Genomic DNA, 144,179 nt, shown 5'->3' on the forward strand with positions numbered 1-144,179 from the left:
GTAGAAGTTGGCCGCGGGCCGGCAGTGATGGCTTCTTCTTCCCCCGGGTCCCCCACGAGGGATCCCGGGCTGTAGACGCCGCGCCAGCTTGAGCTCTACAGATTGTAGTCTGTAGAGCTCAGAAACAGGCAAATTGATCATGGGGAACAAGGACATGGCAGACCAATTTAATAACTACTTTGGTTCTGTACAGTCTGTAGAGCTCAAGCTGGCGCGGCGTCTTCAGCCCGGGATCCCTCGTGGGGGACCCGGGGGAAGAAGAAGCCATCACTGCCGGCCCGCGGCCAACTTCTACTGCGTGTCCGGCATGGACTTACCATCATCCCTGGAGGGGAGCTTCGACCACCGGCCCTGCGGTCTGCCGGCTGCCCCGGGCCAGCGAAACGGAGTGCTACCCTCCAGCGAGCCCCAGCGAGGGCTCACCCGCTCCACGCCAAGAGTCCACGCTGCGCCCGCCGCTGAAGCCCCGGGCGCATCTCCGGGAAAGGCCGCGCCGATCCTTGCTGTTAGGCCACGGGGAAGGCGACCTGGAAAAAATCGCCTCTCCGTGGAGGAGGCGGCCGAAACGGTTTCCCACACCACCCCACACACAAAACACACCGAGAAACATCAAAAACATACTTTAAAACATCCTAAAAAAATAAAAAAAAGTTGAAAAAACTAACGCGCTGCTGACAGGCTGCTGCCACTGCAGCGCCCCCCTGTCCAATGCTTTAAGAATTTAATATGTTTCTCTGAGATCCCCTCTCATTCTAAATTCCAGTGAATACAAGGCCAGTCGACCCATTCTTTCATCATATGTCAGTCCCGCCATTCCGGCAATTAACTTGGTGAACTGCGCTGCACTCCCTCAATAGCAATAATGTCCTTCCTCAAATTAGGAGACCAGAATTGCACGCAATATTCCAGGTGCGGTCTCATCAGGGCCCTGAACAACTGCTGTAGGACCTCCAAGCTCTCAAACTCAAATCCTCTCGCAATGAAGGCCAACATGCCATTAGATTTCTTCATTGCCTGCTGTAGCTGCATGCTTACTTTCTGTGACTGATGTACAAGCAAATCCAGGTCTTGTTGCTCCTCCCCTTTTCCTGATCTGACAACATTCAGATAATATTCTGCCTTTCTGTTCTTGCCACCAAAGTGGATAACCTCACATGTATCCACATTATACTGCATCTGCCCACTCACCCAACCAATCCAAGTAGCCTAATAGCATCATCATCGCAACTCACACTGCCACCTAGCTTTGTGTCATCCGCAAACTTGGAGATGTCACGTTTAATTCCCTTGTCTAAATCATTAATATATATTGTAAATAACTGGGGTCCCAGCAGCGAGCCTTGTGTCACCCCACTAGTCACTGCCTGCCATTCTAAAAAGGACCCGTTAATTCCTCTTTGCTTCCTGTCTGCCAAGCAGTTCTCTATCCAAGTCAATAACTTACCCCCAATACCATGTGCTCTAATTTTGCACTCTAATCTCTTGTGTGGGACCTTGTTAAATGCTTTTTGAAAGTCCAGATACACCACATCCACTGGCTCTCCCTTATCCATTCCCTTGTTGCATCCTCAAAAAATTCCATAAGATTAGTCAAGCATGATTTCCCCTTCATAAATCCATGCTGACTTTGACCGATCCTGTCACTGCTTTCCATATGCACTGCTATAACATCTTTAACTATCTTCAAGCACCTTCTCAGTGATAGCCAATCCACTTAGTTTAACCCCCTGACACTCTTGAATTTCAGGCACATTGCTGGTGTCTTCTATTGTGCAAAAATGTTATCCAATTCCGTTTGTTTATTCCCCGTTATCACTTCACCAGCATCATTTTGCAGCGGTCCAAAGTCCACTCTTGACTTTTACTTACTCTTTATATATCTGAAGAAATTCTATTGCTATAAATATGCTATTTATATTATTTGCTAGATTATCCTTCATATTTCATCTTTTCTCCCCATGTTGCCTTTTTACTTGTTTTTTCAAAAGCCTCCCAGCAAGTGAGTGGGTTGGCTGACCGAAGGCTTTCTTCTAGGTGAGTAAAGTTTGGGAGCTTGTAAAAGAATGCCATGAGACAGCCTGGGCCTTGGTCATGGAGGAGCAGCAGCCAGACCAGCGAGTGAGTGGGGTTTGGCTGAGACATCCTAATTAGTTGAGTGGATAGTTGACGATTGGATAAAACTAAGTTGAAGTGTTGCAGAGCGGCTTTGGAGAGGTGCCTTGGTGAGGTAAAGTGCGAGTCTTTGGCTCAAGATTTTTCGGCAAGGAGGGTACATTTAATCGGTTGTGTGTGTTCAATTTAATTTAAATATTTACACTTATTACAGTGATGGCAGGAATGTTATTGCAGTGCGTTTGTTGCAGGATGTGGGAGTCAGGGGCACTGTTGGTGTCACTGACCACCACACCTGTACGAACTGTTTCCAGCTGCAACTCCTCAGGGACCGAGTTAGGGAACCGGAGCAGCAGCTGGATGACATGCGGTCCATTCAGAAGATGAAAGCTTCCTGGATAGGACCTACAGTCAGGTCATCACTCCAAGAGTACAAGAGGTGCAATGGTTTTGACAGAAAGGAAGGAGAGAAAATGAGTACAGGAGACCTTGGTGGAATTACCTCTTGAAAACAGGTACACCCTCCTGGGAGCTGTCGGGGCAGATGACGCTTCCAGTCCGAGCGACGGACAGGTCGGTGGCTTCAATCCTAGCGTGGAAACTCGACCAGCGAGACCGACGTCAGACAGAGCCATAGTGATGGGTGACTCCATTGTCCGAGGTGCGGATAGGATATTCTGTGGCGACAGGCGAGACTCGAGAATTGTGTGTTACCTCCCTGGTGCCATGATCCAAGATGTCTCAGACCGACTTCAGGACATCCTCGAGAGGGAAGGGGAGCAGTCGGAAGTAGTTGTGCATGTAGGCACAAATGACGTGCATAAGACGAGGAAGGAGGTCCAGCAACCTCAGCAGGTTCAGTGAGGATAGAGAACTAGGCAGAATGCTGAAAGGCAGGACTTATAAGGTGGTTATCTCTGGGTTGTTTCCAGTACCTTGTGCTAGTGATGGTAGGAACAGGGAGATAGGGGATCTGAATGTGTAGCTGAGGAGTTAATGCATAGGGCAGGGATTTAGATTTCTAGATCACTGGAATCTTTTCTGGGGAAGGGGTGACCTGAACAAAAGGGACAGATTGCACCTTAATTGGAGGGGGGCTGACATTCTAGCAGGCAGGTTTGCAAGAGTTACACGGGTGGGTTTAAACTGAAAAGGGGGGGGGGGGGGGAGTCAACAGTGTGGAAGCGTATCCATGCAGCTAACGGGAAAGAGAGTGTAGGAAAGGTCACGTTTAATATAACAGGGCAGGGGGATGCGAACCAATGCAAGGAGACAGAGGGCCATAAAAGGAGGACAGAAGCAAAAGGTAGAAGGGAGATAAGAAAAATAAACCTGAAAGCTTTGTGCGTTAATGCGAGGAGTATTCGAAATAAGGTGGATGAATTGAATGTGCAGTTAGTAGTTAAGGAATATGATATGGTAGACACAAAACGCTGGAGTAACTCAGCGGGTGAGGCAGCATCTATGGAGAGAAGGAATTGGCGATGTTTCAGGTCAAGACTCTTCTTCAGATAGAGTTGGATTTACAGAGACATGGTTCAAGGGTGACCAAGGCTGGGAGCTAAACATTCAGGGTTATTCAATATTCAGGAAGGATAGACTGAATGGAAGGGTGGCATTGCTGGTTAAAGAGGATATGAATGCAATAGCAAGGAGATACATTAGCTTGGATGCTGTAGAATCGGTATAGGTAGAACTGCGAAATAGCCAAGGGTAGAAAACGCTTATCGGAGTTGTATACAGACCACCAAACAGCAGTCGGGTACTTGGGGATAGCATCAAGCAGGACATTAGCGATACATGTAGCAAAGGTACAGCAGTTATCATGGGTTAACAATCTTGTTGTGCAGAGCCCCTTGGGCAACAGTGATCATAATATGGTGGAATTCTACATTAGACTGGAGAGTGACATGGTTAATTCAGAGACTAGAGTCCTGAACATAAAGAAATGAGACTTTGAAGGTATGAAACGGGAATTGGCTAGGATAGACGGGCAAATTTTACTTTAAGGGTTGACGGTGGAGATGCAATGGCAAAGATTTAAAGACCGCATGGATGAACTCCAAAAATTGTTCATCCCAATCTGGCAAATAAATAAAATGGGGAAGACGCTTCAACCGCGGCTAATGAGGGAATTCGAGGATTGTGTTAAATCCAAGGAAAAGGCATATAAATTGGCCAGAGGGAGCAGCAAACCGGTAGACTCGGATAAATTTAGAACTCAACACAGGAAGACAAAGGGGTTAATTAAGAGGGGGGAAAAAGAGCATGAAAGAAAGCTTGAGGGGAATATAAAAACTGACTCTACAAGCTCTCTAGATGTGTAAAAAGAAAAAAGATTAGTGAAGATAAATGTGGGTCCCTTACAATCAGAGACAGGTGCATTTATAATGGGGGCTGGTGGAAGCCTCTGATTGGTCGAACGGACCAGACGAAGCAGCTGATTGGCTTGTATCCAGGGTAAGGCTTTATTGTATCCAGGATAAGGGGGAGAATGAGGGCCAGGGCAGTTTAATGTTCTGGATGTCAGATGTGGGAGGTCATGGAGTCTGATATCTGCGCCAGGTGCGTCGAGATGGGGCGCCTAAGGGACCGTGTTATACCTAGCAATTATAGACCTGTTAGTTTGACGTCAGTGGTGGGCAAATTAATGGAAAGCATACTTAGAGATAATATATATAAGCATCAGGATAAACAGGGTCTGATTAGGAACAGTCAACATGGATTTGTGCCTGGAAGGTCATGTTTGACTAATCTTCTTGAATTTTTTGAAGAGGTTACTCGGGAAATTGATGAGGGTAAAGCAGTGGATGTTGTATATATGGACTTCAGTAAGGCCTTTGACAAGGTTCCTCACGGAAGGTTGGTTAAGAAGGTTCAATAGTTGGGTATTAATGGTGGAGTAGCAAGATGGATTCAACAGTGGCTGAATGGGAGATGCCAGAGGGTAATGGTGGATGGTTGTTTGTCAGGTTGGAGGCCAGTGACTATTGGGGTGCCACAGGGATCTGTGTTGGGTCCACTATTGTTTGTCATGTACATCAATTATCTGGATGATGGTGTGGTAAATTGGATTAGTAAGTATGCAGATGTTACTAAGATAGGTGGGGTTGTGGATAATTAAGTAGATTTTCAAAGTCTACAGAGAGATTTATGCCAGTTGGAAGAGTGGGCTGAAAGATGGCAGATGGAGTTTAATGCTGATAAGTGTGAGGTGCTACATCTTGGCAGGACAAATCAAAATAGGACGTACATGGTAAATGGTAGGGAATTGAAGAATGCAGGTGAACAGAGGGATCTGGGAATAACTGTGCACAGTTCCCTGAAAGTGGAATCTCATGTAGATAGGGTGGTAAAGAAAGCTTTTGGTGTGCTGGCCTTTATAAATCAGAGCATTGAGTATAGAAGTTGGAATGTAATGTTAAAATTGAACAAGGCATTGGTGAGGCCAATTCTGGAGTATGGTGTACAATTTTGGTTGCCTAATTATAGGAAGGATGTCAACAAAATAGAGAGAGTACAGAGGAGATTTACTAGAATGTTGCCTGGATTTCAGCAACTAAGTTACAGAGAAAGGTTGAACAAGTTAGAGCTTTATTCTTTGGAGCGCAGAAGGTTTAGGGGGGACTTGATAGAGGTCTTTAAAATGATGAGAGGGATAGACAGAGTTGACGTGGATAAGCTTTTCCCACTGAGAGTAGGGAAGTTTCAAACAAGGGGACATGACTTGAGAATGAAGAGACAGAAGTTTAGGGGTAACATGAGGGGGAACTTCTTTACTCAGAGAGTGGTGGCTGTGTGGAATGAGCTTCCAGTGAAGGTGGTGGAGGCAGGTTCGTTTTTATCATTTAAAAATAAATTGGATAGTTATATGGACGGGAAAGGAATGGAGGGTTATGGTCTGAGCGCAGGTATATGGGACTAGGGGAGAATACGTGTTCGGCACGGACTAGAAGGGTCGAGATGGCCTGTTTCCGTGCTGTAATTGTTATATGGTTATATGGTTAACAAGGAAATGGCAGAACAGTTTAGGCCCTGTCCCACTTTCCCTAGTTACTCACAAACTCTCCCGAGTTTTCCTCTTAATTCGAACTCGGGGAATGTCGGGTAATGTCGGTAGCGAGTCCGTAGGAGTCCATAGATGTTTCATAGTGGCTCGTAATGCCAGCCATAGGAACTCGGGGCATCAGATAGGTTGGGACGTTTTTTCCAACGTTGAAAAATGACCACGAGTTAAAAAAATAGCCCCGGGTACCCAGGAACGGCTATTACCGTAATTCTCCGAGTTCGAATCAAGGAGAAAGTGGGACAGGGCCTTTAAACAAGTACTTTGGTTCTGTCTTCACTAAACAAGACACAAAAACAATGTATCCGAAAAATACTATACCGAGGATCTAGTGGGAGGGAGGAACTGAAGGGCCTGTTGGGACTAAAGGCAGATAAATCCCCAGGGCCTGATGGTCTGCATCCCAGAGTACTCATGGAGGTGGCCCAAGAAATTGTGGACGCTGAGTTTCTCCAGCATTTTTGTCTACCTTCGATTTTCCTGCATCTGCAGTTCCTTTTTTAACCCATACTCTACATCTTCTGATCCTATGTCACCTCTCGTTGAGGACCATATTTCATTCCTTTCCAGCAGAGAGACCCCACCCCCTCTGCCCATCTGTCTGCCTTTTCGATAGGACGTGGAACCTTGGATTTTCTACTCCCAGCTCCGATCTTCTTTAGCCACGTCTCCTTAATACCCACAACATCATACCTACCAATTTCTAACAGTGCTACAAGCTCACTCATTTTGTTCCTTATACTGCATTCAAAGATAACACCTTTAGTTCGGTATCCACCACCCCTCCACTCAGTTGGTCCCAATTTTACCTGACTATACTCACTTTTCTCTTCATAGATTTTCCAGCCAGCCAGTTCAAGTGAAGTACATCCCTTCGGGACAGCTTCTTGCTTTCCCAATTCTGGTGGCAATGTCCCACATATTCAAACCTACTCCGGTTTCTTCCCAGTTCAAAGACATAGTAAAATAGTGCCTAATGCGTGTAGGATAATGTGAGTGTGCATGGGACGCTGGTCGGCGCGGACTTAGTGAAACGAAGTGCCTGTTTCCATGCTGTATCTCTAGACTAAACTACATTTTGTAGGATTGGCAGTGCTGATTTGTTACGAATCAGTGGTGCTGCAGATCTGCCTGCTACCTGTGCGTGCGATTCCGGCGGCTTGGGGGGGGGGAAATTAAAATGCAGGTTTGTATTGGTTGTCGGAGAGGAATTTGCTCGGACTGATGAAGAAAATCCGTTCTGCAATCCCGCCCCCGTATTTTTTTAAAAAGTTGCTGGTCAATTGCGTCGCTGTAGTGAACTCAAACACGACTAAATAAGCCTTCAACATCATGGATCGCAAGTGCAGGACAAAACAAAAGGTATGTAGTTTATTATATTATCTTGCGTTTTGGTGTGGCTTCATATTAATCTGCTGATCCGAAAATGTTTATTTAGCCCCCGATACAAATCGGCCGTGTCTTGCTTAAATCATGGCTTAAATCATGGCAGTGGAAACATTCCAATCGATCACATTCCAGAAACATCCACTCTCAAGATAATCAAATTCTTTTTTTTTGCTCAATCATGTCCATATAACCATATAATAATTACAGCACGGAAACAGGCCATCTCGGCCCTACAAGTCCGTGCCGAACAACTTTTTTCCCTTAGTCCCACCTGCCTGCACTCATACCATAACCCTCCATTCCCTTCTCATCCATATGCCTATCCAATTTATTTTTAAATGATACCAACGAACCTGCCTGCACCACTTCCACTGGAAGCTCATTCCACACCGCTACCACTCTCTGAGTAAAGAAGTTCCCCCTCATGTTACCCCTAAACTTCTGTCCCTTAATTCTGAAGTCATGTCCTCTTGTTTGAATCTTCCCTATTCTCAAAGGGAAAAGCTTGTCCACATCAACTCTGTCTATCCCTCTCATCATTTTAAAGACCTCTATCAAGTCCCCCCTTAACCTTCTGCGCTCCAGAGAATAAAGACCTAACTTATTCAACCTATCTCTGTAACTTAGTTGTTGAAACCCAGGCAACATTCTAGTAAATCTCCTCTGTACTCTCTCTATTTTGTTGACATCCTTCCTATAATTGGGCAACCAAAATTGTACACCATACTCCAGATTTGGTCTCACCAATGCCTTGTACAATTTTAACATTACATCCCAGCTTCTATACTCAATGCTCTGATTTATAAAGGCTAGCATACCAAAAACTATGTGCGGATGTGTGGGAGTGGGTGCCGTCTGTGTATGGCAGCCTGCCCGCAGTCCGTCTCTTCACCTTTTATTTTATTTTAAGTCCTGTCCAAAATGTTAGTGGAGGTCTTTTATGTGGTGGGTGGGGGGGGGAAGGGGGAAACTTTAATTCTTAGTCCCCTACCTGGTCGGAGAGGCAGCATCCCTCCGAGCTGCTTCTTCGCCCCGTCCTCGCGGCCTACCATCGAGAATGGGGCGGCGTTTCGGCGGCGGCGCAGCGCAAGGACACCATCACGGAGCGGAACCACGGAGCGGGCGATGCCTTACCGGGTCGCCGTGCGGTAAGCTCCGGAGCGCTGTGGCCGTCGATCCAAACATCGCGGAGTTGTGGCTGCGGGCGTCCGGCCGCGGGCGGCGCTGGATTTGGAGCGCCGCGGAGCCAGGGATCGAGTTCGCCGGGGTCGGAGCTCCAACCGGCGCGGCCTGAAGTCTACGAGTTCTCCGGTCTCCGGGGAGGAGGCAGCCGCTCCAGGCTTTCCAAGCCGCTGAGGAATTGTTTCACCCGACGCCAGTGTTCCATCTTCACGGCAAGAGGGCCCTGAAAACATCGGACTGGCTGCAAGGCCACAAATGGGCCCCGACCTCGGGTGTTTCAGAGGACGAGGACTTAACTTTCTGCTGCCTTTCCCCACAGTGGAAAATTTTGATTCTGCTGTGGGGGGACGTTTGTGTTGAACTCTATAATGTGTTGTGTCCATTTTCTTTCTTTCTTTAATTTTAACCTTTTTCTATGGTTTGTATGTAAATTTATTATTTAATTTATGTAAAGCACTTTGGTGTCAAAGCAAATTGACTTAAAATGTGCTATATAAATAAAGCTATTATTATTATTCAAGGAACTATGCACGGTTATTCCCAGATCCCTCTGTTCAACGGTATTCTTCAATTCCCTACCATTTACCATGTACGTCCTATTTTGATTTGTCCTGCCAAGGTGTAGCACCTCACATTTATCAGCATTAAACTCCATCTGACATCTTTCAGCCCATTCTTCCAAATGGCCTAAATCACTCTGTAGACTTTGGTATCATCTGCATACTTACTAATCCAATTTACCACACCTTCATCCAGATCATTGATGTACATGACAAACAACAAAGGACCCAACACAGATCCCTGAGGCACCCCACTAGTCACCTGCCTCCAACCCGACAAACAGCCATCCACCATTACCCTCTGGCTTCTCCCATTCAGCCACTGTTGAATCCATCTTGCTACTCCTGCATTTATACCCAACAGTTGAACCTTTTTAACCAACCTTCCATGAGGAACCTTGTCAAAGGCCTTACTAAAGTCCATATAGACAACATCCACTGCTTTACCCTCGTCAATTTCCCTAGTAACCTCTTCAAAAAATTCAAGAAGATGTCAAACATGACCTTCCAGGCACATAAGAACATCTAGATCGTATATATTTTCTGTTATTGTCTATCCATGATCAATATTTTCATACTAAATATCCACTGTACAGTTTTAGTCAGATGTATTGTGCAAAAAATAATGATTTTGATTATCTTGAGAGTGGATGTTTCTGGATTCATTTATGTGAATTAAATTCCTTCCATTAGGCATAGAAATTCATGACAAAGTGATATATAAAAATCATGTTATATTGTGAATTCCTGTGTGAATGGGATCAGATTGTTATTTGGATACTTTGGCTATTTAAAAACATATTTTTAGCCTTTTCTTAAGAATAGGATAAATGTTTAGATCTAGTAATTAAATTGATTTGATGACATTGATGAATATGAATTTTTTTGTTGGGTATTTACTATTTGTTTTAATGTTACAGTAATATTAAAGTTCTGATCTTGAGAATATCACATTTTTGAATTTTCAAGGCAGTCTGGGTGTCTACTATTTCCGTCACAGTCAATTTGTAATTATCTGCAATTAGGTAACCAACTAATTATATGCTTTAATTTCAGGTCATCCAGGTAAGATGTATCATATTTGTTTCAGAATGCTTCAATCTATAATAACTGAAAATGTCATTCAGTTCTCTTATTTTTTAAGAAAGTTATTGGCTTTTATGTCAATTGATTGTCCTCGATCACAGCTTTTGTGTTAAGTTAATGGAAGAGCAATAGGGAACAAGATGCTAATTTCCGAGTATGAAAATGACCATAACTTTTTTTAATACTTAAGATATGAAAGTGAATTAGGTATCAAATTAAAATGTATTTTTATGCTTTATCTGATGGGATAAATTACACACTTGATTTATAAAATCTCAAATTTTTGTAACATTCCTACTGAATTCAACGCCACCCAGCAATGAGAGGGGGGAGAGCGGAGCTTCAATTAATGGTTGAATAATACTTTATTGTCACATATACCTAGGTACAATGAAAGGCTTTGTTTTGCATACAACTCCGTGTAAAAGCTTCCCTAGGCAGCACACTTAACGATGTTACAAAACATGCCTTCAGCGGCGCTGCAGTTCTGCCACTGGCCGTGTGCGCGACATTGGCGCCTTTGAGGGGGGGGGGGGGCGGGATTAAAATCCAGTATTCTACTGCCTGTCCAAGGCGGATTTCCTCGGGCTGCTAGCTGATGCAGGAAAATCATTCCGACTTCCATTCTCGATTTTTTTTTTTAATCGCGAGACAATTTCATAATTATATTATAAAAAATCGACTTCTAATGCCGTCAACGCCTACAATGTGACGGATCTCAAGTATGGGACAAAACACGGTGTAAGTCATGTATTTTACATATAAACTTGCTTCTTGGGATTACTTTAATCAATCCTCTATAAGCGAAAATGTTATTTGGGCCCCATACGAACCGGCAGTGTTTTCCCTGCTGATACGGGGTTCAAATTCACCACAAATCCAACGTTCCAATCGATCGCGTTCCAGAAGCGAGATGATTATAATGCCCATTTTTTTTTGAGATAAGCCGTCTAAATTGTCTATATTTTGTCTTATTCTCTCTCTCCATGATCATGATTTTTAAACTAAATATTCACAACTGTTTGAGTCAGATGTATTGTGCAAAAAACAATAATTTGATTATATTTTGGGTGGATGTTTCTAGATTAATTTATGGGAATTAAACATTAAATTCCTTCCATCTGGGATATAAATTCATGACAGTGAGATTTAAAAATCATGTTATAATGTGAATTCTTGTGTGAATTGGATTAGTTTGTTATTTGGATACTTAGGCTATTTAAAAAAAAGTATCCTTTTCTTAAGAAATGAAATGTACAGGACGTTGTTAATGGGAAAGTAGTGGGCAGAAAGGCATGTCATGTGTGGTTTGAAGAGCAAAAACTTGTAGCTTACAATGCCAAAATTGAAAAGTTGAGGAAAAACAAGGTGTACAGAGTTGCTTATTGGTTACAATCTGAGGAGTATGATGATGCTACTGATTATGATATGCCAATGTACCAGCTAGCAACTGATCTTCTCCATACATCTGTTACGGATTTACAGCATATAATACAATAATATTAAAGTTCTGATCTTGAGAATATCACATTTTTGAATTTTCGAAGCAGTCTGGGTGTTTATTATTATTTCCGTCACAACGGTCAATTTTGTAATTAACTCCAATTAGGTAATTAACTAATTATATGATTTAATTTCAGGTCATCCAATGAAGATGTTTTATATTTGTTTCAGAATGCTTCAATCTATAATAACTGACATTTTCATTCAGTTCCCTTAATTTTTAAGAAAGTTATGGGCTTTTGACTGTCCGCGATCACAGCTATTGTGTTAAGTCAATGGAAAAGCAATAGGGAACAAGATGTTAATTTCCTAATATGAAAATGGCCATTACTTTTTTAATTCTGAAGATATAAAAGAGAATTAGGCGTCAAATTAAACTTCTTTTTATGATTTATCTGATGGGATAAAGTGCAGACTTGATTTTTTAAATCTCAAAATGTTGTATCATTGCTACACACAGGTGTCGTCACTTCAGCGAATAGTCCAATATACTTACTGGCAGTCGCCGCACGGGGCAGCAACCCCCACCACACACACCGGTCCCCACACCCCCACCACACACACCGGTCCCCACACCCCCACCCCCACCACACACCTGTCCCCCCCACCCCCACCGGTCCCCCTACCCCCACCACACACACCGGTCCCCCCACCCCCACCACACACACCGGTCCTCCCACCCCCACCACACACACCGGTCCCCCTACCCCCACCACACACACCGGTCCCCCCACCCCCACCACACACACCGGTCCCCCCACCCCCACCACACACACCGGTCCCCCACCCCCACCGGTCCCCCCACCCCCACCCCCACCACACACCGGTCCCCCCCACCCCCACCACACACCGGTCCCCCCACCACACACACCGGTCCCCCCACCACACACACCGGTCCCCCCACCCCCACCACACACACCGGTCCCCCCACCCCCACCCCCACCACACACACCGGTCCTCCCACCCCCACCACACACACCGGTCCTCCCCACCCCCACCACACACACCGGTCCCCCCACCCCCCACCGTTCCCCCACCCCCACCACACCACCGGTCCCCCACCCCCACCGGTCCCCCCACCACCCACCCCCCACCACACACCGGTCCCCCACCCCCACCACACACCGTCCCCCCCACCACACACCGGTCCCCCCACCACACACACCGGTCACACCGGACCCCCCACCCCCACCCCCACCACACACCGGTCCCCCACCCCCACCACACACACCGGTCCCCCCACCCCCACACCGGTCCCCCCACCCCCACCACACACACCGGTCCCCCCACCCCCACACCGGTCCCCCCATTGCTCTCCAAGATCCACCTCGCTCTTGGCGGCGCGGGTCCGTCGACGCCAGTGGTCGGCGAGCCGGGCCTACCCGGGCCTACCTCCATCAACTGTTGACCGTCGGTCCACGACGACCGCTAATTACCCCGGCGCGCGCGCTGCCTATCGGGATACGGGAGGAGCACTCCCAGTTGCAGCGGGTGCGTCTTGGCGGGGCCGGGCCTACTTGTTCCCCGGCGCCAGATACAGGAGGAGCCCCGCACCGCACCGCACCCAGCCGGCCGGCCGGTCAGGCAACATGTGTGTACCCAAATGGCTGGTTGCTGGTGCAGATCGTGTCCCCGCATGAGGTCACCATGACACGGACTTGATTGGCGGGGTTGCTGTTGCATCTTGCTGTGTTCGGAGCGCCCGCCTGCCTGGGTGTTGCCTGTGAATGCTGCGGGCGGGACCGGCCCAGGGACATGGAGGACTGCTTCACTGCACCTCCTCCTCTCTCCTCCTTCAACGCCTTTCCCTCTCCTCTGCGCCCAGAAATGATGTGTTTAAACAGTGCATGCCAACCTCAACATTGCTGACATGCACAGCACTTACTAGAAAAATTAGCTGGCAGTGGTCCGCGGGCAGGGAAGGAGAACAGGGAGTGCCACACTTCCAGGGGCAGTGCGGAACGACGGGGCTGAGTGTCGGACACGCAGACTGCGAGGTCGTCCCTGCTCGGGGATTGTGCGAGGTCTCTTCCTCCGAGTCGTAGAAATGGCACGGTGGGACGAAATAATCAAACTGTGTCTGACAGTGACCACCGGCCTGATTGAATGCTTTGGTTTCGCCGGCGTGGTTGGTGGTTGGCCCTCGCTCGTGTATGTGCTGAGGATGGATGAGTACTTCGCTGAGCTCTGTGAGACCGCGCCGAACTTCAGCCGTCCTGTGGCACCGAACACCACTGGTGAGTGTGAATCTGCGACGTTATTTCGAGGAAGACGGAGAGCGGGGGCAGGAGGGCGATCGTCAGGTGAAAGCAGCGAAAGAGACAGAGTGAGAGAGAGACAAATAGAGAAACAGAGGGGAGGGGAGGGGAGGGGGGGAGAGGGGGGGAGTGAGAGAGAGAGAGAGAGAGAGAGAGAGAGAGAGGGAAAGTTTGGTGCATATGAAGACAGAAAAAGAGACAGAGACACATAAAAGGGAAAATGGACAGAGAGAAGACAGGAGGCAGATGATAGCGAATAAATTGATGGAAAGACTGATAGAAAGATGGGGTGATATGAGGAGGTCCAAAGAGAAAATACTTTCTCCACATGTCCTTTCTTTGTCACTCTTTTCGCATCATATTTTTCCACTATATCTATTTCCCTGTCTGGCCTTCCCCTTTTCATTCTCTCTCTGTCCCTCGTCTGTCATTTTGCTTCCCCCGTGTGTTTGCCCTTCTTGGTATTCTCCATTCTCCCCACGTCTTCTATTTCTCACACCCATTTTCGTGTTCTCCGTTTCTCAACCTGCTTCATCTCACTTTCATCACACTGTGTCCATAAAGTCTTCATCCCTCCTTTACTAATTCCATTCTCCTCCTATAAATACCCCTCATTCAGTTAATTGCCGCTACATTATTATATCACTCACTCACTCACTCACTCGAATGTCTTCCATCCACCACTTATTTCCTGCCCCTACATCCCCCGGGCCATCCTCTTCCTCAATTCCCTGACCATCTCTCCCTCTCATCGTTTCCCTTCCACTCACTTTTCCGTGTATACCTCTTACTCACCCCCTCCCTCCGTACACCCTTCTTCACTCTCAAGGGTTCCTCCGTCTTCACATCTTCCCATCCCTTGTTCCTTTCTCTCTCTCTTCCTCAGTTACTCCATCTCCCGCTCTCTCCATCTCACCTCCACCCTTTCTCATTCTCTCGCCCACCTTCTCCCCCGAATTCTGTTCCTGCACCACTCGTTCTCCCACCCTCTCTGGAATAATCACCCCGTCAACCTTTCTATTACACAGTGGACTGCACTCTACAGAGCGAACGCTTCACGCTCATCTACACCTTCGCCAGTTCCACCATGAACGTCGCGACAATCGCCAACGGTTATATTTTCGATTACTGCGGGACAATGGTGACTCGCTTCCTGGCCATGTAAGTCCCCCCGGGATGCTGGATGTGCGTGGTTAGGTGGCGAGGATTGACGGCGGTGCCTGGTCGTGGGGGTGAGTGGGTGCAAGACAAATGCCAGTGAGTGCTGAGGCGCAGATTCACACGAAGCCGCCAAACTGGGATGGGATGGTGGAGAAATCAAGACGCGGGCCCGAATGGGATAAATGGAACGGAAGCAGAGAGACAACCGATGGGAATATGCGAGAAGTATGTGGGGGTGGGGGTGCGGAGGGGGTTCGGCAGTACACAGGAGATAAGAATAAAATAGTCTCCAGATTGGTAACCGGCGCAGGCCGAGTTTGGAGTCTAAGTCCTCCAATCATCAAACAGTGTTGAACATGGGTACGATGTTAGATAAGACGGACTTGATTCTTCGGGTGGTAATGGGTAAGGAGGGTGCGATGCAGGATGAGGGGAAATTACAATTTTCGGGTATGGATTCATATCTTCGCAGATCCGTTTACACAGCGGCCACTTTGATGATTGCTTTCTCCACTGCTGGTGAGTTGAGAGACAGAGAGAAAGTGGAACCCTACCGGTGGAAATATCCCTCAGGATCACAGTAATCTTTCCCCAACCTTCTATGGAAGCACGTAATACATATCAACGCCCACCCTGGGGATTTAGCCACGTTTAAACTCACGGAGACAGCTAATGCATCTTTTTAACGCTGCAGACATTTCACTGCCCATTCCCCACAATAACTGTGTCACACGCCATGTGCAGATTACCCTGAAGGAAACTAATTTCCATTTGCTGGTTAACCTTCCCCTGTATCGTGTGCATAAGATGTGGTTGGGGCGGTTTTTCACCTTTACCAACAATATTGTTTGGCTATCCATCTTGATCCCTCCTACATTTGTGAACTGCACCCCGCGCACCTCTGAAGGGTCCTTTGTGTTCTAAACCCACACTAAACTACCTTTTATCCTTGAATTCCTCCGACCAGCTTCAGAGGGCAACTCGCATCCAGGGTTCCCTGAGGTTAGTGGCCTTACCTTTAGCGTCTAAGAGTGCACATTGACCCAGGAAGCTGATATAACCTGTGAGTGACTGTTTTTCCTGATATATACAGATACACCGAAGCAGCTGCATCTACTTTACATTTGCCAAGTCATGGCGAATAATATTGCAATTGGCCTACTTGCTATTCAGCTCAAGAAAACACATTAAAAAAACATGCAGAGGGAGGGGCATTATAGTCAATGCCTCTGAAGATTTAACCGACTGACCCCCCCCCCCCCCCCCCCCCCCCCCCCCCCCGCCCCTGCCCCACAATTCCAGCGCTGAAGGAGAGCCGAAATGGCAACGTTCCAGTGACAAGGTCGAGTCTGCTGTTGGATGTGTAGTGTACTGGGCGCGTCGCGCTGCCTGGCCGCACTGTAGAGAGATCGCTTGATCATGTTTGGGGCAGTTGTTTAAGCAATGCTGCCTGCTAAGGGTGCATTGAATTAAGAGTGGCAGTGCAGAGGGAGAGATTCACTGTCTGACAGCGATATTGCAGGATCGCTGAACTATTGCTGGGATCAACTGGGACACTCCAAGAGAGACAGTGCAGAGGAAGAGCTAAGTAAATAGTGGAAGGAAAACGGCGTAGGCCGAAGTATCTTACGGAGGCAGTGTATTACCATCATTTGGGCAATATTGGCAATTTTGGGGTGATATTGCCAATGAGGGACGGACCCCAGTAGTGTGTGTAGACGTCGAGCTGAATTCCCGACGTGGTAATGGTAATGGAAGGCCGCTCTCTGCATGAATTGCTTGGGATATGATACATTGCAGGATATGCGTTGTGTTGGAGAGTTGTCGGAGCGGTTTTACCGTGGTAGCACCAAATTATCAGAGGGATAGTGCGGAAAAATATTACATTAATAAAGGGGTGGTTGCTCACGCTACTGTTGAAAGGTCTCGGCTCTGCCGCCTCACTGCGCGGATCTAAAGATATTACAGCCGACATTATGAAGAAACAAGGTGTCCTGTAGTCCAGTCAGCGATATTTATCGTTACAACGGTTCTTTGTTGGAAGGTGATAGGCTTCCCTATATTAAGCTGGGTGTTTGATTGAAATAAACGGCTCATTCTATGTCGGATGCGTTTGGATACGCGGTGAATTTTGCCCTGAAAGAGTAGTCTACCAAATCAGTTAATTTACTCGTTTTCTGTTTCAGCCACGGCAATACTACTGTTTCCTGCACTCCTTCTTCTTGGAGTGGCCAGCATGATGTTACTGGTAACAAACATCCAGGTAGACGAGACACATTCGTAGAATATAGATGAGAATGCGCGGGCTTTTCAATGTAGTTGTAGTGTTGGAGCAGCGGACTGTCGAAGGTGTCTGTGCTGAGGGCACGCGGGTAAGGGGCTTCTCAACCCCTGGAACTTGACTGCAACCCCGAGCGCTATTTCCACCCCCTCACTTACCCTGGATACTTCGCTCCTCTGCTTCAAAGTTGTTGACATGTTCTTCGAACTTCTGAATGCCCTTTGAGGGCGGAGTTCCAAAGACTCGCGTGGAATAACACACCCCCAACCCTATCTTAACAGCATCGCTAATCATTTTACCTTCCCAAAAATGTTTCCGTTCGCACATGCATGAGTTATATTCATCGACCATTAATTTGCAGAATTTGCCATTTGATGCAAATTATTCAGAACCCTTTTCTGAGGATGGAAATGTTCATCACCAGAGGGTATAACTTTTAGGCGAAATTTAATGGGTTTACACAGAGAACGGTGTGGGGTGGAGGTGGTGGGGGTGGGGGGGGGGGGGGGGGCGGAACGTTTTGCCGGACAGTGGAGGAGGCAGATACGATAGTGGTGTTTAAGAGCACATGAAAGTGTAGGGAATACTGTTCCCTACAGTGATATAGATCATGTACAGGCAGATGAGATCAGCTTAACTTGGCTCATGTTCGGACAAGTATTGTTGGCCGAAGTTCGTGTGCTGTTGTACTGTCTATTTTCTATGTCCTGTCCGCTTGTAGCCTCACACAACTCTATTCGCTGCCCACTGTGGTATTAATTTTAGTGTAATTTATCCACAACGTTATTCAACCAAATCGTTAATATATAATTGGGGGGGAGGGGGGGGCACGGTGGCGCAGTGCTAGAGTTGCTGTCGAGTTGCTGTCGGGTTCCATTCCGACTACGGGTGCTGTCTGTACGGAGTTTGTACGCTCTCCCCGTGACCGCGTGGGCATTCTCAGAGATTTTCGGTTTCCTCCCACACTCCTAAGACCTACAGGTTTGCAGGTTAATTGGCTTGGGTTTGTATACTTGGTTTTTAGTGTAAATTGTTGCTAGTGTTAATGTGCAGTGTGGACTCAGTGGGCCGAAGTACCTGTTTCCGCGCTGTATCTCTAAAACGAATAACTAAATACAAATACGAGGGGGTAATGCACGGATTCCTGAGGCACATCAGGGGTCACAGGCCTCCATCATCACAATCCCGTACTCAATGGCTAGCTCACCGTGGATTTGGTGATCTAAATGATGCCGTGCGAGACCTTGTCAAATGTTTTGCTGAGGTCGGCGTGGATAACGTCTACCGCCCAGAACGCGTCAATCCTCTTGGTCGCAAACTAGTTAGAATTGTGAGACATGATTGTTCATGCAGAAAGCTATGCTCAGTATTCCTAATCTGTTCTTGCCTTTCCAAATGGTCATAAACTCAGTCACCGAGAGTCCCTCCAGTATCTTTCCCACCACTGAGATTGGGCTCAACGGCCTGCAGTTCCCTGGCATGTCCTTTTAATGCTTTTTACATAAAGGCATGGTGTTTAGCCACTGTCCAATCGTCCAGTGCCTCGTCGAATGTTTAGTTTAGAGATACAGCGCGAAAACAGGCCCTTCAGCCCACCGAGTCCGCCCTGACCAACAGTCTCTACACACATACACTATCTGACACACACCAGGGATAATTTACAATACTAGCAAGCCAATTAGCCTACAACCTATATGTCTTTGGAATGTGGGATGAAACTGGAGCTCCTGGAGAAACCCACGCAGGTCACGGGGAGAACGTACAAACTCCGTTCAGACAGCACCAATACTCAGGATTGAACCCGAGTCTTCGGAGCTGTAGATACAAATAACTGCCGAAGGCCATTCAATTTTACCCCTCTTGCTCCAAGCAATGCGGTAAGATTGTAAGATCATAAATGATAGTAGAATTAGGCCATTCAGCCCTTCAAGGCTCCTCTGCCATTCAATGAAGGCTGATCCATCTCTCCCTCTCAACCTCTGCCTTCTCCCTATAACCTCTGACACCCATACTAATCAAGAATCTATCTATCTCTGCCTTGAATGTATGCACTGACATGGTCTTCACAGCCTTCTGCGGCAAAATTCACCACCACTTGAGTAAATAAATTCCTCCCCATCTCTTTCCTAAAAGAATTTAATTCTGAGATGACCTCCAGTCCTAGACTCTCCCACAAGTGGATACACCCTCTCCACATCCACTCTATCCAAGCTTTTCACTATTGTATACATTTCACTGAGTTGCCCCCTCATTCTTTTAAACTACAGCTAGTACAGGCCCAGTGCCGTCAACTATGATAACTTACTAATTCCTTGTAAATTTAATGAAGGAACTGCAGATGCTGGTTTAAACCGAAGATAGACACAAAATGCCAGAGTAACTCGGGGGGACAGGCAGCATCTCTGGAGAGTAGGAATCTGTGACTTTTTGGGTCGAAACCCTTCTTCAGACTCTTCTGACTTCTTCAAGTCTGAAGAAGTCAAGTCAAGTCGCATTTATTTATATAGCACATTTAAAAAACAACTCTAGTTGGCCAAAGTGCTTTACATTTGTTATAAGAATAGTATAAACAAATAAACTACATACATATATACATATAGCCCTCGCTCAGTGGACGTCAGGAAAGGCTTGAGAGTATAGATACGTTTTTAGTCTTGACTTAAAGGAGCCGATGGAGGGGGCAGTTCTGATGGGAAGGGAGATGCCGTTCCACAGTCTAGGAGCTGCAACCGCAAAGGCGCGGTCGCCCTCTAAGCTTATGGATATTCAGCAGCCCCAAGTCGGCCGATCTGAGGGACCTGGAGGTGGAGTGGTGGGTGAGAAGACTTTTAATGTAGGAAGGGGCAAGCCCATTGAGGGCTTTGTAGACATAGAGGAGGGTCTTGAAATGTATACAGAACCGCACAGGGAGTCAGTGGAGAGAGGCCAGGATCGGGGTGATGTGGCCCCTTTTTCGGCTGCCCATCAGGAGTCTCGCTGCGGCGTTTTGGACCAGTTGCAGGCGGGACAGAGAAGATTGGCTGATGCCAGTGTAAAGAGAGTTGCAGTAATCTAGGCGGGAGGAGATAAATGTGTGGATGATCTTTTCGAGGTCATCAAAGTGGAGGAATTGTTTTATTTTAGCTATCATCCGAAGCTGAAAGAAGCTAGCTTTTCCCACGGCATTGACTTGTTTGTCAAATTTCAGTGCTGAGTCAAATATCACGCCAAGGTTTTTGACGTGAGGTTTGAGTAGTGGGGTAAGGCTTCCAAGGCTGCCTGCTATCATTTTGATTGTCCGAGGGGCCGAGAAGGATGACCTCAGACTTACTCTCGTTTAGTTGGAGGAAGTTTTGGGCCATCCAGCACTTTATATCCTCGAGGCAGTGGTAAGGTTAAGCAGATTAGATTGGTTTTTGGGCTTCAGGGGGAGATAGAGTTGTGTGTCGTCTGCGTAGCAATGGAAGGAAATGCCGAGCCTTTCAATGACTTGGCCTAAGGGGAGCATATACAGGGAGAAGAGAATGGGGCCAAGGATGGAACCTTGTGGAACCCCACAGCAGAGATTAGCTGGGGAGGAGAATGAGTTGACTATGTTAATCGAGAAACTCCTACCTTTGAGGTTCAGTTCAGTTCAGTTCAGAAAACTTTATTGTCTGTCGCAACAGAAAATCTTTGACGCGGCTCCACATACAAACATACGGGAGCAACGCGCCGCGAGTCGCTCACAGAGTAGCTCCCTTCCCCTTGGGTTGTCAGCAGCGATACAGTAATAAAGAACACACAAAATGCAACACAAACATCCACCACAGCATTCATCACTGTGGTGGAAGGCACAAAAATTTGGCCAGTCCTCCTCCACTTCCCCCCCGTGGACAGGACCAGAGTCCAGAGTCAGTCCAGGATCGGCTCTTCCTCACCGGAGACCGCGGCTTTAAGTTGTTGTAGGCCGCAGGCCGGCGGTCAAGATTTAAAGTCCCCGCCGCAGCCAGAAGCACCGTAGACTGCAGGGCCGGCGGTCGAAGCTCCCCTCCAGGGGTGATGGGTAGGAGATGAACCAGCTTAGGGCAGTGCCATCAATACCAACCCCATACCGGAGACGGTCAATTAGGATGGTGTGGTCGACAGTGTCAAATGCTGCGCTGAGGTCAAGAAGGAGCAGGATTGCACAGTCACCAGAGTCAACGGTGAGCAGTAGGCCATTATGTACCTTCAACAAGGCAGACTCTGTGCTGTGGTGAGCCCTGAAACCTGATTGGAAAGTTTCCAAGATAGTGTTTTGGTGAAGATAAGGCATAAGTTGACAAAATTACCTTTTCAAGGGCTTTTGAGAGGAAAGGCAGTTTAGAAATGGGTCTATAGTTGCTTGGCAAGGTGGGGTCGAGGTTAGGTTTTTTCAGGAGTGGCTGGACCACCGCATGCTTGAAGCAGGTAGGTACAGTGCCAGTGGCCAGAGAGCTGTTGAAGATGGTGAGGATGCTGGGACCGGCTGTTGTAATGACGTCCTTTAGGAGGGCAGAGGGGACAGTGTCGAGGGGGCAGGTAGTAGGTTTCATGGTGGTGATCAGTTTTACAAGGGAGGGTAGAGTAACGGGTTGGAAACAATCTAATTTTGAAGAGCAGACCAATGAGACAGCCAGGTCACAGGTGGGAGGGGAAATATTCGTTCTTATGTTTTATACCTTGCTGGTGAAAAATGTAGTAAATTCCTTGACCCGATACGTGACAGATTCCTTCTCTCCAGAGATGCTGCCTGACCCGCTGAGTTACTCCACAATTTTGTATCTATCATTCTTGTAAACCTCCCCTGAACCCTCTCCAGAGCCAGCACATCCTTCCTCAGATATGGTGCCCAAAATTGCTCACAATATTCCAAATGTAGCCGGACCAGCACCTTATAGCATTACATCCCTGTTTTTATATATAAGCCCTCTTGAAATAAATGCTAGCATTGCGTTTCCTTTCTTTACTACCAATTCGACTTGCAGATTAACTTTTTGGGAATCCTGCACCAGCACTCCCAAGTCCCTTTGCACCACCGATTTCTGGATTCTCTCCCCATTTAGAAAATAGTCTACGCCTTTCTTCCTACTACCAAAATGCATGGCTCCACCTTTTGCTACACTATATTCCTCTATATCCACTATATATGAATCTGAAACATAGAAACATAGAAAATATGTGCATGCGGAGGCCATTCTCTTCATCTTCGCTTCATCTCTTCATCTCCTAATCTTTGCTTCCTGTCTGCCAACCAATTTTCTATCCACGTCAACACCCTACCCCCAATACCATGTGCTCTAATTTTAGTAACCAGTCTCCCGTACGGGACCTTATCAAAGGCTTTCTAAAAGTCTAGGTACACTACATCCACTGGCTCCCCTTCACCCATTTTACTTGTCACATCCTCAAAAAATTCCAGAAGATTAGTCAAGCATGATATCCCTTTCATAAATCCATGTTGACTTGGACTAATAATTTTACTGCTATTCAAATGCCCCATTATTACCTCTTTAATAATTGACTCCAGCATCTTTCCCACCACCGAAGTCAGGCTAACTGGTCTGTAATTCCCCGTTTTCTCTCTCGCTCCTTTCTTGGTCTTAACCCAAAACCACACTTTCCTTCCATTCAGAGATGCTGCCTGTCCCGTTCAGTAACTGCTGCATTTTGTTTCTCTCTTCGGTTTAACCGGCAGTATATTCCGTCTCCCACTTCTCTGCCCACTCCAAACCTGTCCAAGTCCTTCTGCAGACTCCCTGCTGTCTCTACCTTACCCGCCCCTCCACCTATTTTCATATCATCCGCAAACTTAGCCACAAAGTAATAAATTCCCTCATCGAAATCAGTAATATACAACGTGAAGAGCAGGAGCCCCAGCATCAATCCCTGCGGATCTCCACTAGTCACTGACAGTGAACAATATAAAGCCCCCATTATTGCCACTCTTTGCCGTCTGCCATCCAACCAACATGCTATCCATGTTCATACCTGCTCTTTGATGCCATGGACTCTCTCATCTTCCCTTGCAGCCTCCCATGTGACAATAGACAATAGGTGCAGGAGTAGGCCATTCGGCCCTTCGAGCCATTCAATGTGATCATGGCTGATCATCCCCAATCAGTACCCCGTTCCTGTCTTCTCCCCATAACCCCTGACTCCACTATCTTTAAGAGCCCTATCTAGCTCTCTCTTGAAAGTAACCAGAGAACCGGCCTCCACTGCCCTCTGAGGCAGAGAATTCCACAAACATGTGGCACCTTATCAAAGGCTTTCTGAAAATCAAGGTAAACAACATCTACTGACTCTCCTTTGTATGAACTGCTATTTACTTCTTCAAAGAATTCCAGTAATTTTGCCAGGCAAAATCTCACCTTCACTAAGGCATGCTGACTTCGGCCTATTTTGTCGTGAACTTCTAAGTACTCCGTAACCTCACCCTTTATAATCTATATATTACTAAAACTCTGTTCTTGACCGGTTTTGGCGATCTGTGCTGCGATTTCCGAGAGAACGCCGCCACCTACGGCCGTCATTTTTGGCCACCTCGCTCAGAGCCCCCCTCCGCCGCATGTGTGCCGAGGATTTTTCCGGCGATGAAATATGACAGATATTAATGCTTTTACAAAATTCCCCATTCTCTCTGCTGCCCCTGCTGGAGGGAGGGGGAGGGACTATAAAACTAGGAAGTGGTGTGCCTCAATCAGTCTCTGCAAGTGGTGTGCCTCAATCAGTCTCTGCAAGTGGTGTGCATCAATCAGAGCTCTGAATGAAACTGAACAAATGTCTCCACAGCTGTGAGTACCCATAACGTGGTTTGAAAATGAATATATGGTTAGTTGCAAGTAATAAAGCACTGCCTGCAAATGGTTGTTTGGGTTTGGGTCTCCCCCCCCTCCTCTCTCCCCCCCTCCTCTCTCCCCCCCTCCTCTCTCCCCCCCCCTCCTCTCTCCCCCCCCTCCTCTCTCCCCCCCCTCCTCTCTCCCCCCCTCCTCTCTCCCCCCCCTCCTCGCTCCCCCCCCCTCCTCTCTCCCCCCCCCCCTCACTCCCCCCCCTCTCTCTCCCCCCCTCCTCTCTCTCCCCCCCTCCTCTCTCCACTGTGAAGAATGATGCAAAAAAAACATTAATCAACTCCTTTGCCATTTCTTTCGTCCTGATTATCACTTCTCCTGCATCATTTTCCAGTGGTCCAACTTCCTCTTTTGCCTCTTTCTTACTCCATATAACTGAAGAAACTCTTTTATATTATTAGCTTTTATATAATATTATTTGCTAGCTTACATTTGTATTTCATCTTATCTCCCCGTGCTGCCTTTTTAGTTACCTTCTGTTGTTCTTTAAAAGCATCCCAATCCTCTGGCTTCCCACTAATCTTTACAGTGTTCTCTGCCTTCCCTTTTAGTTTGATACTGTCCTTGATCTCCCTTGTCATTCACAGTCGCCTCTTTCTCCTCCTAGAATCTTTCTTTCTGGAATAAAAAGATCCTGCATCTTCCGAATTATTCCCAGAAATTCCTGCCATTGCTGTTTCACCGTCATTACTGCTAGAGTTCCTTTCATGTAAACTTTGGCCAGTTCCTTCCCCATGCCTCTGCAGTCCTCTTTGTTCAGCTCCAATACCGACACATTCGATTCCACCTTCTCGCTTTCAAATTGCAGATAAAAACGTACCTCCCAGTGGTTCGTTTGCCCTCAGTTCCCTTATCAAATCAGGTTGATTACACAACACTAAATTCAGAATTGCACTTTCTATGGTAGTGCAATTCCACTACAAGCTGCTCTGAGAATCCATCTTGGAGGCACCCTACAAATTGCCTTTCTTGGGTTCTAGTACCAACCTGAATTTCCCATGTACACTTGGACATGGGATTGGGGCTTTTTAATCCACTTTCATACGGGCCAGGGCCGGCAACATCTTTTTAATGTCCAAGTGGCTCGGGACATCAATGTTTTCATCCTTGTGCTCCCAAGCATCCAGGACCTGCCCTCCACAGTCGATATGTATTACATGACCTTGCACATGGCGTCTGGCTACACACATGGATTCACTTTCTCCCTGGTAATATTTCAGTTTAAAAATGTGTATAGAATCCTTTTGTTTCTCCTTTACCTGTCAAAGCTTACGTCTCCTTTTGCCGTCTGATTTTCGCTCGCTAAATACTCGCTAAACCTGCAAGTTTTCCCTTTCAGTGTACCATGACACGCTGTCCCCAAATTCTCCCTATCTCACTTTTAAAAGCATCTGACGTGCCAGTTGTCCATTTCCCACCAAATAACCTATTTCTGTCAACCTGTACAATTTCCTGTTGAATGCCATCAAAACGAGCCTTGCTCCAAGTTAAGATTTTAACTTGTTGACCAACCATGCAGTTTTCGATCACTATTTTGGTTAATACAATTAATTCCAAAATGCTCCCCCAATGACACTTCCCTGGTGTAATTTCGCAAGAGAAAGTCGAGCATAGCCACCTATCCAGTGGCAGTTTACATATTGCTTGATTATACTTTTCTGGACTTATTTAAGCAAGTGTTACACAATTAGCATGATGACAGACAACGTCAGTAATTGGGAAGCAGCAATCACCTGCTATTGGAACCCTATCATTCCAATATACCCTAGCATATTTGTTGCCTATGTCCCGCTGGCTATTGGGAGTTCATTTTGCAACCCCATCAAAGTGAGCAACCCCTTCTTATATCTAAATTCTACCCATATCGCCTCACTGGAAGTTCCTTCTCTAGAATATCATCTCTAATATGATTTAATGGGATATGGAAGGCACAGAGGAGTGGGTCACAAGAGTCCGGTTCCCACCTTTATAATGAAGCGTAGCCTCACTTTTGTACATTAAATTTTCCTCGCGATTATTCTGAACCAGAAACTGACTGCAGGAACCACTCACGAGTCATACCATCTACACCACGCTGCCTTGGCATATCCACCAACATTATCAAGGACGAGCCTCCCCTCGGACACTCCCTCTTCTCCCCTATCCCGTGAGGCAAGAGGTACAGAAGTGTGAAAACACAAACCTCCAGATTCATGGACAGTTTCTTCCCAGCTGTTACCAGGTAACTGAACCATCCAACCCACCATCTACCTCAGTGGAGACCCAAGGACTATTTTTAAATTGAGTTTACTGGACTTTATCTTGTACTAAAGGTCATTCCCTTTATCCTATATCTATGTACGGTGCATGGCTTGATTGTAATAATGTACTGACTTTCTGCTGACTGGAGAGCACGCAACAAAAAGTTTTTCACTATACCTCGGTACACATGACAATAAACTAAATTAAACTAAATTACCCCATGCCTCCAGTATTAGCATCAATTTGATGGCCCCTCAGCACCACACTTCCTTTCACATTGCAGCTCCCCCTCGCCCAACCCCCGCCATTTGTTGCGCTACCTCTGGGACTAACGTTCACAATGCGAAACGCCTTCGCAACCCGGGGTCCTGTGGTGGTGCGTTCCCACAGTACCGCCCACACACGAAAGCGTCACGCAGCACACTCGTGTGGCTTCACTCCCTCAGTTTGAAACCCAGGTTTCAAACCCAACGTAAAGCTGTACGTTGATCTGCAAATGGAAAGCCAGTAAAACTCCAAATTACCATGGACGGAATTTCCCTTCATTTTGGTCACCTGAGCCTCTGGTTATAACACGGAAAGCTTTTTCCCCTGCGCGTTGAAGGCCAGTTATTGGGTGAAATAGGGAGGTGGTCACTCCAAAACCACGGGAGAGAGACATGTGGGTCACGCTAAGGAAGGGCAAGGGGCAGAGGCAGGGACGAGTGAGTACTCCAATGTCGGTACACCTCGCAAATAAGTACTCCTGTTTGAGTACGGATGGGGGGTGACAGCCTGCCCGGGGGTAGCGACAGCGGACGGGCCTCCAGCACAGAGACCGGCCCTGTTGCTCCGAAAGGTAGGGACAAAAAGAAGAGGGCAATAGTAATTGGGGACTCTATTGTTAGGGGGTCGGATAGGCGATTCTGTGGACGCAGTCGGGAGATCAGGATGGTGGTCTACCTCCCTGGTGCCAAGGTCTCGGACGTGTCTCAACGCGTCCAAGATATCCTGAAATCAGAGGGAGAGGAGCCTGAGGTCGTGGTACATATAGGTACCAATGACATAGGTAAAAAAAGGGAAGAGGTCCTGAAGGGAGGATTTAGGGAGTTGGGAGGAGAGTTAAGGAAAAGGACCAAAAATGTAACAATCTCAGGATTACTGCCTGTGCCACGCGACAGTGAGAGTAGGAATGGAGCGAGGTGGAGGATAAATGCGTGGCTGAAAGACTGGTGCAGAGGGCAGGGATTCAAGTTTCTGGATCATTGGGACTTCTTTTGGGGAAGGTGGGACCTGTACAGAAAAGATGGGTTGCACTTGAACCCGAGGGGGACCAATATCCTGGCGGGGAAATTTGCAAAGGCCACTGGGGAGACTTTAAACTAGTATGGTTGGGGCGAGGGACTCAAATAGAGAAAGCTAGTAGACAGAATGGGAGGCAGGAAGCAGAAAAGGGAAGCACTCGGACACAAGAGGAGAAAGAAGAAAAAGGAAATAAACAGAGAATAAGAGGCGGGGGGTTTCTTAAATGTGCATATTTTAATGCTAGGAGCATTGTAAGAAAGGTGGATGGGCTTAGAGTCTGGATAGACACCTGGAAGTATGATGTTGTGGCGATCAGTGAAACATGGTTGCAGGAGGGCTGTGATTGGAAACTAAATATTCCAGGATTTCGTTGCTTCAGGTGTGATAGAATTGGAGGGGCAAGAGGTGGAGGTGTTGCATTGCTAGTCAGGGAAGATATTACAGCAGTGCTTTGGCAGGGTAGATTGGAGGGCTCATCTAGGGAGGCTATTTCGGTGGAACTGAGAAGTGGGAAAGGTGTAGCAACACTTATAGGGGTGTATTATAGACCGCCAAATGGGGATCGAGAATTGGAAGAGCAAATATGTAAGGAGATAGCAGATATTAGTCGTAAGCACAAGGTAGTGATTGTGGGAGATTTCAACTTTCCACACATAGACTGGGAAACACATTCTGTAAATGGGCTGGATGGTTTGGAGTTTGTAAAATGTGTGCAGGATAGTTTTTTGCAGCAATACATAGAGGTACCTACTAGAGGAGGGGCAGTGCTGGACCTCCTGTTAGGAAATGAGACGGGACAGGTGGCGGAGGTATGCATTCGGGAGCACTTCGGGTCCAGTGATCACAATACCATTAGTTTCAATATAATTATGGAGAGCGTCAGAACTGGACCTAGAGTTGGGATTTTTGATTGGAGAAAGGCTAACTTTGATGAGATGCGAAATGATTTAAAAGGAGTGAACTGGGACATTTTGTTTTATGGGAAGGATATAGAAGAGAAATGGAGGACATTTAAAGGGGAAATTTTAAGAGTACAGAATCTTTATGTTCCTGTTCAGTTGAAAGGAAACAGTAAAAATTGGAAAGAGCCATGGTTTTAAATGGAAATTGGACATCTTGTTCAGAAAAAGAGGGAGATCTACAATAATTATAGGCAGCATGAAGTAAATGAGGTGCTTGAGGAGTATAAGGAATGTAAAAAGAATCTTAAGAAAGAAATTAGAAAAGCTAAAAGAAGATATGAGGTTGCTTTGGCAAGTAAGGTGAAAGTAAATCCAAAGGGTTTCTACAGCTATATTAATAGCAAAAGGATAACGAGGGATAAAATTGGTCCATTGGAGAGACAGAGTGGACAGCTCTCTGCAGAGCCAAAAGAGATGGGGGAGATATTGAACAATTTCTTTTCTTCGGTATTCACCAAGGAGAAGGATATTGAATTATGTGAGGTAAGGGAAACTAGTAGAGTAGCTATGGATACTATGAGTTTCAAAGTAAAAGTAGTACTGACACTTTTGAAAAATATAAAAGTGGATAAGTCTCCAGGTCCTGACAGGATACTCCCTAGGACATTGAGGGAAGTTAGTGTAGAAATAGCCGGGGCTATGACAGAAATATTTCAAATGTCATTAGAAACGGGAATAGTCCCCGAGGATTGGCGTACTGCGCATGTTGTTCCATTGTTTAAAAAGGGTTCTAAGAGTAAACCTAGCAATTATAGACCTGTTAGTTTGACTTCAGTGGTGGGCAAATTAATGGAAAAGATACTTAGAGATAATATATATAAGCATCTGGATAAACAGGGTCTGATTAAGAACAGTCAACATGGATTTGTGCCTGGAAGGTCATGTTTGACTAATCTTCTTGAATTTTTTGAAGAGGTTACTAGGGAAATTGATGAGGGTAAAGCAGTGGATGTTGTCTATGTGGACTTTAGTAAGGCCTTTGACAAGGTTCCTCATGGAAGGTTGGTTAAGAAGGTTCAACTGTTGGGTATAAATGCAGGAGTAGCAAGATGGATTCAACAGTGGCTGAATGGGAGAAGCCAGAGGGTAATGGTGGATGGCTGTTTGTCGGGTTGGAGGCAGGTGACTAGTGGGGTGCCTCAGGGATCTGTGTTGGGTCCTTTGTTGTTTGTCATGTACATCAATGATCTGGATGAAGGTGTGGTAAATTGGATTAGTAAGTATGCAGGTGATACCAAGATAGGGGGTGTTGTGGATAATGAAGAGGATTTCCAAAGTCTACAGAGTGATTTAGGCCATTTGGAAGAATGGGCTGAAAGATGGCAGATGGAGTTTAATGCTGATAAATGTGAGGTGCTACACCTTGGCAGGACAAATCAAAATAGGACGTACATGGTAACTGGTGGGGAATTGAAGAATGCAGTTGAACAGAGGGATCTGGGAATAACCGTGCATAGTTCCTTGAAGGTGGAATCTCATATAGATAGGGTGGTAAAGAAAGCTTTTGGTATGCTAGCCTTTATAAATCAGAGCATTGAGTATAGAAGCTGGGATGTAATGTTAAAATTGTACATTGTAAAAGGATGAGAGGGATAGACAGAGTTGATGTGGACAAGCTTTTCCCTTTGAGAATAGGGAAGATTCAAACAAGAGGACATGACTTCAGAATTAAGGGACAGAAGTTTAGGGGTAACATGAGGGGGAATGAGCTTCCAGTGGAAGTGGTGGAGGCAGGTTCGTTGGTATAATTTAAAAAAAAATTGGATAGGCATATGGATGAGAAGGGAATGGAGGGTTATGGTATGAGTGCAGGCAGGTGGGACTAAGGGAAAATAATTATTCGGCACGGACCTGTAGGGCCGAGATGGCCTGTTTCCGTGCTGTAATTGTTATATGGTTATATGAAATGTCGGGCGAGGGTTTCAACAACTAGCCTGCACTCCCCTGATTGTATTTTGTGCCTCAACATCCCCCAGGTTGGAAACTTATTAGGAAACAAGCGTTCTACAGTTATCACATTGTATTATGGAGCATTCAATTCATCACCAGCCGTGTTCCTGATTGTCAAGGTGAGAACTCCAGACAAGAAGCCAACTCTGCGAGCTGTGCCCAGGTAGACGAATCTCTGGCCTTGAATTAGAGTGGAAAACATTGGGACTGGTGAAGATAGAGGATATGGACAAAGCCATGACAGGTTTAGGCAGACGGAATAGAGGGAAACCGATAAGGGCTAGCGGACCCCTTCTGATGGTGACGTCATATAGGATGATGAAGCAAATATTCGTGAAACTTTAGGAATCCGATTGTCTAAAATATAATGGTTTGGTGTATAAAGACTACATTCTTTATAGTCCATATTTTTCTTTAGTCCGTAATATTATTGGGACAGGTGCATTCGTACGTGGCAACGTTGAGCTGCGGTCAAGAGAAAGAGAGGGAGAGAGAGCAGGAGTGAGGTTGCACCAGCCCCAGCCCCAGCCCCTCCCCCCCACCCCCCGCAGCCTGTGTCGAAGCTCGGCATCACGTGAGTGGGAATAGAGAAAGAGGATTGGGGGTGAAAGGGAATGTGAAACAGATGGACAGTCCCTACCCCTCCCCCTTCCACTCTTCCTCCCCACTATTTCCCCTCTCTCCCCCCACCCCTCTCCCCTTCCCTCCACACTCATACCCCTCCCTCCCCTACCCCATCCCTTCCCCCCCCCTCCCCCACACCTCTCTCCCCCTCCCTCATCCCTCTCTCCCCCTCCCCATCCCTCTCTCCCCCTCTCCATCTCCCTCTCTCCCCCTCTCCATCTCCCTCTCCTCTCCTCACCCCTCTCCCTCTCCTCCTCCCACCCCCATCCCTCTCTCCCCTACCTCCTTCCCCCACCCCTCTCTCCACACTCTTACCCCTCCCTTCCCTACCCCATCTCCCACCTCCCCTCCCACCCCATCCCTCCCTCCCCTCCCCCACACCTCTCTCCCCCTCCCCATCCCCCTCTCCCCATCCCCCATCCCTCTCTCCTCCCCCTCTCCATCTCCCTCTCCTCACCACTCTCTGTCTCCTCATCCTCCTCCTCCCACCCCCATCCCTCTCTCCCCCCCTTCCCTCCCCCACCCCTTTCCCTCTCCCACCGCTTTCCCTCTCTCCCCCACCCCTTCCCCCCCCCCACTCTTCCCCCTCCACCCACACTCTTCCCCCTCTACCCCTACCCCATCTCCCTCCTTGCCTCCCTCCCCCCTCCCCCACACCTCTCTCCCCTTTCTCTCTCCTTGCCTCCTCCACCCCTCTCTCCTCCCCTCCCCCACCCCTCTCCCTCTCCTCACCCCCCATACCTCTGTCTCCCCCTCCCTTTCCCCTCTCACCCCACCCCTTCTCCTACCCCTCTGTCCCTCTTCCACCACTCCCCCTGTCCCTCTTCCACCACTCCCCCTCTCCCCCTCCCTCCCCACTCTACCACTTCTCTCCACCCTCCCTCTCCCACTCTCCCTCCCCACTATTTCCCCTCTCTCCCCCTATCACTCTCCCCCTCCCTCCACACTCTTCTCCCTCCCTCCCCTACCCCACACATCTCTCCCCCTCCCCAATTCCTCTCTCCTCCCGTCCTCCACCTTCTCCCTCTCCATCTCCCTCTCCTCACTCCCGCTCCCCCACCCCTTCCCTCTCCCACCCCCTTCCCTCTCCCCATTCTTCCCCCTCCATCCACACTCTTCCCCTCTACCCCTTACCCCATCTCCCTCCTCACCCCCCTCCTCTACACCTTTCTCCCCCTACCCTCTCTCCTCCCCTCCCCCACCCCTCCTCCCCCTCTCCATCTCCCTCTCCATCTCCCTCTCTTCACCCCTCTCCCTCTCCTCCCCCTCCTCCTCCCACCCCCCTTCATTCTCTCCCCCACCCCCTTCCCTCTCTACCCCACCCCCTTCCCTCTCTACCCCACCCCCTTCCCTCTCTCCCCTTTCCCCCTACCCCCTGTCCCTCTTCCACCACTCGTCCTACCCCTCCCTCCCCACTCTTCCCCTTCACTACCCCACCCCTCTCTCTCCCCCTCCCTTCCCTTCCTCCCCCACCCCTTCCCCTACCCCTCTGTCCCTCTTCCACCACTCCCCCTGTCCCGCTTCCACCACTCCCGCTACCCCCCTCCCCCTCCTTCCCTCCCCACTCTTCCAATTCTCTCCCACTCTCCCTCCCCACTCGTTCCCCTCTCTCACCCCACCCCCTCCCTCCACAATCTTCCCCCGCCCCCCTACCCCATCTCCCTCCTCTCCCTTCCTCCCACCCCCATCCCTCTCTCCCCACCCCCCTTCTCTCTCCCCACCCCCCTTCTCTCTCCCCACCCCCCTTCTCTCTCCCCACCCCCCTTCTCTCTCCCCACCCCCCTTCTCTCTCCCCACCCCCCTTCTCTCTCCCCACCCCCCTTCTCTCTCCCCACCCCCCCTCCTCCCTCCCTACTCTTCCTCCTCCCTCCCCACTCTTCCTCCTCCCTCCCCACTCTTCCTCCTCCCTCCACACTCTTCCCCCTCTCTCCCCTACCCCATCTCCCTCCTCCCCTCCCTCCCACCCCCCCCCCCCCCCCCACACCTCTCTCCCCCTCCCCTCTCTCTACCCCCCTCTCCATCTCCCTTGCCAAAGACATTCTTGCCATAGAGAGAGTACAGAGAAGGTTAACCAGACTGATTCCTGGGATGTCAGGACCTTCATATGAAGAAAGACTGGATAGACTCGGCTTGTACTCGCTAGAATTTAGAAGATTGAGGGGGGATCTTATAGAAAATTACAAAATGCTTAAGGGGTTGGACAAGCTAGATGCAGGAAGATTGTTCCCGATGTTGGGGAAGTCCAGAACAAGGGGTCACAGTTTAAGGATAAGGGGGAAATCTTTTAGGACAGAGATGAGAAAAACATTTTTCACACAGAGAGTGGTGAATCTCTGGAATTCTCTGCCACAGAAGGTAGTTAGATGTGGTTAAAGGGATCAGGGGGTATGGAGAGAAGGCAGGTACAGGTTACTGAGTTGGATGTTCAGCCATGATCATATTGAATGGCGGTGCAGGCTCGAAGGGCCGAATGGCCTACTCCTGCACCTAATTTCTATGTTTCTATGTTTACCTCTACTCACCCATCTCCCTCTCCTCCCCCTCCTCCTCCCACCTATCCCACCTATCCCTCTCTCCCCCACCCCTTCCCTCTCTACCCCACCCCCTTCCCTCTTCCCCCCCCGCCCCGTTCCCCTACCCCTCTGTCCCTCATCCACCACTCCCCCTACCCCTCCCTCCCCACTCTTCCACTTCTCTCCCCCTTACCCCACCCCTCTCCATCCCCACCTCTCCCTCTCCCCCCCACCCCTTCCCCTACCCCTCTGACCCTCTTGCACCACTCCACCTACCCCTCTGACCCTCTTCCACCACTCCCCCTACCCTTCTCCCCCTCCCTCTCCACTTCCACTCCTCTCCCCCCCTCCCCCTCCCACTCTCCCTCCCCACTCTTTCCCCTCTCACCCCTCTCCCCCTCCCTCCACACTCTTCCTCCTCCCCTACCCCCATCTCCCTCCTCCTCTCCCTCCCCTACCCCATCTCCTTCCTCTCCCCTCCTCCCCCACACCTCTCTCCCCTCCCCCATCCTTCTCTCCTCTCCTCCCGTCCCTCACCCCTCTCCTCCCCCTCTCCATCTCCTCCTCACCCCTCTCCCTGCCCACCCCCTACTCCTCCCACACCCATCCCTCTCTCCTTCAACCCCCTCCACACTCTTCCTCCTCTCTCCCCCTCCCCATCTCCCTTCCCACCCCCCTCTCTCTCCCCCCTCTCTCTCCCCCTCCCTTCCCTCTCCCTCCCCACTCTTCCCCCTCTCTCCGCTCTTCCCCTCCCTCCACTCTCTCCCCCCTCTCTCCCCCCTACCCCTCTCCCGCTCCCTCCACACTCTTCCCCCTCTCCTCCATCCCCTCCCTCTCTCCTCTCTGCCCCTCCCCCATCCTCTTTCCCCCCTCCCCCCACCCTTTCTCACCCCCTCCTGCATGCCTCTCTCCTCCCTTTCCCCCTCTCTCCCCTCTCCCTCTCTCCTCACTCCTCCCCCTCCTCCCCTCCCACACCAACCCCCACCCCTCTCTCCCCCTACCCATCTCTGCCTCTTCCACCACTCCCCTTACCCCACTGCCCCTTTTCCGCACTATTATCCTCCCCTTCCCTCACCACTTTCCCCCTCTCTGCCCCTACCCCTCTCCCCCTCCCATCCCACTCTTCCCCCGCCCCCTACCACTCTCCTTCCCCCCCTCCTCCCCCTCTCTCCCCTTCCCCATCCCTCTCTCATCCCCTCCCCCACCCTACTCTCCTCCTCCCCTTCCCCCCTCTCTCCTCGCCCCTCCTCCCCTCCCACCCCCTCCCCCAACCTTCTTCACCCCCATCTCCCCCCACCCCCTTCCCCTCTGTCTTGCACCACTCCCCGCTACCCCTCTCCCACCCCCCTACCCCTCTCCCCCACTTCCTGTCCTCCCCGCTCTCCTCCCACTCCCCACTCTCTTCCCCCTTCCCATCCCCCTCTCTCTCCCCCTACCCCGCTCTCCTCTCCCTCCCAAATCTCTCCCGTTTCCTCCTCCCCCTCTCCCCTCCCACCCCTCCCTCCCCTCTTCTCACCCTCCCCCCACCTGTGTTTGGGGGTTGGTTAGTGTGAGTGTGATGCCGCAGCCCCCACCCCCCCCCCCCGCAAACGCGCGTTGGGGAAACAGACCCAACGGGTCTGCACTTGGTATAGTATATACATATGTGTGTGTGTGTGTGTATGGGCTGGTCACCCAACGCAATATTTCACCTCTCCACCAATTCCAATATTGCTGGCCAGTGGGGGGGAGGGCTTTCTGTTGCACTAGTATGGGTGTTGTGGGCTGAAGGGACTGGTTTCCAGAGGGATTGTATGGACATTGTGGGCCGAATGGTTTCTTGTGCTGGCAGCTGAGTCACTGAGGCCAGGCAGCTCAGTCGCTGCGGCCTGGCAGTACAGTCACTCGGACCTGGCAGGCTGGCAGCTGAGAAACTGCCAGAAATTCTGCCCAAAACAGATGACAGACTGTGAAAGAGAAGGTGGAGGGGATAGAAACATAGATAGAAACATAGAAAATAGGTGCAGGAGTAGGCCATTCGGCCCTTCGAGCCTGCAGCGCCATTCAATATGATCATGACTGATCATCCAACTCAGTATTCTGTACCTTCCTTCTCTCCATACCCCCTGATCCCTTTAGCCACAAGGGCCACATAAGATCTCCCTTCAATCTTCAAAATTCTAGAGCGTACAAGCTGAGTCTATCCAGTCTTTCTTCATATGAAAGTCCTGCCATCCCAGGAATCAGTCTGGTGAACCTTCTCTGTACTCCCTCTATGGCAAGAACGTCTTTGCTCAGATTAGGAGACCAAAACTGTAAGCAATACTCCAGGTGTGGTCTCACCAAGACCCTGTACAACTGCAGTTGAACCTCCCTGCTCTTATACTCAAATCCTTTTGCTATGAATGCTGACAAACCATTCACTTTCTTCACTGCCTGCTGCACCTGCATGCCTACTTTCAATGACTGGTGTACCATGACACGCAGGTCTCGTTCCATCTCCCCTTTTCCTAATCGGACACCATTCAGATAATAGTCTACTTTCCTGTTTTTGCCACCAAAGTGGATAACCTCACATTCATCCACATTATACTGTATCTGCCATGCATTTGCCCACTCACCCAACCTATCCAAGTCACCTTGCAGCCTCCTAGCATCCTCCTCACAGCTACCACTGCCCCCCAGCTTCGTGTCATCCTCAAACTTGGAGATGTTGCATTCAATTCCCTCATCCAGATCATTAATATATATTGTAAATAGCTGTGGTCCCAGCACTGAGCCTTGCGGTACCCCACTAGTCACTGCCTGCCATTCTGAAAAGGACCCGTTTACTCCTACTCTTTGCTTCCTGTGTGCCAGCCAGTTCTCTATCCAAATCAATACTGAACCCCCAATATCGTGTGCTTTAAGTTTGCATACTAATCTCTTATGTGGGACCTTGTCGAAAGCCTTCTGAAAGTTCAGATATAACACATCCACTGGTTCTCCCTTATCCACTCTACTAGTTACATCCTCGAAAAAATTCTATAAGATTCGTCAGACATGATTTACCTTTCATAAATCCATGCTGACTTTGTCCAATGATTTCATCACTTTCCAAATGTGCTGCTATCCCATCTTTAATAACTGACTAGCATTTTCCCCACTACCAATGTTAGACTAACTGGTCTGTAATTCCCCCTTTTCTCTCTCCCTCCCTTTTTAAAAAGTGGGGTTACATTAGCTACCGTCCTATCCTCAGGAACCACTCCAGAATCTAAAAAGTTTTGAAAAATTATCACTAATGCATCCATTATTTCTGGGGCTACTTCCTTAAGTACGCTGGGATGCAGCCTATCTGGCCCTGGGGATTTATTGTCCTTTAATCCATTCAATTTGCAAGCCAACAAAACACATTTTCTGAAAGCCCTTTAAAAAGCCAATAGGGCAATCGCTCACCTCCCGGCGGCCCAACCCTCACCTCCTGGCGGGAAAAACAAAATTATCAGCAAGGTTAGCATTACCTTTATCCTTGGAAACCTTTCTATTGCTATTCATGTAATGAGGAGGCAGCCATGATCCCAGCGTCCTCGCTGCCTAGCAACCATAAAACTAAGTGCGGGATTGGCCAATTTGCGTCTGACCTCAATGTCACACCTGCATTGATTGGGCAATTGCTACTCAAAAAATTTGAGGTTTTTCTCATATTTCTTCAAAATGTGCAGGTTTTGTTCTTGATGAGTTTCAGGTATGATTTATATAATATTTTTACACAATATGTTAAAAATTCAGGTAGTTCTGTGAGTTGGGTCACAAAACTAAATGGAAAAGCTCCTCGGCCCACAGCCTAGTAGATTCGGGAATGCGTAATGGCAGTGACGGTGGATGTGGCAGAACATAGGTATATGCAAACATTTATTTTGTCCCTCTATTCTCTTTCCTCTGCCTTGATGTCTGCAGGTGTTGTATGAAAGCAATATTTCCCTGAGATCCATCTTCTTGGTCATCAGTGGCCTGAGCCTCATCCATGTCCTGCGAACTATATTCCTGCTGCCCCGGACACACATCCCCTACTTCCTGCCACCGGGTTATAGCTACGGGTAAGCTGAAAGCTCTGAGTTTGGTGGCGAATAAATGCGGGACGGTGCAACAACGTTTGTACATAAACTGGATTAGATTCTAATCATGGGATTCAGTGGATTTTTACACAGAAAACAGATGACTGGAATGAATTGCAGGCTGGGAGATTGACAAAGACAGATTATATTCATAGCAGTTACCCCCTCGAGCGAACTACTCGCAATGAATCCAATCGTAAAATAAACGTGTGTGTGTGTGTGCGTTTTATGGGGAATAACACATTTTTACATAGGGAATAACAAAATCTGGTATTGTATTATTCTGGGAATTAATATAATTACGATTTTGGGGTCGGAGCAGTTATATGTTGAGTAATACATCCCTGAATGTGAGCAGTAGACTGGAATTTACTCGATGCATTTGAAGGATCTTACATTGAATGGCAGATACCAAGAAACGAGTTACAGCCTAAGTGTATTCGAGATAATGTTTATATAATCAATCTTCAATATATTGGAGAGAATCGGAAAGTTTCCATGTAGAATACCAAATGACTGGAGTGCGTAGCCTGGGGAGGAATTGTAACATATACTGTACCAACAAGGTTTGAGATTTGTGTAGTGGGGTGAGGTTATAACATAAGTAACCGGTTATACACACAAATTCATTGGATATGGGGTGAATTCACAATTAGGTTTCATTGGACTCAGTCCCATACACAACAAATACCCTGAGAGCTTGTGCTGCAATTTGATCTGTGCCAATGACATGGAGACGATTGATTGTTTTCCCCCATAGGATGACCTGTGAGATATTTACACGGAATACGCCCCCCCGTGAAGAGGGGGTGACCCACCAAAGCCAGGGAGCAGCCGAGTCAGGAGGCGAGATGATTGAGGGGGTGGTAATGGCCACTGGAGAGAGAAGAGAAGAAAAGCAACAAAATACCGAAGGAGACACTGGGGAGGCAGGGGAAAATGAGCAACGGAAGATTGAGGAAGTTGTCGGAGAAGGAATGGAAGAGACGGACGGCGGAGAGCGAGGGGGGAGCCGGGAGCTCCAAGGAAGCATGGGAGAGGGGTACGGGGTTAATAATGGGAACCTGGAGCCCAATGGGACAGAAGGTGAGATTTCTTGTAGCTCATAGCAATTTTCATCCAGCATCCAGTCTCCGCCCCTTCTATGAGTTCTAGCTGTCTCCTTGTATCACGCCTACCCTTACTCGGCTCCCTTCCTTTCTTTTCTTCCGACACCCCCCCGACCCCCTCAATGCCATTCCATTCCGTGCCACCAAGCCTCATCCAATCTTCACCCCTTGGCCTTTGTCCGGTCTTCCCATTCATTTGTCTTTCCCCCCCATCGCATAGGTTCCCCGCCTTCACCATTCTTGTTGCCCGGTCAGACTCCCCGGGCCCATTCCCTCATCTTCCCTGTTTTTCCTTGACTCCCGTTGCTTCACGCTTTCCCTCCCTGCACCTCCTCCAGTTTCTTGTCCACCTCCTTTCCTTGCACAGTCACCCTCTTGTTTCTTTCCTACTGCCTCTGTCCCTCCATACCTCGTGCACACTTTCCTGCCTCCTCCCCTTTCTATTTCTCTCTGACACCATTCCTACTCTTGCCATTTCCTACCCGTACAATTCTTTGCTTCTCTTCACTTTCTGATCCTACCACACCGAGACCCTTCCAAGTCGCAACACTTGTACATTCTCCTCACCTCCCTTTAACTCCCCGGTATTCAGTCATTACTCTCTCCCGCGTTACCCTCACTCTGCTTTACTTATGTCTCTGCCTTTTCCACTTCTCATGTGTATTGCACGTCTCCACCAACCCCGCCAGACCTTTTCCTCCACTCTCTTCTGCTATTCCTGCCATTAGTGTCGCCCCTTTTGACCCTTTCATATCCTCGTGTGTGGGTATCAAGTTCAGTTGGGGTTAGGATGAAATGTCGGAATTGCACCCGCCGCTTCCTCTGGTAGTTCCATGCAGAAATTCGCCAATCTCCAGTGAAAAAATGTGTCACTCTGATTTTATTCAAACTTCTCCCTTTTCTCAGTAAACATGTCCCTTTCTTCTTGACTCTTGTGGATTGAGAAAAAATGAGTATGATTATAGCACACCTATGCCATAGAGTCACAGAACCACAGATCAAAACAGCACGGAAACATTGCCTTCAGCCCATCTTGTCCATACCACACATCTTGGTATACTAAATTTGTTCCATTTGTCTGCCTTGGGCCCAGAGCCCTGTAAACCCATCTTATCCATTTATTAATATTTGCACCGAACATGATGCCATGATCTCATCTGCCTGCACATGACCCATATTTCTCTATTCATTGGACTTCCATGTGCTTACTTAAACGTCACTATTGTATCAGCCACCACTACCACTCAGGGTAATGCGTTCCATGCATCCACCACTCTCTACATAAACAATCTATTCAGGGCATCTCCATGAAACATTCCACGTCTTATCTTACATCTGTGCCCTCAAGTGTTGGACATTCCACCCTGGGAAAAGGATGTTACTCTCTATCCTACTTGTGCCTCATAATTCTATATACTTCTATCGTCTCCCCTCAATGTCCGATATTCCAGAAAAAATAACTTTTCCAACTTCCCCAATCCAGGTAGCATTCTGGTTACCCTCCCCTGCCCCCTCTCCAAAGCCTTCACATCCTTACTGTATAATGGCACCAAGAACTGCGCGCTATATTAAAAATGAGGGCTAACCAAATCCCCACAGAGCCACATCATGGCTTCCTGACTCTTCTACTCAATGTCCCTTGCAACGAAGACAAGCAAACCATATGACTTCTTTACGATCCTATCTACTTGTGTTGCCTCCTTCTGTGAGTCACGAACTTGGACTCTAAAGTCCCTCTACACATCAATGCTATTAGAGGTCTTGCCATTAACTAAATACTTTCTTCTTACATTCAATCATGCAAAATGTAACACCTCACACTTACTCAGATGAAACATAACCTGCGATTTCTCCACCCATTTCTGCAGATGATTCCACCATATCTGCTGACAACATTCTCTACAGCCGGCAACCCCTTGGGGTTTGGTGCTGTCAGCAAACATAGAAGCATATATGCAGGAGCAGGCCATTCGGTCCTTCGAGCCAGCACGGTCATTCATTGTGATCATGGCTGATCATCCACAATCAGTAACCCGTGCCTGTCTTCTCGGTTGGCTTGAAAAAGCAAAGCAAATGTGGTGGTGGTTGGTTGGTTTGAAAAAGCAAAGCAAATGTGGTGGTGGTTGGTTCTAAAAGCTAAGAAAATGTGGTAGTGGTTGGTTTGAAAAATCTAAGCAAATGTGGTGGTGGTGGTTGGTTTGAAAAAGCTAAGCAAATGTGGTGGTGGTTGGTATGAAGAAGCTAAGCAAATGTGGTGGTGGTTGATTTGAAAACGCTAAGCAAATGTGGTGGTTGGTTTGAAAACGCTAAGCAAATGTGGTGGAGAAGCCCAGGAGTGGTTGGAGCGGGAGGAGCAGCGTCCGGGTGGTGAGTTCAAAAACCGAGCGCGGAGCTTTGTTCCACAGAGGCCCAGGAGCGGGAGGAGCACCCAATCTGTAACATTCCATCACATTTCAAAATAAGTGGGCTTGAGGAAGCCGCTGATTGGTGGAAGCTGACTAGAGGAAGCAGCTGATTGGCAGTCAGATCTCTGCTGATTTCTTCCAGCACTTTGTATTGTATCCTGAGTAAGGGGGGAGAATGAGGGCCAGGGCAGTTTACTGTTCTGGATGTCAGATGTGGGAAGTCATGGATTCTGATGTCCACATCTGCGACAGGTGCGTCGAGATGGGGCTCCTAAGGGACCGTATTAGGAACCTGGAGCAGCAGCTCGATAACCTCTGCCTGGTCAGGGAGAGTGAGGAGGTGATAGAGAGGAGTTATAGAGAGGTGGTCACTCCTAGACCACGGGAGGCAGACAAGTGGGTCACGGTTAGGAGGGGCAGAGGCAGGGACTAGAGAGTACCCACGGTGGCTGTACATCTTGGAAATAAGTACTCCTGTTTGAGTACTGTTGCAGGGGACAGCCTACCTGGGTGTAGCGACAGCGGCTGGGCCTCCGGCACAGAGACCGGCCCTGTTGCTTAGAAGGGTAGGGAAAAGAAGAGGATGGTAATAGTAATAGGGGACTCCATAGTTAGGGGGTCAGATAGGTGATTCTGTGGACCCAGATGGTAGTTTGCCTCCCTGGTGCCAGGGTCTGGGATGTGTCTGAACGTGTCCAAGATATCTTGAAATGGGAGGGAGAGGAGCCTGAAGTTGTGGTACATATAGGTACCAATGACATAGGTAGAAAAAGAGAAGAGGTCCTGAAAGGAGAATTTAGGGAGTTAGGAAGAGAGTTAAGGAGAAGGACAATCTCAGGATTACTGCCTGTGCCACGTTACAATGAGAGTAGGAATGGAGTGAGGTGGAGGATAAATGTGTGGCTGAGGGACTAGTGCAGAGGTCAGAGATTCAAGTTTCTGGATCATTGGGACCTCTTTTGGGGAAGGTTTGACCTGCACAAAAAGGACGGGTTGCACTTGAACCCGAGGGGGACCAATATCCTGGCGGGGAGATTTGCAAAGGCTACTGGGGAGACTTTAAACTAGAATGGTTGGGGGGGGGGACTCAAATAGAGAAAGCTAGTAGACAGTGTGTGAGGCAGGAGGCAGAGAAGGGAAGCACTCAGACCCAACATGTAGGGGAGAAAGAAGAAAAAGATAATAAACAGAGAATAAGAGGTGGTGGGTTTCTTAAATGTGTATATTTTAATGCTAGGAGCATTGTAAGAAAGGTGGATGAGCTTAGAGCTTGGATTGAAACCTGGAAGTATGATGTTGTGGCGATCAGTGAAACATGGTTGCAGGAGGGCTGTGATTGGAAACTAAATATTTCAGGATTTCGTTGCTTCAGGTGTGATAGAATTGGAGGGGCAAGTGGTGGAGGTGTTGCATTGCTTATCAGGGGAGATATTACAGCAGTGCTTTGGCAGAATAAATTAGAGGGCTTGTCGAGGGAGGCTATTTGGGTGGAACTGAGAAATGGGAAAGGTGTAGCAACACTTATAGGGGTGTATTATAGACCGCCTAATGGGGAGCGAGAATTGGAAGAGCAAATATGTAAGGAGATAGCAGATATTAGTAGTAAGCACAAGGTAGTGATTGTGGGAGATTTCAATTTTCCACACATAGACTGGGAAACACATTCTGTAAAAGGGCTGAATGGTTTGGAGTTTGTAAAATGTGTGCAGGATAGTTTTTTGCAGCAATACATAGAGGTACTTACTAGAGATGGCTAGTGCTTTATCAAACTTTATCAAAAAACCAAACAATTACATTTTGAATTTGGAGACAAACCACAAAAACTATTAGCACGTCAGTTACGAAAAATGGAAGGGGAAAAAATAATTCATAAAATTAGAACAGAGACAGGAGAATTATTAAAAATGCCCAAGGACATAAATGATAGATTTCTCCAATACTATCATAACCTTTATTCAACTAAAACCGTAGCACAATCAGAAGGAATAGCAGATTTTTTAATAAAATGTAATTTAAAAGGTTTAGATTCAAACGATAGAGAATTATTAGAAAGGGAGATTACGATAAAGGATATTGAGGAGTCTATTGGCTCTTTAAAAAATGGTAAAGCAGTAGGACCAGATGGTTTAGGCTCCGAATTTTATAAAAAAATTTATGATTTGCTTTGCCCACGTTTACAAAGACTGTATGAGTATATCTATACTCAACAGAAACTTCCAGACACTTTAAATGAATCTATAATAACACTTATTCCTAAAGCTGATAAAGATCCGGAAGACCCGGGATCATACAGAGCAATTGCACTTTTAAATACAGATCAGAAAATATTAACTAAAATACTAGCGCATAGATTAAGTACAGTGATGAATAAATTAATACACCCTGACCAAACAGGCTTTATTCAGAAACGGTACTCATATTATAATCTAAGAAGATTATTTAATATTATATATTCCAAGAGAATTATTAATGAAGATCTAGCAATAATCTCACTTGACGCTGAAAAAGCATTTGATCAGGTCGAATGGTCTTATTTATTTTCGGTGATGGAAAATATGCAGCTAGGGGAGAAATTCTGTACATGGATAAAACTGTTATATACAAATCCCACGGCTAGAATATTTACAAACCAAAGGTTGTCATCTAAATTTAACCTATCTAGAGGTTGTAGACAAGGATGCCCGTTATCTCCATTATTATTTGCGCTTGCTATTGAGCCACTGGCAGAAAGAGTTAGGGGGCATCCGGAAATACATGGGTATAACACAAAGGACACAGTGAATAACATTTCTCTATACGCAGATGATGTATTAATTTACATTACAAAACCAGAAATTAGTATTCCAAACTTATTAAAGCTAATAACCCAATTTGGTTCACTTTCAGGATACAGAATAAATTGGAATAAAAGTGAAATTATGCCAATAAGGGAACATAACAAACAGATAATACAACAATTTCCATTTAAAATAGTAAATGAAAAATTTAAATATCTAGGTATTTATGTAACTAAGATATATACATCATTATTTAAAGCAAATTTCCCCCCATTACTGAACAAACTACATAAGAATATTCAATACTGGAAAACACTTCCTATCTCAATGGTTGGCAAAACTAATGCCATAAAAATGATTTTTTTACCGCAAATATTATACCTTTTTCAGACAATTCCGATATATCTGGCAAAAAACTTTTTTTTTAAATTGGACTCTAATGTTAATGATTTTATCTGGGATTATAAGAATCATAGGATAAACAAAAGACACTTGTGTAAATCAAAAATAAATGGAGGCTTGGTTTTACCCAACTTTTTGTTTTATTTCTGGGCAGTTAATATTAAAAGTATGAATTTCTGGTTGGAAGAAATAGATCATCAACCAGACTGGTTAAAAATGGAAAAGGAAGATTGTTTACCTTTTGATATCGGTTCGATATTATTTGCTACGTCTAAATTAAACAAATACATTTATAGGGAAAACCCTATAATATTTAGTGCTATACGAATTTGGAAACAATTAAAAAAGACATTAAAATTAGATAATTTATCACTTTTTCTTCCAATTGTGAATAAACCTTTGTTTAAGCCTTCATGGTTGGACGGGGGTTTTACACAATGGAAGAATTATGGAATTAAAAATATGGGACAACTTTACAAGGAAGGCACTTTTCTGACATTTCAGGAGTTGCAACAGACTTATGGACTTCGAGGAAATGATTATTTCAGATATCTTCAACTTAGAGATTATGTAAAATCGAACTCTCAAAATTTTCGAATTAGAAATTCAGAAATTGTTGATGAATGTTGGAACAAACATCCTAATACAGAAAAATTAATATCTTATATATATAATATCTTATTAGACAGTGACATTCCTTCGACGGACTTACACAGACAAACATGGGAAAAAGAATTAAATCAAGTAATAACGAAAGATACTTGGGAAGAAAGTTTGCAACACATACATCAGTGTTCACTAAACGCCAGACATTCTCTAATACAATTTAAAGTAATACATAGGTTACATTATTCAAAAACAAAACTACATAAAATTTTTCAACATATCTCACCTATATGTGATAAATGTCAACATTTAGAAGCTACATTATCTCATATGTTTGCAAACTGTATAAAAATTTAAAAATTCTGGGTAAATATTTTCAGTATAATATCTAAAGTAACCAACACACAATTGGACCCAGATCCAAAATTAATAATACTCGGAATATTAGAATTAAATCAAACATTTAGAACAACACAAAGAAACTTTATTGATTATAGTTTAATAACAGGAAAAAAATTAATTCTAAAATTTTGGAAAGGCCCTACGGCCCCCACAATCAAAATGTGGATTATAGAAATGACGGAGACCTTAAACGTGGAAATAATCAGATTTTCCCTGTTGGACAAACAGGAATTATTCGTTGGAACATGGTCTCCTTTTATTGATTACTTAAAGGGTCAGAATAGTTCAGCACAGGAACCTGACTAGCACTCGGGCTAAAGAATGGATGAAATGCTATACTCTGAAATGTACGAATATATCTCGAATGAAGTTTTTTATTTTAATAAATTTTTCCATTCTTCTTTAACTATCTTTTTCCTTTTTTTTCTTTTTTTTTTTTTTTTTCTTTTTTTTTTGTTTTGTTTATTTTTGTTTTTGTTTATCTTCTCTTTCTTTTCTTTCTTTACTTCATCTATCTCTTTAGTTCTATCTAGTTTAAAAAAAAAAAAGGAAGAAAAAGGCAAAAGGTATTGGAGACAATGTAACAATAATTGACAATATTATCAATTTAAAAATGTAAGACTGTAATGATGTAAATAGGTTATGTACCTATCTCCAATAAAAAATATTTTCAAAAAAAAAAAAAAGATAGCTAGTGCTGGACCTCCTGTTAGGAAATGAGACAGGTCAGGTGGCGGAGGTATGTGTTGGGGAGCACTTCGGGTCCAGTGATCACAATTCCATTAGTTTCAATATAATTATGGAGAAGGTCAGAAATGGACCAAGGGTTGATATTTTTGATTGGAGAAAGGCTAACTTTGATGAGATGCGAAAGGATTTTAAAGGAGTGAATTGGGACATTTTGTTTTATGGGAAGGATGTAGAAGAGAAATGGAGAACATTTAAAGGTGACATTTTAAGAGTACAGATTCTTTACGTCCCTGTTCGATTGAAAGGATAGAGTAATAATTGGAAAGAGCCATGGTTTTAAAGGGAAATTGGACACGGTTCGGAAAAAGAGAGAGATCTACAATAATTATAGGCAGCCATGGAGTAAATGAGGTGCTTGAGGAGCATAAAGAATGCAAAAAGAATCTTAAGAAAGAAATTAGAAAAGCTAAAAGAAGATATGAGGTTGCTTTGGCAAGTAAGGTGAAAGTAAATCCAAAGGGTTTCTACAGCTATATTAATAGCAAAAGGATAACTAGGGATAAAATTGGTCCATTAGAGAGTCAGAGTGGACAGCTATGTGCAGAGCCAAAAGAGATAGGGGAGATATTGAACACTTTCTTTTCTTCGGTATTCACCAAGGAGAAGGATATTGAATTATGTGAGGTAAGGGAAACAAGTAGAGTAGCTATGGAAACTATGAGATTCAAAGAAGAGGAAGTACTGACACTTTTGAAAAATATAAAAGTGGACAAGTCTCCAGGTCATGACAGGATATTCCCTAGGACATTGAGGGAAGTTAGTGTAGAAATAGCAGGGGCTATGACAGAAATATTTCAAATGTCTTTAGAAACGGGAATGGTGCCGGAGGATTGGCGTATTGTGCATGTTGTTCCATTGTTTAAAAAGGGTTCTAAGAGTAAACCTAGCAATTATACACCTGTTAGTTTGACGTCAGTGGTGGGTAAATTAATGGAAAGGATATTTGGAGATAATATATATATATATAAGCATCTGGATAAACAGAGTCTGATTTGGAACAGTCAACATGGATTTGTGCCTGGAAGGTCATGTTTGCTAATCTTCAATTTTTTGAAGAGGTTACTAGGGAAATTGATGATGGTAAAGCGGTGGATGCTGTCTATATGGACTTCAGTAAGGCCTTTGACAAGGTTCCACATGGAAGGGTGGTTAAGAAGGTTCAATTGTTGGGTATTAATGGTGGAGTAGCAAGATGAATTCAACAGTGGCTGAATGGGAGATGCCAGAGAGTAATGGTGGATGGCTGTTTGTCAGGTTGGAGGCCGGTGACTAGTGGGGTGCCTCAGAGATCTGTGTTGGGTCCACTGTTGTTTGTCATGTACATCAATGATCTGGATGATGGCGTGGTAAATTGGATTAGTAAGTATGCAGATGATACTAAGATAGGTGGTGTTGTGGATAATTAAGTAGATTTTCAAAGTCTGCAGAGAGATTTAGGCCATTTGGAAGAGTGGCTGAAAGATGGCAGATGGAGTTTAATGCTGACAAGTGTGAGGTGCTACATCTTGGCAGGACAAAACAACATAGGACGTACATGGTAAATGATAGCGAATTGAGGAATGCAGTCGAACAGAGGGATCTAAGAATAACTGCATAGTTCCCTGAAGGTGGAATCTCATTTAGATGGGGTGGTAAAGAAAGCTTTTGGTGTGCTGACCTTTATAAATCAGAGCATTGAGTATAGAAGTTGGGATGTAATGTTAAAATTGTACAAGGCATTGGTGAGGCCAATTCTGGTGTATGGTGTACAATTTTGGTCGCCAAATTATAGGAAAGATGTCAACAAAATAGAGAGAGTACAGAGGAAATTTACTAGAATGTTGCCTGGGTTTCAGCAACTAAATTACAGAGAAAGGTTGAACAAGTTAGATCTTTAGTCTTTGGAGCGCAGAAGGTTAAGGGGGGACTTGATTGAGGTCTTTAAAATGATGAGAGGGGTAGACAGAGTTGACGTGGATAAGCTTTTTCCATTGAGAGTAGGGAAGATTCAAACAAGAGAACGTGATTTGAAAATTAAGGGACAGAAGTTTAGGGGTAACATGAGGGGGAACTTCTTTACTCGGAGATAGCTCTGTAGCTGGTAGCTGTGTGGAATGAGCTTCCAGTGGAAGCGGTGGAGGCAGGTTCGATTTTATCATTTAAAAATAAATTGGATAGGTATATGGACGGGAAAGGAATGGAGGGATTTGGTCTGAGTGCAGGTAGATGGGACGGTGAGAGTAAGTGTTCGGCACGGACTAGAAGGGCCGAGATGGCATGTTTCTGTGCTGTCATGGTCATGTGGTGGTGGTGGTTGGTTTGAAAAAGCTAAGCAAATGTGGTGGTGGTGGTTGGCTTGAAAAAGCAAACCAAATGGTGATGATGGTTGGCTTGAAAAAGCAAAGCAAATGTGGTGGTTGGTTTGAAAAAGCAAAGCAAATGTGATGGTGGTTGGTTTGAAAAAGCTAAGTAATGTGGTGTAGGTGGTGGTGTTTGGTTTGAAAAAGCTAAGCAAATGTGGTGATGGTTGGTTTGATAAAGCTAAGCAAATATGGAGGTGGTGGTTGGTTGTTTTGAAAAAGCAAAGCATATGTGGTGGTGGTTCGCTGGTTTGAAAGAGCAAAGCAAATGTGGTGGTGCTGGTAGGTTGGTTTGAAAAAGCAAACCAAATGTGGTGGTGGTGGTTGGTTGGTTTGAAAAAGGAAAGCCAATGTGGTGGTTGGTTGGTGTGAAACAGCAAATTAAAGTGGCGTTGGTTGGTTTGAAAAAGCTGAGCAAATGTGCTGGTGGTGGTGGTGGTTGGTTTGGAAAAGCTAAGCACATGTGGTGGTGGTGGTTGGTTTAAAAAAGCTAAAGAAACATAGAAAATAGGTGCAGGAGGAGGCCATTCGGCCCTTCGAGCCAGCACTGCTATTCATTGTGATCATGGCTGATCGTCCCCTATCAATAACCCGTGCCTGCCTTCTCCCCATATCGCTGGACTCCACTAGCCCCTCGAGCTCTATCTAACTCTCTCTTAAATCCACAGTGACTTGGCCTCCACTGCCATCTGTGGCAGGGAATTTCATAAATTCACAACTCTGGGTGAAAAGGTTTTTTCTCACCTCAGTCTTAAATGACCTCCCCTTTATTTTAAGACTGTAGCCCCAGGTTCTGGACTCGCCCAACATTGGGAACATTTTTTACTGTATCTAGCTTGTCCAGTCCTTTTATAATTTTATATGTTTCTATAAGAACCCCATCATTCTTCTAAACTCCAGTGAACACAAGCCTAGTCTTTTCAATCTTTCCTCATATGACGGTCCCGCCATCCCATGGATCAATCTCGTGAACCTGCACTGCACTGCTTCAATCACAAGGATGTCCTTCCCCAAATTAGGAGACCAAAACTGTACACAATACTCCAGATGTGGTCTCACCAGAGCCACATACAACTGCAGAAGAAATGTGGTGGTGGTTGGTTTGAATAAGCTAAGCAAATGTGGTGGGGGTGGTGGATGGTTTGCAAAGGCAAAGTAAATGTGGTGGTGGTGGTGGTTGGTTTGAAAAATCTAAGCAAATGTGGTGGTGATGGTTGGTTTGTTGGAAAAAGCAAAGCAAATGTGGTGGTGGTGGTGGTGGTTGGTTTGAAAAATTTAACCAAATGTGGTGGTTGGTTTAAAAAAGCAAAGCAAATGTGGTGGTTGGTTGGTTGGAAAAGCTAAGCAAATGTGGTGATGTTTGGTTTGAAAAAGCAAAGCAAATGTGGTGGTGGTTGGTTGGTTTGAAAAAGAAAAGTAAAATGTTTAAAAAGGGTTCTAAGAGTAAACCTAGCAATTATAGACCTGTTAGTTTGACGTCAGTGGTGGACAAATTAATGGAAAGGATACTTAGAGATAATATATATATAAGCATCTGGATAAACAGGGTCTGATTAGAAACAGTCAACATGGATTTGTGCCTGGAAGGTCATGTTTGACTAATCACCTTGAATTTTTTGAAGAGGTTACTCGGGAAATTGATGAGGGTAAAGCAGTGGATGTTGTATATATGGACTTCAGTAAGGCCTTTGACAAGGTTCCTCATGGAAGGTTGGTTAAGAAGGTTCAATTGTTGTGTATTAATGGTGGAGTAGCAAGATGGATTCAACAGTGGCTGAATGGGAGATGCCAGAGAGTAATGGTGGATGGTTGTTTGTCAGGTTGGAGGCCAGTAACTAGTGGGGTGCCACAGGGATCTGTGTTGGGTCAACTGTTGTTTGTCATGTACATCAATGATCTGGATGATGGTGTGGTAAATTGGATTAGTAAGTATGCAGATGATACTAAGATAGGTGGTGTTGTGGATAATGAAGTAGATTTTCAAAGTCTACAGAGAGATTTATGCCAGTTGGAAGAGTGGGCTGAAAGATGACAGATGGAGTTTAATGCTGATAAGTGTGAGGGGCTACATCTTGGCAGGACAAATCAAAATAGGACGTACATGGTAAATGGTAGCGAATTGAGGAATGCAGTTGAACAGAGGGATCTGGGAATAACTGTGCATAGTTCCCTGAAGATGGAATCTCATGTAGATAGGGTGTTAAATAAAGCTTTTGGTGTGCTGGCCTTTATAAATCAGAGCATTGAGTATAGAAGTTGTGATGTAATGTTAAAATTATACAAGGCATTGGTGAGGCCAATTCTGGAGTATGGTGTACAATTTTGGTCTCCTAATTATAGGAAGGATGTCAACAAAATAGAGAGAGTACAGAGGAGATTTACTAGAATGTTGCCTGGATTTCAGCAACTAAGTTACAGAGAAAGGTTGAACAAGTTAGGTCTTTATTCTTTGGAGCGCAGAAGGTTAAGGCGGGACTTGATAGAGGTCTTTAAAATGATGAGAGGGATAGACAGAGTTGACGTGGATAAGCTTTTCCCACTGAGTAGGGAAGTTTCAAACAAGAGGACATGACTTGAGAATTAAGGGACAGAAGTTTAGGGGTAACATGAGGGGGAACTTCTTTACTCAGAGAGTGGTAGCTGTGTGGAATGAGCTTCCAGTGAAGGTGGTGGAGGCAGGTTCGATTTTATCATTTAAAAATGAATTGGATAGTTGTATGGACGGGAAAGGAATGGAGGGTTATGGTCTGAGTGCAGGTAGATGGGACTAGGGGAGAATACGTGTTCGGCACGGACTAGAAGGGCCGAGATGGCCTGTTTCCGTGCTGTAATTGTTATATGGTTATATGGTTAAAGTGGCGGTGGTTGGTTTGAAAAAGCTGAGTAAATGTGCTGGTGGTGGTTGGTTTGGAAAAGCTAAGCACATGTGGTGGTGGTGGTTGGTTTGGAAAAGCTAAGATCATGTGGTGGTGGTGGTGGTTGGTTTGAAAAAGCTAAGCAAATGCGGTGGTAGTGGATGGTTTAAAAAAAGCTAAAGAAACATAGAAAATAGGTGCAGGAGGAGGCCTGCTTTCTCCCCATATCCCTTGACTCCACTAGCCCCTAGAGCTCTATCTAACTCTTTCTTAAATCCACCCAGTGTCTTGGCCTCCATTGTCCTCTGTGGCAGGGAATTCCATAAATTCACAACTCTCTGGGTGAAAAAGTTTTTTCTCACCTCAGTCTTAAATGGCCTCCCCTTTATTTTAAGACTGTAGCCCCTGGTTCTGGACTCGCCCAACATTGGGAAAATTATTCGTGTATCTAGCTTGTCCAGTCCTTTTATAATTTTACTAAGTGGGACCCGTTGGGTCCCAGCATCACAAGGGAGGGCTGGTCACCAACGCAATATTCCACCTCTGTACCAATTCCAATATTGCTCGCCATCGCTGTCCGTTGCGCTAGTATGGGTGTTGCGGGCCGAACACTATAAAAAGGTGAGGCAAACAATTGGGCTGCAGCCACCTGACAATCAATATTCATTTTGTGATCACAAACTTGTTAAGGCGAGGCAAACAATTGGGCTGCATACACTTTAAAGCCGCATCGAGGGGACTCACCGTGGAGTAGACATGCGTTCAATGTTATTCACAGTTCAGAGAGCCGTGATCCTCTCGCTTCCTGGGTCTGGCAGAGACTGAGTGAGGCACGACACTTCCGGGTATTATTGTCCCTCCCCCTGCCGCCAGCGGGGGCAGCAGAGAGAATGGGGAATTTTGTAAAAACATTAATATCTCTCTCATTTTTCATCGATGGGAAAAATCCTCTGGTCCCGGAAGGCAGAGGGGGGCTCTGAGCGAGCTGGCCAAAAATGACGGCCGTAGGTGGCGGCGTTCTCTCGGAAATCTCGCCACAGTGGGCCAAAAGCGGTCAAGATAGGACTTTTAGTAACATAGATATGTTTCCATAAGAACCCCCTCATCCTTCTAAACTCCAGTGAATACAAGCCTAGTCTTTTCAATCTTTCCTCATATGACAGTCCCGCCATCCCAGGGATCAATCTCGTGAACCTACGCTGCACTGCTTCAATCACAAGGATGTCCTTCCTCAAATTAGGAAACCAAAACTGTACACAATACTCCAGATGTGGTCTCACCAGAGCCATATACAACTGCAGAAGAAATGTGGTGGTGGTGGTGGTTGGTTTGAAAAACCTAAGCAAATGTGGTAGTGGTGGTGGTGGTGGTTGGTTTGAAAAAGCTAAGCACATGTGGTGGTGGTGGTTAGTTTGAAAACGCTAAGCAAATGTGGTGGTGGTTGGTTTGAAAATACTAAGCAAATGTGGTGGTGGTGGTAGTGGTTGGATTGAAAAAGCTAAGCAAATGTGGTGGTGGTGGTGGTTGGTTTGAAAAAGCTAAGCAAATGTGGCGGTGGTGGTGGTTGGTTCAAAAAGCTAAGCAAATGTGATGGTTGGTTAGTTTGAAAAAGCAAAGGATATGTAGTGGTGGTTCGCTGGTTTGAAAGAGCAAAGCAAATATGGTGGTGCTGGTAGGTTGGTTTGAAAAAGCAAAGCAAATGTGGTGGTGGTTTGAAAAAGCAAAGCAAATGTGGTGGTGGTGGTGGTGGTTGGTTTGTAAAAGCTAAGAAAATGTGGAGGTGGTTGGTTTGAAAAAGCAAAGCAAATGTGGTGGTAGTGGTTGGTTTGAAAAAGCAAAGCAAATGTGGTGGTGGTTGGTTTAAAAAAGCTAAAGAAACAGAAACATAGAATATAGGTGCAGGAGGAGGCCATTCGTCCCTTCAAGCCAGAACTGCCATTCATTGTGATCATGGCTGATTGTCCCCTATCAATAACCCGTGCCTGCCTTCTCCCCATATTACTTGACTCTACTAGCTCCTCGAGCTCTATCTAACTCTCTCTTAAATCCATCCATTGACTTGGCCTCCACTGCCCTCTGTGGCTGGGAATTCCATAAATCAACAACTCTCTGGGTGAAAAACTTTTTTCTCACCTCAGTCTTAAATGACCCCCCCTTTATTCTAAGACTGTAGCCCCTGGTTCTGGACTCGCCCAACATTGGGAACATTTTTCCTGTATCTAGCTTGTCCAGTCCTTTTATAATTTAATATGTTTCTATAAGAACCCCATCATCCTTCTAAACTCCAGTGAATACAAGCCTAGTCTTTTCAATCTTTCCTCATATGACAGTCCCGCCATCCCAGGGATCAATCTCGTGAACCTACGCTGCACTGCTTCAATCACAAGGATGTCCTTCCCCAAATTAGGAGACCACAACTGTACACAATACTCCAGATGTGGTCTCACCAGAGCCATATACAACTGCAGAAGAAATGTGGTGGTGGTGGTGGTTGGTTTGAAAAACCTAAGCAAATGTGGTGGTGGTTGGTTTGAAAATACTAAGCAAATGTGGTGGCGGTGGTGGTGGTTGGTTTGAAATAGCTAAGCAAATGTGGTGGTGGTGTTTGGTTGGTTGGAAAAAGCAAAGCAAATGTGGTGGCGGTGGTGGTTGGTTTGAAAAAGCAAAGTAAATGTGGTGGTGGTTGGTTGGTTTGGAAAAGCAAAGCAAATGTGGTGGTTGGTTTGGAAAATCAAAGCAAATGTGGAGGCGGTGGTGCTTGGTTTGAAAAAGCTAAGCAAATGTGGTGATGGTTGGTTGGTTGGTTTGAAACAGCAAAGCAAATGTGGTGGTGGTGGTTGGTTGGTTGGTTTGAAACAGCAAAGTAAAGTGGCGGTGGTTGGTTAGAAAAAGCTGAGCAAATGTGCTGGCGTTGGTGGTGGTTGATTTGGAAAAGCTAAGCAAATGCGGTGGTGGTGGTTGGTTTAAAAAAGCTAAAGAAACATAGAAACATAGAAAATAGGTGCAGGAGGAGGCCATTTGGCCCTTCGAGCCAGCACTGCCATTCATTGTGATCATGGCAGATCGTCGCCTATCAATAACCCGTGCCTGCCTTCTCCCCATATCCCTTGACTCCTCTAGCCCCTAGAGCTCTATCTAACTCTCTCTTAAATCCATCCAGTGACTTGGCCTCCACTGCCCTCTGTGGCAGGGAATTCCATAAATTCACAACTCTCTGGGTGAAAAAGTTTTTTCTCACCTCAGTCTTAAATTACCTCCCCTTTATTTTAAGACTGTAGCCCCTGGTTCTGGACTCGCCCAACATTGGGAACATTTTTCCTGTATCTAGCTTGACCAGTCCTTTTATAATTTTATATGTTTCTATAAGAACCCCCTCATCCTTCTAAACTCCAGTGAATACAAGCCTAGTCTTTTCAATCTTTCCTCATAAGACAGTCCCGCCATCCCAGGGATCAATCTCGTGAACCTACGCTGCACTGCTTCAATCACAAGGATGTCCATCCTCAAATTAGGAAACCAAAACTGTACACAATACTCCAGATGTGGTCTCACCAGAGCCATATACAACAGCAGAAGAAATGTGGTGATGTTGGTGGTTGGTTTGAAACAACAAAGTAAAGTGGCGGTGGTTGGTTTGAAAAAGCTGAGCAAATGTACTGGTGTTCAAAAAGGAACTGCAGATGCTGGAAGATCGAAGGTACACAAAATTGCTGGGTGCAGCAGCATCTATGGAGCGAAGGAAATAGGCGACGTTTCGGGCCGAAACCCTTCTTCAGACTGATGGGGGGTGGGGGGGGGGGGAAGGAGGAGGAGCCTGAGGGCTGGTGGATGGGAGGGTGGGAGGAGACAGCTAGAGGGTTAAGGAAGGGGAGGAGACAGCAAGGGCTAGCAAAATTGGGAGAATTCAATGTTAATGCCATCCGGACGCAAGGTCCCCAGATGGAATATGAGGTGCTGTTCCTCCAACTTCCCCCTGTAAAGACTCCATCCCCTACTCCCAATTCCTCCGCCTACGCCGCATCTGTTCCCAGGATGAGACATTCCATACCAGGGCATCGGAAATGTCCTCGTTCTTCAGGGAACGGGGATTCCCCTCCGCCACCATAGATGAGGCTCACACCAGGGTCTCATCCATACCCCGTAACACTGCTCTCTCTCACCATCCCCGCACTCGCAACAAGGGCAGAGTCCCTCTGGTCCTCACCTTTCACCCCACCAGCCGGCAAATACAACACATAATCCTCCACCATTTCCGCCACCTCCAACGTGACCCCACCACTCGCCACATCTTCCCATCTCCCCCCATGTCTGCCTTCCGCAAAGACCGCTCCCTCCGCAACTCCCTCGTCAATTCTTCCCTTCCCTCCCGCACCACCCCCTCCCCGGGCACTTTCCGTTGTAACCGCAAGAAATGCAACACCTGTCCCTTCACCTCCCCCCTCGACTCCATTCAAGGACCCAAGCAGTCGTTCCAGGTGCGACAAAGGTTCACCTGTATCTCCTCCAACCTCATCTACTGCATCCGCTGCTCTAGATGTCAGCTGATTTACATCGGGGAGACTAAGCGTAGGTTGGGCGATCGTTTCGCCGAACACCTCTGCTCAGTCCGCAATAACCTACCTGAACTCCCGGTGGCTCAGCACTTCAACTCCCCCTCCCATTCCCAATCCGACCTCTCTGTCCTGGGTCTCCTCCATTGCCAGAGTGAGCAACAGCGGAAATTGGAGGAACAGCACCTCATATTCCGTCTGGGGACCTTGCGTCCGGATGGCATTAACATTGAATTCTCCCAATTTTGCTAGCCCTTGCTGTCTCCTCCCCTTCCTTAACCCTCTAGCTGTCTCCTCCCACCCTCCCATCCGCCCGCCCTCAGGCTCCTCCTCCTCCCCCCCTTTTCCTTCCTTCTCCCCCCCCACCCCCCATCAGTCTGAAGAAGGGTTTCGGCCCGAAACGTCGCCTATTTCCTTCGCTCCATAGATGCTGCTGCACCCGCTGAGTTTCCCCAGCAATTTTGTGTACCTTCAAATGTACTGGTGGTTGGTTTCGAAAAGCTAACACGTGGTGGTGGTGGTTGGTTTGAAAATGCTAAGCAAATGCTGTGGTGGTGGTTGGTTTAAAAAGCTAAAGAAACATAGAAAATAGGTGCAGGAGGAGGCCATTCGGCCCTTCGAGCCAGCACTGCCATTCATTGTGATCATGGCTGATCGTCGCCTATCAATAACCCGTGCCTGCCTTCTCCCCATATCCCTTGACTCTTCTAGCCCCTAGAGCTCTATCTAACTCTCTCTTAAATCCATCCAGTGACTTGGTCTCCACTGCCCTCTGTGGCAGGGAATTCCATAAATTCACAACTCTCTGGGTGAAAAAGTTTTTTCTCACCTCAGTCTTAAATGACCTCCCCTTTATTCTAAGACTGTGGGCCCTGGTTCTGGACTCGCCCAACATTGGGAACATTTTTCCTGTATCTAGCTTGACCAGTCCTTTTATAATTTAATATGTTTCTATAAGAACCCCATCATCCTTCTAAACTCCAGTGAATACAAGCCTAGTCTTTTCAATCTTTCCTCGTATGACAGTCCCACCATCCCAGGGATCAATCTCGTGAACCTATGCTGCACTGCTTCAATCACAAGGATGTCCTTCCTCAAATTAGGAAACCAAAATTGTACACAATACTCCAGATGTGGTCTCACCAGAGCCATATACAACTGCAGAAGAAATTAGGTGGTGGTGGTGGTTAGTTTGAAAAACCTAAGCAAATGTGGGGGTGGTTGGTTTGAAAAAGCGAAGCAAATGTGGTGGTGGTTGGTTTGAAAAAGCAAAGCAAATGTGGTTGGTTTGAAATAGCTAAGCCAATGTGATGGTGGTGGTTGGTTGGTTGGTTTGAAAAAGTAAAGCAAATGTGGTGGTGGTGGTTGGTTTGAAACTAAGCAAATGTGGTTGTTTTGAAAAAGCTAAGCAAATGTGGTGGTGGTGGTTGGTTTGAAAAAGCTAAGTAAATGTGGTGGTGGTGGTTGGTTTGAAAAAAAGCTAAGCAAATGTGATGGTGGTTGGTTGATTTGAAAAAGCAAAGCATATGTGGTTGGTTTGAAAAAGCTAAGCAAATGTGGTGGTGGTGGTTGGATTGAAAAAGCTAAGCGCATGTGGTGGTGGTGGTGGTGGGTTGAAAAAGCTAAGCAAATGTGGTTGGTTTAAAAAAGCTAAGCAAATGTGGTGGTTGGTTTGAAAAAGGAGTTTTTTCAAACCAACCACCACATTTGCTTAACTTTTTTAAACCAACCACCACCCACCATATTTGCTTAGCATTTTCAAACCAACCACCACATTTGCTTAGTTGTTTCAAACCAACCACCACCACCACTACATTTGCTTAGCTTTTTCAAATGTGGTGGTGGTGGTTGGTTTGAAAAAGCTAAGTAATGGGGTGGTGGTGGTGGTTGGTTTAAAAAAGCTAAGCAAATGTGGTGGGAGTGGTGGTGGTTGGTTTGAAAAAGCTAAGTAAATGTGGTGGTGGTTGGTTTGAAAAAAAGCTAAGCAAATGTGTTGGTGGTGGTAGGTTGGTTTGAAAAAGCTAAGCACCTGTGGTGGTGGTTGGTTTGAAAAAGCTAAGCAAATGTGGTGGTGGTGGTGGTTGGGTTGAAAAAGCTAAGCAAATGTGGTGGTTGGTTTGAAAAAGCTAAGCAAATGTGGTGGTGGTGGTTGGTTGCTTTGAAAAAGCAAAGCAAATGTGGTGGTGGTGGTTGGTTGGAAAAAGCTAAGCAAATGTGGTGGGTGGTGGTTGGGTTAAAAAAGCTAAGCAAATGTGGTGGGAGTGGTGGTGATTGGTTTGTAAAAGCTAATCAAATGTGGTGGTGGTGGTTGGTTTGAAAAAGCTAAGCAAATGTGGTCGTGGTGGTTGGTTTGAAAACGCTAAGCAAATGTGGTGGTGGTGGTGGTGTTGCTTGGTTTGGAAAAGTTAAGCAAATGTGGTGGTTGGTTGGAAAAAGCTAAACAATTGTGGTGGTGATGGTGGTGGTTGGTTTGAAAAAGCTAAGCACTTGTGGTTGGTTTGAAAAAGCTAAGCAAATGTGGTGGTTGGTTTGAAAAAGCTAAGCAAATGTGGTGGTGGTGGTTGGTTTGAAAAAAAGCTAAGCAAATGTGATGGTAGTGGTTGGTTGGTTTGAAAAAGCAAAGCATATGTGGTGGTGGGTCGTTGGTTTGAAAAAGCTTATAATTAAAAGTCTAAACTTGACCACGCCCTGTTTGCACTATATATTGATTTTAGAAAAAAACGCTACCACTTATGGCTGTGATTTTTGACCACCTTACAGGGTCCCCTCCGCTCATCAGGTGCAGAGGACTTGAGCTCCTCCATCCTGTCAATCATGCCATGAAGGCCACGCCCATTTCGGTGGGAGGGACTATGAAGCCCAGAAGTGTGGGCGTGGTTCAGTCTCTGCAAGATAGCAAAGAGAGAGGTCTCAACTCTCTGTCTGAGCTGTGAACCAACTGACATACTGAATGTCGATTGAACTGTGAGTGTGGTTTTTATGTGGTTTTGTGGTGGTTTCATCCTGCTTGAAATGGTAAGAAACTGCATTTGAATTTGGTTGCCTTGCACCCTGCATGAAATGGGATGAAACTGTACTTGACTTTGGTGGCCATGCACCCTGCTTGAAATTATATGAAACTGCATTTGAATTTGGTGGCCTTGCGCCCTGCTTGAAATGGTATATAACTGCACTTGAATATGGTGGCCTGCTTGAAATGGTATGAAACTGCATTTGAATTTGGTGACCGTGCATCCTGCTTCAATTGTATGAAACTGCATTTGAATTTGGTGGCCTTGCGCCTTGCACCCTGCTTGAAATGGTATGAAACTGCACTTGAGTTTGGTGGCCTTGCACCCTGCTTGAAGTGGCATGAAACTGCATTTGAATTTGGTGGCCTTGCACCCTGCTTGAAGTGGCATGAAACTGCATTTGAATTTGGTTGCTTTGCACCCTACTTGAAGTGGTATGAAGCTGTACTTGAATTTGGTGGCCTTGCACGCTGCTTGCAGTGGTATGAAACTGCACTTGAATTTGGTGGCCTTGCAGCCTGTTTGAAGTGGTAGGAAACTGCATTTGAATTTGGTGGTCTTGCACCCTGCTTGAAATGGTCGGAAACTGCACTTGAATTGTGTGGCCTTGCACCCTGCTTGAAATGGTAGGAAACTGCATTTGAATTTGGTGGCCTTGCACCCTGCTTGAAATGGAATTTCAAGGAATAGCCGTGAGTCAACTGCCAGCCCACCAGCTGTGAGTGAGTGAGCTGTCAGCACGCCAGTGACTGAGCTGCTAGCCCAAGAGTCCATTCTGCTCATAATGTCCATACTAGCTCTCTGGAAACCATTCCCTTCAGCCCACAACACCTATACTTGCGCTCCAGAAAGCCCCCCCTCCCGCTGGCCACCAATATTGGAATTGGTGGGGAGGTGGAATATCGCGTTGGGGGACCAGCCCTCCCGTGTGAACATGGGACCCAACGGGTCCCACTTAGTGTAGTATCTATATACTTTTAAAACTCTGTGTGTGTGCATGTCATTTTTTTTGGCCTTTGATTCGTTACTCCACCAAAACTAGACGCTAACATGCCGAGATTTTTACCATTTCACTTTTACATTCGCTCATCCACTCCTCATTAAATTTAGTCATTTTTCTGTACACATTTTTAATAAAATCCTTCCCCCACTCACTCATTTTTTCGCCTCCTGCTGGCCAGCGACCATAATGGCTGCTGCCACCCGGCTCTCCTCCAAAAGCGCTGAGATTTTTCCCATTTCGCTAGCGACCGACATTTTTCCCATTTCGCTAGCGATTTTACTTCCTCCACTCCCCCCCCAGCGCGGTTCTGTCACGCTGGCCGAAGCCAAACATCGCCTGCTCCCCCCGCTGCTTTTTGCTGTCCTCGCTGGCTTGCACTCTCCGAAAATCCTGCGCGTCAACGGCCTGTGGGCCTGCAGGCGCATTGAGGGTGTACGCAGCGTCTCGATGGGCGTACGCAGCATCTTGACGGCATACGCCTAGCGCGTGGTGTTGCGTGATGACGTCAGTCCGCCCCCTATCCTTGCAACCGCTCGTTGCAGGAACAGACCCAACGGGTCTGCACTTGGTCTAGTACTTATTAAAAGTCTGATCTTGTTAGTGTGTATATGTGGTTGACTATACATCTTCACAAAAACACGATAACATTTTAATATATTCCGGTGACATTTTTCCCATCGAGGCACTGAACACCTTATCTGAAGATTTTATGCTTTATTTCTTGGCTTATTCTCGACATTACTGATTAGAAGTCTAAAAAAGTCAAAAGACTTTGAAATTAAAACCACCAGCTTCAATTGATGACATCACAATGGCTCAGCTAGCAGAGACCAGCCTCAATGAAGATGTCATCCTATATTTGACATGTTATTCATGATTAAAGCTTTAAAAATGACAACCTTCACAAGATTGTTACATATTCTGATTCACATTTTCCCTCTCAAGGCAGAGATCACTTTCACTGAACATTTTATGCTTTATTTCGACTTATTACCGATTAAAGTTTAAAAACATCAAAATACTTTGAATTGTAATCGGACCAGCTTCAACTAGTAGGGGGAGGGCGAATTGCTATTGCAACACGCAGGACAAGTGCAATTGGAATTTTTTTAAACAATCACTGCTGAGAAAGGCAAGGGGAGTGCTGGAATCTTATGTTCGGGAATGGCTTGAGTTGTAATACCACTCCTGTGGGGACTACGGGTAGGGAACGGGTGCGTTGGAGGAGCAGACCCAAGGGGTCTGCACTTGGTCTAGCTTATTTATAAATATCAGCTGGGAGAACAGCAGAGGTCCCAGTAACGCCCCTTGTCGAACTCCAGTGATCACAGACATCTAACCAGAATATCTATCTTCCATCACAACCTATGCCGGCTCTGATATGATGCGTCTCGTATGAATATGCCAGTTCTGAATCCATACAATCAATCCAGTGCATCTTAATCTACTGGATCAACCTCGCATGCCGGACCTATCCCCAATTAGCCTACTTTACAAACCAATTAAACCCTATTTTGAATAGCTTCCCAAGCACTGACACGAGGCTCACTGCCCTATAGTTCCTTAGATTCTTTCCACTCCACTTTTTAAACAAAGTTGTATATTGACCATTTTCCACTCTTCTGGGACAGCACCTCTTGCTGGCGAAGAAACCAAAATCCTCGTCAAGGCCCCCGCAATCTCCTGTCTTGCCTCCCCAATAACCTGGTATAAGTGCTGTGAGGCACTGGGGACTAATCAACCATAATGCTCTTCACGAGCGCTATCACCATATCCTTCTTGATCTCAAACCGATCCAGCATATTTGTATTCCCCATACTGATCACGCTGTTCTCCAAGTTATTCTCCTCGGTGAATACAATGTGTCCCAGGGCAGGGATACCCGCAAGGTCAACTATCGGCATGCTACAACGCAGCAAGCATAAGTGTCTCGATAAATATGGCATGAAAATACCATATAAAAATCCGGCTCTCTCAAATATGTTCTGTTTCTCGCTGCAGACTTGGTGGCCAGAGATAACCAGGGACAGCTATCGTTCAAGAAGTGCCTTCTCTCCCGGCTCTTTTTCGCACACGTGCTCTGGGTTTCGATTATCCAACTGCGGCATTTGCTGTTTGTAGGGACCTTGAACCAGATGCTGCACCTCTTGGCTGATGGAGATCTCCGGAAAGGTAAGAGAGCAGCCGCGGTTGATGCCAGGGATGGAGGCAAAAATATAGAAAAGTAGGGAGAGTGGGAGAGGGTTGGACATATGGTAGGGAGAGTGAGAGAGAAAAACGATGATGGGGATAATGAGAGGAAAATACTGAGAGAGAAAGAGAGATGGGGTGAGAGAGAACGAGGAGGCCTTTGGAGAGAAGGGAGATAGACACAGATAAACAGGAAAGGTGTGAGTGATCGGGAGAAGCATGTAGACTTCACCAAGGTGATGGGCAGGCAGAAAGTGATAACGAGAGTGGAAGGACAGAAGGTGTGAGAGGCAAAGAGATTGGGACCGAGATAGACCGATACACAAGTGGTGAGAGACGGAGAGAGACATAGTGCGTGAGGAAGCGAGAGAGAGAAAATAGCGAAATAAAGGTAAAGCAAGAGAGAATGAGAAGGTCGATAATAAGGGAGAACACTGAAAAGGAGCGACAGTGGGAAGGAGAAGCAATGAGAATGATGTAGGGAATGTTCGAAAGGAGGGAGACAATACGGAAAAGGAGTGGGAAAGGTACGATACGATAAAACGTTATTTATCCCCTTCAACTTAAACCTACGTCCTCTGGTCCTCGATTCACCTACTCTGGGCAAGAGACTGCACCTAGCGGGAAATTGGTCTACAGCAGATAAGGTGGGACGAGGATTAATAAACAAATCATGCATCAGATGGGATAAAGAGCTTGGAAGGGAGAGGAGGGTATTGGAGAGAGAATGAGCAGGGAGAGTGGGGGGATGTTGGGAAGGAAAACTGATTTCTCAGTCAGACGGCGAGGCAGTGACGAAGTAAGGAAATAACACATAGCGTGACTGGTTCAGGGAGAGACGGCAAACTAAGCGGACGGGGAGAGGCTGACACGTTTCTTTCCACTGATTCGTCTTCCAAAAAACGGTCATCTTCTGCCCCTCAAGAAAGTGAAGATGTCCCGCCTTCTCTAACTGCTGTGGTCCTTCTGTTGCTCCAGTTACACAGGGGGCTGCCGAGGATTTAAAGCCACAGCCAGCACAGAAACTGGCAATGTAGCTTCGCAGCCACTACGGTGAAGGGAAACTACAAGTGGTGGCGCACCATTTGCCAATGTCATTATTCCTTTGGACGGAGGAAGTGTCGGAGTAGCCTGGGCCAGTAAATGTCATGCGCTGCGTAGTTAATACATACTCAGACTCAGAAGTGGAAGGAAGAATTGGTTTGGGCTGTGGATAGGTAGCCAATCAAATTGGCTGCTTTGTCCTGGGAATTGTTGATCTTGAGAGTTGACGAATCTGCATCGCTTTAGGAAAGTGGAGAGTGTTGCATTACACTGCTGACGTGCTTTGTAGATGGTGGAAAGGTAGCACGAGTTAGGTGCATGGGCTCATTCACATGCAAGATCGCCAGAACATAGGAGCAAGTAGTGGGCATCGGGCCCTTCAGGCCTGCCACGCCATTCAATCTGATCTCAGATGATGTTCGCTGGCCATAACTTTTTCTGCAAGATCCCCAATGACCCTTAATTAATAAATATTTCTAAAATGTCTTAGTTTATGTTGAATACATCCAATGTTCTGACCACTGTCCCGTCGGGGACAGAGCATTACGACATTCTTTCCCCTCAGTAAAAAGAATGCAACGTTCATGTTTTATATGACCACCTCTAATGTTGGAGTTATGTCGCATTGTTCGCGATTTCTGCCACATCCGAGAAGATTTCAAAACTTACTCTAGCAAACCCCCTTAGGACCCAATAAACGTGAATACGATCGCCCTTCATTCTTCTAATTTTCAAGGAATACAGAAACAAATTGTCTAGCACTCTAGCACATTACAAATTGTCTAGAGTGGCGCAAAGGTGGAGTTGCTGCCTTACAGCGCCGGAGACCTCGAGTTCGATCCTGACTACGGGTGCTGTTTGTGCAGTGTTTGTACATGCTCCCCGTAACCTGCGTGGGTTTTCTCCGGGAGCTCCGGTTTCCTCCCTCACTTCAAAGACGTACAAGTTTGTAGATTAAGTGGCTTGGTAAAATTGTTCAATTGTCCCTCGTGCGTGTAAGATAGCATAAGTGTACGGGGTGATCGCTGGTTGGCCGAAGGACCTTTTTTCCTCTCTCTCCCTCGCTGGGTCTCTAAACTAAAATAAACCCGATAAGATGCTAATCTCCTCCGAGGAATTAGCTGGTGAGTCTGATTTGCACTGCTTCCTTTGCCTCATGTAAAGATACTACAACTGTAATAGTATGTGTGTACGATCAACTGAAACAAATGCTCCATTTTACTTCGGAGTCACGTGAGTGATTCCGTGAAGTTCAGGGGTGATCTTATTGAGGTGTATAAAATAATGAGAGGCATAGATCCGCTAGGTGCACACAGTCTCTTGCCCAGAGTAGGTGAATCGAGGACCAGAGGATGTAGGTTTAGTTGAAGGGGAAAGGATTTAATAGGAATCTGAGGGGTAACTTTTTCATGGTGGGTGTATGGAACAAGCAGCCAGAGGAGGTACTTGAGTCAGGGACTGTCCCAACATTTAAGAAACAGTTAGACAAGTACATGGATAGAACAGTTTTGGAGGGATATGGACCAAATGCGGGCACGTGGGACTAGTAGGCTGTGACATGTTTGCCAGTTTGGGCAGGTTTTGCCGACCGGGCCTGTTTCCACACTGTATCACTCTATGACTCGATAAGAAGAGCAGTCGACAGAAGACGAGGAGCTGTGGGAGAAGGAGAGTTTGAGTAAAAGAGGGTGCAGAGAAGGATTGGGCAAAAGAGGGAGAGATGAAGGAATAAGCAACGTTGGTAGAAAATGGTGGGGGGGGGGGGGGGGTTAATAGGAAAGTATTTGAGCCACAATGGAGACGGTATGCTTGGAGAGGTTGAAAATTAGATGTGGACAGTGAGGAAATGAGACGGGAATGAGAATAAAACGAGCAAAGACAAAATAAGGAATGAGGCAAGGTGATGGGAAACAGGTAGGGAGGACGTGGATGTAGAGAGAATGTGGATCAGGGGAGAGCAGTCATTTGAGAGAGGAGGAAAAATTATAGACAAAGAGCAAAGAGCTGATTGTGAGAAAGCGGATGAACTAGGAGAGTGTCAGAGAGGGAATAAAGTGAATGGAGATGTGAAACAGGGAGGCGATAGGAGGAAGATACTCTGAGTAAAGGGATGACAGAGAGTATGGAGAAGGGTAGGATAACAAAGTCAAGGGGAGAGGGGGAGAAATAGGAGAAGCAAGGAATTCTATTGAGGGAAGAATAGAGGTAATGGAGGCTGAAGATGGTCGTCGAGGGATGGAGGGAGAGACCGATTCTTTGGTTGGGGAGTTAATTTGTGGATGGTGAGATAATATCGAAAAGTGAAAGGGTGGAGGTGGCGAAAGACTAATGGGAGTAAGAGAGGGATAAGAGGTGTCTGGGAGAGGGGGTGGAGAGAAAAAGGGGGAGGCGCATGTCGGTATATTACTGAGAACAATCTGTCATTTTTTTGTTTTTTTTTAAATATTTTATTTATTAGAAGTAAGTACAATACAGTGGTACCTTTTTGCAGGTTCCCAAAATTATGTTATCATATTACATTCTCTGTACAACTTCCTTTTTTTTTTTTTTTAAGAGAGAGATAAGAAAGAAAGAGATAGTAAAGAATAGAGGAAAGTCTAGTGTGTGTGAAAAAAAAGAGAAAAGGAAATAGTAAAGAAAATAAATAAGTTAGAAAGTGAAACAGGAGGGAGGTTATCCAATCGCCACAAGGAGATGCTTTTTTATATTCTTGACCATTTTTCACCCATGCCTGAAACTTTAAATTTTTACGATACTGTTGCAACACATGAATCCAAGAAATCAATAAATGGAGACCAACTCGTTAAGAATTGGTCTTGTTTGTCTATTAGTAGGAGTCTCATTTCTTCTAAGTGGGCTGTGTACAACATATTACTGGTCCACATTTTAAATGTTGGTATAGTAGCATTTTTCCAAAATTTAAGTATAAGTTTTTTTGCTGTTATTAAACCATAATTAAAAAATGAATTTTGGGGTGTATTTCATTTGTTCCCGTCTCCCATTATTCCAAATATAATCATTTCAGGATTAGGTTCCATTTTTATCTTAAATAGATTAGTGAATATATCAAATAAATCACACCAAAATTTATGAAGTTTTGTGCAAGAAACAAAAGAGTGTGTGATATTGGCATTTTGAGAAAGACATTTATCACAGATGGGAGAAATATTTGGATAGAGTTTATTCAACCTAGTTTTTGAATAATATAATCTATGTAATATTTTAAATTGAATTAAATTGTGTCTAGCATTAATCGAACATTTATGTATATATAGCAAATACTTTTCCCGTGTTTCTTTTGAAATTTTTATCATTAATTCTTTTTCCCAGTCTTCTCTAATTGCCTCTGTTGATGGTAATTCTCTGTTTAGAATACTATTATATAGATATGATATTAATTTTTGTGAGTCTTAATATTCATTGCTTCTTCCAGTGGGTGTATCATTATACTCTGAAATCTTGGTATATATTTCTTCATAAAGTCGCATATCTGTAAATATTTAAAGTATTGTTTGTTATTCAGTTTAAATTTAAATTTTAATTGTTGAAATGATAATAAATTTCCCATTTCATACATGTCACCTACCTTTTTAATTCCCAATCTTTCCCATTGTCTATATGTTTTATCCATAAGAGATGGTTTAAATACCGGGTTATTCACTATTGGTGTTAGTACTGATAGGTTTCTTAATTTTAAAAGTTTCTTTTATTTGTTTCCAAATTTGTATTATATTATGTATAATTGGATTCTTCTTATATAATGTGTTATTCAATTTTATCGGGGAGAAGAGGATCGCTCCTAAATCATAAGAAGAACAATCCTCTTTCTCCATTCTTATCTATTCCATCTGTTGAGAAGGACTATCCAACCAATAAATTATATTCTTAATATGCACCGCGGCTATCCCTTTAATAGGGGCCGCAGGGATATCCCGGCTGGGGGGGTTGGGGAGAAAGCCCCAGCTGGAGAACACCGTGAAGAAGCCCTGTTATAAGGGACCGCGGAGAAAAAGCTGGGGGGAGAAATAACCCGCAATGGAGTGTTTCTACAAGGACCACAGAGGAACCCCACCTGTAACAAACCACGACCATGAGACCAGGCTCGGGAGGAGTGTTTCCCCGCAGCAGAAGGTTTTAAAAAGGACATGCAGGTAAATTCCTTACTCAAAGGTCGTTGTGTGCTATTTTGTGAGAATATGTTACAGGAATGGACGCTGGCGGGAGCAACTGTGATCGCATATCCCGCATGGAGCGGTTGATGGATCAGAAGCTCCAATGTGACATGTTCCGGTATATGGAGCCTAGTCACCAGGGGGTCCTGGGACGCCCATAGCAGCCTTATTGAGGGCTACATAATGCAACTCCCTCGACAGAGGGGTGCATTAGGAGTCACTTCTGGGCTGACTCTGAAGACAGGGGTTTGGCTGAAGAAACCACAAGTGTGCAGGGGGTGCACACTACCAGCAGCAGGAGCTCGACGAATGGCCGTCGGGTTCAGGAAGGCCACATCATCACGCAAGACCTTACATCTTCGACGGCAGCACCCCTATGCACCCACCAGCAAACCACGATGAACTGAAGCTGGTGAAAGCTTGAAGGCCGTACAACCAGGACAAAGGTCTTTTTTAGGCCACAGCCCAGAACGGCCTTCCTGGAAGACGCGAGCTCCTCTACCTCCAGGAACAGATGTAAAATCATGCACACATGTTTGAGGCAGCTCCTGGTCGGGTTGCATAAGTCCTCCCATTCGGATAAAGGTATGGAACCTCATCGATGATGTCTCCAGTCACGGATACAAGTTGGTATTAAACTGGTTTGAATATTTACACTGGTTTGGGATAACACTAGATTAGGCTCACAAGAATGGGATGTGGACTGATCATTGTCAACAGCCTCAACCCACATGTGCAGTATAGACTTTTCTGAATAACTTCCATGTGATGATTTCCGCTCACAGGGTTGAAGATATTTGAAATTTAACTGGCAACGATTCACTCAGTAGCGTTACAACGGGCTAACTCCAGTTTCCAGATTATTTACCAAATCACTACTAACAGTGCTTCGGCTGCACAGAGCTAACAAATAAGTAGCATGGCCAATATTGAACATACTGTATTTTACTAAATTAGCCTTATCAGCCACATAGCTATATTTGAGGAATTGGTTCTCACCTGTCCAGTTAAATTTAAATTAAGTTGATACCAACTGAAACTATTGATTGTTGGGATACAATCATCCATTTATTGGTCTGGGATCAGCTCTGAGACAAAAAATTAGACCTCTGCTATTTTTAGCTGAAACAATCAAAGTCACAATGATGGACAGCTTTGCTCCACTAAAACCTCTTATCCGTAAATCTTCAGTCATTTCCAAACTGATGCTATTGCCCAAAGATGGGTAATTTACTAATACCATCTCTAGTTACGGAGGCAGATGGGATTAGCATGAGTTATCAAGTGTTCAGTCATGGTATCAACTGCCAATGGACACCAGGTGCATTCTGGGCATTAAAGAGTGTGTAGATATGCATATACGGCATGCACAAGTCCAAGGTGATACACTTTGGTGGTGGTATATGTTAATCACAAAGGTACAATCAAATCAAATTATCCGGTGATAGTTTTACCAAACCACATTTTGCACTGGTGTATCATTATGCAAAATCAATGACAACACAGAATGAATGTGTGATCACAAAGTATTTAATGACCATGTGGATTGATAGAACACTAACTATTGAGTTGCTTGCATCCAGTTTCAATCAACATTGAACGAGGCATACGGTGGCGAAGGGTGCATTCTCGCTACACTAGGAAGGAATGTTCTTTTATGTCTTCCTCCATTTGGCCTCAATAGACGGGTTTTGCAAAATTCAGCAAGATTTCCGCTTCCGGGTTTTCAGAGTGCCTGCCTGGGTTATACACCTATGGCTCCTGCTGAGGCGAAGAATGAACATAAAACCTTACATGGTTAATTCCGGATAAAAAGATGCCGGTTCAGTTGTGATGTTGAAACCATCCTCTGCATGATATAATCAATCATAGACTTACAGACTCTGAGAGATCGTTTCTGCGGCTTGGGTTGTCAAACCATGAGCGTTAAGAGTGCTCACTACAGATTGCAGGGATAGCACCAAATAGCAGCTATCTGCATAGGAGATGGGAAGCATTGTTTATGCTTCCTTACGTTTAACTTGGCACGGATGACTGACACATTAAAATTCAGTTTTATGGGATTATAACATTGTTACTATTCCATTACTGTGCCTTAAGTACCTCCTAATCATTTGGCTGATGAGTACATAAACCACTCTGTCCGGTTCTCACCCTCTGATATCCAGAGAATGAAGGTATCGTCAGCTTAAAACCTCCCAGGTTTAGGGACGCAGAGATATGGGTTGTTAACATTGTACTACATCACTTCACCGATGGGCATCAGCAACATCCCTGCCCATGGTCATACTCACTACTAGTGATTACGCCATGGCACTGAGTACAGCGCTATGAGTCCAGTCATTGCAACACTGGATAGGATGATCATATCTGCGGGCTATAATAACATGTTTTGTTTATGATTAATCAAGCAGATTAGACAGGGACACAAGACCAAACTAGAGTTGCATATCCCATGGACCTTGGGTTGCGTGTGATCACGCATTTACACCAGTATGTCAAGATTCCTAAGAGCTTTATAGACCGACAGCAATATTATTAGTTACATAAAATCTTGTTAGAAGGAATCACTACGAACCTTCTCCAGATGGTTATATGGGTCTGGCATATACAGGAGTGTACATTGACATTGAGTCTCACTCCACCAGGACCGCTATATCTCAGCAGCATGGATGGACCACATCCTAGCGGTTGCAGGATGGTCAAACTATTGATCTGTCCAAATATTCAGAATAAACCTATTGCCAGATAAGCGGTATTTGCCAACTCTATGTTAGGTATGGTTCATACTTCCTCCAGGTTGAGGGAGGTTACTATTGCCACTATTATTCATTAATAGCATCAACATGTCTATATCTATGTCATAGGTACACAAAAAAAAAATGCTGGATAAACTCAGCGGGTGCAGCAGCATCTATGGAGCGAAGGAAATAGGCGACGCTTCGGGCCGAAACCCTTCTTCAGACTGGTGGGGGGGAGAAGGAAGGAAAAAGGGAGGAGGAAGAGCCCGAGGGCGGGTGGATGGGAGGAGACAGCTCGAGGGTTAAGGAAGGGGAGGAGACAGCAAGGGCTAGCAAAACTGGGAGAATTCAACGTTCATGCCAACCGGACGCAAGCAACCCAGGCGGAATATGAGGTGCTGTTCCTCCAATTTCCGGTGTTGCTCACTCCGGCAATGGAGGAGACCCAGGACAGAGAGGTCGGAATGGGAATGGGAGGGGAGTTGGAGTGCTGAGCCACCGGGAGTTCAGGTAGGTATTGCGGACTGAGCGGAGGTGTTCGGCGAAACGATCGTCCAACCACCGCTTAGTCTCCCCGATGCAAATCAGCTGACATCTAGAGCAGCGGATGCAGTAGATGAGGTTGGAGGAGATACAGGTGAACCTTTGTCGCACCTGGAACGACTGCTTGGGTCCTTGAATGGAGTCGAGGGGGGAGGTGAAGGGACAGGTGTTGCATTTCTTGCGGTTGCAAAGGAAAGTGCCCGGGGAGGGGGTGGTACGGGAGGGAAGGGAAGAATTGACAAGGGAGTTGCGGAGGGAGCGGTCTTTGCGGAAGGCAGACATAGTGGGAGATGGGAAGATGTGGCGAGTGGTGGGGTCACGTTGGAGGTGGCGGAAATGGCGGAGGATTATTTGTTGTATTTGCCGGGTGGTGGGGTGAAAGGTCAGGACTAGGGGGACTCTGCCCTTGTTGCGAGTGCGGGGATGTGGAGAGAGAGCAGTGTTGCGGGGTATGTATGAGACCCTGGTGCGAGCCTCATCTATGGTGGCGGAGGTGAATCCCCGTTCCCTGAAGAACGAGGACATTTCCGATGCCCTGGTGTGGAACGTCTCATCCTGGGAGCAGATGCGGTGTAGGTGGAGGAATTGGGAGTAGGGGATGGAGTCTTTACAGGGGGCAGGGTGGGAAGACGTGTAGTCCAGATAGCCATGTGAGTCAGTTGGTTTGTAGTGTATGTCGGTCAGAAGTCTGTCCCCTGCGATGGAGATGGTGAGGTCAAGGAATGGTAGGGAAGTGTCGGAAGTGGTCCAGGTGTATTGGAGTGCCGGATGGAAGTTGGTGGTGAAGTGGATGAAGTCAGTCAGTTGTGTGTGGGTGCAGGAGGTGGCCCCAAAGCAGTCATCAATGTAACGGAGGTAGAGCTCGGGGATGGGGCCCTGGTACGTATTGAACAAGGATTGTTCAACGTACCCGACAGAGGCAAGCGTAGCTGGGGCCCATGCGTGTGCCCATAGCTACGCCTTGTGTTTGGAGGAAATGGGAGGAGTCAAACGTAAAGTTGTTGAGGGTGAGGACCAACTCCGCTAGACGGAGGAGGGTGTCAGTGCCTGGGTGTAGGTTGCTCCTCTGGTCGAGGAAGAACCGGAGGGCTTTGAGGCCATCCTGGTGGGGGTGGGAGGTGTAGAGTGACTGGACATCCATGGTGAAGATGAGGGGTTGAGGGCCTAGAGAGTGGAATGCGCGGAGGCGGCGGAGAGTGTCTGAGGTGTCTAGAACATAGGTGGGAAGGGATTTGACCAAGGGGGATAGTATGGAGTCAAGGTATGTGGAGATGAGTTCGGTGGGGCACGAACAAGCAGAGACAATGGGTCTGCCAGGAGAGCCGGGTTTGTGGATTTTGGGGAGAAGGTAAAAACGGGCCGTGCGGGGCTGGGGAACGATGAGGTTGGAAGCTTGGTCGGGCAGGGCGTGGGAATTGATGAAGTCGGTGATGGTGCTAGATATGGTGGCCTGGTGCTCGTCAGTGGGGTCATGGTCCAAGGGTAAGTAGGAGGAGGTGTCCGAGAGTTGGCGCGTGGCCTCAGCTTTGTAGAGATCGACGCGCCAGACTACCATGGCACCTCCCTTGTCGGCTGGTTTGATAACCCAATCTGGGTTTTTGCGGAGTAATTCAATGGCAGTGCGTTCAGGGAGGGAGAGATTGGAGTGAGACGGGAGTTGCTGTATACCATATCTATGTCATGTCTGAATGCATTCTTAATGTTCACTCATCATTGGCCTACTGATGCAGTGTATGACGCCTGGACTCGATTCCACGGCATGAAATCACAGAGCTTTAAAATCTTCACGTAGTCACTCACGTGACTCCGAAGTAAAATAGTAAGATTAAACGAGAACTTACCAGTTTGAAGTTTGATCTATATTTTATGAGGAGTAACGTTGAGGGATTACGTGCCCTCTGCTCCCAGCCCTCTATCATAAAGTTCAACAGGTATTATGGTTCTCTTATCTTACTATGTTCAGTTCAACAAATGTTTTCTGTGATTTCACACCGCTGCTTTGAAGATTGACACGCATGCGTACTGGACGGGGTCTTCACGTAATCCCTCAACGTTACTCCTCATAAAATAAAGATCAAACTTCAAACTGGTAAGTTCTTGTTTAATCTTACTATTATTTGTGGTAGAACTATCATTTTTATAGTGTTTATTCTGCCAATTAATTATAATGGGAGCATTTTCCAAAATTTAATCAGAGCATTCAATTTATTTAATAATGGAGTAAAATTAGCGTTAAATAATGATTTATATCTTCTAGTAACTTGAATACACAGATACTTGAATTTTTCCATTGCAATTTTAAATGGAAATTTTAATAGGTGATTCGCTTTCTGCGGCTTTAGTGACATAATTTCACTTTTGTTCCAGTTTATTCTATATCCAGAAAAAGAACCAAATTCCTCTATTAAATTTAGTAAATTCGGGATACTCGTTTGTGAATTTGTAATATATAAAAGTATATCATCCGCATATTCTTGCCATTGGTTTATCATATAGTAATTTTACCCATCTAATAAAATTATCTCCCATATTAAATTTTTGGAGTACTATGTATAAATACTGCCACTCTACCTGATCAAATGCTTTCTCTGCATCCAAAGATATAACTGATAAGTCTTCCTTTTCCGTTTTATGTGAATACATTATATTAAAAAGTCGTCTCAGATTATTAGATGATTGTCTTTTAGGTATAAACCCCGTTTGGTCCTGGTTTATCAATTTATTAATATATTTACTCAATCTTCATGCTAAAGACTTTGCTAAAATTTTCTGATCTGTATTTAAAAGTGATATGGCTCTATATGAGCCCGGTTCTTCTAAATTTTTATCTTTTTTTAGTATAAGCGTGATTGTAGATTCTGCTAGTGTTTCTGGTAATTTCTTTTCGGTAAAGGCATACGTGTATAATTTAAGTAATCGTGGGACCATTAACTCCTGAAATCTTTTATAAAATTCATTATTAAAACCGTCTGGTCCTGGCGTCTTCCCATTTTTCACTTATTTTATTGTTTCTCTTATTTCTTCACTTGTAATCTGAGCTCCTAATTCCTCTTGTTCTAAGTTATCCAATTTTGGCAGATTACAATTATCTAAAACATTTATAATTTTATTGTCTTCTATTTTAGTATTAGATGTATATAAGTTTTGAGATAATAATATAATATAATAATATAATCATATAATATAATATAATAAACTTTATTACGGACTCAAGGTCCAGACAAGGGGCAACATTACATTAAAAAAGCATTGCATATCAAATATCATAAATACATATAAAATCTTGGTATATCACTTATAAAAACATCATAATTTATATATTTTTTAAACACAATACTTAAGTTAAAAATCCAGATTAAAAGATGATCAATGTCCTACAACGATACCAGTGTCTCCACAGCTGGGATTCGTAGCGTGTAGTGCTAACCCTTATGTTTGTCAAGGCCACAATAAGCACATTTTTAGTGTCATTTATCCTGCAAATGAATTTATACATGTGGTGTCTTAGGATAGCTTCTAAAGTACTGACTCCTGCAGCCACAAACATATTACTGGCACTACACCATCTAGGTTGCCTTAGCAGTGTTCTCATGGCATCGTTATATGCCACCTTTAGTCTCTGCATACTTGTCTTTACATAGTTCGACCACAGGTGCGCAGTGTAGAGTGGTGTGCAGTATGCTCTAAATAGCGACATCTTCACCACATCTGCACACGCACCAAATTTACGCAAGAGGATATTCGCCTGTACATACAGCATGCGTCGTTGCCTATAAATATCCTCATCATCTGTCATTTGTTCTGTAATAATATGCCCTAGATATTTTATCTTATTACAGACACTAAGATTGTTGTCAGACAATTTAAAATCAGGATATTTTAGGCATTTATCCTCTTTGGTTCTACAGATCATAACAGCACTCTTACTAGCATTATATTTAATGTCATGTTCCACACCATACACAGAACATATAGTAAGGAGCTGCTGGAGACCAGCGCTAGATGGACTAAAGACCACAAGATCATCTGCATACATAATATGGTTCATTAAAACATTACCAATCACGCACCCAGTGTTACGGGCTTTCAATTGTTTAGACAGATCATCAATATATAGATTAAAAAGGACTGAATTGATAGAATTGAGCAAACCTTTTATTAATGTCCTTGGGTAGAGTTAATAGTTCCCCATTCTCTGATTTGATTTTAATAATAGTATTTTCCTTTTCTTGCTTCTTCAATTGTCGCGCTAGAAGTTTATGTGGTTTATCGCCAAAATCAAACTGTGACTTTTGTAATCTGAAATAATCTTATTACTCTTGCCGATAATATTCGATTAAGTTTAAATTTCAATAATATAATCTTATTATGTTTATCTATAGTTGGGTCTTTTGCATTATCTAATTCTAATAGTTTAATTTCCTTTTCTAACGTCCATTGTTCTGTCGTATTCTTTTTATTTTGAAAACTTTGATATGAAATTATAACTCCACGGATGAATGCCTTGACAGTTTCCCATAATAAAGATGGTGAAATACCTGGTGTCTCGTTTGTCTCAAAATAAAATTCATTTGTTGTTTTAAATACTCGTAACCTTGTGGGTTATTAGCTATTTGTGTATTAAACCTCCAAAAAGATTTTATACCTGGCATTCCCTCAAGTTTTAAAGTAAATGTCAACAAATGTGATCAGAAATAATACTACTATGATATTTAGGAATAATCGTATGGGATTAATTTTGTATCCACTAAAAAATAATCAATTCTTGAGTAGGGTTTGTGTACCGATGAGTAGAACGAGTATTCCCTTCCATTTGGATTAACTATTCTCCATACATCTGTTATATTAGTGATTTTTATATATGTGTTTAAAAATTCACTAGTCTTGGATTTGACGCTGCCCTTCCTTAGTTTTATTGATTTGTCTAAATATGAATCTATAACACAGTTAAAGTTCCCCCCTAATATTGCATTTTGGTAATTATACTCTTCTATTACATCCGTAATTTTCTTAAAAAATTGGGGGTTATCAAAATTTGGAGTATAGATATTTATCAGAGTCAATGGTGTAGAGTAGATTTGTCCCGCCACTATAGTGTACCTTCCTTCTTTATCAGATATAGTATTCTTTAATATAAATGGTATACCTCTCCGAATAATAATAGCCGTTCCTCTAGCTTTAGAAGTAAATGACGAGTGATAAGTTTGACCTATCCAGTTTGCCCTCAGTCTCATCTGTGTTTGTGGTTTCGTATGAGTTTCTTGCAGAAAAGCTATGTCCACATTTAAAGATTTTAACTGGGTCAGAATCTTGTCCCTCTTAATTGGGTCATTCGCACCCCTAATATTTCAACTACAGAATGTGATTCCTCCATTCTGTTTTTCCTATTGTCTTGCATTTTTAATTGGTTTTGGTGATTTTGATTCATGTGGTGCAGTTAAATACCTCAGGATTTTGGGTGTGGGGAGATCGTCCCGTGTTTCTGACGTTATTTTACATCTCCTCCGTCTATTGAACCTCCATGAGAAAAAAAGAAAAGTGTATTGAAAGATAGTGAAGAAAAAAAGAAAAATTATTGAGTGAACCACATAAAAGTGAATTTTAAAAAAAAAGTGACTTTAAGGTATCAAAAAGGTGATACCTTAAATTCGAGATGCCATCTATGATGGCCAAAAATTGATTGACCTCCGTAGTTGGAGTTATACATTGGGCTCAGCCCCCTAGATAAGATGTCACAGACGACTACATGCCGTTTCCTCTTAATATATCAAAAAATCATTAAAACATTTTTTTTTTTAAATTATCCAGTCAGGCCGAATAGAACAAAAGAAGTTTCATCACTAGAGAGTTATCAGCCTCTGTACTATTTCAAATATTCTCTTATGTACCCAGGCTTTAAACCTTCTAGAATGCTTACTCAGTATCATAGAGCCATGGAATCATAAAACATAGGAACAGGCCTTGTCCTTGTCCCCAAGGTTGTTCATCTTTTCCTTAATTACCAGCCTGTTTCAAGGGTTAAATTTCTTTATCTTAAGTACAACCATCTTCCAGCCCAAACCTCTGGAACTTTTCCAAATCATTAATGCCTCCTTCTTTCCCACAGGCTTATATAATATTCTTATACCCATTTTCATTCATTGTTATGTATTGGTATACATCCTAAATTATATTTTGTTTCCTTTCAGCTATATTAAAATTATTTAACTGTTAGTAATAACCATCTAACCCTCTATAGACCCCTTATCCCCAAACTCCATACGTTAGTTAGTCATATTAGTATAAAGTTTATATGGTTAGTTAATTCTTTACATTAAGTATATACTGTATTAATTAAAACTTTTCTTAAGTCCATAGTTTCCTTTGAGTTTTTTTTCGAATCTTATCTCTTTACTTCAACATGTCTGCTTTCCCCATTTGTTTCTCTTCAACTTTTCCGTTCAAGGTGAAACCAGGGCTCTGTCGTTGAAAGCACTTTCCTGACAGATAAGCCTGTCTGGTTAAGTGTCTAGAGCAGTTCCACTATCTTAATTACAGCACAGCCTTCCATTGAAAATTTAATCATCGTCCTTCTCTTTTCTCTATTTTCTTTACAATATCTTGTGCGTGATTAAATGCCCGATCAGGATCCGTGAAGGAGCGTTGAGTAGATTTGTATGTAATCTTCATCTTCGCTGGATAAACTACCCCGTATCTCACATTGGGTTGTCCTTGCAGGATATTACTTGCTCTTTTAAACTGATTCCTTTTCTCCAATATTTTGCATGGGTAGTCCCTGTAGAATCTAACAGTCTCTCCATCGAATGTGAGCCTCTCACCATGCGGTATCATCTTCAGGAGTTTTTCCAGGGTTGAAATGTCTAAGAATTTTGCGATGTCTTGGGGGAGCATTTGTTTCGCTTCGGAAGCGACCTACCCGATGTGCCACATCAATCCTCGGGTTTTCCTTCAGCTTAGATTTCTTTGAGTATTTTAGTGACAAGCTTGGTCATTTGAATCCCGTGCTCTTGTCCCTCCTTTACTCCTATAATCCTTAAATTCTGTCTCCTTGATCTAGCTTCCAAATCTTGACATTTATCAGTCAATTTATTCAATTGCTCCCGATTATCACCTTGTTCTTTTTTCAAGATCGATATTTCCTGAGCCATCTCACGCATTCAACCATCATCTCTTCTGTCAACTTGTCAGAATGTTTCATCTCTTCAATCAGCTCATCAAATTTCTTATTATAATCATTTTCCAATCTCGCAAATTCTTGTGTTGTCCTCTGATCCAAGTCTATGAATTGCTGCTTCAAAGAGGCATACAATTCCTTTAATTCATCACAAGCAGTATCAATTTTCTTAGACAAGCTAACCTCCTGTCATTTGGTTTTAAACACACAGAGACTAGAAGTCAATATGGACTGCAGTGACCGGAGTTTTACACCAGTCTCCACTGTCTTCTGGCCATGTACTTCTGCTGTGATTCCTTACCAAATAACATCCCAAGACCCTTACTTCAGTACCAGCTCAGCCTGGGACCTCTGAAGGTTGAGTCGGCAACATTTGGTGCTCGAGATAGAACCGCTGCTTACACTATTAGGGCGTCACGTCGATGATTGACCCTTCCTGTCACTGGGACAGTGAATAAGCCTTATGCAAGGTTCCCGCTCCAGGCTCTTACATAGAAACATAGAACATAGGTGCAGGAGTAGGCCATTCGGCCCTTCGAGCCTGCACCGCCATTCAATATGATCATGGCTGATCATCCAACTCAGTATCCCGTACCTGCCTTCTCTCCATACCCCCTGATCCCTTTAGCTACAAGGGCCACATCTAACTCCCTCTTAAATATAGCCAATGAACTGGCCTCAACTACCTTCTGTGGCAGAGAGTTCCAGAGATTCACCACTCTCTGTGTGAAAAATGTTTTTCATCTCGGTCCTAAAGGATTTACCCTCTATCCTTAAACTGTGACCCCTTGTCCTGGACTTCCCCAACATCGGGAACAATCTTCCTGCATCTAGCCTGTCCAACCCCTTAAGAATTTTGTAAGTTTCTTTAAGATCCCCCCTCAATCTCCTAAATTCTAGCGAGTACAAGCCGAGTCTATCCAGTCTTCCCATTAGTGCTTCACGGTCGGAAGTTCAGAGCAAATCCAATTCGAAAACTCTCTGTGCATCACTCAGTAATCTGCCGCCACCCGTATTCAGCAAAGAAATGCAGATAACATTGCGCTCTGACCCGCAATCTTTGACCGATCTAGCATCTATTTCATATACAGGTGCCCGTTTGAATCCACAATCACTTCAGTGTCACAATCAGAAATCACACCCATATCTCAATCAGTTTCCAACCTGTATGCTAATCTTCACCCAACCCATACCCCAATCTTCACCCTGACCCGTACACCAATCCTCAATCAGACTCGTGTTACAATCCAAACATCGACTCTTATCCCAAACCTCACCCCAATCAAACAAGTCTGTGGCCCAGTCCTCGCCCACACCCGTGTGCCATTCCTCCCTAGACACGCATATCAATCTTCACACAGACAGGCATCAAAATCTTCCCCTAAATCAGCATCACAAAACTCACACAAACACATAAGGAAATATGACCAGGCACCTATTCCTAATCAACGCAAGACATATTTTGTAATTCACACTCTCAAAGTAGTTGTTGTGTACTTGGATGCTTGGAACAGACTTGAATAAGGCTCGGACACGGGAGTAATCTTACAAGCTTCTTTACTGCAGGACGCCACCTTGAGTCTCCCCGTGCACATGCGTACTTGCACAAGACATCACAAGACACTAATTACCTATGCTAATTGTCTCATACCTAACACTCCTCCCCCTTTAACTTGGAGGCAGGTAATATCATTTCTATTACATACACCGCACTCCTCCCCTTTTAAGTCCATTTCACCTGTACGGTTATATGCTCTTTTCCTACCCATCATTGAATAATACACTGTTGCACAATGGTATTATACTTAAACCAAATACATTAACCCTTGCTTTATGAGTTATCATTTTCTGGTTCATGTATTTGTTTTGTTTTCCTCTTTGTAGGTGGGATCTGACCCATGGCTGCAAGTTTCCATTTTCTAGCAGCTTCCTCTGCTGTTCAGTTTCCATTCTCTGATTATTTATCTGCACTTGTTGTTTCATGAGATTCTGCAATGCATAACCCTTTGTCCATTGCTCAGTGAAGGAGGCTCCATGCTGGACTATACTGAAGTGTCCTAATTGTAATCGGTCCTGCATACTTTTGTCTTGACCAACCAGCCTCTCTTCTTTAGACTTTTCTATTAGCAGCTTTCTACTGATTGTCACACATTTATTCAACCTTTCCTTGCATCGTTCAAGCCTTTTCTGTTGTTCATCTACTCGTCTTCTTAAGTCACCTTTCTGGTTCTTTATCAAGAAGTAGGATCTATATTGTCTTTGCAATGCAAAACTGGCTTTCCTATATCGTTTAAGCTTTTTGTATAGTTTAAGCTTTTTCTGTAGTTCATCTAGTCCACTTAAGTCACATCTCTGGTTCTTCATCAAGTAAGATCTATATTGTTTTTTCACTACAACACTGGCTTTGATTTGTGCTCTGCTTAGTTTTCTTGCTTCATAAGCACGGTAGTGAGACTGCACTACAATTGTTGTATCTTTCCATTTGAGGAAGTATTTCCTATATCATTTAAGCCTTTTGTATCGTTTCAGCCTTTTCTGTTGTGCCTTGGTCTTTTTAAGTCTTTCCTATACCAACTCCTACGGCATACTGACTGCACTTTTACAGTAGCTCTCTTTTGCTTAACCCACTGCCTAACCACCATACTGAATGGTAATAGTTGCATCCCTCATTGACTGATATTGCACAAACTTGGAATGCCCTATTTTGCATGCTTTGTACCATCTCTGGATCGAAATGACAGCTTGACGTACAGCTTTGTAGCGTACCCGTAATCGGTAACCACGGTATGCTGCTTGCAGAGTGACTACAGCCACCTTTTGCATCAAGAAATGCTTTCTTGTAATGCACATTCTTATGAATGACTTAATACAGCGTGCTGCCTTGATTTTCTCAACCAATACTCTGGCTTTTCTCAAACTATTATAATGTCTCACTTGGACATTTCTTATCTGGCATGCTCGGTATCGTTGCTGTACCGCAATGGCAGACCAGCGTAGTTTCTTAAAATACTGACGTTGTTTATGCATCTGATAATAAGTCTATGACCTTGGCAGATTTGTGCATGTACCGCAATTGCTTTCGAACAAGCATTCCTCGGTAGGCTGCCTGAAGCTGTACAACACTGCTGCGTACCTTCATGTGAGTTTTGCGATCACTTACCATTTGAAGGTGTGCCCTATAATGGGTTTGCACTATTATAGCTGCCCTTCTCATTGCCTTGTATTGACGGTATACTCTATGCATTCTAAATGCTGCTAAGTTGCTGCCTTCTGTTTGTTCTGGATCTCTTTCCGTACCTTCATACCCCTGAATGCAGCTTGAATAGCTAGGGTTGCTCTTTGGATGGCAATTTCCCTTTGCCTTTGACTCCTTTTCCTTTGCCTTTTCCCTCTGCACTTGACCTTCGTCACTTGGCACTTGACTTGTGTCCCTTTGCACTTGACCTTGGTCCTTTTGCACCTGACCTTGGTCCTTTTGCACTTGACCTTGGTCCTTTTGCACTTGACCTTGGTCCTTTTGCACTTGACCTTGGTCCTTTTGCACTTGACCTTGGTCCTTTTGCACTTGACCTTGGTCCTTTTGCACTTGACCTTGGTCCTTTTGCACTTGACCTTGGTCCTTTTGCACTTGACCTTGGTCCTTTTGCACTTGACCTTTGTCTTTTGAGGTACTCCCTGCCATCTTTAGTTCAGGCTCCTTGCCTCTGAATGCCCTTGGAGGTTTTGGCGAGAAATGAGCGATTAATACCTCCTTACACTCCTCGTACGTTTTATCCGTGGGCGCTGCTGGCAGCAGTAACGTACGGAAGGTGTGATAATTCTCTCTTCCTAAGCCTAATATGAACCATGCTCTCTTCTTCTCCTCTGTTGTGATATCATTAGAAATGAACGAAGCCTCCAAGACTTCAGTCCATTTCTCAAAATTGCACCCAGATTCTAACTGGGGCCACTTTCCTATCCTTTGAAAAGCCATGCTATCTGTTGCTAATAAGGTGCACTATTCAGGTGCTCCTGTACAGACAAAACACTGATTACCTCAAGATAATAAAACACATATCTCCTGTACAGCCAAAACACTGACTTCTGCCCTGGACTTAATCCTTTTACATTCTAAGATATTATCCAGCTCACTGTCTATTACTTAATCTTATAATAATAGATTTATACTATTAACCCACATTTGCTGTTAATAGCAACTAGAACATTTTAAACCTATTCTTCCTATGCACACATTTACTATTCATAATAAACCAATGCATTACACATCCAACAGTCCTGCTTCTACTGTGACAATGCATTACATTCACAGAGAGATTTTATTGTGAAGGATTTCACTGCTTCAGCTTGCAGCCTGTGGACTCTGTTCCATCCTCGACCTCCACTGCTGCTTTAGCTGGCTCCCCCCCCCCGGGCTTCACTGTTACCCTTAAACACCGCTGGCCACCCCGGACCTCCGATGCTGCTGCTGGCTCAGCTGTTGCTGTTGCCTCCGCTGGCTCTCGCTGACTCCACCGGCTGGCTGTTGCTGCTTTGCTGGCCTGCTTGCCTGCTGACCTTCCGCTCCACCACTGCTCCGCCGACTTGCCTGCCCGCTGTCTCCACAGCCCACCTGGCTGCTAATGGACCCACTGCACGGCTCGTTGCTGGCTCCCGTGGCCACTCTGCGGAAGGTGAAGGTGAGTCGCTGCTTGTTTCTACTGCTGGTCCCCGCTGCTCCAAGCGTCGGGACTGTGCCTCTCAGCTTTCTCTATTCTCGGCCGTCCCTTGCGACCGGGCTTTCACAGCTCTCGGCTTCTCTCGCCTGTCCACTTTTCTGCTCACGGTCGGGCTGACTCTGTTCCCGACCGGGCTTTCTTTACTTTCTCCCCCCCCACCGGGCTGACTGTTCCCGGTTAGGCTGAAGACTCAGCCTCTGTCGGCGGCTCTCTGGACCTGTCCGTGGCCTACACGGTACAAGGCCCTCACCCAACGTTGGTGGCTACTACTGGGGCTGGCCGTGGGCTACACGGTCCTCTTTTGTCGGTGGCTTTTCCAGATCTGTCCGTGACCTTCACGGTACTAGGCCCTCACCCGACGTCTGTGGCTGCTGCTTGGGCTTGGCTGTGGGCTGCACAGCCCTGGATACATTCCAGGTAAGCTGACACCGTGCTCGGTGACCCTTACTGCCCTGCTTGTTTTCCTAGCTCTTCCCTGAGCTATTGCTTACCGTTCCTACCTTTTTTCTTTTTGGCGCCAATTCAAAACCATTTGGCTTGGTGCTGTTCCACTTTGTTTCCAAATACTACTATTTTTAAACTTGTTTTCGATTCTTCTTGCTGGCCTTGTTCTTATCTTCGTTCTTTTATCCTCGTCGCCAATTGTTGTGTATTTGGATGCTTGGAACAGACTTGAATAAGGCTCGGACACTGGAGTAATCTTACAAGCTTCTTTACTGCAGGACGCCACCTTGAGTCTCCCCGTGCACATGCGTACTTGCACAAGACATCACAAGACACTAATTACCTATGCTAATTATCCCATACCTAACAGTAGTGTTCAATTTGATGTATTCTATTGTATCTTGTTCCACCGGGTGGCACCATCAGCGATGGCATCCTCGCCAACGGTCTGTCTGTCTTTTCGTCTTCTTTGTTATATTTAGTGTGTTTTTAAAAAGTAACTGTTAATGTTCTCTGGTTTATTTTATTAATTTCTTTCCTTGCGGGAGATACGATTTTTTCCGGATCATATCTCTGGTCACTCTGCGGCCTAACATCATGGTGATGGCAGCCTCGAGACTGACTTTGAGCCCCACCGCGGGGCTGTGGACTTACTGTCGGAGCCTGCATTTTGTGTGTTTTGTTACTTTTTATTGGTAAGACAATATGGCAAATCAAATTCCTCGTATGTTGCAAAACATATATGGCTGATAAAGTATGATTATTATGATTATGATTAATATAGTTGTGATTTTTGTCTCTTCCCGTCTCCCTTCCCTGTGTTTCAATTCTCAGTGCTACCCAATGTCTGTCTGTCTGGTTAACTATCTCCACATCTAATTTACTCTCTGACAGTGAGCAAATTTACGAATGCTTTTGCCATCACCCAGTTGTGCTCCATTTTGAGCGCCCCATGGAACGGGCTGATCCTGGACCGACACAAATTGAGAGCTCGGCCGTTAGAATCAGGCACAGGTAATCCATGGAGTGCCGATGATCTCCTCAGATTCATACTGATATCTGACACCCACTGCACCCTCCGCCCTTCAGATCGGAACACCATCTCGTCTCACTATTTCTCTCCCTTTTTCACCTCGTTCATTGCTCATCTTTCACTCAATCGCTCTGTGCCTCTTCCCTATATTCCCCTCTCTATCCCTCTCTCTTTCTCACTCTTTCTCCCTTTTCCACTCTCTATCTTCACTCATGCCACACCCTCTATCCTTTCCCCTCCCTCCCCTTTTCTTCCCCTACTCTTTATTCCCTGTTTTTCCGAGTCACCTCCCTTTCTGCTTGCTCTCTTTCTACCTATGTTCTTCCTTTCTGCTTGTGTCTTTCACCCGCCTTCACCCACTTCTTAATTTTTCCCTTTCCTCTCTAATTCAGAATCGGACCATCCACCAAATACTCATCCACATTCGCAACCTCGTCATCAGCTGGATCCATACCCCAAACTTCACCCAGACCTGTGGACCAGCCCTCACCCGTTCCGGTCTCCCTTTCCTCACTAGGCACACATACCAATAGACAATGGACAATAGTAGGCCATTCGGCCCTTCGAGCCAGCGTTGCCATTCAATGTGATCATGGATGATCATCCACAATCAGTATCCCGTTCCTGCTTTCTCCACTGACTCTGCTATCTTTAAGAGCCCTAACTAGTTCTCTCTTGAAAGTTTCCAAAGAACCGGCCTCCACCGAGGCAGAGAATTCCACACTCACAACTCTCTGGGAGAAAAAGTGTTCCCTTATCTCCGTTCGAAATGGCTTACCCATTATTTTTAAACTGTGGCCCCTGGTTCTGGACTCCCCCAACATCGGGAACATGTTTCCTGCCTCTAGCGTGTCGTAACCTTTAATAATCTTACATGTTTCAATAAGAAATCCTCTCATCCTTCTAAATTCCAGAGCATTCAAGCCTAGCCGCTCCATCCTCTCAGCATATGACAGTCCTGCCATCCCGGGAATTAACCTTGTGAACCTGCGCTGCACCCCTTAATAGCAAGAATGTCCTTCCTCAAACTTGGAAACCAAAACTGCACACTATACTCCAGGTGTGGTCTCACTCGGGCTCTGTACAACTGCAGAAGGACCTCTTTGCTCGTATATTCAACTCTTCTTGTTATGACGGCCAACATGCCATTCGCTTTCTTCACTGCTTACTGTACCTGCATGCTTACTTTCATTGACTGATGAACAAGGACCCCCAGATCCCATTGTACCTCCCCTTTTCGCGACTTGAGACCATTTCGATAATAACCTGCCTTCTAGTTTCTGCTACCAAAGTGGATAACCTCACATTCATCCGAATTTCACCCCGACCTGTCTTACAATCTCCACCTATTCCAGCACCCCAACCCTCACAGAAACTCAAAACAAAATACAATCGTACCGTTCTCCCTAATCACAACAAACCACAATTAACATTTCACACGCAAAGCCGCATCCAATTTGGTATGTTTTGGTTTATCTAGTATCAACACGCCCCCCCACCCCCTCCCCCACCGCAATAGATTTACTAACGATACCAACTGCGATCACATCCAAATCGTTTACACATACAACAGACAACAATGGACCCAGGAAGGATATCTGACCACAGCCTCGAATCAGAAACAAAACAAGCATCCACTATCACTGGTTAATCTCACCAGGCCGCATTTACGGTGTGGTGATTCGAACCTTTTACCGCGTGTGATCTAACTTTCTGGACGAAACCTACACTACTCACATTTTTCTGAATACACATTCACACCAACGTCCTACCACTCACCCACAAATTGTACTGGCCAATTACTCCTTGGGTGGGAGGGTGGGGACAGCAGCAGAGTTTCCTTGGAAAATCTGTGCAGTCATTGCAAGACGTTTTAACACTGCACCAAATTGTTTGACCGAGAACGCTTTAACTGCGCTGAAAAGATAGTGGGGGGAGAGAAATATATGAGTCTGACGCTCATTTGTCTTATGGGCCTGTCCCACTTAGGCGACTTTTCAGCGGACTGCCGGCGACTGTCAAGTTGCCGGCAGTCGCTTGAAAAACCGGGAACTGGAACGGCGATGGTCAGAGTGGAACATACACAAACACATCGCAAAGGCGGGGGCCTGGGCAAGTGGGGGAACTTTGTCTAAAAAATTCCCATGGTGCAAAGCCAAAGTGATAGACACACACCGCAATGAACAGGAAGGTTGGCGCTATAATTAAAGGGCCTGTCCCACCAGCATGCAATTGCATGCGTCTAGCGCGACCAAACGTGGTCGCTTGAGGCGTACGGACTCGCGGGGCCGGTCCCACTTCGATCAGCGGAGGCGTAAGGAGTTGTGCGGGGCTGGTCCCGACATCGCGTGGGGCTCCAAAAATCTTGCACTGTCCAAAAGTTCCACGTGCCAACGGCCTGTCGACCCGCAGGCGCATTGAGGGCATACGCAGCATCTTGACGGCGTATGCAGCTTCTTCACGTCGTACGCCTAGGGCGTGGCGTTGCACAGTGACGTCCCCGCCCGCCATGCCGTTGCGTGATGACTTCAACGTCCAATGTCGTGCGATGTCCAAATTCAGTCGGCCCGCCTCCTGCCTAGCTGATTGGTGAGTCTGACATAAATTACGTCACGCGCGAACTTTGCGCATACTTAGCGCGAACTCCTCTTCCATTTGGTTGCGCTAGACGCATGCAATCGCATGCTGGTGGGACAGGCCCTTAAGCACAGTGTATGGTAAGTCCTTTAAAAGAGGGGGGAGAAGGAGTAGAAACAACTTTTAAGAAGGCAGATATACACGGCTGTGAAGTTCGGCAGACATTTCGAAGACTGGTCGGTTCCTTGGTTCTGAAAACTACTGCTTACCTTTTTTTCCCCCAATGAGCCAGTGAAATTCATTGGTCAGCACCGGCTCCAACCTACGAGAGCCTCTGAGAACCTTCAGCTTCCTGGCAACCCACTAGGACCTCATTGCGACCCACCGACGGCTCGACAATTCTCGCTAATTTCCATGGCGACTTCATTCTATTTGCCGCTAATTTTTCAACATGTTGAAAAATTCTTGGCGACCATAATGAGGCCGCAACTTATAACCATATAACAATTACAGCACGGAAACAGGCCATCTCGGCCCTTCTACTCCGTGCCGAACACTTATTCTCCCCTATTCCCTCAGACCATAACCCTCCATTCCTTTCCCGTCCATATACCTATCCAATTTATTTTTAAATGATAAAATCGAACCTGCCTCCACCACCTCCACTGGAAGCTCATTCCACACAGCTACCACTCTCTGAGTAAAGAAGTTCCCCCTCATGTTACCCCTAAACTTCTGTCCCTTAATTCTCAAATCATGTCCTCTTGTTTGAATCTTCCCTACTCTCAATGGAAAAAGCTTATCCACGTCAACTCTGTCTATCCCTCTCATAATTTTAAAGACCTCTATCAAGATCCCCGCTTAACCTTCTGCGCTCCAAAGAATATAGACCTAACTTATTCAACCTTTCTCTGTAACTGAGTTGCTGAAACCCAGGCAACATTCTAGTAAATCTCCTCTGTACTCTCTCTATTTTGTTGACATCTTTCCTATAATTTGGCGACCAAAATTGTACACCATACTCCAGAATTGGCCTCACCAATGCCTTGTACAATTTTAACATTACATCCCAACTTCGATATTCAATGCTCTGATTTATAAAGGCCAGCACACGAAAAGTTTTCTTTACCACCCTATCTACATGAGATTCCGCCTTCAGGGAACTATACACAGTTATTCAGTTCAACTGCATTCCTCAATTCGCTACCATTTACCATGTACGTCCTATTTTGATTTGTCCTGCCAAGATGTAGCACCTCACACTTATCAGCTTTAAATTCCATCTGCCATCTTTCAGCCCACTTTCCAAATGGCCTAAATCTCTCTGTACACTTTGAAAATCTACTTCATTATCCACAACACCACCTATCTTAGTATCATCTGCATACTTACTAATCCAATTTACCACACCATCATCCAGATCATTGATGTATATGACAAGCAACAGTGGACCCAACACAGATCCCTGAGGCACCCCACTAGTCGCCGGCCTCCAACCTGACAAACAGCCATCCATCATTACTCTCTGGCATCTCCCATTCAGCCACTGTTGAATCCTTCTTGCTACTCCACCATTAATACCCAACAATTGAACCTTCTTAACCAACCTTCCATGTGGAACCTTGTCAAAGGCCTTACTGAAGTCCATATAGACAACTTCCGCAGCTTTACGGCTTCAGAACATTCTGGAGGGGGAGGGTGAACAGCCTGCTGTCGTGGTGCACATTAGCACCAACGATATAGGTAAAAAAAAGGGATGAGGTCCTACAAGGTGAATTTAGGGAGCTAGGAGATAAACTTAAAAGTAGGACCTCAAAGGTAATAATCTCTGGATTACTACCAGTGCCAAATAGGAGGATATTGCAGATGAATACGTGGCTTGAAAAATGGTGCAAGGGGGAGGGATGCAAATTTCTAGGGCATTGGAACCAGTTCTGGGGGATGTGGGACCAGTACAAACACCTGGGTTGGAATGGAACCAATGTCCTTGGGGAAGTGTTTGCTAGTGCTGTCGGGGAGGATTTAAACTAATGTGGCAGGGGGATGGGTGCCAGAGCAGAGAGGCAGAGGGTTGTAAAATGAGGGTAGAAGCAATAGGTAGCAAGGTGAAAAGTAAAAGTGGCAGGCAGACAAATCCAGGGCAAAAATCAAAAAGGGCCACTTTTCAACATAATTGTATAAGGGGTAAGAGTGTTGTAAAAACAATCCTGAAGGCTTTGTATCTTAATGCAAGGAGCATTCATAATAAGGTGGATGAGTTGAATGTGCAGATAGTTATTAATGAATATGATATGGTTGGGATCGCGGAGACATGGCTCCAGTGTGACTAAGGCTGGGAGCTGAACATCCAGGGATATTCAATATTCAGGAGGGATAGACAGAAAGGAAAAGGATGTGGGGTAGCGTTGCTGGTTAGAGAGGAGATTAACGCAATAGAAAGGAAGGACATTAGCTTGAAGGATGTGGAATCGATATGGGTAGAGCTGCGAAACACTAAGGGGCAGAAAACGCTAGTGGGAGTTGTGTACAGGCCACCTAACAGTAGTAGTGGAGTTGGGGATGGCATCAAACAGGAAATTAGAAATGCGTGCAACAAAAGTAAAACAATTATAATGGGTGACTTCAATCTACATATAGATTGGGTGAATCAAATTGGCAGGGGTGCTGAGGAAGAGGATTTCTTGGAATGTATGCGGGATAGTTTTCTAAACCAACATGTAGAGTAACCAACGAGAGAGCAGGCTATTCTAGACTGGGTATTGAGTAATGAGGAAGGGTTAGTTAGCAGTCTTGTTGTGCGTGGCCCCTAGGGCAAGAGTGACCATAATATGGTTGAGTTCTTCATTAGGATGGAGAGTGACATTGTTAATTCAGAAGCAAGGGTCCTGAACTTAAAGAAAGGTGACTTTGAGGGTATGAGACTTGAATTGGCCAAGATAGACTGGCAAATGATTCTTAAAGGGTTGACGGTGGATATGCAATGGAAGGCATTTAAAAACTGCTTGGAAGAACTACAACAATTGTTCATCCCAGTTTGGCAAAAGAATAAATCAGGGAAGGTAGTGCATCCGTGGATAACAAGGGAAATCAGGCATAGTATCAAAACAAAAGATGAAGCGTACACATTAGCCAGAAAAAGCAGCCTACCAGAGGACTGGGAGAAATTCAGAGTCCAGCAGAGGAGGACAAAAGGCTTAATTAGGAAAGGGAAAATAGATTATGAAAGAAAACTGGCAGGTAACATAAAAACTGACTGCGAAATTTTTATAGATATGTGAAGAGGAAAAGATTAGTTAAAACAAATGTAGGTCACTTGCAGTCAGAAACAGGCGAATTGATCATGGGGAACAAGGACATGGCAGACCAATTGAATAACTACTTTGGTTCTGTCTTCACTAAGGAAGACATAAGTAATCTGCCGGAAATAGCAAGGGACTGGGGGTTAAATGAGATGGAGGAACTGAGTGAAATCCAGGTTAACCAGGAAGTGGTGTTAGGTAAATTGAATGGATTAAAGGCCGATAAATCCCCAGGGCCAGATAGGCTGCATCCCAGGGTACTTAAGGAAGTAGCCGCAGAAATAGTGGATGCATTAGTGATAATTTTTCGAAACTTTTTGGATTCTGGAGTAGTTCCTGAGGAGTGGAGGGTAGCTAATGTAACCCCACTTTTTAAAAAAGGGAGGGAGAGAGAAAACGGGGAATTACAGACCAGTTAGTCTAACATCGGTGGTGGGGAAAATTCTGGAGTCAGTTATTAAAGATGGGATAGCAGCACATTTGGAAAGTGGTGAATTCATTGGACAAAGTCAGCATGGATTTATGAAAGGTAAATCATATCTGACGAATCTTATAGAATTTTTCGAGGATGTAACTAGTAGAGTGGATAAGGGAGAACCAGTGGATGTGTTATATCTGGACTTTCAGGAAGCGTTCGACAAGGTCCCACATAAGAGATCAGTATACAAACTTAAAGCACACGGTACTGGGGGTTCAGTATTGATGTGGATAGAGAACTGGCTGGCAGACAGGAAGCAAAGAGTAGGAGTAAACAGGTCATATAACATAACCATATAACCATATAACAATTACAGCACGGAAACAGGTCATCTCGGCCCTACAAGTCCGTGCCGAACAATTATTTTCACCTAGTGCCATCTACCTGCACTCAGACCATAACCCTCCATTCCTTTCCCATCCATATACCTATCCAATTTATTTTTAAATTATAAAATCGAACCTGCCTCCACCACTTCCACTGGAAGCTCATTCCACACAGCTACCATTCTCTGAGTAAAGAAGTTCCCCCTCATGTTACCCCTAAACTTCTGTCCCTTAATTCTCAAGTCATGTCCTCTTGTGTGAATCTTCCCTACTCTCAATGGGAAAAGCTTGTCCACGTCAACTCTGTTTATCCCTCTCATCATTTTAAAGACCTCTATCAAGTCCCCCCCTTAACCTTCTGCGCTCCAGAGAATAAAGACCTAACTTATTCAACCTTTCTCTGTAACTTAGTTGCTGAAACCCAGGCAACATTCCAGTAAATCTCCTCTGTACTCTCTCTATTTTGTTGACATCCTTCCTATAATTGGGCGACCAAAATTGTACACCATACTCCAGATTTGGTCTCACCAATGCCTTGTACAATTTTAACATTACATCGCAACTTCTATACTCAATGCTCTGATTTATAAAGGCTAGCATACCAAAAGCTTTCTTTACCACCCTATCTACATGAGATTCCACCTTCAGGGAACTATGCACAGTTATTCCTAGATCCCTTTGTTCAACTGCATTGCTCAATTCGCTACCATTTACCATGTACGTCCTATTTTGATTTGTCCTGCCAAGATGTAGCACCTCACACTTATCAGCATTAAACTCCATCTGCCATCTTTCAGCCCATTCTTCCAAATGGCCTAAAGCTCTCTGTAGACTTTGGAAATCTACTTCATTATCCACAACACCACTTATCTTAGTATCATCTGCATACTTACTAATCCAATTTACCACACCTTCATCCAGATCATTGATGTACATGACAAACAACAGTGGACCCAACACAGATCCCTGAGGCACCCCACTAATCATCTGCCTCCAACTTGACAAACAGCCATCCACCATTACTCTCTGGCGTCTCCAATTCAGCCACTGTTGAATCCATCTTGCTACTCCTGCATTTATACCCAACAATTGAACCTTCTTAACCAACCTTCCATGAGGAACCTTGTCAAAGGCCTTACTAAAGTCCATATAGACAACATCCACTGCTTTACCCTCGTCAATTTCCCTAGTAACCTCTTCAAAAAATTCAAGAAGATTAGTCAAACATGACCTTCCTGGCACAAATCCATGTTGACTGTTCCTAATCAGACCCTGTTTATCCAGATGCTTATATATATTATCTCTAAGTATCTTTTCCATTAATTTGCCCACCACTGACGTCAAACTAATAGGTCTATAATTGCTAGGTTTACTCTTAGAACCCTTTTTAAACAATGGAACAACATGCACAGTACGCCAATCCTCGGGGACTATTCCCATTTCTAATGACATTTGAAATATTTCTGTCATAGCCCCTGCTATTTCTACACTAACTTCCCTCAATGTCCTAGGGAATGTTCTGTCAGGACCTGGAGACTTATCCACTTTTATATTTTTCAAAAGTGTCAGTACTTCTTTTACTTTTAAACTCATAGTACCCATAGCTACTCTACTAGTTTCCATTACCTCACATAATTCAATATCCTTCTCCTTGGTGAATACCGAAGAAAAGAAATTGTTCAATATCTCCCCCATCTCTTTTGGCTCTGCAGAGAGCTGTCCACTCTGTCTCTCCAATGGACCAATTTTATCCCTCGTTATCCTTTTGCTATTAATATAGCTGTAGAAACCCTTTGGATTTACTTTCACCTTACTTGCCAAAGCAACCTCATGTCTTCTTTTAGCTTTTCTAATTTCTTTCTTAAGATTCTTTTTACATTCCTTATACTCCTCAAGCACCTCATTTACTTCATGCTGCCTATAATTATTGTAGATCTCCCTCTTTTTCCGAACAAGATGTCCAATTTCCTTTGAAAACCAGGGCTCTTTCCACTTTTTACTGTTTCCTTTCAACCGAACAGGAACATAAAGATTCTGTACTCTTAAAATGTCCCCTTTAAATGTCCTCCATTTCTCTTCTACATCCTTCCCATAAAACAAAATGTCCCAGTTCACTCCTTTTAAATCGTTTCGCATCTCATCAAAGTTAGCCTTTCTCCAATCAAAAATCTTAACCCTAGGTCCAGTTCTGACCCTCTCCATAATTATATTGAAACTAATGGTATTGTGATCACTGGACCCGAAGTGCTCCCCAACGCATACCTCCGCCACCTGTCCCGTCTCATTTCCTAACAGGAGGTCCAGCACTGCCCCTCCTCTAGTAGGTACCTCTATGTATTGCTGCAAAAAACTATCCTGCACACATTTTACAAACTCCAAACCATCCAGCCCATTTACAGAATGTGTTTCCCAGTCTATGTGTGGAAAGTTGAAATCTCCCACAATCACTACTTTATGCTTACTACTAATATCTGCTATCTCCTTACATATTTCTCTTCCAATTCTCGATCCCCATTTGGCGGTCTATAATACACCCCTATAAGTGTTGCTACCCCTTTCCCACTTCTCAGTTCGACCCAAATAGCCTCCCTAGATGAGCCCTCCAATCTATCCTGCCAAAGCACTGCTGTAATATCTTCCCTGACTAGCAATGCAACACCCCCACATCTTGCCCCACCAATTCTATCACACCTGAAGCAACGAAATCCTGGAATATTTAGTTTCCAATCACAGCCCTCCTGCAACCATGTTTCACTGATCGCCACAACATCATACTTCCAGGTGTCTATCCAGACTCTAAGCTCATCCACCTTTCTTACAATGCTCCTAGCATTAAAATATGCACATTTAAGAAACACCCCGCCTCTTATTCTCTGTTTATTTCCTTTTTTTTCTTTCTCCTCTTGTGTCTGAGTGCTTCCCTTTTCTGCTTCCTGCCTCCCATTCTGTCTACTAGCTTTCTCTATTTGAGTCCCTCGCCCCAACCATTCTAGTTTAAAGTCTCCCCAGTAGCCTTTGCAATTTCCCCGCCAGGATATTGGTCCCCCTCGGGTTCAAGTGCAACCCATCCTTTCTGTACAGGTCCCACCTTCCCCAAAAGAAGTCCCAATGATCCAGAAACTTGAATCCCTGCCCTCTGCACCAGTCTTTTAGCCACGCATTTATCCTCCACCTCGCTCCATTCCTACTCTCATTGTTGCGTGGCACAGGCAGTAATCCTGAGATTGTTACCTTTTTGGTCCTTTTCCTTAACTCTCCTCCCAACTCCCTAAATCCTCCCTTCAGGACCTCTTCCCTTTTTTTACCTATGTCATTGGTACCTATATGTACCACGACCTCAGGCTCCTCTCCCTCTGATTTCAGGATATCTTGGACGCGTTGAGACACGTCCGAGACCTTGGCACCAGGGAGGCAGACCACCATCCTGGTCTCCCGACTGCGTCCACAGAATCGCCTATCCGACCCCCTAACAATAGAGTCCCCAATTACTATTGCCCTCTTCTTTTTGTCCCTACCTTCAGGAGCAACGGGGCTGGTCTCTGTGCTGGAGGCCCGTCCGCTGTCGCTACCCCCGGGCAGGCTGTCACCCCCATCCGTACTCAAACAGGAGTACTTATTTGCAAGGCGTACCGACATTGGAGTACTCACTCGTCCCTGCCTCTGCCCCTTGCCCTTCCTTAGCGTGACCCACATGTCTCTCTCCCGAGGTTTTGGAGTGACCACCTCCCTATAACTCCCCTCTATGACCTCCTCACTCTCCCTGACCAGACAGAGGTCATCGAGCTGCTGCTCCAGGATCCTAATACGGTCCCTTAGGAGCCTCATCTCGCTGCACCTGGTGCAGAAGTGGATGTCTGGAGGGCCATCCGACACCATGACCTCCCACATCTGACATCCCGAACAGTACACTGCTCTGGCTGTCATTCTCCCGCCTTACCCTGGATCCGATACAAGTATAATACAATAGAAACTGCTGGGAGAAATCAGCAGGTATCTGACTCGCAACAGCTGCTCCCTCTTGACCTTTAAACTGCACCTTTATTATATAAACAAAAAGCACTGTACCCTTGGCTCACTGTACCTTTACTAAAGCACTGTACCTTTAGTCCACTATTTAGTCCACTATTCCACCAGTCATTGAAAGTAGGAATGCAGGTGCAGTAGGCAGTGAAGAAAGCAAATGGTATGTTAGCATTCATAGCAAAAGGATTTGAGTATAAGAGCAGGGAGGTTCTACTGCAGTTGTACAGGGTCTTGGTGAGACCACACGTGGAGTATTGTGTACAGTTTTGGTCTCCTAATCTGAGGAAAGACATTCTTGCCATAGAGGGAGTACAGAGAAGGCTCACCAGACTGATTCCTGGGATGGCAGGACTTTCATATGAAGAAAGACTGGATAGACTCGACTGGTACACGCTAGAATTTAGAAGATTGAGTGGGGATCTTATGGAAACTTACAAAATTCTTAAGGGGTTGGACCGGCTAGATGCAGGAAGATTGTTCCCGGTGTTGGGGAAGTCCAGAACAAGGGGTCACAGTTTAAGCATAAGGGGGAAATCTTTTAGGACCGAGATGAGAAAAATGTTTTTCACACAGAGTGGTGAATCTCTGGAATTTTCTGCCACAGAAGGTAGTTGAAGCCAGTTCATTGGCTATATTTAAGAGGGAGTTAGATGTGGCCCAAGGGATCAGGGGGTATGGAGAGAAGGCAGGGATGGGATACTGAGTTGGATGATCAGCCATGATCATATCGAATGGCGGTGCAGGCTCGAAGGGCCGAATGGCCTACTCCTGCACCTATTTTCTATGTTTACTCTAATCAATTTCCCTAGTAACCTCTATAAAAATTCAAGAGGATTAGTCAAACATGACTTTCCAGGCACAAATCCATGTTCCTAATCAGACCTTGTTCATCCAGATGCTTGTTCCCAAAATGTGGGAACTCCTCACAACCATGAAGACGACTCCCTGGCAACATATGGCGAACATGTGGCAACCGCAAAGTCTCCTGCAGTCGCCTAAGTGGTAGTCCCATAAATAAAGCTGCTGGCATCCTAATATAGAGGAGGCCCTATCTACCCTTCCCCTTTGTAAAATTTGGATTGTTCATTTGTTTTGACCAGATGAAGGGTGAAATACAGGCTGTTTCTCTCCCGGCAGATGCTGCCTGACCAGTTGAGTGTTCCCAACATTTCATCTTGTGGCTATGATGGCCCCTCTGTGTAGACAGCGTTTTGCTGGAGCCCTGACGACTAACAGATTGCTTGTTTATGCTCCTGTTTCAGACTGGGCTGCAGTCCAGAGGCTGGAAGACATTCAGTCATCGGTGCTCTCTCTCGCCATCACCGTCACGCTTTCCACCCTCTTCAGTATCTTCGCCGCCATTCCCGTGCTGGAAGTGCAGTATGCGACATTCATCCTACTGGTGACCAATGCAACTTTCCTGTACGGAAGTGACGCAGCATTTCTCGCCATCGCGTAAGTCCATGTGCAGCCACACAGCACAGAGGTGGGCCCTACTGCCGATTGAATCTGTGCATCAAGCGTGCATTTACACGAATTAGATGGTGCAGAAACGATTCATAAGGATGTTGCCGGGACTGAATGGCTTTGGTTATAAGGAATCTGGAAAGATGGGACAGGTTCTCCCCAGAATAAAGGAAGTTGAGGGGAATAGCATCATGATGATGAAATCTCGAGTCTAAAAGATCAGATAGATTGCGACAGCCTTTAGAGAGAGAGTGTGACGTCTCAGAAAACAAAGCGGTCACCTCTGCGTGGAGATGGTCAAGGTCCAAAATTATTATTTCTCCTCTGTATTTACCGAGGAGAAAGACAGTAGGACAAGAAATTGGAGCAATCACTGGAAGTGTCTTGAGAGCAGTCGGTTACTGTCGAAGAAATACTGTAGGTACTGTTGTGTTTGAAGCTAGACAAATCTCCAGGGCCTAATCTGATATATCGAAGGACATTGAGGAAAAGTAGAGAGGAAATTGCGGGAGCCCTAGTTGAAACCTACGAGTCATCCATAAATACAGGAGAGGTGCTGGAAGACTGGAGGGTGGCAAATGTTGTGCCTCTTTTCAAGAAGGGCTGCAGGGAAAATGCTGGGAACTATAGGCCGGTGAGTTTAACATCTGTAATTGATAAATTACTGGAGAGTATTCTGAGGGATAGGATATACAGGCATTTGGATGGGCAAGGGCTGATAAGGGATAGTCAGTATGGTTTTGTACGTGGGAGGTCGTGTCTCACAAATCTGATTGTTTTTTTTTGAAGATGTGACCAAAAAGGTTGATGAGGCCAGAGCTGTCGATGTTGTGTACATGGACTTCAGTAAGGCAATAGGCAATAGGCAATAGGTGCAGGAGTAGGCCATTCAGCCCTTCGGATCATGGCTGATCATCCCCAATCAGTGCCCCGTTCCTGCCTTCCCCCCATATCCCGACTCTGCATTTTTTAAAGAGCCCCAAGGACATTTGAAATATCCCCTGGTTCTGTACTTTGCCAACATCGGGAACATGTTTCATGCGTCTGGCGTGTCCAAACCCTTAACAATCTTATATGTTTCCATGAGATATCCTCTCATCGTTCTAAACTCCAGAGTGTACAAACCCAACTGCTCCATTCTCTCAGTATATGACAGTCCGCCATCCCGGGAATTAACCTTGTAAACCTACGCTGCACACCCTCAATAGCAAGAATGTCCTTCCTCAAATTAGGGGACCAAAACTGCACACAATACTCCAGGTGTGGTCTCACTAGAGCTCTGTACAACTGCAGAAGGACCTCCTTGCTCCTATATTCGATTCCTCTTGTTATAAAGGCCAACATGCCATTCGCTTTCTTCACTGCCTGCTGTACCTGCATGCTTACTTTCTTAGACTGATGTACAAGGACCCCCAGATCCCGTTGTACTTCCCCTTTTCCCAATTTGACGCCATTTAGATAGTAATCTGCCTTCCTGTTTTTGCTACCAAAGTGGATAACCTCACATTTATCCGCATTAAACTTAATCTGCCATGCATCTGCTCACTCCCCCAACCTGTCCAAGTCAACCTGCATTCTCATAGCATCCTCACAGTTCACACTGCCACCCAGCTTTGTGTCATCTACAAATTTGCTAATGTTTGGCAAGTAAGGTGAAAGTAAATCCAAAGGGTTTCTACAGCTATATTAATAGTAAAAGGATAACGAGGGATAAAATTGATCCATTAGTGAGTCAGAGTGGACAGCTATCTGCAAAGCCAAAAGAGATGGGAGAGATATTGAATAATTTATTTTCTTCGGTATTCACCAAGGAGAAGGATATTGAATTATGTGAGGTAAGGGAAACAAATAGAGTAGCTATGGATACTATGAGATTTAAAAAAAAAGTACTGACACTTTTGAAAAATATAAAAGTGGATAAGTCTCCAGGTCCTGACAGGATATTCCCTAGGACATTGAGGGAAGTTAGTGTAGAAATAGCAGGGGCTATGACAGAAATATTTCAAATGTCATTAGAAACGGGAATAGTGTTGGAGGATTGGCGTCCTGCGCATGTTGTTCCATTGTTTAAAAAGGGTTCTAAGAGTAAACCTATCAATTATAGACCTGTTAGTTTGACGTCAGTGGTGGGCAAATTAATGGAAAGGATACTTAGAGATAAGCATCTGGATAAACAGGGTCTGATTGGGAACAGTCAACATGGATTTGTGCCTGGAAGGTCATGTTTGACTAATCTTTAATTTTTTGAAGAGGTTACTAGGGAAATTGATGAGGGTAAAGCCGTGGATGTTGTCTATATGGACTTCAGTAAGGCTTTTGACAAGGTTCCTTATGGAAGGTTGGTAAAGAAGGTTCAATTGTTGGGTATTAATGGTGGAGTGGCAAGATGGATTCAACAGTGGCTGAATGGGAGATGCCAGAGGGTAATGGTGGATGGCTGTTTGTCAGGTTGGAGGCCAGTGACTAGTGGGGTGCCTCGGGGATCTGTGTTGGGTCCACTGTTGTTTGTCATGTACATCAATGATCTGGATGATGGTGTGGTAAATTGGATTAGTAAGTATGCAGATGATACTAAGATAGGTGGTGTTGTGGATAATTAAGTAGATTTTCAAAGTCTACAGAGAGATTTAGGCCATTTGGAAGAGTGGGCTGAAAGATGGCACATGCAGTTTAATGCTGATAAGTGTGAGATGCTACATCTTGGCAGGACAAATCAAAATAGGACGTACATGGTAAATGGTAGCGAATTGAGGAATGCAGTTGAACAGAGGGATCCAGGAATAACTGTGCATAGTTCCCTGAAAGTAGAATCTCCTGTAGATAGGGTGCTGGCCTTTATAAATCAGAGCATTGAATATAGAAGTTGGGATGTAATGTTAAAATTGTACAAGGCATTGGTGAGGCCAATTCTGGAGTATGGTGTACAATTTTGGTCGCCTAATTATAGGAAGGATGTCAACAAAATAGAGTACAGAGGAGATTTACTAGAATGTTGCCTGGGTCTCAGCAATTAAGTTACAGAGAAAGGTTGAACAAGTTAAGTCTTTATTCTTTGGAGCGCAGAAGGTTAAGGGGGGACTTGATAGAGGTCTTTAAAATGATGAGAGGGATAGACAGAGTTGACGTGGATAAGCTTTTCCCATTGAGAGTAGGGAAGATTCAAACAAGAGGACATGACTTGAGAATTAAGGGACAGAAGTTTAGGGGTAACATGAGGGGGAACTTCTTTACTCAGAGAGTGGTAGCTGTGTGGAACGAGCTTCCAGTGGAAGTGGTGGAGGCAGGTTCGATTTTATCATTTAAAAATAAATTGCATAGGTATATGGACGGGAAAGGAATGGAGGGTTTTGGTCTGAGTGCAGGTAGATGGGACTAGGGGAAAATAACTGTTCGGCACGGACTTGAAGGGCTGAGATGGCTTGTTTCCGTGCTGTAATTGTTGTATGGTTATATGGTTACTTTGAATCCCTTCATCAAAATCATTGATGAATATTGTAAATTGCTGCGGTCCCAGCACCGAGCCTCACTAGTCACTGCCTGCCATTCTGAAAGGGACCCGTTAATCTCTACTCTTTGTTTCCTGTCTGCCAACCACTTCTCTATCCATGTCAGCACTCTGCCCCCAATACCATGTCCCACTAATCTCCTATGTGGGACCTTATCAAATGCTTTCTGAAAGTCCTGGTACACGACATCCACTGGCTCTCTATTGTCCATTTTCCTAGTTACATCTTCAAAAAATTCCAGAAGATTAGTCAAGCCTGATTTCCCCTTCGTAAATCCATGCTGACTCGGACCGATCCTGTTACTGTTCGGCTATCTCATCTTTTATAATTGACTCCAGCATCTTCTCCACCACCGATGTCAGGCTAACTGGTCTATAATTCTCTGTTTTCTCTCTCCCGCCTTTCTTAAAAAGTGGTATAACATTAGCTACCCTCCAATCCACAGGAACTGATCCTGAGTGTATAGAACATTGGAAAATTATCACCAATGCATACACTTTTATAGAGTTACTTCCTTAAGTACCCTGAGATGCAGTCCATCAGGCCCTGGGAACTTATCAGCCTTCAGTCCCATCTGTCTACCCAACACCATTTCCTGCCTAATCTGGATTTCCTTCAGTTCCTCTGTCACCCCAGATCCTCTGGCCACTACTATATCAGGAAGATTGTTTGTGTTCTTAGTGAAGACAGATCCAAAGTACCTGTTCAACTCATCTGCCATTTACTTGTTCCCCATAATAAATTCACCTTTTTCGGTCTTCTAAGGTCCAACTTTGGTCATTTTTTCTCCTCTTCACTTACCTAAAAAAGCTTTTACTATCCTGCTTTATATTCTTGACTAGCTTACCTTCGTACCTCATCTTTTCTCCCCGTATTGTCTTTTTTGTTATCTTCTGTTGTTCTTTAAACATTACTCAATCCTTGCTTCCCACTCATCTTTGACCTTCTTCGCTTTCATTTTTATACTGTCCCTGACGTCCCTTGTCAGCCTTGGTCATCCATTTCTCCCCTTGGAATCTTTCTTCCTCCTAGGAATGAACTGATCCTGCACCTTCTGTATTATTCCGAGAAACACCTGCCATTTTTGTTCCATAGAAACATAGAAAATAGGTGCAGGAGGATGCCATTCGGCCCTTCGAGCCAGCACCGCCATTCATTGTGATCGTGGCTGATCGTCCCCTATCAATAACCCGTGCCTACCTTCTCCCCATATCCCTTGACCCCACTAGTCCCTAGAGCTCTATCTAACTCTCGCTTAAATCCATCCAGTGACTTGGCCTCCACTGCCCTCTGTGGCAGGGAATTCCATAAATTCACAACTCTCTGGGTGAAAAGGTTTTTTCTCACCTCCGTCTTAAATGACCTCCCCTTTATTCCAAGACTGTGGCCCCTGGTTTTGGACTCGCCCAACATTGGGAACATTTTTCCTTCATCTAGCTTGTCCAGTCCTTTTATAATTTTATATGTTTCTATAAGATGCCCCCTCATCCTTCTAAACTCCAGTGAATCCAAGCCTAGTCTTTTCAATCTTTCCTCCTATGACAGTCCCGCCATCCCAAGGATCAATCTCGTGAACCTACGCACACTGCCTCAATAAAAAGGATGTCCTTCCTCAAATTAGGAGACCAAAACTGTACACAATACTCTAGATGTGGTCTCACCGGAGCCCTATACAATTGCAGAAGAACCTCTTTACTCCCATACTGAAATCCTCTTGTTATGAAAGCCAACATTCCATTAACTTTCTTAACTGCCTGCTGTACCTGTTAGCCAACTTTCAGTGACCGGTGTACAAGGACGTCCAGGTCTCGCTGCACCTCCCCCTTACCTAACCTAACCCCATTGAGATAATAATCTGCCCCCTTGTTTTTGCCGCCCAAGTAGATAACCTCACATTTATGTATATTATACTGCATCTGCCACGCATCTGCCCACTCATTCAACCTGTCCAGGTCACCCTGCAACCTCCTAACACCCTCTTCACAGTTCCCACTGCCACCCAGTTTTGTGTCAACCGCAAACTTGCTAGTGTTGCTCCTAATTCCCTCTTCCAAATCATTAATATATATGGTAAACGGTTGTGGCCCAAACACCGAGCCTTGCGGCACTCCACTCGCCACTGCATACCATTCTGAAAAGGACCCGTTCACTCCTACTCTTTGCTTCCGGTCTGCCAACCTATTTTCTATCCATACCCTACCCCCAATACCATGTGCTCTAATTTTAATCACCAGTCTCCCGTGCGGGACCTTATCAAAGGCTTTGTGAAAGTCTAGATACACTGCATCCACTGGCACCCCTTCATCCATTTTACTTGTCACATTCTCAAAAAATTCCAGAAGATTAGTCAAGCATGATTTCCCTTTCATAAATCCATGTTGACTTGGACTAATCCTTTTACTGCTATCCAAATGCCCCATTATTACCTCTTTAATAACTCCAGCATCTTTCCCACCACCGAAGTCAGGCTAACTGGTCTGTAATTCCCCGTTTTCTCTCTCGCTCCATTCTTGAAAAGTGGGATAACATTAGCTATCCTCCAATCTTATAGAAACTTATAAAATTCTTAAGGGGTTGGACAGGCTAGATGCAGGAAGATTGCTCCCGATGTTGGGGAAGTCCAGGACAAGGGGTCACAGCTTAAGGATAAGGGGGAAATCCTTTAAAACCGAGATGAGAAGAACTTTTTTTACACAGAGAGTGGTGAATCTCTGGAACTCTCTGCCACAGAGGGTAGTCGAGGCCAGTTCATTGGCTATATTTAAGAGGGAGTTAGATGTGGCCCTTGTGGCTAAGGGGATCAGAGGGTATGGAGAGAAGGCAGGTACGGGATACTGAGTTGGATGATCAGCCATGATCATATTGAATGGCGGTGCAGGCTCGAAGGGCCGAATGGCCTACTCCTGCACCTAATTTCTATGTTTCTATGTAATCCACAGGAATTGATCCTGAATCCATTGAACATTGGAAAATGATCACCAATGCGTTCACTATTTCTAGAGCCACCTCTTTGACGACCCTGGGATGCAGACCATCAGGCCCAGGGGATTTATCATCCTTCAGTCCCATTAGCCTACCCAATACTATTTCTCGCTTAAGAAAAATTTATTTCAGTTCCCCTATCCCGTTAGATCCTCTGTCCTCCAGTGCATCTGGGAGATTGTTTGTGTCTTCCTTAGTGAAGGCAGATCCGAAGCACCTATTCAACTCTTCTGCCATTTCCTTGGTGCCCATAATAATTTCACACATGTCTGCCTTCAAGGGACCCACATTTGACTTTGCTACTCTTTTTCCCTTAACATATCGAAAGAAGCTTTTCAGGGCTTGAAATTAACGGTTGCCCGGGTGCCAATGACCACTCAAAGTTCCGCCGGGCAACCTAAACGGCGAGTCATTTTGCCCGGCTTGGCAAATTGGTTTATACCGAAGATAGACACAAAAAACTGGAGTAACTCCGCGGGTCCGGCAGCATCTCTGGAGAAAAAGAACCTGACGTTTTGTGTCGGCGACGGTTGTGGGAAAGATGCTAAGTGTGGCGTGACGGAGGGTTGGAGCGTATGTCGGGCCCCGCACAGCAGCAGCGGCGACAGCTCCATCTCCTCCTGCCGCACCCCGCCCCGCCCGGCCTGTTAGCGGCAGCTGGTGCCACTCCGCCAACGGCGCTTTCAAAACAGACCCTTGGAGGAGGGAGGTGTCGGTCAGTGGCAGAAGTAGAGTAGGGGGGGGGGGGGGGGTGATTGGAGGAGGGAGACGTGCCAAAACACTCCCGGCAGTCTGCACCACAGCCAGGATCGATCCCGGCTCTCCGGCGTTTCAATCGCTGCCGAACCGCCACTGGAACATCCCCGTCCCCACCCGAGAGCCCCCCCACGCCCGCGGGTGGCCAGAGGCGTCGGGAGTCAGACAGGCGCGGTGCCCACAGGTTCACAGCCAGCGCAAAACCCAGCTCACTCTGCCTGTCCCGCCAGGTGAACCAACAGCCCTGTCTGGATTGAGACAGGGCTGTAGGCGAGACAGGCAGTTGAGCTACATTTAGCGATGGATTGAGCTGAAATGACCGTTCACAGAAGCCTCCGAAGCCTCGCGCGTGTGTGTGAGTGTGCACATGCGCGCGCGGCCACCAAGGTATTCTGTCCGCGGTCCCCTCCATATTTTGGTTGCGATTTCCGTGCCTGACAGGTGTTGTCCGCGGCGCGCGCGCTCTCTCCCTCTCTCTCCCCCCTCTCTCTCCCCCCCTCCCCCCCTCTCCCCCCTTCATCCTGCACTGCTCCCCCCATCCACCCTGCACAGATCCCCCCCATTCAACCCCACTGACATCTCCCGCGCTCTCCCGTCATAATTTTACCTACTCCAACCAACACTCACTAATTTCCCTACCTCAATCCATCCAATCCACACCGATTGCCTTCTCAACCCCCCCCCCCCCCCCATCTATCCATCCTGCACTGATTCATACACCCCCCTCCCCCCCCTCACCCCGACCCTATTGTGCTGGAAATGTCTTCAGAGCTAACATTGACTATGTTTGATAACGGAATGCAATCAAATATGTTTTAATTCCCAATGATATTTGTTTTCATCCATAAAGATGGATTAATTACATTTTGAACACGTGAAACATTAAAACCGCAGTGTTCGATTGTCACTGACAAGTTATTACAGAATTCATTTTAATGGCAAATCAAGCTGTTAATATGGAGTATCAGTACTGTAGTTACTTAATGAGCAACATTCACAACTATACGTTGGACTTATCCAGGTTTTACTTCTACAGTCAGTCATATACATCACAAATTTGGTCAGGAGATATTTCAGTTGAAATTTTAACGTTAATTCTGAAGTGGGAATGATGGAAAAAGCGTTTATCAACAATTTTTTTTTTAAATGGTGCTTACAAACTGGGTATCTTCATTGCCACATATATCTAATCTGAATGTCTGGTAATGTGGCGTCTTGACACCTTTAAATATATCACCAAACGTTTGCTGCATTTATGTCCTTTGGCCATCTCTTGTTAGTTAGTGTAATGTTTAACCTGTCAGATGGGTATAGTCCGTTTTGTCAGCTATTATCATAAAATGCCTTTAGAAAATTCCTTGCAACCTGTATAATTTATTGTGGATAAATTATGTGGGAAGCGAGAGTACCAATAGCAATAACGACCCAAGCTATGGCCATATCATGATAATTTTTGGTCCTTCACAGAAAACATGCTTGCATCAATCAGTACTGTGCATGGTTAAGCATATATGTTATCAAGGTCCAGGATTTATTGACACAGGTTGATCATACGCTGAATAACCCAACCACATTTTGTTTGGAAGTGGAAAGAAATAATAAAAATTGCATTCATTGCAATGTGTAAAAAGAGTTGAGATACCGTATTATAATTTTGCTGCATGTCATTGTGGTATATAACCATGTAATACAACCATATAACAATTACAGCATGGAAACAGGCCATCTCGGCCCTTCTAGTCCGTGCCGAACACGTATTCTCCCCTAGTCCCATCTACCTGCACTCAGACCATAACCCCCCATTTCCCGTCCATATAACTATCCAATTTATTTTTAAATGATAAAAGCGAACCTGCCTCCACCACCTTCACTGGAAGCTCATTCCACACAGCTACCACTCTCTGAGTAAAGATGTTCCTCCTCATGTTACCCCTAAACTTCTGTCCCTTAATTCTCAAGTCATGTCCTCTTGTTTGAATCTTCCATACTCTCAGTGGGAAAAGCTTATACACGTCAACTCTGTCTATCCCTCTCATCATTTTAAAGACCTCTATCAAGTCCCCCCTTAACCTTCTGCGCTCCAAAGAATAAAGACCTAACTTGTTCAACCTTTCTCTGTAACTTAGTTGCTGAAACCCAGGCAACACTCTAGGAAATCTCCTCTGTACTGTCTCTATTTTGTTGACATCCTTCCTATAATTAGGCGACCAAAATTGTACACCATACTCCAGAATTGGCCTTACCAATGCCTTGTACAATTTTAACATTACATCCCAACTTCTATACTCAATGCTCTGATTTATAAAGGCCAGCACACCAAAAGCTTTCTTTACCACCCTATCTACACGAGATTCCACCTTCAGGGAACTGTGCACAGTTATTCCTGGATCCCTCTGTTCAACTGCATTCCTCAATTCGCTATCATTTACCATGTACGTCCTATTTTGATTTGTCCTGCCAAGATGTAGCACCTCACACTTATCAGCATTAAACGCCATCTGCCATCTTTCAGCCCACTCTTCCAACTGGCATAAATCTCTCTGTAGACTTTGAAAATCTACTTAATTATCCACAACACCACCTATCTTAGTATCATCTGCATACTTACTAATCCAATTTACCACACCATCATCCAGATCATTGATGTACATGACAAACAACAGTGGACCCAACACAGATCCCTGTGCCACCCCACTAGTCACTGGCCTCCAACCTGACAAACAGCCATCCACCATTACTCTCTGGCATCTCCCATTCAGCCACTGTTGAATCCATCTTGCTACTCCTGCATTTATACCCAACAGTTGAACCTTCTTAACCAACCTTCCATGAGGAACCTTGTCAAAGCCCTTACTAAAGTCCATATAGACAACATCCACTGCTTTACCCTCGTCAATTTCCCTAGTAACCTCTTCAAAAAATTCAAGAAGATTAGTCAAACATGACCTTCCAGGCACAAATCCATGTTGACTGTTCCTAATCAGACCCTGTTTATCCAGATGCTTATATATATTATCTCTAAGTATCTTTTCCATTAATTTGCCCACCACTGAAGTCAAACTAACAGGTCTATAATTGCTAGGTTTACTCTTAGAACCCTTTTTAAACAATAGAACAACATGCGCAGTACGCCAATCCTCGGTGACTATTCCCGTTTCTAATGACATTTAAAATATTTCTGTCATAGCCCCGGCTATTTCTACACTAACTTCCCTCAATGTCCTAGGGAATATCCTGTCAGGACCTGGAGACTTATCCACTTTTATAGTTTTCAAAAGTGTCAGTACTTCTTTTACTTTGAAACTCATATTATCCATAGCTACTCTACTAGTTTCCCTTACCTCACATAATTTAATATCCTTCTCCTTGGTGAATACCGAAGAAAAGAAATTGTTCAATATCTCCCCCATCTCTTTTGGCTCTGCAGATAGCTGTCCACTCTGTCTCTCCAATGGACCAATTTTATCCCTCGTTATCCTTTTGCTATTAATATAGCTGTAGAAACCCTTTGGATTTACTTTCACCTTACTTGCCAAAGCAACCTCATGTCTTCTTTTAGCTTTTCTAATTTCTTTCTTAAGATTATTTTTACATTCCTTATACTGCTCAAGCACCTCATTTACTTCATGCTGCCTATAATTATTGTAGATCTCCCTCTTTTTCCGAACAAGATGTCCAATTTCCCTTGAAAACCAGGGCTCTTTCCAATTTTTACTGTTTCCTTTCAACCGAACAGGAACATAAAGATTCTGTACTCTTAAAATTTCCCCTTTAAATGTCCTCCATTTCTCTTCTACATCCTTCCCATAAAACAAAATGTCCCAGTTCACTCCTTTTAAATCGTTTCGCATCTCATCAAAGTTAGCCTTTCTCCAATCAAAAATCTCAACCCTAGGTCCAGTTCTGACCCTCTCCATAATTATATTGAAACTAATGGTATTGTGATCACTGGAGCCGAAGTGCTCCCCAACGCATACCTCCGCCACCTGTCCCGTCTCATTTCCTAACAGGAGTTCCAGCACTGCCCCACCTCTAGTAGGTACCTCTATGTATTGCTATCTTTCCAGTCAACTTTGGCCAGCTCCTCCCTCATGGTTCCATAGTCCCCTTTATTCAACTGCAACACTGACACCTCCGATCTACCCTTCTACCCAAGGTTCCACATGTTAGGCTGCTCTGGAAGGTTAGATCGTATGGGATCCAAGGAGAGATAGCTGAATGGATAGGAAATTGGCTTCATGAAAGGAAGCAGAGGGTGATGGTGGAAGGTTACTGCTCGAACTGGAGACCTGTGACTAGTGGTTTGCCTCAGGGTTCGGTGCTGGGCCTGTTACTGTTTGTCATCTACATCAATGATTTGGATGAGAACATACAGGGCAAGATTAGCAAGTTTGCTGATGATACAAAAGTTAGTGGTATTGCAGATAGTGAAGATGGATGTGAAAGATTGCAGCAGAATCTTGATCGATTGGCCAGGTGGGCGGAGGAATGGTTCATGGACAGTTCACAGAGAAGTGTGAGGTTGCATTTTGAACAAAGGGCAGGACCTACACAGTGAATGCTCTGCCTCTGGGTAGTGTTGTGGAGCAGAGGGATCTAGGAGTACAGGTGCATGGTTCCTTGAAGGTCGAGTCACAGGTAGGTCAAAAAGGCTTTTGGCACGTTGGCCTTCATCAGTCTGAGTATTGAGTATGGAAGTTGGGTGGTCATGTTGCAATTGTATAAGACGTTGGTGAGACCACATTTAGAATATTGTGTTTAGTTCTTGGCACCATGTTAAAGGAAAGATATTGTCTAACTTGAAAGAGTTTAGAAGAGATTCACGACGATGTTGCCAGGAATAGAAGGTGTGAGCTATAGGGAGAGGTTGAGTAGGCTGGGTCGCTATTGCATGGAGCACAGAAGGATGAGGGGTGATCTTATAGAGGTGTGGAAAATCATGAGGAATAGATCGGGAAGATGCACTGAGTCTTTTGCCCGAGTCACAGAGAAGGGGAATCGAGGTCCAGAAGACATTGGTTCAAGGTGAAGGGGAAAATATTAAATAGGAATTCGAGGGGTAAGCTTTTCACACCAAGGGTGGTGGGTGTATGGAACAAGCTGCCAAGAGATAGTTGAGGCTGGGACTATCCCATCATTTAAGAAACAGTTAGAATGCTACATGGATAGGACAGATTGGAGGGATATGGACCAAGCACAGGCAAGTGGGATTAGTGTAGCTGGGACATTGTTGACATTGTGGGTGAGTTGGGCCGAAGGGCCTGTTTCCACACAGTATCACTCGATAACTCTATGACTGAGATGAATTGGTAGAAGCCTTTACAATTACAACCGTTAAAAGACATTTGGACAAGTACATGATCAGGAAGTGGATAGGGGCAAAATGGAGACCATTAGATTTAACATAGGAGTACACATTGGTCGGCATAGAAGAGTGCTGTATAAATTTTGTAAATTCTGTAAACTAACTTCGTTATTTACCACGTTCCTATCAACTATTGTTGGCTCTATTTCTTTGCTGGACATTTCATTTGTGACGACATTTCATATTTTCTTTCGTCATGGACATGCTTATCCATTTCATGGCAACTTAAAGACGTATGCACGTGCGCTAATGTCATACATGAACTACTCACCCCACCAGGAGAAATTTAAAATAACATGTTCGACGACCTACTCGTGTGTGTATGTGAGAACGTGAGAGGAAACCAGAGCCCTCGGGGATTTCCACGCATTCACACGGAGAAGGTAGAAGCCTCAGAGACCCAGCTTCCGACGTCAGCATCGAACCGAGTCTCTGGAGCTATGATACAATGGCTCTTTCTACAGCGCCACTCTTGCCCTTCCATCGTGAAGAAGTTTGGTAACTTAAGTTTAAGGCACAGTGCTAGAGTAGCGGTAGAGTTGCTACCTTGCAGCCTTGCAGCGCCTGAGACCCGGCTTCGATTCCGACTACGGCCGCTGTCTATATGGTGTTTGTACGTTCTCCCTGAAACCTGCGTGGGTTTCTCAGAGATCTTCAGTTTCCTCCCACACTACAAAGATTTACAGGTTTGTAGGTTAATTGGCTTGGTGTAAGTGTAAATGGTCTCTAGTGTGTGTTAATGTGCGGGGATCGCTGGTCGGTGCAGACTCAGTGGACCGAAGGGCCTGTTTCTGTGCTGTATCCCTAAAAATAAATCTAAAACTAAAAGAGGAACAAGAGGAGGAACCCCACCCCTCAGACCTCTCATTCTTCCAAGCTTCACAAGTCTCACCTTAGAGGTGTAGAATTAGGCCATTCGGCCCATTGAACCTACTCCACAATTCGATCATGCCTGATCTCTACCTCCTAATCTAATTTTCCTGCCTTCCCCCATAATCCTTGACACCCATTCTAATCAAGAATTTGTCTATCTCTGCCTTAAATATATTCACAGACTTGGCCTTCACAGTTCGCTGTGGCAATGAGTTCCATAGATTAACTGCCCGCTGACTAAAGAAATTCCTCCTCACCTACTTTCTAAAAGCGCCCTTTCATTCTGTGGCTTTGACCACTGGACCTAGACTCTCCCAAGTGAATCATACTTTCCATATCCACTCTATGCCTTTCATTATTCTGTAAGTTTCAATGAGGTCCCCCCTCAACCTTCTAAACTCCAGCGAGTAGAGGCCCAGTGCTGTCATGTGCTCATCATATGCTAACCCACTCATTGACTGGAATAATTCTTGTAAACCTCCTCTGTATGCACTCCAGAGCCAGCACATCCTTCCTCAGATATGGGGCCTGAATTTGCTCACAGCTTGTGGATATAATGCTATTTACGTACAAAACACTTTATTTAACATTTCAAATGCCCAGTTGATTTCAAAGGGAACCAGGAAATGCAGGCATGATGAGTTTAAAAGGAGCGCGGGTAATGGGGCTCCAAATATCTTAAAGGGAGCATGAGGAACAGTTGAGGTAGTCGACGAACAATGGACTTTTTTGAAATGTTGGGCTGGGGATCATCTTAGTTTACTTTAGTTTAGAGACAGTTTAGTTTAGAGATACAATGAGGGCTAATCGCTGTCCCCTGCTCACCCTCCTCTCACATCAGGTTTCCCGCGTGCCACTTCGGGAAGCTTTACGGAGTAACGCAAGCTCTGGCCGGAGTCGTCTCCCTTCTCCAGTATCCGTGCGCCATCCTCGTCAGCGGACCTTTGCGGGGTGACCCATTGTACGTAAGTATCGGAAAATCCACATTACGCAATCTGTAGAGAAACGGACTTAGAAATGTTCCCCAGACAGCCCTGTGCCCAGCAACCCTCTATCCCAAATCCCATAATCGAAGAAACGCGAGTAATGTCACGTTATCCCATCATTGATACAACTTGGACAATCTAGCATGCTATATTTGGTAGATCCCGACTAACCCACAAGTCAGTGCCGACCATCAAACAAACATTTACACTAACGGAGTATCAATCTTCCTCAGATTCCTTCATAGATTCTCCCAAACACACATTTTGCAGCGCATGATGTTGGTGTCTGGGAGGAAACAGGGGCATGTGGGGAAAACCCACGATAGAACGTGCAATCGTCACAGACAGAGCTGGAGCTCAAATTCAAGCCCAGGTCTCTGGCGCTGTCAGTCAACGGCGCAACTATCTGAGCCACTGTACCGCCCTCTGACGGAATGAAAATAGTTAGTGGAGGCAATCGAAGTTTCATATTCAAAACACTTCCGATGAATTCTCCCAAACGAGTATACGGTGCTTCGATATGCTGCGGGGGTGGGTTGCTACTGGCGATGATTTGTCATGGATTAAGAATTGAACATCGAGTTGCGATCTGATAAACCAGGGATGACAGACACGTAATGAAGACGGGAATAGAGGGTTATGGACTACGGATGGGAAGATAGGATTAGTTTCAACCCCCCCCCCCCCCCCCCCCCCCCACATATATGGGGGGGGGGGGCTTTCTGGAGCTTCATACCATTTCATGCATGGTGAAACCACCATAAAACCACACAAAACACCAAACTCAGTTCAGTAGACATTCCGTGTGTTCAGTTGATTCACAGCTCAGACAGAGTCCTGACCTCCCCGTTCCCCATCATGCAGAGACTGAGCCAAACCCACACTTCCGGGTTTTATAACCCCTCCCCCTACCACCGGAAAAGGTGTGGCTTTCAGGGCGTGATTGACAGGAGAGAGATTCTCAACATTTTTAAAACACTAATAACACTTTCATTGTTCATTGATGGGAAGAATTCTCTGCACCTGCTCAGCGGAGGGGGGACTGAGTAAGATGGCCAAAAATCACAGCCGTAAGTGGTAGCGTTTTATCTAAAATCAATATACAGTGCAAACAGGAAATAAGTGCATTTGCAGTAGTGCCTTTTAGCTTCAAGCCAAAGCACCCAAGCCACCATTTGCAGTAGGTAGTGCCTTTCAACTTCAAGCAAAACACCCAAGCCACCATTTGCAGCAAGTAGTGCCTTTCAACTTCATGTCACCATTTGCAGTAAGTAGTGCCTTTCAAATTCAAGCCAAAGCACCCAAGCCACCATTTGCAGTAAGTAGTGCCTTTCAACTTCAAGCAAAGCACCCAAGCCACCATTTGCAGTAAGTAGTGCCTTTCAACTTCAAGCAAAGCACCCAAGCTACCATTTGCAGTAAGTGGTGCCTTTCAACTTCAAGCCAAAGCACCCAAACAACCGTTTGCAGGCAGTGCCTTTTTACTTCAAATAACCCATATTTTCATTTTCAAACCACATTAAGGGTACTCACGGTTGTGTAGACATTTGTTCAGTGTTATTCAGAGCTCAGAGAGGCATGACCCTTGACTTCATCCATCTTGCAGAGACTGAGTGAGGCACACCACTTCCTGATTTTAGTCCCTCCACCTCCCTCCAGCAGGGGCAGCAGAGGGAATGGTGAATTTAAAAAACCCCATTAATATTTCTCTGATTTGTGATCGATGGGAAAAATCCTCTGCACCCGTAAGGCGGAGGGGGACTCTGAGTGAGATGGTCAAAAATGACGGCCGTAGGTGGCGGCGTTCTGTCGGAAATCGCAGCAATGGGCCAAAAGCGGTCAAGATCAGAGTTTTAGTAATATATATATATGGGGGGTTGAAATATCATCGAAATATGCACATACACACACGCACACACTAGACCAAGTGCAGACCCGTTGGGTCTGTTCCCCCAACGTGCAGTTGAGGGGGGGGGGGCATTGGGCGTCACACACATTAACCACCCACACACACCAACTACCCCACCGCACACACGGTAACTACCCCCCTTGTTAATATATTAATATTATTAATTTGCTCCTTTTACCCCATAATCGCCCTATTTACTGACGCATAACACCCAACTCGCAGGTGCGTCTAGAGAGGGGGTGGGGGGTGGAGAGTGAGGGCAGAGAGAGAAGGGGGGGGGGGAGGGGGAGGCAGGGGGGAGAGGGGGACGGGAGGGTGGGGGAAATGGGGAGGGGGGAGAGGGAGAGAGAGAGGTGGGGGAGAGGGGTATAGGGCGGAACTGAACTCGGTGAGCAGGCGGGTCGGACGGAGGAACGGATGAATTGCAGGTTTACTAGAGGGAGTAATGCCCCGCACGACATTAACTGCTGCCGCCATGTTCAAGCCGGTGACCGGCTGTGACCTCCCAATCTGCAGAGCATTTTGAGAATTGGGGGGGGGGGGGGGGTTGCAGTGTACGGGCAGGCGGGCGGGCTGGAGTCCAGCAGTGCCTATTGTAGCAGTTCTGGCAACAGCCGGCGTTCTGCTCTGTCTGCGGGGAGAGGGCGAGTGGGGTTGAAGAGGAAGGAGAGGATGGGGAGAGAGGTGAAGGGGGGGGGGGGGGGGGGGGGAGGGGGGTTGGAGTTGGCGCTCACTCCAGCTCCAGGCTTTGCTCGAGCCCAGGCAGCAGCATGGACTGGAGGGGGGCCACGGGCGGGGATAGACCTGAGGATGCCGAGCGACGCGGCGGGCGGTCGTCGAACCGGGCTTTGCCCGCGGCGGCAGTCTCCGGAGTGGGAGAGAGGGCAGAGACAGAGAGAAGGGGGAGACAGATGGCGGTCGTGGGGCGGCTTATTTTGGCTGTTTTTAAATGGCGTCTTTGAGGCGAGAGGCGGGAGCCAGCAGCCGTTATGGTCGCTGGCCAGCGGGACGCGACAAAATGAGTGCGGGGAGGGGGGGGTGTATGATTTTATTTTTTTAAATGGTAGATAAAAAGAAAAAATGGTTTGAGGAGTGCAAAATCAGATGTAAAATTAATGAGCTAGCGACATGGAAAAAATGACGGAGCGCTGGCGTAGCATGGAATCAAAGGCCCAAAATACAGCCAGGCAGAAACACACACACACACACACAGCCACAGTTTTAAATATAGGTAGATAGATATTTATAGAGAGAGAGGGACAAATATATCTATCTATCTATCTCTATCGCTCTCTCGTTCTCTCTCTCTCTCTCTCTCCCCCCCCCCCCCTCTCCTGTGAGGAGGATGCTATGAGGATGCAGGGCGACTTTAGCAGATTGGGTGAGTGGGCAGATGCATGGCAGATGCGGTTTAATGTGGATAAATGTGAGGTTATCCACTTTGGTGGTAAAAACAGGAAGGCAGATTATTATCTGAATGGTGTCAAGTTAGGAAAAGGGGAAGAACAACGAGATCTGGGTGTCCTTGTTCATCAGTCACTGAAAATAAGGGTACCCGGACGTGGTGCCGACAGACAAGAGGCCGAAGCAAAGAAGTCGAAGCCAAAGAACGGAATGGAAACGAGGCCGAAACGACAATAAACCAAAAGAGTCCGAAGATGAAACGCCTACTAACCGAAACGATGGGACACCTAAAAGCAAACTTACCGAATGTCCGCTCTGTCGAAACGCCACCTGCCCGAAAGGCGGCATCGCCTTCAGGCCAAAGGACCGACTGCCGCTCAACAGAAAAGTCCAATAACGGACTTGACGTTGCCGGGCGGCGGGATCTTGTCAGCGATTGGTCCAGACCCCCGCGTCCATCACATCACTGTGGAGGCATGAAAATTGTCCCAAACCTCCGCTCCACCGACCCACAGCCCGCAGGAGAGTGGGGGCAGTCCCGTGGGAGAGTGGGGGCTGTCCCGAGCGATGCACACCTTCAGTCGCTTTCAACTTGGTGCTTGGGTTCAGATTACCGAGTCACCTATGGCTTGTGTGGGAAAATGAACCTCACGCTCCCGTCTCCCCCTTCTCTCTCCCCTCTTCTCTCTCCCCCCTCTCCTCCTCTCTCTCCCCTCTTCTCTCTCGTCTTCTCCTCTCGCTCCCCCCATCCCCTCTCTCCCTCCTCCGTCTCCACCCGCGGGAGGGTCCGAGAGAGAAGGGGGAGAGAAGAAGAGTGGAGAGAGAGGAGGAGAGAGAGAAGAGGTGAGAGAGAGAGAAGAGGTGAGAGAGAGAGAGAAGAGGGGAGAGAGAGAAGAGGGGAGAGAGAAGGGGGGAGAGGATGGGGGAGGGAGGGGGTGGGAGAGGAGGGTGGGGAGAGGATGGGGGAGAGAGAAGGGGATACGGGAGCGTGACTGGGCAATCTGAACCCAAGCACCAAGTTGAAAGCGGCCAAAGGTGTAAGGATAGCTCATAGCAAAAGGATTTGAGTATAGGAGCAGGGAGGTTCTACTGCAGTTGTACAGGGTCTTGGTGAGACCACACCTGGAGTATTGCGTACAGTTTTGGTCGCCAAATCTGAGGAAGGACATTATTGCCATAGAGGGAGTGCAGAGAAGGTTCACCAGACTGATTCATGGGATGTCTGGACTTTCATATGAAGAAAGACTGGAATAGACTCGGCTTGTACTCGCTAGAATTTAGGAGATTGAGGGGGGATCTTATAGAAACTTAGAAAATTCTTAAGGGGTTGGACAGGCTAGATGCAGGAAGATTGTTCCCGATATTGGGGAAGTCCAGGACAAGGGATCACAGCTTAAGGATAGAGGGGAAATCCTTTAGGACCGAGATGAGAAAAACATTTTTCACACAGAGAATGGAGAATCTCTGGAACTCTGCCACAGAAGGTCGTTGAGGCCAGTTGATTGGCTATATTTCAGAGGGAGTTAGATGTGGCCCTTGTGGCTAAAGAGATCAGGGGGTATGGAGAGAAGGCAGGTACGGGATGATCAGCCATGATCATATTGAATGGCTCGAAGGGCAGAATGGCCTACTCCTGCACCTATTTTCTATGTTTCTATCCCTCGGGACAGTCCCCACTCTCCCACGGCCACCCTCCGCGGGCTGTGGGTCAGGTGGAGCGGTGGTTTGGGACAATGTTCATGCTTCACAGTGATGTGATGGACACGGGGGTCTGGACCAATCTCTGACAATTCGCGCCCCCCGGCAACGTTAAGTCCGTTATTGGAAGTTTCTGTTGAGCGGCAGTCGGTCCTTTGGCCTGTAGGCGACGCCGCCTTTCGGGTAGGTGGCGTTTCGACAGAGCGGCCATTCGGTAAGTTTGCTTTTAGGCGACGCAGCTTTTCGGTTCCTTGGGTTTTAGGCGTCCCGCCCTTTCAGTTAGTTTGCATTTAGGCGTCCCATCCTTTCGGTTAATAGGCGTTTCGTCTTCGGACTCTTTCGGTTTATTGTCGTTTCGGCCTCGTTTCCATTCCGTTCTTTGGCTTTGACTTCTTTGCTTCGGCCTCTCGTCCGTCGTCGCCACGTTCGCACACGAAAATAAGCATGCAGGTCTAGCAGGCAGTGAAGAAAGCTAATGGCATGTTGGCCTTCATAACAAGAGGAGTTGAGTATATGAGCAAAGAGATCCTTCTACAGTTGTACAGGACCCTAGTGAGACCACACCTGGAGTGTAGTGTGCAGTTTTGGTCTTCAAATTTGAGGAAGGACATTCTTGTTATTGACGGAGTGCAGCGTAGGTTCACCAGGTTAATTCCCCGAACTGTAATATGTGCAAAGAATGGAGCGACTGGGCTTGTATATACTGGCATTTAGAAGGATGACAGGGGATCTTATTGAAACATTAAAGATTATTAAGAGATTGGTCACGCTAGAGGCAGGAAATATGTTCCCGATGTTGGGAGGGTCCAGAACCAGGGGCCACAGTTTAAGAATATGAGGTAGGTCATTTAGAACGGAGATGAGGAAAACGTTTTCACCCAGAGAGCTGTGAAACTGGAATTCTCTGCCGAAGGCAGTGGAGGCCAATTTTCTGGATGGTTTCAAGAGAGATATAGATGGAACTCTTAAAGATAGCGAAGTCAAGGGAGATGGGTGGAAGGCAGGAATGGGGTTCTGATTGTGGATAATCAGCCATGATCACAGTGAATGGCGGTGCTGGCTCGAAGGGCCGAATGGCCTACTCCTGCACTCTAAAATGTCACTAAAATTCCCTTTGTTCGACCCAACATACTCCTCCCTCACTTCACCCCTCGTCCCCACTGTTGGAAACTAACTTGTTTCAACTGTATTCCCAGGTTCTTTCCAGGCCACTTCATCAAAACGGTTGAAATAGGTTTGTTTCGAAACTAAACGAAACTAAACTAATTAAACTAAACTAAACTATTGGAACCTAACTTCTTTCAGCTGTATTCTCAGTTTCGATGAATATATGAAGGAACTGCAGATGCAAGTTTACACCAAAGATAGGCACAAAATGCTGGAGTAACTGCGGGACAGGCAGCATCTCTGGATAGAAGGAATGGATGATGTTTCGGCGTTTCCGATGAAGTGTCCTGGACCCATAACGACCACTGTTTCTCTCTCCGATATGCTGTCTGACTTGCTGTACGTTTCCAAGATTCTCTGATTTTTCTCAGTTTCCTGTTTGTTTTCCCCCCTCATGAGCCGAGTAATCAGACGGCTTAGTAACCCTCGGCCTTATCCTCACAGCCAGGTTTCGCTTGTCATAGCTATCTCGCACCGCCCATTCCACAATTTAAATCCAAATTACATAATTCCGTTTATCTGCCCATGGCGTTGCCGGATCTTCAGTGATTCCACCATTTGCCAGTCTCTTTCAGATTTCCAGAATCTGCAAAAGTTTTTTTTTTAATTCTAGGATATACTTGGTTCCAGGTATTACGTGTAGGGATCTTGAACGTAGTTTAGATATGCCGATTATGTTTTCACCGACTGATGGCAACGTAGGAAACATAATAACTAGCGGCCAATGGCATCTGAGGCTGAGGTGAGCAGAAATATGTTCACTCAAAGAGCGAAGTACTGTTAGAACCCCGGGAAACATCTGAAATACAGTTTTGTCGGACAAGTGAAGAAAATGACGCTAAACCTGATGAAGTCTAAAAGGTCCGAATGGACAACTCCGGCTGCCAATTGCCAACCATTCTCTACCTTGTTATGTTTCTATCTGACAGCTTAACTTAGGGGTTCTCGTCCTGGTGACGTTGGCCTTCGCCCATCCACTCATCGTCCACTTTTGGTGTCGAAGGGAGAGATTGAAGAGATCTCAGTGAGGCGGAGAGACGCACACGAAGAAACATACGTCTGGCCTAGGGTTCGGAGACAATGGGCTCTACTCATGGACACTCTGGGTTCAGTTGTAGATGCTTGCGCTGCAGCGTTGGCAAGTGTCGACGTACAAATGGGGCTTGTGGTCGGAGAAGGGTAAGTTAGCACGACTTGGTGGGAGAGGTGTGAGACAGAGGGAGTTGTGGTAGGGACGGGGTTGAAAGGAAGGAGCTGTAGACGAAAAGATTGACTTAGTCCAAGCGGTGGGAAAGCCGCGACGCCAGTGGGCTCATGTGGAGGAGATATGTGATCGATGGAGTTTCTTGCGGGGTTAGAGCAGTAGACGATAGTAATAAAACGACAGGATGAGTGGGAGCACGTGGAGTAATGTGTGAAGAATCGGAATGGATGAGAAGTCGTGTGTTTAGTGGGGACAGTATGGGATCAGTTGCGGGAAGTGTGGGAGCCGGTGTGGGGAGTGGGAATCAGTAGGAGCGGGTGGAGTAAGTGTGGGATCAGTGAGAGCGACCCGTGGGGTAACTATTGGATCAGGAGGGACTGCTGGGGAGCTGTGAAGTTAGTGGGCGCTCGTGCAGAAATGAGGCTTTAATGAGGGCTGGTGAGGATGCGTGTAATTGGAGGGGAAGGGGTCTGATAGGAAGCTGTGTGGTAAGTGCGAGCAGGTGGGAAGGTGTGGGATCAGTAGATGGGTATACTGGGTGGGGGGGTGGGGGGAGAAGTGGTGTGTGTGGAATGCGGGGGAAGATATATCACCTTTGGTCCTAATAAGGTCACATAGTCACAGATCTACTCAGCACAGAAACTGACCCCTCGGTCCAACTCACCCACGTTGAGCAATGTGTGAGATAAGGTGACCCCACTTGTCCTCGTTTGCCCCATGCCCTTCAGAATGTTTACTATCCATGTAACTGTCTAGATGTCAATTGTTCGAATGTTACCTAACCCCGGCACTTCCGATTCTCTACCAGGGCCACAACAATTATTTCCCTTGCCTCCCACGACGTCAGAGCTTGCATCCACTCATGCCCGGCAATTCATCAACTTCAAGAGCGGTAACATCTCTTCCTTCCCAATGTCTCGATAGCTCAGGAAAATTCTGCTCCTTAATAGATTCAAGCTCCACACAAAGTTGATCACTTCGAGCCCCCTTTTCCCACGTTAATGTTTGCTTCAAATATATTCATAGAATCCATTCAGCCCTTCAGGCCAGCACCGCCATTCAATGTGATCATGGCTGATCATCCACAATCAGTACCCCGTTCCTGCCTTCTCCCCATATCCTCTGAATCCGCTATCTTCAAGAGCCCTATCTAGCTCTCTCTTGAAAGTACCCAGAGAACCGGCCTCCACCGGCAGAGAGTTCCACAGACTCACAAGTCTCAGTGTGAAAAAGTGTTTCCTCATTTCCGCTCTGAATGGCTTACCCCTTTCTTAAACAGTGGCCTCTGGTTCTGGACTCCCCCAACATCGGGAACACGTTTCCTGCCTCTGGCGTGAAGAAACCCTTAATAATCTAATATTTTTCAATAAATTACCCTCTCATCCTTCTAAATTCCAGAGTATACAAACCCAACCGTTCCATTCTCTCAGCATATGACAGGCTCGCTATCGCGGGAGTTAAACTTGTGAACCTACATTGCGCTCCCTCAATAGCAAGACTGTCCTTCCTCAAATTTAGAGACCAAAACTGCGCACAATACTCCAGGTGTGGTCTCACTAGGGCCTGTACAACTGCAGAAGGACCTCTTTGCTCCTAGACTCAACTCCTCTTGTTATGAAGGCCAACATGCCATTCGGTTTCTTCACTGCCTGCTCTACCTGCATGCTTACTTTCATTGACTGATGAACAAGGACCACCCCCTAATCCCGTTGTACTTTCCCTTTTTCCAACGAGACCATTTAGGTAATACTCTTATTTCCTGTTTTTGCTACCAAAGTGGATAACCTTACATGTATCCACATTAAACTGCATCTGCCATGCACCTGCCCACTCACCCAACCTGTCCAAGTCACCCTGCATTCTCATAGCATCCTCCTCACAGTTCACACTGCCACCCAGCTTTGTGTCATCTGCAAATTTGCTAATGTTAGGATTCTCTTTTGTCTTAACTGTCAGGGATATCACATTAGCCCGTTACCCTCCCAATTTCATTACCAAGGGCATGCATCCTTTTGTACTCTTCAATGAATTGGATTGATGGCAGCGACTTATACCTGACACGTTTTCTATAGCCAGAATCTCAATATCCCTCGCCAATCAGGGTTTTGTGAGCAGACCATTCGCCCTACCAGTAAACTGAGTCCATAACGTATCCGTATCGCACTTTGAAACCCATTTACCAAAGTTCCCCTTATCAATATCAGCCTCACAATCAAATATTGCAAGCTCCTGTAATGCCATCAAAGTTAATTTTGCACAATTTAGGACTTTCATTAGTGGATCAGTGTTACATTTTCTCATAATTATTGAACAACCAATAGAGTATGTCGACTGAATGCGAACCCTACACGTCTCACGTTATGTGTTGTACCACCAATACTCTAATACATTAATTACGTTCATGGTTAACGTTATATTATTTCACAATGATTTGGAAGAACTCAGTCGGACGTACAATTATTTGTATTTCTCAATCCTGACATCCGTTCTGGTTTCTGCTGGACGTAAAATTGGTAATCGTCAACTGTCAGTTAAACAAAGGCTGGTGATTTTAGGGTGCGGTCGTGTAGTCTGCGTTTATAGCAGATAAGTTCATTCATGCAAAGCGCCGTTAGGGACGAAGGTCGTGGAGAGAGTCGTGGACGATGGTTCAGATAGAGACTGGACGCGCGGGCAATGCTCACAGTTCACGCAGTTCGGCAGCGAACAGTGCGAATAATAATCAGGGCGAAGTCCATCATTTTAGCATTAAAATGGGTTGGGTTAGAATAAACATCGAATGAAATTAATCTCCAGGGTGGGTTAGAGTATTGTGTAAATCAAGACATGATTTAGTCACGGTGATGGATAGATGGAAGATGGATACTTCGCTGCTTGGCACCAGAACGGCATTCACGATATTACAGTCACCTTCGGCCCACGAGTCCGCACCGAACTGCAACTTGTATGTTTCTGGAATTAAAAAGATTGAGGATTGATCGCCGTTTCAAGCTGCGTGTGCAGAGTAGGTTGTTTAATGGTGCTGGCCCGTCAATTAGCAATGTTACAACATTTTGAGATTTTAAAAATCAAGTCTGTAATTTATCCCATCAGATAAAGCATAAAAATAAGTTTAATTTGACACCTAATTCACTTTCATATCTCAAGTATTTAAAAAGTTATGGCCATTTTCATACTGGGAAATGAGCTTCTTGTTCCCTATTGATTTTCTATGGACATAACAAAAAAGCTGTGATCGTGAACAGTCAAAAGCCCATAACTTTCTTAAAAATTAAGAGAACTGAATGAAATTTTCAGTTATCATAGATTGAAGCATTCTGAAACAAATATAAAATAATCTTACTTGGATGACCTGAAATTAAAGCATATAATTAGTTAGTTACCTAATTGTAGCTAATTTCAGACTTCAATTACTAGATCTAAACATCTATCCATTTCTTAATAAATGATTAACATTTTTAAATAGCCTAAATGTCCAAATAATATTCACAAATAATTCACAATAAAACATGATTTTTAAATCTAATTTACATTAATTTATAGGCCAAATGGAAGGAATTTAGTGTTCAATTGCTGTAAATAAATGTCCATTTAAATCAGCTTTCCAGTGGGTCCCTGTAGAACGCGCTGGTTTAGAACGTTCACATTGCGGTAGATTTGTGCCCCAAATGCCCAGAAAAATACTGCGGGATATAATGGGCCCAAAATGAGCTTCTCGCAATATTAAACTTTGTATAAAGTGATCTTTAGAGGCCCTTTTTAATGTAAAAATATACAGCCTACCTTCTCTGGTTTGCTTTATGAGACCCTGCGGTTGCTGGCGGTCGCGGGTTTAGAGATTGATTTTTAAACTACTATAACTATTATTCAAGGCCTTTAAACCTAATTTGCGACGGGGTCTTTCAGCGATTTTTCGTTAATAATTAACTAGGCTGAACATCTTCGATTTGAACAGCCTAGAGAAAATCGCGTTTTAAACCCGCCCCCTCTAAACGGCGCCAAAATCGCGCACACCCGCAGCGGCAGATTTTCACCGACGCTTCAGGTAGGCTTTGCAACATACCTACGTCAATGTTCGAAACAGGCGATTAACCAGAACCGTGGTTTTGCAAGGGTATAAACAATGGCCAAGTCTCCACTAACGATTTTGGACCACAGTCACATATCACCACGGGCAGTGTCCACTGCTCAAACTTCATCTCCCATAGTTCATATTAGAGCCGCGTCAAGTGCGCTGCACCCTCAACGATACAGATCAAGGCATCGAATGCAGACAATACTATAGGTTCAGGACATTCACGAACAACAGATGTTACAAACCCGGCCAATGCTGTCAGTGCAGTTTCGCCTTCTACAATGGCAAAAAATCTCAAGTAGAAGTGGCAAAATATTGCTTCGAACATCCGCTTTGGAGCATAGCTTGTAGTTATACGCTGCTAAATACCAGTAACGTCGAGCTCATGATTCCCACAGCACAGTCAATTTATGTAAATGCTGCTAAAAGTCAATGGCAGGATATTGAGAACAAGGCGACGCCGCGGTGATGCCAGAGTCACGTTGTCTGCAGCGCTGCCCGTGACTCACCAAATCATTACCAGATAGCAATTGATTGAATTGAATGCCTTTATTGTCATTCAGACCTTACGGTCTGAACGAAATTTCGTGCCTGCAGTCATACATACAATAATAACAACAATAAACACAAATTAACACCACCACAGTGAGTCCTCCAAGCACCTCCTCACTGTGGTGGAGGCAAAAATCTTAGGGCTGCAGTCTCTTCCCTCCTCTTCTCCCTCTGCGCTGAGGCGATACCCCACCGGGCGATGGTACCGCGGCTCACATCCCCCGTTTAACCAACGTCCCCAGATGTCACCTGATTTGGAAACGCTTCGTAAACAGGGGTGACAGCCCCGGGACATCACCAATCACACCACCGCTTTTGCTTAGTTTAGAGATACAACGCGGAAACCGGTCATTCGACCCACCGAGTTCACAAGGACAGAGCAAACACTAACGCCCACGCAAATTTGAGGAGCAGCGCCTATAACTCTGCTTGGGTAGCTTACAGCCCATTGATATGAACAATGAATTCTCAAATTTCAAGCAAGACTCCCTAAGGCTGTCCTCTTGCCCGTTCTTCCCCAGCCCATCACAGTATATCCCACACTCCCGCCCAGTCACCCTGCCTCTTTCATCTTCTTCGAACATTAATCTTCCAAGGTACACAAAAAAGCTGGAGAAACTCAGCGGGTGCAGCAGCATCTATGGAGCGAAGGAAAAAGGCAACGTTTCGGGCTGAACCCCTTCTTCAGACTGATCGGACGGGGGGGGGGGGGGTCGGGGAGAAGAAAGGAAAAAGGAGGAGGAGCTCGAAGGCTGGGGGATGGGAGGAGACAGCAGGAGGGCCGAGGAAGGGGAGGAGACAGCAAGGACTAACAACATTTGGAGAATTCAATGCTCAAGCCCCCAGGATGCAGACTCCCCAAGCGGAATATGAGGTGCTGTTCCTCCAATTTCCGGTGTTGATCGCTCTGGCCATGGAGGAGACCCAGGACAGAGAGGTCGGATATGGAGTGTGAGGGGGAGTTGAAGTGTTGAGCCACCGGGAGGTCAGGTTGGTTATTGCGGACCAAGCGGAGGTGTTCGGCGAAACGATCGCCCAACCTCCGCTTGGTCTCACTGATATAGATCTGCTGACATCTAGAGCAACGGATGCAATAGATGAGGTTGGAGGAGATGCACGTAAACCTCTGTCGCACCTGGAACGACTGCTTGGGTCCTTGAATGGAGTCGAGGGGGGAGGTAAAGGGACAAGTGTTGCATTTCTTGCGGTTGCAAGGGAAAGTGCCCGGGGAGGGGGTAGTACGGGAGGGAAGGGAAGAATTGACAAGGGAGTTATGGAGGGAGCGGTCTTTGCGGAAGGCAGATGGGAAGATGTGGCGAGTGGTGGGGTCACGTTGGAGGTGGTGAAACTAACGGAGGATTACTTGTATGTGACGGCTGGTGGGGTGAAAGGTGAGGACTAGGGGGACTCTGCCCTTGTTGTGTGTGGGGGGATGGGTAGAGAGAGCAGTGTTGCGGGGTATGGAAGAGACCCTGGTGCGAGCCTCATCTATGGTGGAGGTTGGGAACCCCCGTTCCCTGAAGAATTTCAGATGCCCTGGTGTGGAACACCTCATCCTGGGAGCAGATGCGACGTAGATGGAGGAATTGGGAGTAGGGGATGGAGTCCTTACAGGAAGTAGGGTGGGAAGAAGTGTAGTCCAGAAAACCATGTGAGTCAGTAGGTTTATAGTGGATGTCGGTCAGAAGTCTATCACCTGCAATGGAGATAGTGAGGTCAAGGAATGGTAGGGAAGTGTCAGAAATGGTCCAGGTGTATTTGAGTGCCGGATGGAAGTTAGTTGTGAAGTGAAAGAAGTCAGTCAATTGTGTGCGGGTGCAGGAAGTGGCACCAAAGCAGTCGTCAATGTAGCGGAGGTAGAGGTCGGGGATGGGGCCCTGGAGCAAAGAGATCTAGCAACTTCTCTGGAAAGTGGCAAGTATTGAACAAGACTATCACGGCACCTCCCTTGTCGGCGGGTTTAATAACCCAATCTGGGTTGTTTTGGAGTGAGTCGATGGCAGAACGTTCATGGGGGGAGAGATTGGAGTGAGACAGTGGAGTGGAGAAGTTGAGGTGGTTGATGTCGCGACGGCAGTTGTGGATGAAGAGTTCTAAAGCCAGAAGATGGCCACGAGGGGGGTTCCATGAGGAATTAATCTTCCAACCTCGTATTCCGTTGACCAAAGCAACTTTGTTAAAAAAAAACATGTCTTGCACATCTCATTTAAACTTTGCCCCACTTACTTTAAAGCAATGTCTTCTATTCTTTGACATTTTCATTCTGGAAAGAAGCTTCTGACTGTTGACTGTAAAAGACATTTGGAAATGTGACATGTTGCAATATATTTTTATAAAATATTAATACATTCCTTTGTAATTAGGCTCCGGTAGAAATTATATTCGTGGAACGATGTGTTTACCATCATTAAATATCAATCCTTTAGTTTCATAGCACATTTGATCGTTCTTGTATAATACTAATAGTGTTGGATAGACTGATGGGACTGAAGGCTGATAAATCCACAGGGCCTGATGGTCTGCATACCAGGGTACTTAAGGAAGTGGCTCTAGAAATCGTGGATGCATTGGTGATAATTTTCCAATATTCTATGGACTCAGGATCAGTTCCTGTGTGTTGGAGGGTAGCTAATGTTATCCCACTTTTTAAGAAAGGTGGGAGAGAGAAAGCAGGGAATTATAGACCAGTTAGCCTGACATCGGTGATGGGGAGGATGCTGGAGTCAATTATAAAAGATGAGATAGCCGAACATTTGGATAGCAATAACAGGATCGGTCCGAGTCAGCATGGATTTACGAAGGGGAAACCATGCTTGACTAATCTTCTGAAATTTTTTGAAGATGTAACTAGTTAAATGGACAAGGGAAAGCCAGTGGATGTAGTGTACCTGGACTTTCAGAAAGCATTTGATAAGGTCCCACATATGAGATTAGTGGGCAACATTGGGGCACATGGTATTGGGGGTAGAGTGCTGACATGGATAGAGAAGTGTTTGGCAGACAGGAAACTAAGAGTAGGGATTAACGGGTCCCTTTCAGAATGGCAGGCAGTGACTAGTGGTGTACCGCAAGGCTCGGTGCTGGGACCTCAGCTATTTACAATATACATCAATGATTTGGATGAAAAGATTCAAAGTAACATTTGAAAATTTGCAGATGACACAAAGCTGGATGGCAGTGTGAACTGTGAGGAGGATGCCATGAGAAGGCAGTGAAAAAGTTACTTTTTATAACAACTAAACAGGTTCGCTTCTTAATAAACAGACAACACACATACTGTTTGGTAGACCAGTTCAAAACTTATTATCGGCCGATGGAAGGGAGGGAGAACTCCAGTCAAGTGACCAATGTAGACACTTCACTGTCCTCAGTCCACTTCTCTGAACAACAGAATTACATTGCATTATATAGTGTTTTTTTGTCACCTTAGCACATTCCACAGACATTAGTCATGGTCAGAGGTACGGAAAAATATAAGTTTCTACAGAATGCACCACATCAAAGGCATTTTCTCACAATCCCTTAGATCAATCTAGCGTCTCCTCTCTTGTCACCTCCTTCCTCATAAACATAGGACACTTGGATTACGACATCTTACTTTTCCAATACATCAAAGAGATCTAGCTAGCTCCTTCTCTGCTTCATCTCTGTCACCTCGTCCCTCATAAACATAGGACACTTGCTTTGCGGCATTTTACTTTTCACATATATCAAAGAGCAAAGAGATCTAGCAACTTCTCTGCTTCCTCTCTCGTCTCTTCGTCCTTCATAAACATAGGACACTTGGTTTGCGACATTTTACTTTTCACATACATCAAAGAGCAAAGAGATCTAGCAACTTCTCTGGTTCCTCTCTTGTCACCTCGTCACTTGGGAGACAATGTTATAGTATATATTATCTCACACACACCGCAACCTGAGGCAAGCCTAATTTGACACTAAATATAAGCTGTAAGCTAGCCCAGAAACCAATTTTAATATCTTCTTATTTTTGTAACTTAATTCGGCTTCATCATTCCATCCTTTTATCAAAATTTGATAACTGCAGTCCTTGCCGAGTACATACGAAGGACCAAGTCAAGTCAAGTTTATTTGTCACATACACATACGAGATGTGCAGTGAAATGAAAGTGGCAATGCTCGCGGACTTTTGTGCAAAAGACAAACAACCAAACAACCAACAAACTATAAACACAATCACAACACACATATTCTTTTACATAATAAATAATGGAAGGAAAAACGTTCAGTAGAGTTAGTCCCTGGTAACTCAAGCATCTCATCAGACAAATTACTAGTACAACTAGTAATACAGTCAATCCATAGTGGACAATCGTTCCCCAAGTCCTTCCAAACATATTAAATGTCCACCAACGTACCCCGGAGCTATAACCATGGAATTCAGCTCCTACCTTCCTTATTTTAGCTACTTCCATTCTGATATAGGCAGCCAAGTTGGTAATGTTGGAGGAAGCATCGGGAATAAAAGTGCATCATTCTCGATCTATTACTGCACATGTCCCTCCTTTTTCTGCTAGGATAAAATCTAAGGCCATTCTGTTTTGTAATACTACAGTCTTTATAGCTACCATCTCAGCTGTCAGAACTTCTACCTCCTCATGGGTTGCACTCAAGGAAATGGCAGTGGCATTAGCAAGTGTCTATAAAGCGGAGGCCATATTAATTAGTTCCCGTGACACTATTATACTACCAAAGGACGGGAAGAGTATCATAAAAAATTGCTTAGCCTTCGCTAGGCTTCGCTTGGAAATCCACATGTGCTGGTGCAACTGGCTCATGCTTCTCATACATGGGACCACATATGCAACATAACAACACCCTGTCCAGTGATGGGGTCCTTTTAGTCGTTCCCAAGTTGCCCCGTCTGCCGGCGGCATTCCTGGTAACCATGGTTAGGCCCAGGATCCACATACAAAATATGTGCCATTAACTGGTCGGGGTGGGGAGCACTTCGGGTCCAGTGATCACAATACCATTAGTTTCAATATAATTATGGAGAGGGTCAGAAATGGACCTAGGGTTGAGATTTTTGATTGGAGAAAGGCTAACTTTGATGAGATGCGAAATGATTTAAAAGGAGTGAACTGGGACATTTTGTTTTATGGGAAGGATGTAGAAGAGAAATGGAGGACATTTAAAGGGGAAATTTTAAGAGTACAGAATCTTTATGTTCCTGTTCGGTTGAAAGGAAACAGTAAACATTGGAAAGAGCCCTGGTTTTCAAGGGAAATTGGACATCTTGTTCGGAAAAAGAGGGAGATCTACAATAATTATAGGCAGCATGAAGTAAATGAGGTGCTTGAGGAGTATAAGGAATGTAATCAGAACTGCTGTAGCTTTGGGAGCAACAGCAGCAGGAGGAGATTAGCAAGAGATACGACTGATTGGCTCTAGCCCAAGTGGGAGGAGAGAAGTGAAAACAGTTTAAGTACAGGTCAAGGACAGGCAGACTTGACTCAGAACTGCTGTAGCTTTGGGAGCAACAACAGCAGCAGGAGGAGATTAGCAAGAGATATGACTGATTGGCTCTAGCCCAAGTGGGAGGAGAGAAGTGAAAACAGTTTAAGTACAGGTCAAGGACAGGCAGACTTGACTCAGAACTGCTGTAGCTTTGGGAGCAACAACAGCAGCAGGAGGAGATTAGCAAGAGATACGACTGATTGGCTCTAGCCCAAGTGGGAGGAGAGAAGTGAAAACAGTTTAAGTACAGGTCAAGGACAGGCAGACTTGACTCAGAACTGCTGTAGCTTTGGGAGCAACAACAGCAGCAGGAGGAGATTAGCAAGAGATACGACTGATTGGCTCTAGCCCAAGTGGGAGGAGAGAAGTGAAAACAGTTTAAGTACAGGTCAAGGACAGGCAGACTTGACTCAGAACTGCTGTAGCTTTGGGAGCAACAACAGCAGCAGGAGGAGATTAGCAAGAGATACGACTGATTGGCTCTAGCCCAAGTGGGAGGAGAGAAGTGAGTCAGTGCTGGGAAAACAATTGAAAACTGAGGAATTTGGTTTGTAAATTGGTAAATCAGGCAATTTATCAGTCAATTTAAGTAAGACTGCTCTTAGGGAGCGGCCTTGTGAGGGAAGTGCCCTGTGAGTAAAGTGTGAGTCTTTGGCTCGAGAGTCTTCGGAGAGGAGGCTGAAGAGAGGAGACTACGCAAAAAAACACTGCAGAGGGAGAGACGAAAGAAGGAGATGTCAGGCAAGCTGATTCAGTGTGATGCTTGCAGTATGTGGGAGGTCAAGGACACCGCTGGTGCCTCTGGCTGCTACAAATGCGAAAAGTGCATCCAGGTAGAGCTCCTGAAGGACCGTGTTGGGGAACTGGAGAAGCAAGTGGATGACCTCCGGTTCGTCCGAGAAACGGAGTCGTTCCTCGACAAGTTCTACAGTACGATTGTTACACCTAAGGTACTGGAAGAGGGAAGGTGGGAGACAGTGAGAACGGGAGGGAAGCATGGAATGCCAACTTCCCCGGGTGTTGTACCTCTTGTGAACAGGTTCACCCACTTAGAAGCTGTCGGGACAGAAGAGGTGTTTACACTGGGCGGCGGACTGGCTTGTGATGCGAATAGGGCTGTTGAGCCAAAACCAAAAAGGCCTAAGGCAGGCAACGCCATTGTAGTAGGAGACTCCATTGTGAGAGGTACGGACACGGGTTTCTGCGGCAACAGACGGGATGCGAGGATGGTGTGCTGCCTTCCTGGTGCCAGGATCCAGGATGTCACGGACAGAGTGCAGAAAATCCTCAAGGGCGAATGTGAACATCCGGAAGTGGTAGTGCATGTCGGCACAAACGATGTCGGAAAGAAAGGGATGAATATTCTGCAGCGTGACTTTAGAGAGCTCGGAAAAATGCTGAAAAGCAGGACCTCCAGGGTTGTTATCTCCGGTTTGCTTCCAGTTCCTCGTGCTGGTGAGAGCAGGAACAGGGAGATACGGGACCTGAACGTGTGGCTGAGGAACTGGTGCACGGGGCAGGGATTTAGATTCTTAGATCACTGGGATCTGTTTTGGGGTAAGGGGGAACTGTACAAAAGGGACGGATTGCATCTTAACAGGTGTGGGACCAGCATTCTGGCAGGCAGGTTTGCCACTGCTACACGGGTGGTTTTAAACTGAATAAGGGGGGTGGGGTGTCGAATGGGCTAGTGGAGGATGGAGTTAAAGGGAAAGGATTTCTTAAATGTGTGAGCGTAGAGACAGAGGGGTGTAAAATAAGGGTAGAAGCAATAGGTAGCAAGGTGAAAAGTAAAAGTGGCAGGCCGGAAAATCCAGGGCAAAAATCAAAAAGGGCCACTTTTCAACAAAATTGTATAAGGGGTAAGAGTGTTGTAAAAACAAGCCTGAAGGCTTTGTGTCTAAATGCAAGGAGCATTCGTAATAAGGTGGATGAGTTGAATGTGCAGATAGCTATTAATGACTATGATATAGTTGGGATCACGGAGACATGGCTCCAGGGTGACCAAGGCTGGGAGCTGAACATCCAGGGATATTCAATATTCAGGAGGGATAGAGAGAAAGGAAAAGGAGGTGGGGTAGCGTTGCTGATTAGAGAGGAGATTAACGCAATGGAAAGGAAGGACATTAGTTTGCAGGATGTGGAATCGGTATGGGTAGAGCTGCGAAACACTAAGGGGCAGAAAACGCTGGTGGGTGTTGTGTACAGGCCACCTAACAGTAGTAGTGAAGTTGGAGATGGTATCAAACAGGAAATTAGAAATGCGTGCGACAAAGGCAAAACCGTTATAATGGGTGACTTCAATCTACATATAGATTGGGTGAATCAAATTGGCAGGGGTGCTGAGGAAGAGGATTTTTTGGAATGTATGCGGGATAGTTATCTAAATCAACATGTAGAGGAACCAACGAGAGAGCAGGCTATTTAGGCTGGGTATTGAGTAATGAGGAAGGGTTAGTTAGCAGTCTTGTTGTACGTGCCCCCTTGGGCAAGAGTGACCATAATATGGTTGAGTTCTTCATTAGGATGGAGAGTGACATTGTTAATTCAGAACCAATGGTTCTGAACTTAAAGAAAGGTAACTTTGAGGGTATGAGACGTGAATTGGCCAAGATTGACTGGCAATTAATTCTAAAAGGGTTGACGGTGGATATGCAATGGAAGACATTTAAAGACTGCATGGATGAACTACAAAAATTGTTCATCCCAGTTTGGCAAAAGAATAAATCAGGGAAGGTAGTGCATCCGTGGATAACAAGGGAAATCAGGGATAGTATCAAAGCGAAGGATGATGCGTACAAATTAGCCAGAAAAAGCAGCATACCGGAGGACTGGGAGAAATTCAGAGACCAGCAGAGGAGGACAAAGGGCTTAATTAGGAAAGGAAAAATAGATTATGAAAGAAAACTGGCAGGGAACATAAAAACTGACTGCAAAAGTTTTTATAGATATGTGAAAAGAAAGAGATTAGTTAAAACAAATGTAGGTCCCTTGCAGTCAGAAACAGGTGAGTTGATCATGGGGAACAAGGATATGGCGGACCAATTGAATAACTACTTTGGTTCCGTCTTCACTAAGGAAGACATAAATAATCTGCCGGAAATAGCAGGGGACATGAGTTGGTCAAAGGAGTTGGAGGAATTGAGTGAAATCCAGGTTAGCCGGGAAGTGGTGTTGGGTAAATTAAATGGATTAAAGGCCGATAAATCCCCAGGGCCAGATAGGCTGCATCCCAGAGTACTTAAGGAAGTAGCTCCAGAAATAGTGGATGCATTAGTAATAATCTTTCAAAACTCTTTAGATTCTGGAGTAGTTCCTGAGGATTGGCGGGTAGCAAACGTAACCCCACTTTTTAAGAAGGGAGGGAGAGAGAAATCGGGGAATTACAGACCAGTTAGTCTAACATCGGTAGTGGGGAAACTGCTAGAGTCAGTTATTAAAGATGGGATAGCAGCACATTTGGAAAGTGGTGAAATCATTGGACAAAGTCAGCATGGATTTACAAAAGGTAAATCATGTCTGACGAATCTTATAGAATTTTTCGAGGATGTAACTAGTAGCGTGGATAGGGGAGAACCAGTGGATGTGGTGTATCTGGACTTCCAGAAGGCTTTCGACAAGGTCCCACATAAGAGATTAGTTTACAAACTTAAAGCACACGGCATTGGGGGTTCAGTATTGATGTGGATAGAGAACTGGCTGGCAAACAGGAAGCAAAGAGTAGGAGTAAACGGGTCCTTTTCACAATGGCAGGCAGTGACTAGTGGGGTACCGCAAGGCTCAGTGCTGGGATCCCAGCTATTTACAATATATATTAATGATCTGGATGAGGGAATTGAAGGCAATATCTCCAAGTTTGCGGATGACACTAAGCTGGGGGGCAGTGTTAGCTGTGAGGAGGATGCTAGGAGACTGCAAGGTGACTTGGATAGGCTGGGTGAGTGGGCAAATGTTTGGCAGATGCAGTATAATGTGGATAAATGTGAGGTTATCCATTTTGGTGGCAAAAACAGGAAAGCAGACGATTATCTAAATGGTGGCAGACTAGGAAAAGGGGAGATGCAGCGAGACCTGGGTGTCATGGTACACCAGTCATTGAAAGTGGGCATGCAGGTGCAGCAGGCAGTGAAGAAAGCGAATGGTATGTTAGCTTTCATAGCAAAAGGATTTGAGTATAGGAGCAGGGAGGTTCTACTGCAGTTGTACAGGGTCTTGGTGAGACCACACCTGGAGTATTGCGTACAGTTTTGGTCTCCAAATCTGAGGAAGGACATTATTGCCATAGAGGGAGTGCAGAGAAGGTTCACCAGACTGATTCCTGGGATGTCAGGACTGTCTTATGAAGAAAGACTGGATAGACTTGGTTTATACTCTCTAGAATTTAGGAGATTGAGAGGGGATCTTATAGAAATTTACAAAATTCTTAAGGGGTTGGACAGGCTAGATGCAGGAAGATTGCTTCCGATGTTGGGCAAGTCCAGGACAAGGGGTCACAGCTTAAGGATAAGGGGGAAATCCTTTAAAACCGAGATGAGAAGAACTTTTTTCACACAGAGAGTGGTGAATCTCTGGAACTCCCTGCCACAGAGGGTAGTCGAGGCCAGTTCATTGGCTATATTTAAGAGGGAGTTAGATGTGGCCCTTGTGGCTAAGGGGGTCAGAGGGTATGGAGAGAAGGCAGGTACGGGATACTGAGTTGGATGATCAGCCATGATCATATTGAATGGCGGTGCAGGCTCGAAGGGCCGAATGGCCTACTCCTGCACCTAATTTCTATGTTTCTATGTTTCTATGTAATAAGAGATGGGGGAGATATTGAATAATTTCTTTTCTTCGGTATTCACCAAGGAGAAGGATATTGAATTATGTGAGGTAAGGGAAACTAGTAGAGTAGCTATGGATACTATGAGTTTCAAAGTAAAAGAAGTACTGACACTTTTGAAAAATATAAAAGTGGATAAGTCTCCAGGTCCTGACAGGATATTCCCTAGGACATTGAGGGAAGTTAGTGTAGAAATAGCCAGGGCTATGACAGAAATATTTCAAATGTCATTAGAAACGGGAATAGTCCCCGAGGATTGGCGTACTGCGCATGTTGTTCCATTGTTTAAAAAGGGTTCTAAGAGTAAACCTAGCAATTATAGACCTGTTAGTTTGACTTCAGTGGTGGGCAAATTAATGGAAAAGATACGTAGAGATAATATATATAAGCATCTGGATAAACAGGGTCTGATTAGGAACAGTCAACATGGATTTGTGCCTGGAAGGTCATGTTTGACTAATCTTCTTGAATTTTTTGACGAGGTTACTAGGGAAATTGACGAGGGTAAAGCAGTGGATGTTGTCTATATGTACTTTAGTAAGGCCTTTGACAAGGTTCCTCATGGAAGGTTGGTTAAGAAGGTTCAACTGTTGGGTATAAATGCAGGAGTAGCAAGATGGATTCAACAGTGGCTGAATGGGAGATGCCAGAGGGTAATGGTGGATGGCTGTTTGTCGGGTTGGAGGCAGGTGACTAGTGGGGTGCCTCAGGGATCTGTTTTGGGTCCTTTGTTGTTTGTCATGTACATCAACGATCTGGATGAAGGTGTGGTCAATTGGATTAGTAAGTATGCAGATGATACCAAGATAGGGGGTGTTGTGGATAATGAAGAGGATTTCCAAAGTCTACAGAGTGATTTAGGCCATTTGGAAGAATGGGCTGAAAGATGGCAGATGGAGTTTAATGCTGATAAGTGTGAGGTGCTACACCTTGGCAGGACAGATCAAAATAGGACGTACATGGTAAATGGTATGGAATTGAATAATACAGTTGAACAGAGGGATCTGGGAATAACCGTGCATAGTTCCTTGAAGGTGGAATCTCATATAGATAGGGTGGTAAAGAAAGCTTTTGGTATGCTAGCCTTTATAAATCAGAGCATTGAGTATAGAAGCTGGGATGTAATGTTAAAATTGTACAAGGCATTGGTGAGACCAAATCTGGAGTATGGTGTACAATTTTGGTCGCCCAATTATAGGAAGGATGTCAACAAAATAGAGAGAGTACAGAAGAGATTTACTAGAATGTTGCCTGGGTTTCAACAACTAAGTTACAGAGATAGGTTGAATAAGTTAGGTCTTTATTCTCTGGAGCGCAGAAGGTTAAGGGGGGACTTGATAGAGGTCTTTAAAATGATGAGAGGGATAGGCAGAGTTGATGTGGACAAGCTTTTCCCTTTGAGAATAGGGAAGATTCAAACAAGAGGACATGACTTCAGAATTAAGGGACAGAAGTTTAGGGGTAACATGAGGGGGAACTTCTTTACTCAGAGAGTGATAGCGGAGTGGAATGAGCTTCCAGTGGAACTGGTGGAGGCAGGTTCGTTGGTATCATTTAAAAATAAATTGGATAGGCATATGGATGAGAAGGGAATGGAGAGTTATGGTATGAGTGCAGGCAGGTGGGACAAAGGGAAAAAAGTTGTTCGGCACAGACTTGTAGGGCCGAGATGGCCTGTTTCCGTGCTGTAATTGTTATATGATTATATGGTTATATGATAATGGTGGCTGCCTGAGTTGACATACAAGTACTGTTTCCCAAGAATACACCTGTGCCTTGGTGGTGGCAAAAACAGGTAGTATTAACTGGCCTGTGCGGATCTTTTACTATCTGTAGTCGGGGTATATCTGCTGCATTTGTCACGTTCAATTTCCAATCTCCTTTAAAGGGAGGGGTGTACCATCCTTCAAAGTTATTGTATTTCAGGCCTCCATAGGTGATGTTTATTGTTTCGTTTTTGGTATTTGTTATCCTTATGATTTTTAGACATGACGTTTTTTTAGCGGAGTTACAAAAGCACCTCATCGCTAGTCTCTCGGTAAGGTTTAATGGAATGGGGACCAGGGGAATTCCTTCCTTACTGCTGGTCGGAACACGGTGCATACCCAACATTCAGTCCCATGTGCCCGTACGGCAAACTCATGGCTCATAGCCAGATAGGTATTAGTCCATGTTACCCTGGCCATGGTTAGGTTCGTCAGTAGAGCGAACATCACTCGTGCCATCCTTGTATCCAATCTTTTTGCAGTCGGAGAGATGTATCCAACGTGGATGGTTTTCAACCTTCACTGCTGTTGGTGTAGTCAGCAGCACCTGGTATGGTCCGTTCCAACGGGGGTCGAGTTTCTTGCGGTTCCAATTTCTGATAAGTACGTAGTCCCCTGGTTGGACTATTTTGCACTGGTCAGCATCAGGTAGCGGCCTCTGGGACTCCTTTACCTGTAAATGCAATGCTGACAGAATATGGGTGAGTCGTTGAACATAGGCAATTATTTCATTGTTTAATGCGTGTAAATCTAAGGTTCCTTCATGAGTAATGCTTGCTCCCCAGGAGGTTCGTAGAGGTTTACCATAGACATTTTCTGCTGGGGATAGCTTTGTAACACTGTGGGGAGTTACCCTCATTTCAAATAATGCTAAGGGTAATACTTTAATCCATGTCTGTCCCATTTCTCCCATCAGCTTGGTAATTTTGTTTTTTAATGCCCCATTGGCTCTTTCCACCATCCCGGATGCCTGTGGGTGGTGTACACAGTGAAATTGCTGTCGGATATTAAAATGTGCACATATTTCCTTATTAATAGGGGCAATAAAATGAGGACCATTGTCCGAGCTTATGACAGTAGGTAGGCCAAACCTGGGAATAACTTCTCTTAACAACAATGTTACCGTAGTTTCAGCAGTATTAATAGTGGTTTGTAGAGCTTCAATCCACCTGCTAAATAAATCTAAAATCACTAAGCAATATTTATAACACTGGGCCCTTGGCATTTCAATAAAATCAATCTGTATGCATTCAAACGGTCGTGATGGCATTGGCGTCACCCCTGAGGGTATCTTGCTTGGTTTGTCTGGATTACTTAGTTGGCAAATTTTACATTCAGAGGCCTGCTTCAGTGCCTCTTGCCAAATTTTCGGGTGCCACCACGTCTCCTTTGTCATCTTTATCATTCCCTCCTTACCAGCATGGATAAGGGAGTGAATATATGTTAGTAAAACAGGTAAAAATGCATCAGATACACAAACTTGCCCAAGCGGGGTGAGCCAAAGACCTGTGGTGGAGTCAATGGCACAGCCCTCTTGTTTCCATAGTTGTTTTTGGTTATCAGAGGCGTCCCTCTGTAATGCACATACCTCCCTCATATCTGGCAGGACCGTTCTATTTGCTAATATCTGTTTACCAGATGTCACCACGCATTTGGATGTACAGGCTGCTTCTTTGGATACACTATCGGCAAACTCATTGCCTTTTGCTATAGGGTCCCCAGCACCAGTGTGTGCAGTACATTTAATAATGGCCAGCTGTTCTGGTAGCGTCAATGCCTTAAGCAAATTACGCACAAAAAGGGCATTCTTAATGGGTGTTCCTGCCAAGGTCAGGAATCCTCTGTTGCCAGAGAGCGCCAAAGTCATGAGCAACGCCGAAGGCGTATCGGGAATCAGTATAGATGTTCTTTTGTTTGTCCGTTGCTAATATGCATGCTCTAGTTAAGGCAAATAGTTCTGCCTGTTGTGCTGATAACGGAATCTGAAACCTTCCTTCTTCCAAAATCATCTGTGACCCATTTACTACTGCATAGCCGGAAGCCCGCTGTCCTGTTTCAGGGATAATCATAGAGGAGCCATCGACAAACCATGATGGTATGTTGCCTTCCAATGGGATATCAGACAATCCTTCCCATGTTTTTGTCAATAAGTCATTGGCCATCTCACAATTGTGGGGTGGCTCTGTGCAAGGCTCAGGTGGCTCTGTCAAAAAGGCAGATGGATTTATTGTAGAACAATGCCGAAAGGTCAAATTTGGATTATTCAACAATGTCAGTTCATAGCTGCCCAGGCATGCCTGGGTGAGGTATTTCGTTAGGCTTGCATTCATTAATGCGGTGACACAGAGTCATAAATATGATCACCGGTTGATGTAAAGTTATGTTTGCGGCAGCCGAGATAGCGGCATGTATACCAGGCAAAATCTGGGTGCAAGGGGGGTAGCCGCGTGCTATTGCATCCAGGCGAACTGAGAAGTAAGCTACTGGTCGTTTAACACCCCCATGTTTTTGTGTCAGTACAGCTGATACACAGTCTTGAATTATTGTTACATATAGCTGAAACGATCTGTCATACAGTGGTCTTCCGATGGCTGGGGCGGAGGCTAATGCATCTTTTAAGGCTATAAAGGCCTCAGTCTGTTTCTCATCGAGGGGAAAATGTTGGGCGGCATTTGCAGAAGCCAGTGGTGATAGATGTTTCGTATAAAGTACAACATTGGGAATCCACAGACGGCAAAAGTTCACTAACCCCAAGAAGGCTCTCATTTGTTTGGGGGTTTCTGGTTTTGGGTATCGAACAATAGGGTCCACTCTTGCTGGAGTAAGTGCTCTTTCAGTGGCACTGATCATAACTCCAAGAAATGTAACCTCCTTCTTGCCCTCTTTAACTTTCCTCTGAGGGATCACATACCCCCAAGCATGTAAGGCTTCTAATAACTTTGCAGTGTCAATAATGTTGCTGGCCTCATCAGAGCTGGCCAGAAGTAAATCATCAACATACTGAATTACAATGGAGCCGTGTGGGAGGGTTAATGTCTTTAACTGGTCTGTTAGTACGTGTGAAAATATAGTGGGTGAATGTACAAAACCTTGTGGTAGGCGTGTCCATGTATATTGTTGTCCTTCGTATGTAAAGGCGAAAAGATATTGGCAATCAGGATGCAGTGGGACTGCAAAGAATGCGTGTTGTAGGCCAATAACTGTGAAGATGGTCGCAGAGGCGGGAACCTGGCTCAGGATAGTTGCAGGGTTCGGTACGATGGCGTGCATAGGCGTAACGATCTCATTAATTGCACGGAGGTCTTGTACTAGCCTCCATTCTGAGCGTCCAGGCTTGGGTACCGGGAAGATTGGGTGTTACATGTAATCTTCCATTTCGAGATTGCAACCCGTAGGATCATAACATAAGGTCACTTGTGGATCGGGTGTATTTCCAAAGACTGATGCTGACAAAAAAAGATCAATAGCCCACCATTGAGGTGTTGGGAAGTGTGTGTGCATCATCTTCTGGGTCTGGAGATGAATTCCCTCGTCAGTGCAGAAAATTCCTGCTTTTAATCCTATCAATAGGTCTCTGCCTGCGAGGTTGCAGCCAAGAAATGGTGTAACGGAAAAGGGGAGGGTACATTGTTCCTGTCCATAGGTTATAGTCTGAGGCTGAGTTAGAGGGTAACACCGTACTTTCCTGTCCAATCCTGATAATCGTGTTACAAGGTCTGACATGGGAACTCCCAGAGATGCCGCAAGCTCCTGATTCAGGGTTGATGAGGTTGCTCCTGTATCAATCAAAAACAGAACTCTGGTGTCCCCCAGCATCATGTTTACTATGGGTTCTTCATCGGGGTTGGCGATTATTGGGAATAGATGCTGTACAGGGAAGTGGGTGGGTCATTGGGAAAACGGGTTGTTGGTAGAGTACGGAGCCTGTCTTCCCCGTACTTCCCCGGAGTCACCAGAGGGACATTCTCTTTTCCAATGCCCCATTCCCCCACACTGAAAACAGCTTCCTCCAGCTCCTCTCTCACCACGTGATCTTCCCTGCCCTGGGTGGTTTTGATTTTGTCTTCCTTGGAATTCTCCTCCTCACGGTGGTCTCTCCCATTTGGGTCTGGATGGAAACATCCCGTTCCCAGCCAGAGCCTGGTAGGATTCCTCAGCTGCTGGATCCCACATATAATATTCTGTTTTTATTTCTGGGTGCACTGGTGGCAGCCATGTTTCTGGCACCGTCAGCCCAAAAGGCAGCTACTGCACGTCTCATCTGGGTTATGTCGTTGTCTGACCAATTTAAATCTGTTTTAATCATTGACTGTACTTTAAGAGGGAGACAACTCATTAACATAGAATTAAAAGCTGGGGACCTATGCCCGCATTGTATACAGAGTCTCCTGCATAGGTCCCATAGATACTAGTGAAACGGTCCATATAACGACTGGGGGTCTTCCTTTGGACTGGGCTTACAATCGAGGACCACCGACATGTTAATTGGCTTCTTCAAACATTTAAATAGACTGGTCATCATAAAATCTACACAAACTGCCTCATCTGCATGCCCTTGCACGGCTTATAGTGCCTGCTACGTCTGATGTTTCATAACATCCTTCCACTTCTGTTGTTCGGCCGCTGACAAAAGTGACATAGTCATGGACCAAATATCACGGTCCGTAGCCTGATAATATTCTACCGTACTGCAGAGGTATTCTACAAATTCCTGTGGGGTCTTATGGCGGTCTGGGGCTTTATCCCGTATCATACATTGCTCATGTGGTTTCCACGGTGCTATATTTGCATGGTATCATTCTGATTGGCGTCTCCTGTCCTAGGGTTTGGCACCGCTCTCATAGGGAGGTTCTGTGCAGTCTTTCTAGCGTTTGTTTTTACTCGCTCCCCAATTGATCCCACCGTGTAAATCGTTCCATTTTGGGCCCTTTCCGTCAGTTCACTCATGTCTTCCTTTAGTATTTCACCGTATCTTTGTAAGGTCGGAACTTCGGGGTATATGGATATTACTGACGGAGCTGCCAAAGGTAAGGATGCCATTGGTAGGACGTAGGGAGGTGGACGTCTCCCAGGATTATCTAACTCCTCATCTTCACTACCAAACAGGGTCGAAAACCAGACTGATTCCTGGGATGTCAGGACTGTCTTATGAAGAAAGACTGGATAGACTTGGTTTATACTCTCTACAATTTAGGAGATTGAGAGGGGATCTTATAGAAACTTACAAAATTCTTAAGGGGTTGGACAGGCTAGATGCAGGAAGATTGCTCCCGATGTTGGGGAAGTCCAGGACAAGGGGTCACAGCTTAAGGATAAGGGGGAAATCCTTTAAAACCGAGATGAGAAGAACTTTTTTCACACAGAGAGTGGTGAATCTCTGGAACTCCCTGCCACAGAGGGTAGTCGAGGCCAGTTCATTGGCTATATTTAAGAGGGAGTTAGATGTGGCCCTTGTGGCTAAGGGGATCAGAGGGTATGGAGAGAAGGCAGGTACGGGATACTGAGTTGGATGATCAGCCATGATCATATTGAATGGCGGTGCAGGCTCGAAGGGCCGAATGGCCTACTCCTGCACCTAATTTCTATGTTTCTATGTTTCTATGTGGTGCCAGACATGAAGTCACCTCCAGAGGGTTTACCAGTACTGGGTTTATTTTTACTAACCATCACCTGTTTCTCACCTCCCGCCTGTCTCAATTATTTTCTCTTGTTCCTCCGCCCACTGGCATTCTAGTTGCAATACTTCCCACCCTTTCATGGTGCCATCCTTATTTCTTAACTCTATTCCTTTTTTACACGCAGTATCCATCCAACCGATCTCTCCTCTCCTCTCCTCATGCTTCTTCTCTGCTTCTGCTTTCCACATTTTAATTCCTTTCTTCAATTTCTTTCCTGCCTTCCTTTCCCATATCAACATCTCTGCTTTTTTAATTGTCTCTACATTCCATGTGCCCCCTACTGGCCAGGCTTCATCCCCTAACCGTTTGGTTAACTTGTAACTTAACATTCTAAATTTCTTATTATACTTAGGATGCAAATAACACATATGTTGGACGGGGGTTCCAGAGCATTCCCCATAGACAGATAGAGAGAAAGGGAGAGAGAAAGAGAAAGAGAGAGAGAGAAAGAGAAAGCAGACTTCTTAATTCCGAATCGTTCCAAATATATCAACCAGGCCGACCCGCTAATCGAGACCCCAGTTTCTCAATTTGGCAGACTTTTTAACTCTTTAATATACGACCCAAGTGTCTCAACGAGGCAGACCCGCTAATCGAGCACCCAGTTTCTCAACTTGGCAGACTTCTTAATTCTTTAATATACAACGCCACTTATTTCTCAACCCGACAACTCTTCGGATGTCTCAATATGCCAGACGCACACCTCGTCCCCCGTATCTCAACCCGACAATTCACGGATGTCTCAACGAGGCCGACGAGCCCTTAGTAGAGAGAGAAAAAAAGAGAAAACAAAGATAGATAGACAGAGAGAGAGAGAAAGAGAAACCGCTCAAGTCCTTCTTAAAAATATACACAAGCCCTTCTTAAAAATACATACACAATTCTTTCTCAAAAATACATACACAATCCCTTCTTAAAAATTCATACCCAAAGCCCAACTGGTCGTACCTATGTTGTCTGTATTAAGAACCTCGGCGGGGAACCTGGATCAACCTCTGATGAAGGATCACAGACGTTCTCGGGAGTTTCTAGGGGAGTCGGTCGTACAAGGGGGCCGATAGAGCTCAATTGTCTACCTTCCAATCCCGGCAACCTCTGCAACCTCTTGCACAGTCAGTCAGCTGTTGATGTGGTCCCAGCAAGGCCTGCCAAAAAAACGCCAATGAAAAAGTTACTTTTTATAACAACTAAACAGGTTTGCTTCTTAATAAACAGACAACACACAAACTGTTTGGTAGACCAGTTCAAAACTTTACTTATTATCGGCCGATGGAAGGGAGGGAGAACTCCAGTCAAGTGACCAATGCAGACACTTCACTGTCCTCAGTCTACTTCTCTGAACAACTGAATTACATTGCATTATATAGTGTTTTTTTTGTCACCTTAGCACATTCCACAGACATTAGTCATTGTCAGAGGTACAGAAAAATATAAGTTTCTACAGAATGCATCACATCAAAGGCATTTTGTCACAATCCCTTAGATCAATCTAGCTTCTCCTCTCTTGTCACCTCCTCCCTCATAAACATAGGACACTTGGTTTGCGACATTTTACTTTTCACATACCAGGTTCACATACCAGGAGGCCCAGGTGAGGGAGGAGCGACCTCCGTGCGGTGAGTTCAAAATCTCAGCGCGGGGCTTGTTTCAACAGAGGCACAGGAGCCGTTGGTGAGGGAGGAGCGACGTCCGTGCGGTGAGTGTAAAACCCATCGCGGGGCTTGTTTCAACAGAGGCCCAGGAGCCGTTACAGAAGGAGGAGCCAAAATCTGCAACGTTCCATTCACAGATCACACTTCAAATTAAGGGGGCTGGTGGAAGCCTCTGATTGGTCAAACGGACTAGAGGAAGCAGCTGATTGGCTTGTATCCCGGGTAAGGCTTTATTGTATTCGGATAAGGGGGAGAATGAGGGCCGGGGCAGTTTACTGTTCTGGATGTCAGATGTGGGAGGTCATGGAGTCTGAGTGCCCTCCAGACGTCCACATCTGCGCCAGGTGCGTCGAGATGGGGCTCCTAAGGGACCGTGTTAGGAACCTGGAGCAGCAACTCGATGACCTCTGTCTGCTCAGGGAGAGCGAGGTCATAGAAAGGAATTACAGGGAGGTGGTCACTCCAAGACCACGGGAGATAGAAAACTGGGTCACAGTTAGGAAGGGCAACGGGCAGAGGCAGGGACTGGTGAGTACCCCGGTGGCTGTACACCTTGAAAATAAGTACTCATGTTTGAGTAAGGGTGGGGGAGACAGCCTACCTGGGGGCAGCGACAGCGGCCGGGCCTCTGGCACAAAGACCGGTCCTGTTACTCAGAAGGGTAAGGAAAAGAAGAGGAGGTCAATTGTAATAGGGGACTCTATAGTCAGGGGGTCGGATAGGCGATTCTGTGGACGCAGCCAGTAGACCCGGATGGTAGTTTGCCTCCCTGGTGCCAGGGTCAGAGATGTATCTGAACGTGTCCAAGAAATCCTGAAATGGTAGGGAGAGGAGCCTGAGGTTGTGGTAAATATAGGTACCAACGACATAGGTAAAAAAAGAGAAGAGGTCCTGAAAGAAGAATTTAGGGAGTTAGGTAAAGAGTTAAGGAGAAGGACTACAAAGGTAACAATCTCAGGATTACTGCCTGTGCCACGCGATAGTGAGAGTAGGAATGGAGCGAGGTGGAGGATAAATGAATGGATGAGGGACTGGTGCAGTGGGTATGGATTCAAGTTTCTGGATCATTGGGACCTCTTTTGGGGAAGGTGCGACCTGTACAGAAAGGACGTGTTGCACTTGAACTCGAGGGGGACCAATATCCTGGCGGGGAGATTTGCAAAGGCTACTGGGGAGACTTTAAACTAGTATGGTTGGGGGGAGGGACTCAAATTGGGAAAGTTAGCAGTCAGTGTGTGAGGCAGGAGGCAGAGAATGGTAGCACTCTGACCCAAAATGTAGGGGCGAGAGAATAAAAGACAATAAACAGAATAAGAGAGGGTGGGTTTCTTAAATGTGTATATTTTAATGCTAGGAGCATTGTAAGAAAGGTGGATGAACTTAGAGCCTGGATTGACACCTGGAAGTATGATGTTGTGGCGATCAGTGAAACATGGTTGCAGGAGGGCTGTGATTGGAAACTAAATATTCCAGGATTTCGTTGCTTCAGGTGTGATAGAATTGGAGGGGCAAGAGGTGGAGGTGTTGCATTGCTTATCAGGGAAGATATTACAGCAGTGCTTTGGCAGGATAGATTAGAGGGCTCGTCTAGGGAGGCTATTTGGGTGGAACTGAGAAATGGGAAAGGGGTAGCAACACTAATAGGGGTGTATTATAGACTGGCAAATGGGGAGCGAGAATTGGAAGAGCAAATATTTAAGGAGATTGCAGATATTAGTAGTAAGCACAAGGCAGTGATTGTGGGAGATTTCAATTTTCCACACATAGACTGGGAAACACATTCTGTAAAT

At 45.4% G+C, this 144,179-nt stretch overlaps 1 protein-coding gene across 1 annotated transcript; it reads left to right on the forward strand.

The window, feature by feature from the left end:
* Window positions 1-13,945: 13,945 nt before the first annotated feature.
* Window positions 13,946-118,187, forward strand: LOC116991181 (solute carrier family 43 member 3-like). The gene is made up of 12 exons (XM_033049551.1): window positions 13,946-14,135; window positions 15,185-15,317; window positions 15,790-15,836; window positions 17,504-17,580; window positions 30,892-30,984; window positions 37,921-38,060; window positions 38,839-39,164; window positions 62,289-62,450; window positions 84,196-84,324; window positions 96,321-96,501; window positions 110,837-110,960; window positions 118,089-118,187. Exons 1-12 carry the CDS (start codon window positions 13,946-13,948, stop codon window positions 118,185-118,187), a joined length of 1,701 nt encoding a protein of 566 aa, XP_032905442.1.
* The last annotated feature ends 25,992 nt before the right edge of the window (window positions 118,188-144,179 follow it).

Source organism: Amblyraja radiata, chromosome 33, assembly GCF_010909765.2.
Source record: "Amblyraja radiata isolate CabotCenter1 chromosome 33, sAmbRad1.1.pri, whole genome shotgun sequence".
NCBI classification, from domain to species: Eukaryota; Metazoa; Chordata; class Chondrichthyes; order Rajiformes; family Rajidae; genus Amblyraja; species Amblyraja radiata.

Coding starts and splice junctions, on each gene's coding strand:
- LOC116991181 (XM_033049551.1), top strand. CDS start 13,946: ATGGCACGGTGGGACGAAATAATCAAACTGTGTCTGACAGTGACCACC. Junction 38,061..38,838: donor CCACCGGGTTATAGCTACGG/GTAAGCTGAAAG, acceptor TTTCCCCCATAG/GATGACCTGTGAGATATTTA. Junction 84,325..96,320: donor GCCGTTAGAATCAGGCACAG/GTAATCCATGGA, acceptor ACTGGGCTGCAG/TCCAGAGGCTGGAAGACATT.